This window comes from Hemiscyllium ocellatum, chromosome 31 (assembly GCF_020745735.1).
Source record: "Hemiscyllium ocellatum isolate sHemOce1 chromosome 31, sHemOce1.pat.X.cur, whole genome shotgun sequence".
Lineage (NCBI taxonomy): Eukaryota > Metazoa > Chordata > Chondrichthyes > Orectolobiformes > Hemiscylliidae > Hemiscyllium > Hemiscyllium ocellatum.
Window position 1 is genome coordinate 52,401,005 of NC_083431.1, and position 144,179 is coordinate 52,545,183.

At 45.3% G+C, this 144,179-nt stretch overlaps 1 protein-coding gene across 1 annotated transcript; it reads right to left on the reverse strand.

The window, feature by feature from the left end:
• Window positions 1–14,613: 14,613 nt before the first annotated feature.
• Window positions 14,614–114,789, reverse strand: LOC132830208 (protein phosphatase PTC7 homolog). The gene is made up of 6 exons (XM_060847737.1): window positions 114,482–114,789; window positions 76,837–77,016; window positions 54,377–54,575; window positions 31,349–31,472; window positions 18,783–18,912; window positions 14,614–17,786 (listed from the first exon to the last, which is right to left on the reverse strand). The coding sequence occupies exons 1-6, from the start codon at window positions 114,699–114,701 to the stop codon at window positions 17,728–17,730; spliced, it is 912 nt and encodes a 303-aa protein (XP_060703720.1). The 5' UTR covers window positions 114,702–114,789; the 3' UTR covers window positions 14,614–17,727.
• Window positions 114,790–144,179: the final 29,390 nt, after the last annotated feature.

Consider the following 144,179-nt stretch of genomic DNA (forward strand, 5'->3'; position numbering starts at 1 on the left):
ATCCTCTGACTTCCCACTAATCTTCACCACATTGTGAACTTTCTCTTTTGCTTTTCTGTTGTTCCTGATTTCTTCATGTCTTTGTAGATAGCTTTACAGTCAGGAACAAAGAACAATACAGTTGATCTGTGGTGTTTGATTATGAACCTTTCAGCCATTGGAAAAGGGTTCTGTTCCTTTACTCCATCAAAGCTCATGATTTTATACATTTCCGTTGAGGATCCCCTCTGATAATTCTCTATTCCAAGATCAACCCTAGCTTCTCCAGTCATACCGTGAGATTGTGAATCTTCACTTCCTGCAACCATTCCAGTTAATCTCTTTTTTGCTCACTAGCTCTCAGGCTTCATATCTTTGCTAAAGTGTGGTGCCTATAAATGGGCACAAAATGAGGCCAAAGCCATTATTTGAAATATGACAAGAATTAAAATTCAATACGATCATGAGATCTGGCGCTCCTGAGATTCATTGATCAGTTCTTGGTTTTTAAACAATTATTTAAGTTTTTTTAAATGCTTTGATTAAACACAGTAATTTATGAAGTCAACCTGTGTTTAGCACCGAGAATTTACTGAACTTTTCATTTGGAGCCAAGTTTGGAGTCATACCGTCAAGGTCAAACAGCATAGAAATAGACCTTTTGGCTCATCCAACCAATAAATAGAAATACAATAATCCCATTTACCTGCACTTGGTCCATAGCCTATCATGTCCTGGCATTGTAAGTGCTCATAGAATTGCTTCTTAAATGTTGCAAGAGTATCCACCTCTCACTCTCAGTACCACGTGCTAGCAAGTAATTTTAAAAAAAACAGATGCAGGGTGGCTTAAGAATTGGTGCAAGATGGAAGGTTTTTGATTCCTGGATCACTGAGACCATTTCTGGGAAATGTGGGACCTCTACAAGCAGGAGAGTCTGCACCTGAACCAACATGGGACAAATATCCTTGTGGGAGAGCTGGTTAGTGTTGTTGGGAGGAGTTTGAACTAGTTCAGCAGGGACAAGGGACAGAGTACACCTTAGAAAAAGAACCTGGATAAAGGATGTTGAGCCTTGCTGTGTCTCAAGGGAGTAAGGAATGGTTGGATGGCCCCTACTTTAATGCTAGGAGTACGACAATGTGGATTGACGTGTAATCACAATGTTAACATCAAAGAGACGTGGTTGAGGGAGGGGCAGGATGGGCAACTCAATATTCTGTGAAATAGGATTTTCAGGCAAGACAGGGACGTAAAAGAGGAAGCAGTATTGCATTATTAATTAAGGTGTCAGTTACAGCAGTAGGGAGGGATGATATTTTAGCAGGGTTTTCAAATGAGGGTTTGTGGGTCAAGCTTAGGAATAAAAAAGGGGCAATTACATTGGAAGCAGGGTGTTTTAGGCTCCTGATGAAGGGCTTTTGCCCGAAACGTCGATTTCGCTGCTCCTTGGATGCTGCCTGAACTGCTGTGCTCTTCCAGCACCACTAATCCAGAATCTGGTTTCCAGCATCTGCAGTCATTGTTTTTACCCTGTTTTAGGCTCCCAAAGAGTGAGCAGCAATGGAGGAGTAGGTATGTAGTTCTTTTGCTGAGGTGTATAAAAAATAATAGGATAATTATATTAGGGGATTTTAATTATGCCAATATTAATTGGGATAATCATCGTAAAAAGGGTTTAAGAGGGATCAGATTTCTTGAAATGCATTCAGGACAGCTTGTTACATCAACATGTAGATTGTCCCACAAGGGACAGTACAGTGCTTGACTTGAACTTGTGGACCAGGCCTATGCTTTTCCAAAGGTGTTTTAAAACTAATAGAATCATGGTCATTGGTCCCAAAATGCTGCCCCTCTAACACCAAGTTATTTGCCCTCCTTATTTTAAAAAAAGAGTTTGAGTTTTGTTCTTCTCTAATAGGGCCATCTACATACTGACAGAGAAAGGTTTCTTGAATATACTTAAATTCCTTCCCATCCAAGCCCTTCCCAGTCTATGTTTGGAAAGTTAAAATCCTATTACAACATATTATTCTTACAGCTATCTATGATCTCCCTAAATATTTGCTCCTCAATTTCCCTCTATTAAAGCTGTGCCAGTGTTGATTCACTGACTAATCTTCACTGAGGCTTTTTAATGATATTTCTGGGGTAAAAGGGATGGTGCAAGTTTGAATCTTCAGCTGGTATTTGTTAAGAAAATTTTCCAACTTTTTTGTGTCATATAATAGGATTCACACTCTTATTCAATAAGGACTTTATTCTTGCTACTCAGCAACTGACCTCCAACGTTAAAAAATACAGATATAGGTCACACTAGGGTTCTCTATGGAATTAAATTTGTCCAGGATTAACATGAGGTGGAATCATAACAGTAGACAAAAGTTTCAGGGTACTAAAGGTAACAATGACATAGTTGTTTCAGTGGTGTGCTAATATTTCATGAAGATAGAAAATCAACACTAATGTCTTTTCATGAATAGCTAGTGTCCAGTGTTAATAGCCGTTCAATTTTTAAAAATTCATTTATGGGATGTGGGCATCTCAGAATGCTGGCTGGCCAGCCTGCATTAAATGAGTGTCCCTAGTTACTGTAGTGCTGGCGAATTTCCCTCTTAAACAGCTGCAATCGACCTGCTGTAGGTTGACCCACAAAACCAATAGGGGGAATTCCAGGATTTTGACCCAGCGTCAGTGAAGGAACGGTGTTATACTTCATATATTTGCTGCCCTTGGGAGCAAATATATGGAGGTCACGTGGCTGTACAGGACATTGGTTAGGCCACTTCTGGAATGTGCACAATTCTGGTCTCCCTCCGATCAGAAGGATGTTGTGAAACTTGCAAGAGTTCAGAAAAGATTTACAAGGATATTGCCAGGGTTAGAGGATTTGAGCCTACAGAGAGGCTGAATAGACCGGGGCTGGACCGCCAGAGGCCGAGGAGTGACCTTATAGAGGTTTATAAAATCATGAGGGGCAAGGATAGGATAAACAGACAAAGTCTTTTCCCTGGATTGGGTGAGTCCAGAACTAGAGGGCATAGGTTTAGAGTGAGAGGGGAAAGATTTAAAATGGACCTAAGTGGCAACCTTTTTACAAAGGCTAGTGCAGGTATGGAATGAGCTGCCAGAGGAAGTGGTCAAGGCTGATACAATTACAACAACATTTAAAAGCAGCTGGATGGGTATATAAATAGGAAGGGTTTCAAAGGATATGGACCGAGTGTTGGCAAATGGGACTAGATTAGGTTAGGATATCAGATTAGCATGGACGAGTTGAAGCGAAGGGGTCAGTTTCCATGCAGTACATCTCTATGATTCTATGACAGTTTGGCCTCTGATACCCTTTGATTCCAGTTTTGCTAAGGCTCCTTGCTGCCACACACTATCGAATGTAGCCTTGATGTCAAGGACCATCACTCTCACCTCGCCTCTGCAATTCAGCTCTTTCGTCCATATTTGAACCAAACCTATAAGGTGGTCAGAAGTGGAACAACCCTGGTGGAACACAAACTGGGTGTCACTGAGCAGATTATTGCTGAACAGGTGCTGCTTTATTGCGCTATTGATGACACGTTCTGTCACTTCACTGACGATCATGAGTAGAATGAAGGGGTAGTAATTGGCTGGGTTGGATTTGCCTTGCTTATTACTTACAGGACATACCTGGGCAATTTTCCACATTGTCGGGTACATGGTAGCATTGCAACTGTACTGGAACAGCCTGACTAGGTGAGCACCAAGTCTGGAACATCAGTCTTTGGTACTATTGCCAGAATATTTTCAGGGCCTGTAGCCTTTGCAGTATCTAGAGTCTCCAACTGTTTCTTGATATCATGTGAAGTGAATCGAATTGGCTAAAGACTGTATCTGTAATGCTGGAGACCACTGAAGGCAACTGAGATGGGTCATCTACTTGGCAATCTCCAGCCAAGTCTGCTTTATCTTTTGCACTGATGTGCTGGGGTCTTCCATCACTGAGAATAGGGATATTCATGGACCTCCTCCTCTAGTGGTGCTGTTCAGTGACTTCACCAGGTTGACACCTCATCTTCAGGTCTGCCTGGTGCCACTCCTGCCATGCCCACCTGCACTCTCCATTGAACCAGGGTGGATCGGCTGGCTTGATGGTAATGGTTGAGTGGGGGATTTATCAGGCAGTGAGGTTAGATTGTGCTGGAGTACAATTCTCCTGCTGCTAATGGCCCACAGCATCTCACGAATGCAGAGTCTCGAGTTCCTAGATCTATTCGAAGTCCCATTTAGCATGGTGGGATAGTGCTACATAACACAATGAAGGTTATTTGCAATGTAAAGGTAGGACTTTGTCTCTACAAGGACTGTGCAGTGGTTGGTCTTTCCGATACGGTCATGGATAGATGCATTTGCAGTTAGCAGATTAGTAAGGATGAGGTCAAGTATGTTTTTCCCTCTTGATGGTTTCCTCACCTATTGCTGCAGACTCAGTCTAACAGCTATGCCCTTTAGACCCAACCAGCTTGATCAGTAGTACTGCTGCTGAGCCACTCTAGGAGATGGAAATCCTCCACCCAGAGTACATTTTGTGCCTTTGCCATTTTCCCATGCTCCCTCAACATGGAGTACTAATACATCGGCTGAGGAAAGACAGTACGTGGCAATCAGCAGGAGGATTCCTTGCCCATGTTTCACCTAAGCCACGGGACTTTGAGGGGTCTGGAATCAATGTTGAGGGTCCCTGACTATGCACCACTCTGCCATCACTGCTATTTCCCAACAAATCCAGGGATGCTCTTGGTGGTGCCTGAGACATTGGAAGGTACCATGGAGTGAGTGTGTGACCGTGTTAGGCTGTTGCTTGACTAGTCTGAGAGACAATCATCCCAATTTGGCAGTAGCCCCAGGTGTTAGGTGGACTTTGGAGGGTCAACTGTGTTTTGGCTATTGTCTTTTCAGGTGGTTAGGTTGATGCCAGGTGATCCTCCCATTTTCATTCCTATGAGACTTTGTAGCAATTGTTACAACTGAATGGTTTGCTAGGCCATTTCAGAGAGCAATTGAGAGTCCACTAGATTGCAGTGGATCTACAGTCACATGTCGGCCACACCAGATGAGAATGGTAGATTTCCTGAAGGATATTAGTGAACCATATGAGTTTTTTCTGACAATTGACAATGATTTCATGGTCAGCAGTAGATTCCTCGGTCCGGAGCTGTGAACCTAGAGTCATACGTAGGTCAGGACAGCAGATTTCCTTCCCTAAAGGAAGGAAAAGAGACCTTAGTGCACCAGCTGGTTTTATCCAACAATTGACAATGGTGACATGGGTGGCATTGACTAGCTTTTTAGTCTAGTTTTTAAAAAAAAATTAATTCAAATTTCACCATCTGCCATTGTGGGATTTGAACCCATGCTGCAGAACATTAACATGGAGTTCTGGAATACTAGTTCGATTATGTTACCATGATGCTGCCTTGCATTCCTTTATTTCAGTGAATGAGCAGCTCATTAAACATATGATCGATCAAACCAGATTTCAATCTGGGATTATCAGTAAAGATCATAACAGGAAGGTGAATTAAGAATCTCTGTTTCAGCATGACTGATGGAAAGAGTAGGAAACATGGACTTGATAATAGTGCTATTTCATCAAATAAATTTGATATTAAATTGAATTCACAATCAACCAGATCACTCCTAATGAATTCGGGAATGAGCACAACAGTCCAGGTTTAAATAAATAAAGATTATAATTTTTTCATAGATTTTACATTCCATTCATAACTTATGAATTGTCAAACCTTAATTTCAAATCTAAATTTTAAAAACAATTTGATACAAAGAAAAGCTAAAGGTTTGATTTCCATACCACAGACAAAAAACAGACACAGACAAATACATTCAAATTCAACAAATTATTTTCATTAGTCTGTACTCATCCTAAATAAAACTGCACTTTGCCAAATCGATCATTTTTACTTCTGCTGGAGTTTTTCAGAGTTTGGTTTGGTTGCAGTTGTGAGAACAATCCTAAAGATCTTACAGTAGGGTAAATTTCTTAAATTTGGAAGAAATGGTTAAATAAGATTTTAAATGAAGCATGAAAAGTTGAAACAGTGTACTTTACAAGAACACATCAGTGTGAAGCTTTGTAGTGAGCAGCTCTTTTTTGCAAAATTGTGTTAATTTTTTTTCAAAAGCACCATTTTAAGTCTCAACCTGCGAAGGTTATGCATCAGGAAACTGGTTTGGCTCCTTGATCTGGATGGGAGAGCCTGGACCACACCAATCAGGTCCATTACGAACCAATAAGGATATAAGCTTCATGTAGTTGCAAGATTTTTTTTAAAGCAATACATCTGCTGTTGATAAATTCCAGATTGCAAATTACCCAAAGAATTCAAGAGCTGAAACTGGTCCTGGAACCAGTCTAGATCAATGTCTCACACAGCATCTGAAGACCCAGTGCCAAATGGGTCTTGAAATCTTTGCCATTGGAAGCCCTCCCTGAACCCAAGGTAATAGACAGGATATGGGACTCCCTGCCTTAAACGATGTTATTTCATGTTGGTCTGCAGATATACCAAATTAAGCCAAAATGGCAAGAGGTTGGTCCCAAAATCAAGGTATGTTTGGGTGAAATTTGGAAACAAATAAACAAGTAATTAAAGCACTTTACAATAAATGTATTAATTCATAAAGTGGGAGCAACTTTCTTCGTTGATAATGAAATCTAATTGAGGACACAGCTTAGAAACAGGAGTTTAACATTTGATCAGAATGCTCAATGATTTCATTTGTGCAAATCACAAAATAATTACAAATTATATAGCAATATATTGGATACATACAGAAGACAATAAAAAATCCAACAAAATAATACCCTTTAAAATAAAAAAACAATTTTGTCAGTAACTGCAAATTAACATTGGTCAGAATTAGAAGGTGGAGGAGAGATGGTGAAAGAGACCACAGCCCCGTTAGATTGTCAGTTTGAATCAACTGGTAGTGTAGGAGAGAGATTACTGGTTCAAGCCCATCTCAGACTTGGATATCGAATACAAACTGACACCTCAGAGATATGACACAAATGCAAAGCAAAACCACCCTGGTTTGCAGAATACCTAATGACATTGTTTAAGATCACAGTCCTCTTTGTTCTCCTGTGTAATAGGCACTGCCAAGTCAACTGCTTTCTCTATTAGAGAATGTTTATTGTGTTAAAATGGCTACTGTTTAATAGGGTGAAAATGGTGGAGAACATGATCAACATGAAGCATGTGGAATTTAAAGGGACAAACACCCATCTGTGGTGGGAACAGGTGAAGTGTATTTTAAGGTCTCAGAAATGACAACAAAAATCATGGAAAATCCACAAGAACCAGTTGGCTATTTTGACACCAGCAAAAATTCAGCATTCAAAATCCTTTCAGTACACTGGCCCCATTTATAACGGCAAGTCCCAAGAGACACCTAGGAAACTTACTCTGTTCACCCAACCATTTAAGTTCTGATTATCCATATTCCTCACCATTTTTTTTTGTTAAATCACGTACACACTGACATCACAGTTACCCTTCAAGCCTCCTGTAGGATGGCCCTTCGTACCATTTATTGGGTTTGTCCTTCAGGAAAAGTCTACACCTGAAACAATTCTGAGTTATCTTTCTTCACAGTACTTAGGTTCAGATTCCCAGGATTTTATTGTTGACTTCTAAACTCCCATGAATCCTATTTGTTGTTGGAACCTTCTGGCAAAGTTCATCACTGACTTTTGAGCTCCTACTCAAGTTGTCTCATCAAACTGCACTGAGCAACATCACAGAATGAGGGATTGAGGATCACAGCAATTCCTGGAAAGCACTTCAAAATTTGAAATCTGCATTCATGAATCTGTGTACATCTGCATTATCCAAAGAACAAGAAATGGCAATGACAAGTGGCCAACAATTCAAAATTGCTGGAAAACTTTAGCAGATCTGGCAGCATCTGTGGACAGGAATCAGTTAACGATTTGGGACAAAACTGCAGTTCTGAGGAAGGTTCACTTGAGCTTAAACATTAACTGCGATTCCTCTCCACAGATGCTGCCAGACCTGCTCAGCTTTTCCAGCAACTTCGGTTTTTGTTTCTGATCTACAGCATCCAGTTCTTTTGGTTTTTGGCCAGATACATTCATTTGAATTTTGTGATCTCAGACTCAAACTAAAAGAAACCATGTGTTAAAATTGAAGCAGCAGTAGACAAGAGAACTTAAAGAGAAAGATTTAAAAAATAAAAGAATCATGTGCAGAAATTACAAGATGCTAAAGCAAGAACCATATTGTTGGATGCAATGGTTTCTCAAAATGTGCCAGAAATCAGGAAAAGCTTTCCTAAATTTAATAATCCTGAGCATTACAGAGCACTGCCCTTGATTAATAAAAATATAAGATTCTAACTTTTCTGGAAACAGCCCCATGAATAGATATAGGATAATGATTAGAAGTTGCACTTAAGTGACAAAGTCGTGCTGTTTAAGTTCGGGATCTAATTCATTGATGACACATTTTCACAGAAGCACACAAAAAAATATTCCCTATTAGATATGATTATTCCCTTAGGTGGCATTTCCACATACAACTGTAGGCCACTTTGAAGATCTTACAATGCAATAGGTTCCTTCTACAAACCCTTGGGACATACTTGAATGGATGGAGGATTGGCTAAAAAAACCGGAAAATGCATCAGGATAAATGGGTCATAGACAGCAACTAATTGAGTGTCTCAGGAATCTGTGCTGGGCCCCACTAGTTATGATCCATATTTGTGACTTGGATAATGGGACTGAATGTCTTGTAGCCAAATTTGCTGGCAATGGACAGCAAGTTGTGGGGAGGACAAAGTCTGCAAAGGGATATACATGGTTCAGCGTGTGAGGAGCAGATGGGAAAATGTGATTTTGTCCATTTTGGCAGGAAATATCAAAAAGCAGCACATTAGAACAGAGTCAATGCAGAGTGCTGCGGTACAGAGTGATGTGTGCTTCTTGTAGACAAAACACGTAACATGCAAGTTTAGCAAATAATTGGGGAGGGAAATGGAAATTTGCTATAATACAGCCTACACTTGCAGTACCATGTATGGTTTCTGGTCTACATGCTTGAGGGATCGACTTGCAATGGAGCACATTTATTTGGAAGCAGTTCAAAGGCAGCTTACTAGGTTGATTCCTGGGATGAAGAGGTTGTCTTATTAAGGTAGGTTGACATTGGGCCTATACTCATCTGAATTTGGAAGAACAAGAAACATACAGGATTCTGAGGGATACTGAGTGACAGCAGATCCTGAGTATGTTCCCCTTTCTGGAGGATGTAGAACAGGGACATTTAAAATGGAGGAGGAGGAGGAGGAGGAGAAATTCCTTTGTTGAGGATTGCTAATCGTCGGAACTCTCTCTTTCCCAAAGACCAGTAGATGCTGAGTCAATTCATTTATTTTGATCTATAAGATAGTTAAGAATTGTGGGGCCAGGAAAGAGAGTTAAGAAACAACTAGATCAGTGACCTGACATACAAGCATTCCAGGTATTAGTTCTACAAACAGCAAATGTTTTGCAAGTAAAACATTGTTCATTTCCTGCTTACTGCAGGGAACAGGAGTTGGACAACTGGAATGCCATGTTGTACAGTCCTTGCTCGAATCTTAAATGTGGCCTCTGAGTTGGGATAGAGGAATTATACCCCAAAAAAGGTCACTGAAAAATTTCATGGTAGCAGACAATGGAAACCATAATATGTTATAATCTCAAAAAAGAGTGTCATTTTTATATGGTGCAATGGACTCAAGCTGTTACATTCCAAACCAACATGAATTGTTGATCTAGATTTTCTTCTAGTACAATTTTTTTTGTTTACATTAATTGTTCGTATCTCTGAATAGATTTTAAGTGTATACAGTAATTATAGGTATTTTATTTTACCCACATTCAATCAAACAAATTGGCTTTGGTCCAGTGCTTTAATCACAAGTGGCCTGTGTTATGATGATTTCCAAGCGTTGGTAAACAGGGAAAGATCAAGACTTTTCTCCAAGACAACAGACACTCCACTTTAGACATGGGTTAAATCCTACTTAGTACATCAAGCCATCGAGCAAGTTGAACTCAGTAAAATTTGTATTTTTGGGCAGGTACGCCTGCCAGATCAGTGACTGCCAGGAACAGCTGAAATTGCTATTTAAATCTTGGGGTTAAACACATGGTGTCTAGGATGGGACAAACAAATCTATGCAGCCTTTTCAAATTTCTCTACTTTTAAACAGCCCACAGAAATGTTTAAATGTGACTCAACATAATTGTTGAACTTGTAACTATTAGAAAATAAGATGAGGGGATAACTGTAGTCTAAAAGCATGGATCATTAGCTTTTGACTACATAATCTGATGGCTGGACAACACACAAAGTTAGGGCTCAGGACATACAGATAACATCAAGGGCTGGTTAATTTCAGGAAGCTGTAAAAACTACTAACTAGGCTGACTTCTGGGTCACTGTGCAATGCAGCCAGTGAAGGAATGGATTGAAGCTTTGTTTAATTAAGCCTATATATTTATGATGGGTGAGGAAAGTAACCTAATGAGCAGTACCTGTAGCCATCTTACAACTTCATCTTTAGAATATGAAAACAAAGAACTGTGATTGCTGGAAATCTGAAACAAAAATAGAAATTGGTGGAGAAACTCAGCAGGTTTGACAGCATCTGGAGACAGTAAGCAGAATTAATGTTTCGGGTCCAGCAGTCCTAATTCAAAAACTACTCAGAAGTCCTTGACCCCCAAACATCAACTGTTTTCTCTGTACAGATGCTGCCAGACCTGTTGAGTTTCTCTAGCCAATTTAGTTTTGTCATCTTTAGAAGATTTGAATGTTTCACAATGAATTTTATGCAGAAATCATTTTGCATTACTTTGACAAAATTCTGCCCTTAGAAAGGAATATCTGGTCAAAATGAGTAAAGAATTGCTTCGTTGTTGTGAAGCTAATGTTGATCTTTCAGGTACCAAATGTTCCTCCTGAATGCATCTCTGCCAATACACCAGAAGTATTGCTAGTATGGAAACAATATCTCAACATTAAGTTCTGGGATCAATGGAAAAACCTAATGAAACTGCAGTATAAACTCTTCATTAAAAAGACAGAATGGAATCTGGATCACAGACATCATAATAGGCTTCCACATATGCTAAACTATGGGCATCTAATTTGAATGTAGTCCAAGGATTTAGAGGGGAGATTGCTTCATGACAATCCAACTAATGGTGTACATCAGATTCATTAGCAAATACTAAACTGAAGCGAGATTATCAAGCAACGAGCTTTGACAAATAAAAGGTATATGTCTGTAAGGCTGGCTCTTTAACTGTTGGATGGAGTAGGCGTGGTCTGTCTTCTCACCAGCCATTTGCTACACAAGTCTCTAAACTTGCTCCCAAACTTTAGAAACACACAAAACCACTTTTCCAATATATGCCTAGCATTATGGAACCAAAAATCGAAATAAGAGTTAAATTTAAGATTAATGACTTTTCACCAGAACTGGGATGAGTTAGAAATACAGTAAGTATGAAGCAGAGAATAGGTGGGACAAATTCATGGCACTGTGTGTACTGACTGAATAGAAATACTCGCCAAAGCAATCACCCAATCCGTGCTTCTTCTCCCCATTATAGAGATCATGGCATTCTGAATGGCAAATAGAGCCAACTAAATTGAAAGTTGTACACAGAAATGGCTATTTTTGAGAAGATTTGTAGCTCAGGTCGAGATTCAGATTTTGTAAATTTGCTCCATGAGCTGTAAGATTTGCTCTCAGATGCTTCGTCACCATGTTCGATAACATCAGTGAGCTTCCAGTGAAGCACTGGTGTTTTGTCCTGCTTTCTGTTTGTGTGTCTTGGTCTGTTGTGGTGGGTGACATCATTTCTGGCTCTTTTTCTCAGAAATTGCTAAATGGGGTCCAAATCCATGTGTGTATTGATGGAGTTCCAGTTTGAATGCCAAGCCTCTAGAAATCCCCGTGCCTCTCTGTTTAGCCTGTCCCAGGATGGATGTGTTGTCCCAGTTGAAGTGATGTCCTCCTTCGTCTGTAAGGAAGGATACTAATGGTCATGTATTTGGTGGCTAGTTGGTGTGCGCGTTTCCTGGTGGCTAATTTTCTGCCTGCCTGTCCAATATAGTGTTTGTTACAGTTCTTGCATGGTATTTTGTAAATAACATGCATATAATTCTAGGAGGCATTGAAAAACAACCAGAAATGATATCACCTACCTTGAGACCAAGACACACAAATAGAAAGCAGGACATAACACCAGCGCTTCACCAGAGACTCTCTGATGATTTTACCTAGCATGATGATGAAACATCTGAAAACAAGCCTTCCAGCTCAGCGAGCAAACTTACAACCTGATTTAAATTGTTGATTTACCTGTAGAGAATGTTTGGTGTCTTTGGATGGTAATGAGAGAAGTGGCAGAAAGAGGTCGCACATTTCCTCCGTTTGCAATGGGATGCCACCACGTAACAAACCCGGAAAGGGGGTGGTGTGTGATGACAGTCTTGATTATGCTGAAAGGGTAGGAAGGGGAAACTGAGTTTGTTAGTCGCATCATCCTGGAAATGGTGGAACATGAAGGTTGGCTGATGGAGAAGCTCAAGATTCTGGGAGGCATTGAAAACGGAGAGAGAAACCATGCAGAAAATTGGTTGAACTCTGCCAACTACCATGGGCATCCTCAGTAGTGCAAAAGATAAAACTTTGGAAGCTCTGGTGTGAAACAAATAAGACAGTGACAGAGTGAGAAAATGCTCACTCAGGGTGTGGGGAAGAGGTAGTCAAGGTATCTGCGGGCCTTGTGTTTATAATGAAAGGTTTTTGATAGCCTACTGCTAGAAAAGGAGACAGAAATTGAAGAGAAGGGATGGACCAAGTGAAAAAGCGAGAGAAAATTGAAAACTGGATGCAATATTGAAGAAGTTTTCCCATTCAGGGCACGTGCAGGACATAATGTCATAAATGTACTGGAAGAGTTGAAGGAGCAGCCTGAATAGGACTGGAACAAAGAACATTTTATAAAAAGACAGGCATTTCTAAGGCCCAGAAGGGTACCCATAGCAATACCTTCTATTTGGAGGAAGTGAGGAATTAAAAGGAGAAACTTAGTAAAGTTTTACAGGCAGGAGGGTGGGAGTGGATGGTACTGGTTGAACCTCTTAAGGAAAAAGCAGTGAATCCTCAGATTGCCTTAGGGATGGGGATGTAGAAAGGCTGAACATTCATGAAGAGGAAACAGTTACAGCCAGAAAACTAGAAAATATTAAAAGGACACGAAAGTAACAGAATTGTCACTGATGTAGGTTGCAAAATACTATATAAGCAGAGAAAAGAATGGAGCTGAAAATGTGTTGCTGGAAAAGCGCAGCAGGTCAGGCAGTATCCAAGGAGCAGGAGAATCAACGTTTCGGGCATGAACCCTTCTTCAGGAATGGAGTCAAGACTAGAAGAAATAAGGCAGGAATAGGTTGAAATAATGAGTTGACTGGGGTGTCTTGGGAAATGTATTGATCTTGGGAAGGGAAGTAAAAGCAAGTTGCATGGGAGTCGGGAAACAGCAAATGGGAAGCCATAGACTGAAGAACAATGTAGGAAATTAGGTCAATGACTTTCTAGAAACAAATACTTGATGTTTGATGGCATGATCATGGGCCTGGGAGGTTTGAGAGAAATAGGAGGCATTGGGAGTTTGGAGTCGAGATTAGAGTCGTGCTGGAAAATCACAGCAGTCAGGCAGCATCAGAGTAGCAGGAAAATCGACGTTTCGGACAAAAGCCCTTCATCAATATTTCGAGAAACATCGATTTTCCTGATCCTCGGATGCTGCCAGACCTGTTGCGCTTTTCCAACACCACTCCAATCTGGACTCTAACCTCCAGCATCAGCAGTACCCATCCCTGCCTATTGGGAGTTTGGAGTCAGCCTTTGCAAGGTATGGTTCAGAAAACAGCAGCAGTCCCTTTGTCAGCAGGTCTAATACCTATGAATTTGTTCTGTCAGTCTGACAGAAGGTCAGAGAAAGACAGGTTAGAGTTCTTGAGGGCACCAAAGTAACTGAGACGTTTGCTCTTATATCAACAGTTCTCAATGAGGTAACTGAAACAGAGTATGAGGCCAGAGGGAAGGGTCCTGGTGGAAAAGAGGAGGGAAAAGGGAGAAATATTTATGGTGGCAGAAACAAAAAATTTCAAGGTAACTGACAAAAACATTATAGGAGGGAAACAGTTTTTTTAAAAAATACTTAGTAAGTTATGATAATATGGAATGCAGTAACTTTCATAAGGAATTGGGTACTTAAGGGAAAGAGCAGGAAAGTGAGGCAAACTGGAAAGCCAGTGCAGTTATGATGGATAGTATAGCTTCCTTCTGTGCTACAAAATTCTATGAATTGACAAGCACAATGTGCATAGGGACTTCACAAAAGGATAATGTGGTCTTTCCATCTTTCTCACACACCCACCTTCTCAGCATGGATGCCATGCACATTCACGGTACCCATGACTCATCACTGACTCAAGCCTCAACCCACCAAGTATGAAAGTGAAGTGTGACAACTACAACAGATGCCTCTTGTAAATGAATTGGTTTATTGGTCTTCCTTAATTTAATACATCACAGGGCTATGATGACCACTACACACTTTCACTAAAGAATCTGTTCTTCAGGATGGTGGAGAAAGGACATCCAATATATCTGCCACCTTCATGTTATGGGTTCAAAAATTGAACCAGATCATGTAAAATGTTACAAAATGTGACCTCTACATAAAAGATCACAGTATGCTCTAAAGATTCAGTGCAATGTTCCTGTAACAGTGTCAATACTCAATTCCTTATTTTGTGCAATTGCAGTTACATAAACCAACATAGAATCAAGCTTAACTTTGTATTTTTAAACATTAAGACTACAACAGAACCAAACCTGAAAAACACCTGTACAAATCCATGTGCATAGTACATGGACTATATACAAACATTATATACAGTGAATCACAGACATATTGCTGCAGATATTCCTATGGCTCTGAGTTCAAACAGCAGTAGCTCTCTTTTCCAAAAATCAAATGTGAAGCATTACTCAAAGGGTAGATACAGAAACACACAAAATAGCAGCAGAGCCTGAGGGAGATCAAGGCCTATTTGCTTCTCTCTTGAATTTTGGAATTTAACCCATTGGAACAAAGCGAATTCTAATTTTTTTTTAAAATGGACATCAAGGCCATTGTTTTTAAATGCACCTTCTCTTTTGAGTTTATTTTTATACAAAAGCAATGCTTCTCTTCTCAATTTCTTTTTGTCTTTTCACAGTGAACATTACCTACTCCTGAGGGGCAGCTAATGCAAATTCTCACCTTGTGAAAGGAAGGCAAAGACCAATGTTATCTGCGACAAGTCCTTCTTCACACAGTCCCCTATATCACTTATTAACAAGACTGCTGCAGCAACTAAAATTGGTAGTCAATCAGTACACTCTTTCTCTGGATCTCAGGGAGACAGAGTATCTGCACTATCAGTTCAGATTAATGACGGTTGCAGCTTATATTAACTGCGGTTTGCAACATCAAGCAGTTCAATCACATCTTTAAGACCATGTAACGCCACAAGATTCTGGACGCCCTGAAGTTCAACAGGCACCCTTGAATCAGGGCATCAGTGCATTGTCTTCTGACTAGAGGTACTACTAGATGATTTGAGATTGGATTGACTATTTCTTTGTGACAATTTATCCTTTGACATCAATTACAGTAAACCAAGACCAGTTGTGTTTAACTGGCAGACCAAACAAATTAATAAAAAATATACTATTGATCAGGATTTTTGATATCAAAAATCAGAAGACGCCAGATCTAGGAAAGCCGAATCCACAAGACAGAAGCAAATGGTCGACCCAATAAACAATCAATAGATCACAGTCTATAGATGCTGATCTCCGGAAGGCACTACTAAAAGGTTAATAGATGATTATCCCATACCCATGGAAGAGCATGTCTATTTTAGCATATAGCAACATTGGCATAACTGCCACAATATGTACTAAGTTACCAATTATCCCTACTTTAGGAAAGGATTAAAATAGCTTCAAGACAGGGTCGGAAGAATTCACAGCCAGTAAAACTGCAATTATAGCATTGATAATACAAGCATAGACTAAAAAGATCACCCAGCAGCTTCCATTCATTTTAAGTTCTTTAAAATAAAAATGCTGTGTGGTCAAATGACCAACTTGGAAGAGATTCAAAGCATAATGAAGCCACAATACTAAGCTTAGAAAACTCACAATAAAATATGTCAAATATAAACTGACTAGATGAGTTTGAAAGAATGTAATTAAGGAGATGGCACAACCCACCAGTACTATTGAAACTTCTGAATCGATTGTTACATTTCTATAATTTCAGCTAGCAGTTTTCATATTTTAAAGATCTCCACCAGGGTTGTGCGCTTTATTCGGTGGATAAATAACCAGCACAGGATTTGTCACATGTCAAGTGATATTTAAGATGAAGGATCACAGATCTCTTGCATGATCCATTTTGCTGATTTCCGACATACTCCATGAGACATTTAAAAACTCACTGTGCTCTTCTGCCCAAGCTCTGCAGGTTGTTCACAGCATAACGATTCTGTAGTGACACTTAAATCAATTATTAACAAATCTAACAGTGGTTGAAACTCAGTGAAATCCAAATAGATTGCCCACAAATCAGGTCGGTAAAACATCTTTGGATCAGAACAGTCCGTGGCATAGAGGCCAAATAGTCACTATGCATTTTTATTTGAAGAAGTGTAAATGTAGTGGCGGCCATGCTGATATACTATGAAGATTCTACAACTGGTCTGTTTCTCAGTACAGTGGATTATTAGGCACTGTAATGGCTGCCATTCAGACTTGAAAGAGTTTGATTCTGGAAACATGTTCCAGCAGGCACCTAGTGCAGAAAACCACCTTTTTGTCAAAATTGCATCCTGCATTTGGGTTTGAAAATTCAAGAATTCTCTTGTACATAAATTACAATTTTGCTCTTTTCAGTTAGATTCTGAGAAGGGAATATAAATTAACACAAAAACTGACACTTTTCAGTGACATTTGACACAAAGGGAAAAGGGCATGAGCCTCCCACATCATTCACACATAACAATGCATTTTACTCAAACTTATGACTGGGCAAAAAGTAAAAATAAAATTAGCTTTTGTAATTAACGAATTAACTTTTTAGTAAATGGTACTTAGACCAATACATTAAAGCATTTGTTTGACAAAAGTTTAAATAAAAAACACCTTAGAGCAGATCAAGTTTCCATGAATCGCTCAAGGCATCAAATTGTTCAAGAAAACTAGATGATTACCTTCAGTGTTTAATGGCCAAACAGAAAGAGGTGAAGATACTTGCAATGGAATGGAGACAATGCAAGATGTAGAGTTCTTAAAATCTCAAGATATTTTACAAAGCCTCCAGAGATTGTAAAAAGCGAGTACGGATAGTGTAATTTTTCCAAACTACAGGACGGAATAGATCACCCAATATTTCAACTGCTTGAATTCCTTGACTGTGGTAATCTGCATAGATCAAAAGTCACTTCTGACAGGATGCCCCAACAGAGTTTTGCAGGATTCAGGGTTGCCACCCTTTGAGGTGTGTCAGCTTGGAGCTTGGAGTCAACGAGGTAAGATTTCTCTTCATTCTTTGCTCTCAGTCACTACTGATAATAGCACAGTGATGTCATCTGGCTTTCCACCTACAAAAGAAATTGCATTTGAATGTTGAATTACCAACGGTGGTAAATAGTCTGACTGAAGGGTATCAGATGTCACAGGGTTTCAGTGGGTGCTCCAGTTTCCTCCCACAGTCTAAAGATATACAGGTAGATGGAGTGACCATGCTAAATTACCCAGTGGTGTCCAGGAATGTGTACGCTAGGTGGATTAGCCATGGTTAAATGCAGGATTAGAGTCTAGGTAGGTTGCTCTTTGGCAGGTCAGTGCAGATTCAATGTGTTGAATGGCCCTTAACTGCACTATAGGGATTTTATGATCTGCACGAAGACATTTGTATCTCAGAAATTAGAGCACAGCCATTTCAGTTCATTGTGTTAAAATACTGTATATTCTATTTCAGATCCACAAAGGCTGATGCCACACATTTTCCAGCTCTTTCCTCCTTCGTTAGGGGAACATCTCAAAATAAAAGAAACTTCAGTCCAAAAAGAAGTCAGACCCCAATGACCATACAAAGTGTGTTGGCTCACACTGCCAGGTGAAACAGCAAATAATTTATGTTTACAATATTAGGTTTTAGATTGTTCAGAATGGTGGATCAATATTTGGGCGAGAAGTCAGTCCTCAAACCACACTCTACTGTCCCACCATGATTTCATGATAAAGATAAACTGGGGGAGCTATGGGATAAAGTAAAAATGTGACATCCCAGCCACAGACCTAAAATATAAACAATCAAAACCATGAGGCAGCAGGAATATATAAAGATAAGCAGTTCCAGCACTTTAGCTTAGAGATTTACTTATATTTGACATTCCAAAAATGGCGTTTTTCATTCTAGTTTACATTGTTCACTAGAGAGGGTATGATATTGAAGAATACAGCAGAAATGCAAGTCATTCTTCACTTGTAACCTTCATCTGCACAGGACCAGAGATCCATGCGATTTAACACAGTGTAAAATGAGTAAAAGAATTAAATCATCATGCAAGCTCAGGTCAAAAACAATACTTTACCTTGGACATTGAGTCCATTTTCACAGGCATGCTGTGCGAAGGGAGACATATAGTTTGGGTCATATGCCAACTGTTGTGCCCGTTTAGCTAAGCTTTTCACTGTTTCATTCAAGCTTTGGTAACTTGAGTCCTGTAACAAAATGTTACCATAAAGTTCAATACAACTTCAGCTCCTGTACATAAATGATAAAAAACTGCACGCTTTTCTTTTTCATTTCGCTTCTGAAATTATAAATTCCTAAGCCTTAATTTATTACAGGCTAGAGTTTTACTCATTTTAAGCTTGAAATTTTATTTTCATAAAATCCATTGCATTATGACAGAAATGTTCAAAGCCACCAGGTGTCACACAGAACTGAATGTTCATTTTGGGCAGGAAACAGCAGCCAAAATAAACAAAATAAAAAAACTTCAGTCCAAAAAGAAGTCAGACCCCAGTCCTGATCTAAAATACTGGATAAAAACAGTCACTTATTGATCAGAAACATTTTAATCAACTGAAAATGGTTCTGGGTACAAGTCCCACTCCAAGATTGAGAACAAAAATCAAGACTGATACAATAGTGCAGTAATGAGCGTGTTAAACTGAAGCCTTGTCCTCTTCCCAGGTGGAAGTAAAAAAATTCCATTACAACCTTTCGAAAACATGGGTAGGAGAGTTTTCTCCAGTATTCGGGCTAAATATGTATCTTTCAATCGACATCATATTGCTATGTTTGGGAGTTGGCGTGTGCAATTAGTTGCTACATTTCCAATAGATCGTGTTGCATGAGTACTTTAATAGCTATAAAGCATTTTGAGACATTCAGTGGTTATGAAGGGCAATTTAAAGGCACGTTTATCTTTGTTTGGCCATCTAAATATCACCTCCATAATTATAGAATCCCTACAGTGTGGAAGCAGGCCATTCGACCCATTCTGTACACACAGATTGCCCAAAGAACACCCCACCCAAACCCATTAACCCACCCTATCCCTGTAACCCTCCTACATTATCGATGGCTAATGCACCAAGCTTGCATATCCCTGGACACCATGGGCAAATTAGCATAGCCAATCCACCTTACCTGCACATCTTTGGACTGTGGGAGGGGAAAAGGGAGCAACACCATGCAGACACTGAGTACGTGCAAACTCCACAGCAAGGAAAGAAAAAATAGCTGGTGACTAAGTGAAAGAATCTAACAGACATGCAGACGTACAGAAAGATTAGTCATGGAGAATCTGACAAATGTGGTCTTACTGCAACTATTCTGCAACTGGTGAGACCATTATCTGGAGTACGGAAAGCTGCTTTGGTCTCCTTTTCTAGAGAATCTCTAACAGCCTATTCCAGACACTCGCCAGTCTGAGAGAGAAAGAATTGCCTCTTCAGATCCTTTTGTACCTCTCCCCTCTCACCTTAAACCTACGCCCTGTAGTTTTAGAGCCCCCTACTGTAGGGAAAAGCTGTCGGCCACCTAACTTATCTATGCCTCTCGTGATTTTATAAATCTCCTAAGCTCCAGGGAAAATAGTCCCAGCTATCCAACCTCTTCTTATAACTCAAAAGATCCTGTCCAGTAGCATCCTAATAAATGTTTTCTGAGCAATTTTCGAGTTTAATAATATCTTTATTATAGAAAGGTAACCAAAACACTCTCAGTACTCCAAATGCGGCCTCACCAACATCATGTACAGCTGCAACAAGATGTTCCAACTCCTATACTCAATACTCATCGACAGTGCATCACCTACGAACTTAGAAATGATGCCCTCAGTTCCTTTGACCAGTTAGTTGTGGTCCCTGCGGAACTCCACGAGTCCCCAAGCTGTCATGCTCAGACAGACCCCTTTTTCTCTAATCTCTGCCTGTCAGCCAACCCTCTATCTGTGCTGTACCCTTAACACCATGGGCTCAGCAACCTCCTGTGCGCACTGTCAATGGTCTTCTGGAAATCCAAATCGATCACATTCACTGACTGCCTTCTTCAAATAACTAACAGATTTGTCAGTCATGGCCTCCCCTTGACGAAGCCATGCTAACTCAGTTCTATTTTACCACGCACTTCTCATTATGCCACAATCTCATCTTTAAATACAGACTCTAAAATCAAGCTCATCGGCCTACAGTTTCCTGTCTTCTGCCTCCCTCCCTTCTTAAGGGTGTTACGTCAGACATTTTCCAATCCTCTGGGACCCTCCTGACTTCAGCGATTCCCAAAAGACTCAACATTATATAGTCCTTTAAACCTACCTGCCATTCAAGACGACACAAACTTCCCAGAAATAGAGAACCAAGTATTAATGAGGAAGAAAAAAGAAAATTAGCAACAGTTCTTTTTAATGTAAAAAAAGGAAATAATGCTGGAAATATTACTGCGACTAAAAACAGAAAAACCTCAAGATCCTGACAATCTAGATCCCAAAGTAATAATGGAAATGGCTATAGAAATATAGTGGATGAATTAGTTTGCAACATCCAAAATTATGTAGATTCTGGATTGGAGGGTGGCAAATGTAACTCCACTTTTTAAAAAAGGGAGAGGAGCAAGAAAATAGGGAATTAAAATGTTGTTAGCCTACCATCAATAGTAGGGAAAAAGCTAGATTCTATTCTAAAGAATTTAGTAACAGGGCTCTTAGAAAACATCAGTGGGATTAGACAAAATCAGCAGAGATTTCTGAAGGGAAATCATGTTTGACTAACCTACTGGAGTTTTCTTTTGAGGAAATAACTAGTAGAGTACACAAGAGAGAATCAGTGGATGTAGCATTTTTGGATTTTCAGAAAGATTTTGATAAACCCTAACACAAGAGGTTAGTGTGCAAAATTAAAGCAGATGAGATTTTTCAAAGATATATTAGCATGGATTAAGAATTGGTTAGCAGACAGGGAATAGTCCGAATAAATGAAATGTTTTTGGAGTGGAAGGTGGTGACCACTGGTGTAAGCGTTTGGGCCACAGCTATTCACAACATAGATTAAATGTTTGGAGGAGGAAATCAAATATAATATTTCCAAATTTGTTAATGATACAAAACTAGGTGAGATTGAGAGAGGCGATGAGGATATAGAAAGGTATCAAGGCAATTCAGTAGAGTGAGTGGACAAATAATTGGCACAGTCTGAAGTTATCCGCTGTGGCAAGGAAGACAGAATGATGGAGTATTACTTTTTTAAACGGTGATAAATTGGAAAATATTAATATCCTGGTTGCATTAGTCACTGGAAGTAGGCATGAACAGGCAGCAAGCAATTTGCGTACTGGTCTTTATTGCAAGAGAATTTGAGCACAAGAAAAAAGGATGTCTTAACTAGAGCTATGGGCCTTGAATGAAACCATACCCAGAGTAGTATTTTGGTCTCCTTACCTAAAAAACATCATTGACTGAATGCAATGAAGTAACACCTGAATGATCACGGAGATGACAGGAGAGAGATTGGGTCAACTAGACCCATCTTCACTGGGAGTAGGAAGAATGAGAAGGGAACTCAAACAAATACAAATCTGAAAGGGCTGAACAGACTATACACAAGTACCCTGGCATATGTACAGGCTGGTCAGAGGGCTGATCAGTAGCAAACAGAATTCAATCTGGATAAATGTAAGGTGATACACTTGGTCAGACAAATAAAGCAATGGAGCACAGGTTGAACAGAAGGACCAGGGAAGCACTGAGGATCGAAGGGTTGAGTTATTAGGACATATAGATAAAATGTTTAAGCAAGCATAAGCAAGGTACAGTTTATGAACAAGGTAGCTATGCTGGAACTGTATAAAAGTTTAGTTAGGTCACAGCTGGAGTATATGTGCAATTCTGGAATCCACATTATGGGAGAGACATTACTGCACTGGAGAGAGTGCAGAGGAGATTTGCTAGGATGCTGCCTGGGCTGAAGAGTTTTAGTTATGAAGAGAGGTTCCGACACACAGGGGGTCGTCTTCCTTAGAAAAAAGGAGATTGAGAGGGGACACAATTGAGACGTATAAAATTGAGGGGCATAGACAGGGGGGAGAAAACTTTTCTCCTTGATAGAGGAATCCATGGCCAGAGGCCATAGATGAAAGGGGCAGAAGGTTTAGAGAAGATGTGAGGAAAAACCTTTCTGCCCAAGGGGAGGTAGGAATCTGGAACTCATTTCCTGTAATGGTGATAGAAGTAGAACTCCTCATTGCATTTATGAAGCATTAAGAAATGGATTTGCAATGCCAAGGCTATGGGTCAAGTGCTGTAAAGTGGGATTAGAATAGTTAGGTGGTTGTTTTTCTGAGCTGTAGATCTCTAGGATTCCAGCACAGTCACTGTTGATCTTCTCCATCGGCTCCACATTCCTAAGCACTGCAGGATGCTGGGATACCTGAAGATTCGAGGAAGTAGCTCACCAACAACTTATCCAGGGCAATAAAAAGCTGGCCTAGCCAGCAACACCCATATGACATGGACAAATTTATCAAAAGAAAATTGCCATATCCCTTGATATGGCAGCCTCAAAACTCTATTGCAGCTTGAAACATATTAACAATGAAGGATCCACAGACCTTCTAGGGTTGAGAATTCTAAAGATTCACACGGTGAAATAGCTCCTCAACTCAGTCCTGAATGATTAAGTCTTTATCTTAAGACTGAGCCCCCATGTTCCAGATTCCTCAGCCAGGGGATAGAGTCTCTCAGCATCTATTCTGTCATAGACCTTCAGTACTTTATATGTTTCAATGAGATTACCTCATTCATCTAAATTCCAGAAAATATAGACCAATTTACCCAATATTTCACAGTCATACAGCACGGAAACAGACCTTTCGTCCCAAACAGTCCACGATAAACATAATCCTGAACTAAACTCATCCTACCTACCTGAGCTTGGCCCATATCCCTCCAAACCATTCTTATTCATTTACTTCTCCAAATATCTTTTAAGATTGTAATTGTACCCATATCCACTACTTCCTCGGGAAGTTCATTGTACATGTGAACCACCCTCTGTGTAAAAGAATTTGCCCCTCATGTCTTTTTTTCAAAATCTCCCTCCTTTCACCTTATCAATATGCCCCCTGGTCTTGAAATCTTCCACCCGAGGGAAAAGACAACTACTATTAACCCTACCTATACCTTTCATTATTTTACAAACTTCTATCAGCTTACCTTTTACGCTCCAGTGAAAGAAGTCCTAGCCTTTCTTTATAACTCAAACCTTCTACGCTGGCAAATCTCTTCTGAACCCTCTCCACCACAATAATATCCTTCCTATAACTGGGCCCTATTCCACAGGGGCCTCACCAATGCCCTGTACAACCTCAACATTACTTCCCAACTTCGACACTTAAAGAACTGAGCAATGAAGACAAGTGTGCCTTTTTAACCACCTCATTTATGTGATGAAAACCTCAAAGAATTATGCACCTACACCCCTAGGTCCCTTTGTTCTACGACAATACCCAAGACTCTACAATTAAAATGTTTAACCTCTACACTTCTTTGTTGTACCAAAATGCAATATCTCTTAGGAAAACTCTCTTATCCCCAAAGACAATGCAGTGAACCTTGACTGCAATGCCTCCAAACAAAGTATGTTATTTTTGAGATATGGAGACCAGCAAAGTGTGTCATGGACCTATGAACAATACTGCACACACTCTTTAATTAGGAAGCAGAGCTGTTGATAATGGGAATGGTAAAACAGAAGATAGAACTGAAGAAATATGCATGATGAGATGTAGATGCTGTGAACATGCACCTCCTCTCAATACACAATGTAATCCTGTCTCTTTTACTTCACTATTTGCCAGGGTGTGCAAGCCCATGAGCCACTGGAAGAACAACTATGCAATGAAGATGCACTACCACTTAAGCTCACTCTTCCAGCTCAGATATTGAAGCTATACAGACTTCACAAGCCAGGAGTGACAGGAGCATGCAATGATATGCCTGGCATTAATGCACCAGGTTCAGGATGAAGGAACTACTTGAGCCAGCTCACTTGAGGGTGAGTTTACATGTTTGTTCCAGAGAATTTAGACCATGAGCGCCAAGGCACCATAAAATGCTACAGAACACAGACGTCCAATTCCAACTTGGTACAGGACTTTTCTCACAGCTTGGACTCCATCCCTTCCAATATGGATGGAACATTCACCTTAGGAGGAGAAAGTGAGGACTGCAGATGCTGGAGATCAGAGCTGAAAATGTGTTGCTGGAAAAGCGCAGCAGGTCAGGCAGCATCCAAGGAGCAGGAGAATCGATGTTTCGGGCATGAACCCTTCCTGAAACGTCGATTCTCCTGTTCCTTGGATGCTGCCTGGCCTGCTGCGCTTTTCCAGCAACACATTTTCAGCTCGGAACATTCACCTTAGTCAGCACAAATTCACCATGATGAAGCTTCTCTTGACGAATCTGACAGTTTCATATTCAGGCATATTAACACCATAGAGGCCAAGTGCCAAAAAAGTAGCTATTTTTCCTGTTTTGCTAATCAACTCACTTGGTGATGTTAATACATACCCCTGGAATCGGTGGAAACCTAGAATAGTCCAGGCCCTTCAGTCTCGATGTTGTGCCAATCTTTTACCATAATCTAAGATCAAACAAGCCTTTCATTTTACTATCATCCATGTGCCTATCCAAGAGTTGTTTAGATGTCCATTATGTATCTGAATCTATCACCACTGCTGGCAGTGCACTTCACCAATTTCTGTGTAAAGAATCAACCTCTGACATCTCCCCTAAACCTTCCCTCCAATCATCTTAAAATTATGCCCTTAGTCACAGCCATTTCTGCCCTTTGGAAAAAGTCTGACTATTCACTATGACTCGCATCATCTTGTACACCTCTCACCCTTCTTCGCTCCAATGAGAAAAGTCTTAGCTCCCTCAATCTTTTGTCATAAGACATGTCCTCTCGTCCAGGCAGCATCCTGGTAAACCTCTTCTGCACCCTCACTAAAGCTCCCTTCCTCTGACACGATGACCAAAACTGAACACAATATTCCAAGAGTGGTCTAACCAGAGCTCTAGAGACCTGCAGCATAACCTCGTGGCTCTTAAACTCAATCCCCCTGTTAATGGAAGCCAACACACCAAATGCCTTCTTAATAACCCTATCAACTTGTGTGGAAACTTTGAGGGATCTATGAACATGGACCCCAAGATCCATCTGTTCCTCCACACTGCCAATAATCCTGCCTTTAAGCCTGTATTCTGCATTCAAATTCAACCTTGCAAAGTGAATGACTTCACATTTTTCCAGGATGAACTCCATCTGCCACTTCTTAGCCCAGCTCTGCATCCAGACAATGTCCCATAGCAACCTACAACAGCCCTCCATACTACCCACAACTCCACCAAACTTTGTGTCATAAGCAAACTTACTAACCTACCATTCCGTTTCCTCATCCATGTCACTTATAAAAATCACAAAGAGCAGAGGTCCCAGAACTGGTGAATACTTTCCATCTACTACCACCTTCTTCTATGGGCCAGCCAATTCTGTTCCAGACAGACAGACAGACTTTCCTGTATCCCATGCCTCCTTACTTTCTGAATGAGCCTGCCATGGGGAAACTTATCAATCACCTTGCAAACATCCATGTACACCACAACCACCGCTCCACCTTCATCAATGTGTTTTGTCACACCCTCAAAGAATTCAGTAAGGTTTATGAGTCATGACCTGTTCCTCACAAAGCCATGCTGCATATCTCTAAACAAGCTATGCTTTTCTAAATAATCATAAATCTGGTCTCTCAGAATCCTCGCCAATACTTTGCCCACCACCAATGTAAGACTGACTGGTCTGTAATTCCCAGGGTTATTCCTATTCCCTTTCTTGAACAAGGGAATAACATTTGCCACCCTCCAATCATCCAGTACTACTCCAGTGGACAGTGAGGACACAAAGATCATTGCCAAATGTACAGCAATTTCTTCCCTTGCTTCCTGTAGTAACTTTGGGTAGATCCCATCTGGTCTTGTGATTTTTTTCAGCACATCTTCCTTTCTAACATCAACCAGTCAAGCATATCAGCCTTTTGCGCTTTCCTCACAAACAACAAGCTCCATCTCAGTAGTTGAAAGTGAGGACTGCAGATGCTGGAGATTAGAGTCAAGATTAGTGTGGTGCTGGAAATGCACAGCAGGTCAGGCAGCATCCGAGCAGGAAAACTGACATTTCGGGCAGGAGCCCTTCACAATGAACGGAGGGCTCCTGCCCAAAATGTTGATTTTCCTGCTCCTCATATGCTGCCTGACCTGCTGTGCTTTTCCAGCACCATTCTAATCTTGACTCCATATATCAGTAGTGAATAACGAAACAAAGTATTCATTAAGGACACCTCCCCCACCCCGCTCCCAACCCCCACCTCCTCCGAATCCAGGCACAAGTACCCTCCACTGACCCTGATCAACCCTACCCTCACTCTGGCCATCCTCTTGTTGCTCACTTAATTGTAGTATGTCTTACGGTTTTCCTTAACCCACCCAGGGGGACTTGAACACAGGTCTTTAAATCCAGGGGTAGGGACGTACAACTGCACCACAAGAGCCTGTATGGAAAATCAGCCATTGCTATTCATTGCCAGTCAGATTAGGTTGTGCAGGGAACAAATTGGAACTAGAAAAGTCAAAGAACAGGTTGCGATCTCTCCATGAAATTGGCCTGTTCCCTGCGGCATTCCTCACTTTCTGAATGACAAATGATCTGAAATGATAAGCTGTCAAGTACACATGCATAAAGATAACACAGCTTAGATGTTTTTCTATGTAAAACAACCCATGCAGAAGAAATTACTAGTAGACAGGCAGGAGGCTGGAAGCTGGATGAACACAGCAAATCAGGCAGCCCCTGGCAGCTTAATGTTCCAGGAAACAATGCTACAGGAAGGATAGAAAGATAGGCAAGAGAGGAGGGGGAGTGGCATTTTTAATAAGGGATAGCATTGCAGCTGTGCTGAGGGATGATATTCCTGGAAATACATCCATGGAAGTTATTTGGGTGGAACGGAAAAATAAGAAAGGGATGATCACCTTATTGGGATTGTATTATAGACCCCCTAAGAGTCAGAGGGAAATTGGGAAACAAACTTGTAAGGAGATCTCAGTTATCTGCGAGAATAATAGGGTAGTTATGGTAGGGGATTTTAACTTTCCAAACATCGACTGGGACTGCCAGAGTGTTAAAGGTTTAGATGGAGAGGAATTTATTAAGTGTGTACAAGACAATTTTCTGATTCAGTACGTGGATGTACCTACTAGAGAAGGTGCAAAACTTGACCTACTCTTGGGAAATAAGGCAGGGCAGGTGACTGAGGTGTCAGTGGAGGAGCACTTTGGGACCAATGACCACAATTCTATTAGTTTCAAAATAGTGATGGAAAAGGACATACCAGGCCTAAAAGTTGAAGTTCTAAATTGGAGAAAGGCCAATTTTGACGGTATTAGGCAAGTACTTTCGAAAGCTGATTGGGGGCAGGTGTGCGCAGGTAAAGGGATGGCTGGAAAATGGGGAGCCTTCAGAAATGAGATAACAAGAATCCAGACAAAGTATATTCCTGTCAAGGTGAAAGGAAAGGCTGGTAGGTATAGGGAATGCTGGACGACTAAAGAAATTGAGGATTTGGTTAAGGAAAAGGAGGAAGTATATGTCAGGTATAGACAGGATAGATCGAGTGAATCCTTAGAAGAGTATCAAGGCAGTAGGAGTATACTTAAGAGAGAAATCAGGAGGGCAAAAAAGGGAACATAAGATAGCGTTGGCAAATAGAATGAAGGAGAATCCAAAGGGTTTTTACAAATATATTAAGGACAAAAGGGTAACTAGGGAGAGAAAAGGGCCCCTCAAAGATCAGCAAGGCGGCCTTTGTGTGGAGACACAGAAAATGGGGAAGACACTAAATGAGTATTTTGCATCAGTATTTACTGTGGAAAAGGATATGGAAGAGATAGAATGTAGGGAAATAGATGGTGACAACTTGCAAAATGTCCAGATTACAGAGGCAGAAGTGCTGGATGTCTTGAAACGGTTAAAGGTGGATAAATCCCCAGGACCTGATCAGGTGTAGCCGAGAACTCTGTGGGAAGCTAGAGAAGTGATTGCTGGGCCTCTTGCTGAGATATTTTTATCATTAATAGTCACAGGTGAAGTGCCAGAAGACTGGAGGTTGGTAATGTGGTGTCACTGTTTAAGAAGGACGGTAAAGACAAGCCAGGGAACTATAAACCGGTGAGCCTGACCTCAGTGGTGGGCAAGTTGTTGGAGGGAATCCTGAATGATAGGATGTACATTTATTTGGAAAGGCAAGGACTGATTCGGGATAGCCAACATGGCTTTATGTGTGGGAAATCATGTTTCACAAACTTGATTGAGTTTTTTGAGCAAGTAACAAAGAAGATTGATGAGGGCAGAGCAGTAGATGTGATCTATATGGACTTCAGTAAGGTGTTCGACAAGGTTCCCCCTGGGAGACTGGTTAGCAAGGTTGGATCTCACAGGGTACAGGGAGAACTAGCCATTTGGATACAGAACTGGCTCAAAGGTAGAAGACAGAGGGTGGTGGTGGAGAAGGGTTGTTTTTCAGACTGGAGGCCTGTGACCAGTGGAGTGCCACAAGGATCAGTGCTGGGTCCTCCTACTTTTTGTCATTTACATACATGATTTGGATGCGAGCATAAGGGGTACAGTTAGTAAGTTTGCAGATGACACCAAAATTGGAGGTGTAGTGGACAGCGAAAAGGGTTACCTCAGATTACAACAGGATCTGGACCAGATGGGCCAATGGGCTGAGAAGTGGGAGATGGAGTTTAATTCAGATAAATGTGAGGTCCTGCATTTCGGAAAAGCAAACCTTAGCAGGACTTATACACTTAATGGTAAGGTCCTTGAGAGTGTTGCTGAACAAAGACCTTGGAGTGCAGGTTCATAGCTCCTTGAAAGTGGAGTCGCAGGTAGATAGGATCGTGAAGGCGGCGTTTGGTATACTTTCCTTTATTGGTCAGAGTATTGAGTGCAGGAGTTGGGAGATCATGTTTTGGCTGTACAGGACATTGGTTAGGCCACTGTTGGAATATTGCGTGCAATTCTGGTCTCCTTCCTATCAGAAAGATGTTGTGAAACTTGAAAGGGTTCAGAAAAGATTTACAAGGATGTTGCCAGGGTTGGAGAATTTGAGCTATAAGGAGAAGCTGAACAGGCTGGGGCTGTTTTCCCTGGAGCGTCGGAGGCTGAGGGGTGGTTTACAAGAAGTTTACAAGATTGTGAGGGGCATGGATAGAATAAATAGACAAAGTTTTTTTCCTTGGGTCGGGGAGTCCAGAATTAGAGGGCATAGGTTTAAAGTGAGAGCGGAAGGATATAAGAGAGAGCTAAGGGGCAACTTTTTCATGCAGAGGGTGGTATGTGTGTGGAATGAGCTGCCAGAGGAAGTGGTGGAGGCTGGTACAATTGTAACATTTAAGAGGCATTTGGATGGTATATGAATAGGAAGGGTTTGGAGGGATATGGGCCAGGTGCAGGCAGGTGGGACTAGATTGGGTTGGGATATCTGGTCGGCATGGAAAGGTTGGACCGAAGGGTCTGTTTCCATGCTGTACAACTCTATGACTCTTATTACTCTATAAGCTCTTCATCATATTTTCCAGCACCATACTTTTTGACTCTGATCTCCAGCATCTGCAGTCATTACTTTCTCCACAAATGGGATTTATGCTCACCAGAAATGAGAGCCATGATGACAGCCTGCAAAAGAATGTGGCAATCAGTTTTAAAAATACTTAAAATTGCACAGGCATCCCTCCATCTCTGTGGTCATAGAATAAGAATAATCTGCAATTTTACAAATCCATCTCAAGCACAATGAAATCACTTTAAGACATGCATTTTGTGTTGGCAGAAATATCAGGTGTTCTTAGGTCAGTGCAGTTAATGAACAATGCTAGAACATCAGTCATTCATGCCACATTCAAATGGAAAGTTCCCATCTTGAAATTACTTGAAAAAAAATCTTGAGTTTGAATACATAAGTGCCCAGTCAATTTAAAGTTCAAAGTCTTCGATGACACAGGTCACCAGTCAGTTTAAAATTCAACAGCCTTCACCCCACTGAAGTCATGAGGTTTGTTTTGAGAACAGAGAGACCGGTCCCTATGAAAGGCAGCTCTGAAAGCAACCTAACAGCTGCGAAAAAAAAACCAAATCAAATCAAAAGGATTCTAGTTCAAAGGATTGTTGCAAAATTTAGTCTCACACAGCATGTTGAGAAATACAACAGACTCTGGGGATATCATTCCTGACTATCCTCCACTCTCTATACATCGATATTTGACAAGATAGAAGAGTTCAAATTCTGGGTTTAACAGCAAGAATGTTGAGCAGGATTGTTAAGGGTACAAAAATAATGAATCAGCCATATGTCCCTGAAATCACTCAAATCAGCACCTCAGACAACAAATCTAAGAGAACAATCCTAATACAATAATGAGTTTGAAGTTCAATGAGGGGTTCGGGGCATTCAATTTTAGTGTTGGAGGAAGGAGGGACAAATTGGCATAAACTATGAGAGAGCTGTGAATTAACTGGCTGCAGAATACTGTACCTTCAATTTTCGTAACTGTTGCAAGATCATGTAGTCTGACATGTTGTCAAAGAGCCCATCTGTTGCCGTAAGAATGATATCACCCACTTCTACATTGAACATGGAACCTTCTGCTGCTTCAGGGCTGCAGTATACAAAAAAAATCATGAGCACCGCGGATGAGTAGAGATATTTCGAGGCTCAAATATATCAAACATATCAAAAACTAGCAGACTGTGACCCCAGCTGTTCATAATACACATTAATGATTTGAACGAAGGAACTGAATGCAATATCTCCAAATTTGCAGATGACACTAAGCTGGGTGACAACATAAAGAGGATGCTAACAGGTTGCTGGATGAATTGGACAGGCTGGCTGAATGGACAAATACAATAGAATGTGAAGAAATGCGAGGTTATCTACTTTAGTGTTAAAAACAGGAAGGCAGATGGGCAGTTTAGGAAAAGGTGAGGTCCAACAAGACTTGGATGTCATGGTGGAACAGTCACTGAAGGTCAGCATGCAGTTACAACAGGCAGTGAGGAAAGCTTATGGCATGCAGGCTTTCAAAGCAAGGAGATTTGAGTATAAGAATAGGGATGTCTTGCTGCAGCTATGCAGGGCCATGATGTGGCCACACCTTGAGTACTGTGTGCAGTTTTGGTCTCCTGGCCTGAGGAAGGATGTTCTTGCTGTTGAGGGAGCCCAGCAAACGTTCACCAGACTGATTCCTGGATTGGCAGGACTGTCATACAAAAAAAAGAGACTGAATCAACTGAGCTTATGCTCAGTAGAATTTAGAAGGACTTGGGGGTGGGGGGGGGGGGGTGGATCTCGATCTCCTAGAAACAAAATCCTAATCGGACTAGACAGCACTAACATGGGAAAAATTTTCCTAATGTCAGGGATGTCCAGAACGAGAAGTCACAGTCTAAGAATAAGGGGTAAGCCATTCAGGACTGTGATGAGGAAGAATTTCATCGCTCAGCATTGTGAACCTGTGGAATTCTCTACAAAAGAAAGCTGTTGGGGCCAGTTCAATAGATATATTCAAGAGGATGCTGGATGTGGCCTTTGAGGCTAAAGGGATCAAGGAGTATGGAGAGAAAGGGGAGGTGGGACACTAATTGCATGACTAGTCACAATCATATTGCAGGCTCAAAGGGCCCACACCTATTTTCTATGTTTCTATGAATGGAAACTATTTGAAAAGCTAAAAGTTATTAATGCCATGCTTACCTTTACTTCAGGGGATAGGAGTGCTCAATATTCAAAACATACAGGGCCCCCAAAATCATCGTGGAAACTCCACTTTCAGTAGTGAACAATGGAAGAAATGTGGCCCCTGTAAATAGGCCGATTCTCTCCAATACTTGCGCTGATATCTCACTATGAGCTTAACAACAAATATTGGAGTGAGTCGAAAAATGTGGTGCTGGAAAAACACAGGTCAGGCATCGTCCAAGGAGCAGGAGAATCAACATTTCTGGGTGGTGAGGGAGGGCAGAAGGGGGCTGAGAGATAAGTAGGAAGGTGGGGTTGGGGGTGAGATAGCTGGGAAGTTGATAGGTAGATTCAGATGGGAGGGTGATGGTGATAGATCAGAGGGAAGGATGGCATGGATAGGTGGGAAGGAAGATGGACAGGTAGGACAGTTCAAGAGAATGGTGCCCTCCAACTCTGCTCCACCCTTTTGAACTGTCCCACCTGCCCATCTTCTTTCGCCTTCCCAGCTACCTCACCCCATCCTCCTATTTATCTCTCAGCCTCCTTTCCCCTCCCCCACATTTCTGATGAATGGCTTTTGCCCAAACGTAGATTCTCCTACTCGGCGGATGCTGCATGACCTGCTGTGCTTTTCCAGCACCATACTTTTCACTTTTGAACTCCAACATCTGCAGTCCTCATTTTCTCCTAAACAGTGGTGAGAACCAACCTAATATTGGAGAAATGAGACAAAGGCAGCAATCTACTGGGCAGGGAAAGAGGGGGCCAAGAACCAGCAAAGGTGGAGTAGGACACCTGGAAGGGAGACTGGAGGACCATGGTTGCTGATCAAAGAGCAGGACCAGGGCCTTAAGTACTAAAGAGATAAAGAATGGGTACAGGACAGAATATTTATTAAGTGGGAAGCTAGGATCTACAAAGGGGGGAGAAAAGAGGGTATTTAGGGGCTGAAGGCGAGATAGGAGAGGAGAGAGAGGTTGTAAGGGGGGGGTGGTGCCCAGAGGGGTAGCAATGGACAGTTAGGTGGAAGGCTTTCATCGTGACCAAAGATCTATCATGACCTTTTACCTCAGAGTCGAGAACAGTTCCTGCGTATTGTAAGTGGAATAAGGTAACACTGCTATTCAAAACATGGAGAGAGACCACAATGAACTACAGGTGAGTTTGCCATCCCTTTAAGGATCCAACATTGGCATAGGTAAAACAAAACCATTAGATGTGGAATACTTGGATTTCCGAAAGACATTTGGTAAAGTGCTACATGGAAATGTTAATGTAGAAGGTTATCGGGTAGCAAATGATTATTAGTGTAGTTAGAGGATTAATTAACAGTTTGGGGATAGTGAGAATTGCAGATACTGGAAAGATGGAATTGGAAAAAGCACAGCAGGTCAGGCAACATCAGAAGAGCAGGAGACCTGCTGTGCGTTTTCCAGCTCCACATTTCATTGATTAATTAACAGATGGAAAGCAAGCAATAGGTATAAACGGTAAATTTGAGTCGGAAATTTCAAGTGGATTGCAGATAGTTATATACATAACTCCCCAAATATACACTTTACTGTATAGCTCACTATCACTGGGCACTCTTTTAACATTGATATTAAACACTCAGCAGTTCACTTTTCAAAGATGTTCCCTCACACTACTAAAAGCCAAAAGCTTCAGTACATTGTTTTATGACGCCTTTCTCAGCCCTTCTTCAGTGATGTCGACAGGTGCTAAACCTCAGTTGACTATTAACCTTCTCAATGTCCTGGCACTTGCTGAAGGGTGAACAGAAATACCTTTGACCTCTCTGAAGGCTAGTACGAACTACGGAGAAACAGAAACTTAGACTACTGAACGGCAATTCCAGGTATCACCACTAGAGGGAATGACTGGACAAACATAGAAAGCTGGAGGACTTATTATTGCCAGGCCTTCAGAGACAGAGGATTCAGAATGCACTGATGAGTTTCTGATGGGTGCCCATTTGACAAATGTATGCAGTCACTAATCCAGGTGATGAAACAGTTCCTGACACCCACCCAAGACAAAGTGCAACTGTTTCTGAAGGTCCACACCCACATGCATCTCACAGGCCTTCCAACTCTTATTTCTGTGCAAACTGGTGGGATTAACCAGATTGCAATTCTTCAGTTACTTGCTTATCTTCACTTACAGTTGCATTGTTGGTCTTGAGGTCATCTTCATCTTTACTCATATTTAAAGCATTGGTCTTACAGACTGCATAGTCTTGGCCCTTCGAATAGAGCAACTTCATCTTCAATTATTGGTCTTTCCTGACCACTTCACGGTCGGGTCATTTCAATCACCCTAACACCTACCACTAGAAACCAATGCTGGAGCATACCAGCCTCTAAACCCAACTCAACATTCCATACAGGGCTCTCATTCCTATGTTTTGGTATTTGTTTTTGAAAAAAAAAGTGGGGAAGGGTAAGGGCACATATATTACATTAAAGCAAAATTATTCAGATATTAGAGAAGGGTAACAACTTTAACAGTATAGTTAAGTACATATTGTGCTTTGCTGGAGCCTGGAGAGTCATGTAGTCACAGCATGAAAATTGGTCTTTGATTACATGTTCCATCACCACTTTGCGTTCAGCGGAACGGGAAATGGAAACCAGCCTTGACCAAAGTGACTTGGCTATTTAACATGCTGCAGAATCCAGACAGGTTGTACCTACGAACAGACACATTGCAAACAAACCTGGTAGCTGCAGACCCTATAAGACACACCTGAATTGGAGTTTGAATGGAGGTAATGCACATCGTCTTCAGGGCGATCGGAAACATCGAGGTGCGTACCAGATACAGGAGGCGACTCACAACCTTATTTGGAGCTGGCAACGTGCACCCAGCACCTCCAGGAATGGAGGCCAGGACCACCCTGCCATCAACATGCCAACAACTGGTTGGGTCCGGTCAATCAGGGTGATCAAGCCTGATTATCTGTTAGAAAACACTCAAGACCCTCCCAAAAGGGCACAAAGCCTCTGGAGTATAAGAATAGCAGCAAAACCATTCTCAGGAGTGGTGACATGAGAATAACCTACCGAGGAGAGAGATCAACCCTGAAATCATCGAAGACGACCAGACAACATCACCACGTACAGTTAGGCCAAGTTCAAGTGAGATGATAGAATTAAGCTAAAGCATAGATGGATTTGTAGTGTAAATTGTTAGAGTATTTTGTGGTGATACTATGGTGTTAAATAAATAAGTTATTGTTTTATTGAGTCGATCAGATCTTTTGCTCGATATAAGAGTTGAAACACCCTGTGACAGACACAAGTCTATTCCTGCTCCTACTTTTTCTTATACAAAACTGGCTCTAATTTTATTTCCCATGATTCTATTCTGAACACTTATCTCTTTAAAATTCCATAAATAAAGCAAGTGGAAGCATGTGGGATTTGATAGCAGTTCATTGCCACTGTCTCCAAAGCTAATGGTTGAGGTGATGGTACTGCCAGATGATCAGAATGCAACTAGTCAGCAACATGACACCATCCTAGTCTCACCTTGCTTCACACAATGTCCTTGCTGTACTATCAGTTATGGCCTCTAAGCAAAGCCATAACAGCAACAGGGCTGCCCTGTTACGATGCAGGAGTGTCAGCAATTACTAAGTATCTACACAAACGAGAAAAGTATATACGTACAAATAAAATGCAGAGAGATTAAACAGACGTTTATTAATCTGGTTTATTGATCTCTGACATAGATCTTCTTCAGAGCTCCCTCAATCTAGTTTGCTCAGATTAATCATCTTCACAAAACTGTTGACTCTGTGCTGCGGTAAGCCTCTACAAATGCTGACTGTAATTCAGTGGGAATGTTATTTTTATTTGATTCTTTTAAGAATAGCAAAGGTGATAAAGATGATAACAGTTGGTAGTAACAGCAAAAGATAGCTTATTTCAAACTGGAGGATAAGAGACAGTTTGGCTGCAGGAAGCAGTTAATGTTGATTGATCTGATAGCTAGGCATTTAGTTTAGTAGCAAATTTACACAGTCTGAAGAACACTAATTATGTGGAATGCAGATAAGATTAGGTGCACATCACTGCAGTCAGCAGTTCCTATCTACCTGATCAGAGAACACTGCCCTCAAAAGGCTGCTGGACAACACTTTTGCAACATTTTGGCACAGATCATTGGCAGTATTGTGCAACTCAGCCTACAAGACAGACTTGCAGAGGTCACATTGCCAGCTGAACCTCCCTTCAACCCAGTACATCGTTCAATACATGTCTGCTTGCGCGCTGTTTTCACCTACAAATAAATCTGAACAAAGATTTAACTAGTGCACACAAACTGACAACAGTTAGAGGCAATGGGACAAGTTAAAAGCGACTTTAAAGACCAAGTAATTTAAAGGGGTCTTGTTCATCGCAGACTAAAAGTTTGATGGACTTTAGGCTCAACCTACAAACTTATTATCTTTTATGTATGAGCCAAGTCCTGCGTGCTCTTTAAAATAAAGCAATAAGGAAAAACATTTAATCTTGCACTTTTAGTTTTATTCTAACAATAAGTGGATAAAGTATACAGAGCTCTGGGTCTAAACCTTTCCGTCCCTGACAAACTACTAAGTCAGTCAGTTCACAAAGAGAAAAGACCCCTCTCTCTCCCTAACACAGTCTTTTATACATTACAAAACATCATACCATCACTCAAGTGAAACTGTCTTCTCATTGGCCGTTGCTCCGATTCCATTCCCCGCCTCCTCGCATTTCTGGCTGTTTGACCTCACGGGACCTTCCCTTTTTCGAAGACAAAGGACCACCATGCGGCCTCCTTTCGAGCACGACACGGCAGTCTCGCCCACTTCCGGGGCGCAAAACGGCCGATCACGTGACCTCCGAGGCGAGGACACGCCCCCAAGCCCGACTATTGGAGGACCACGTGACCTCCGAGCCGAGGACACGCCCCCCCCCCCCCAAGCCCGACAATTTAGTTTTCCAGGTAAGTTAAGATTTTTTTATATGTATATTTACAAGTTACAGGTTGAATCATCATTCTGGTCTGAGCGCAACCTGAGCTAACACCTAAATCGAATTAAATTTATTGTCACGTGTACCTAGGCACAGTGAAAAGCTTTATCTTGCGAGCAATACAGGCAGATCACAGACCTAAGTAGCAGAGATAAGTGAGATGATAGAGTTAAGTTAAGGCATAAATGTATTTGTAGTGTTGATCTTCCAGCTGAAGGAGTTGACCCCGACTGAGTGTTGCAGACTGGCACATTCCAAGGTCCAGGACTACGTGTTGAGGGACGCGCTGAAGCTTGGGGCAGCTGCCGCCAAGGCGCGGTGGGGAAAGACCACCGTTTAACATCTGCCTGTCTAAAGAAAAGCAGGGGGCCCATGCAGTCATTTGGGCTCTGCTGACACCTCAGCTCAATATATGAGTGAGAAATGCACTGATCTGTATGTAATAATGATAATTCGGAGCTGTGTATGTAAATGTGGAAATATGAATGGCATTACCTAATGTACAGTGTATCAAATTATTCTATGCATATTTTATGAATAAAGTATATTTTTGAAATAAAAAAATGTATTTGTAGTGTAAATTGTTATAGAGTATTTTGAGGATCCAGTTGCAGAGACTGGAGCTTAGTCCGAGACTGCTAAGTTTAGTAATCAATCAGTTTTGAGGGGATAATAGTGATGAAGGCTGAACTGTAGTCGATGAGTAGAATTCTTACGTAGTTGTTCTAGGGAGGAGTAAAGGGCAAGTGATATGGCATCTGACATGGATCTGTCGGTCCGATCGGCAAATTGGAGTGAGTCAGGAGTAGTGGGGAGGTTGGAGTTGATTAATACCATGACCAGCCTTTCAAAGCACTTCATGACCACCGAAGTTAGGGCCATTGAGACATGCTGCATGAACCTTCTTCAGCACAGGTATGATATCGGCCCTCTTGAAACAGGCAGGGACAGTGACCTGCTACAGTGACAGGGTGAAGATGTCCGAGAAGACCTCTGCCAGTTGATCTGCACGGCTGGTACTCCATCTGGTCCCTTCGCTTTCCTTGGATTCACACGAAAGAAAACTGGCCTGACCTCTGATGCATTGACTGTTGGGATAGGTTAGTCAGGACTTGTCAGAATAGGTGATACTGCTCCACTGAAATTCTGCTTGAAGCAAGCACAGAAGGGCGTTGAGATGATCTGAGAGGGATAGGTCATCGTCTGCTATCTTGCACTCTCTCTTTTTAGAACCTGTGACGTCATTCAGTCCTTGCCATAGTCGCCTGGTGTCTGTCTGGGTCTCTAGTTTGGATCGGTATTGGTCCTTGGCTGCCTTAATGGCTCTGCAAAGGTCATACTTGGATTCCTTATATTTGAGTAGGTCTCCTGATCTGAAGAACTCATACCTGGGTTTTAGCAGGTTCTGTATGTCCTGACTCATCCAAGGTTTCATGTTGGGGAACACCCAGATTGACTTCCTCCATATGCAGTCCTCCACACATTTGCTGTTAAATTTTGAGACGGTGGTAGCATATTCGTCCAAGATACTTGCGGACTGTTTGAACATGGCCCAATCAGCTAATTCCAGACAGCACTGGAGTTGATCCTCTGCCACTTCAGGGTTACACTGATTGAGATGCTTTCCTTTGGAATTTGTAACAAAAACCCATTTGTTTGTTGAGTTGGGAATAAAGAAACAGATGCTATTGGCAGAGTTAGATGGGAGTTTTTAAAAAAATTTTGTCCTAGATCAAAATTTAACACTCAACCAGCTTCACTAATTGTCTAGCCTGTTATCTCATTGCTCTTGATATATTGCCACACGTGTGGATAGAGATTTTTATTTTAAAAAAAGACATCTGATGTTTTACCGGCTGTACAGTACCTTAGGTTATGTTGAACTTGAAATATATGTAAATACACGAAAGAAAATCGTGAGGTACCTGTCAATTCTATGCCCACCAATGTATGTGTGACAGCTGTGAGAGTCTGATTCTGTAATGGTGCAAGATTAGTTATTAACCGAACAAAGTGACTAAACTAAACGGAGAGGCAAGGGAAAGGGAAAATGTAGATACTATTAGTGAAATCTTGCTACCAGTTTGTAAAATAGCTGATCTTTTGATTACCTGAGGTCACACTATGGATACAAGACAAGCCAGTTCTGATAAAGTCACAAAAACAGAAGTTGCTGGAAAGCTCAGCAGGTCTGGCAGTATCTGTGATGAGAAATCAGAGTTAATGTTTCAGGTCCAGAGACACCACCTCAGAACTGGACATGAAATGTTCGCTCTGATTGCTGTTTACAGATGCTGCCAGACCTGCTGAGCTTTTCTAGCAACCTCTGTTTTTGTTTCTGATACATCTTCACCCTGTCTCTGTAGCAGGTCACTGTCCCTGCCTGTTTCAAGAGGGCCAATATCATACCTGTGCTGAAGAAGGTTCATGCAGCATGTTCTTTCAGTTTTGTTTCTCATGCAGTTCTTTCAGTTTTGATTCTGATGAAAAGTCAGCCACCCAAGACATTAACTCAGCTTCTTGCTCCATAACGTTGTCTTGCCTGCTGTATTTTTCCAATTATTTTGTTTTTTTGTGAAGATTATTTCTTAATTAAGTTGGCCTTTGTTCCAAAGAGGCTCAAAAACAAATGCAAGGAAATGACACTTCAGTTGTCAATGTTGGGACAAGTAAATTTTAAGAATACAATCATTGTTGAGGCAAAGGCATCAAACTGGAGTTAAGGTGAAATTCAGTCACAATGTGACTGACAAATTGAGCTCAAGGGGCTAATCCCCCAGTCACAGTGTTAAAAACTGAACAGCTGAAAACTTCTCTTGGTTATATGACAGTATGTGCTATGCCTACTTTGTAGCTATATAAATATGATTTGGGTCAACTGGGACCAACTATTCCAAGGCACTTTTTCCTCAAACGTTGACAGTTGGAGCTTATTGGTGAAGTCAGAAAACACTTAATGCTGACATGAGAGTTTTAAAAGAATAATTATTAGGATCAAGATTGAAGTGCATTGGCTATTGGAGAGAGTCCCCATCATTTACACAGTGCAAAATTAAAACCTGACTGGAAAGCTAGTATGTGTGCAATACTTTCCAAGGTGTTCAGAAAGGAGATACCTATTATTTTGATAAACAAGGAATCATTGGCAGCCAGCCAGGTAAGGAGAAGGTTAGATAGAGTATGCCAGGGCACTGTCAGTCAGAGATTTATAATTAAAGCAAGTACTTATCACGGGCTATGGGCATCATTCTTCAGCAGTAATTATATTACACAGCAGCAGCCAGGGCTTAGCATATGCACAAGGCAAAACAACTGGCGCTATACTGGAATTGTCACATCGACTACAGATTCTGAAGAACCTTTTCCAAGCTCACGTCACCTCATTGGAAACAGACCTTGTTTACAAAGGTTAATTCAATTATAGAGTCAGAGATGTACAGCATGAAAACAGACCCTTCGGTACATGCCAACCAGATATCCCAACCCAATCTAGTTCCATCTGGCAGCACCCAGCCCTTGGCCCTCCAAACCCTTGCTATTCATATACCTATGCAAATGCCTCTTAAATATTGCGATTGTACCAGTTTCTGCAACTTCCTCTGGCTACTCATTCCAAAAACTTTGCCCCTTAGGTCTCTTTTATATCTTTCCCCTCTCACCCTAAACCTATGCCCTCTAGTTTTGGACTCCCCCATCCCAGGGAAAAGACTTTGTCTATTTACCCTATCCATGCTCCTCATGATTTTGTAAACCTCTGAGGTCTCCCCTCAGCCTTCGACACTCCAGGGAAAACAGCCCCAGCCTGTTCAGCCTCTCCCTATAGCTCAGATCCTCCAACCCTGGCAACATCCTTGTAAATCTTTTCTAAACCCTTTCAAGTTTCACAACATCTTTCCAGTTGGGAGACCAGTATTGCACGCAATATTCCAAAAATGGCCTAACCAATGTCCTTACAGCCGCAACATGACCTCCCAATTCCTGTACTCAATACTCTGACCAATAGAAGAAAGCATACCAAACGCCTTCTTCACGATCCTATCTACCTGAAACTCCACTTTCAAGGAGCTATGAACCTGCACTCCAAGGTCTCTCTATTCAGCAACACTCCCAAAGACCTTACCATAAAGTGTATACGTACTGTTAAGATTTGCTTTCCCAAAATGCAGCATCTCACATTTATCTGAATTAAACTCCATCTGCCACTTCTCAGCCCATTTGGTCAAGATCCTGTTGTAATCAGAGGTAATCTTCTTCGCTGTCCACTACACCTCCAATTTTGGTGCCATCTTACTAACTTTATCTCTTAGGCTCGCATCCAAATCATTTATGTAAAATGACAAAAGTAGAGGACCCAACACCGATCCTTGTAGCACTCCACTGGTCATGGGCCTCCAGTCTGAAAATCAACCCTCCACCACCACCCTCTGTCTTCTATCTTTGAGCCAGTTCTGTATCCAAATGGCTAGTTCTCCCTGTATTCCGTGAGATCTAACCTTGCTAATCTAACCTTGTGAGGCAGCCGTGGTTTAGTAAGGAATTGGAGTCCCTTGTGAAAGGGAAGAAGGCGGCATATGTAAAGATGAGGCGTGAAGGTTCAGTAGGGGCGATTGAGAGTTATAAGGTAGCCAGGAAGGAGCTAAAGAGGGAGCTAAGAAAAGCAAGAAGGGGACATGAAAAGTCTTTAGCTGGTAGGATTAGGGAAAACCCAAAGGCTTTCTATAGGTATGTCAAGAATAAAAGGATGACTAGGGTAGGTATCGGTCCAGTCAAGGATAGTAGTGGGAAGTTGTGTGTGGAGGCGGAGGAGATTGGAGAGACATTAAATCAGTACTTTTCATCAGTATTCACTCAGGAACAGGACACTGTTGCTGATGTGAATATGGAATCACAAATAATTAGAATGGATGCCCTGGAAATATGCAGGGAAGAGGTTTTGGGAATATTGGAAAGGATGAATATAGATAAGTCTCCTGGGCCTGATGGCATTTACCCCAGGATCCTATGGGAAGCTAGGGAGGAGATAGCAGAGCCATTGGCCTGGATTTTTATGTCGTCATTGTCAACGGGAATAGTACCAGAGGACTGGAGGATAGCGAATGTGGTCCCATTGTTCAAGAAAGGGAGTAGGGATAGCCCTAGTAACTATAGGCCAGTGAGTCTGACTTCAGTGGTGGGCAAAGTCTTAGAGAGAATGGTAAGGGATAAGATTTATGAACATCTGGGTAGGAATAACGTGATCAGGGATAGCCAGCATGGTTTTGTGAAGGGCAGGTCGTGCCTCACAAACCTTATTGAGTTCTTTGAGAAGGTGACTAAGGAAGTGGATGAGGGTAAAGCAGTAGATGTTGTGTATATGGATTTTAGTAAGGCGTTCGATAAGGTTCCCCATGGTAGGCTAATGCTAAAACTTCAGAGGTATGGCATTGAGGATACATTAGAGGTTTGGATTAGGAATTGGCTGGCTGGAAGGAGACAGAGGGTAGTAGTTGATGGATTATGTTCATCTTGGAGCGCAGTTACTAGCGGTGTACCACAAGGATCTGTGTTGGGACCATTGCTTTTTGTTATCTTTATAAATGATCTAGAGGAAGGACTTGAAAGCTGGGTAAGCAAGTTTGCGGATGACACAAAAGTCGGTGGAGTTGTGGATAGTGAGGAAGGAAGTGGTAGGTTACAGCGGGATATAGATAAGTTGCAGAGCTGGGCGGAAATGTGGCAAATGGAATTCAATGTAGCTAAGTGCGAAGTCGTTCACTTTGGTAGGAATAACAAGATGATGGATTACTGGGCTAATGGTAGGCTACTTGGTAGTGTGGATGAGCAGAGGGATCTTGGTGTCTATGTACACAGATCTCTGAAAGTTGCCACCCAGGTAAATAGTGCACTGGGCTTTATTGGCAGAGGAATTGAGTTCCGGAGTCCTGAGGTCATGTTGCAGTTGTATAAGACTCTGGTGAGGCCTCATCTGGAGTAGTGTGCGCAGTTTTGGTCGGCATACTATAGGAAGGATGTGGAAGCTTTAGAACGAGTGCAGAGGAGGTTTACCAGGATGTTGCCTGGAATGGTAGGAAGATCGTATGAGGAAAGGCTGAGGCACTTGGGGCTGTTCTCATTGGAGAAGAGAAGGTTTAGGGGAGATCTGATAGAAGTGTATAAGATGATTAGGGGTTTAGATAGGGTAGATACTAAGAACCTTTTACCGCTAATGGAGTCAGGTGTTACTAGGGGACATAGCTTTAAATTAAGGGGTGGTAGGTATAGGACAGATGTTAGGGGTAGATTCTTCACACAGCGGGTTGAGTGTTCATGGAATGCCCTGCCCGTATCAGTGGTGAACTCTCCTTCTTTATGTTCATTTAAGCGGGCATTGGATAGGCATTTGGAAGTTATTGGGCTAGTATAGGTTAGGTAGGACTCGGTCGGCGCAACATCGAGGGCCGAAGGGCCTGTACTGCGCTGTATCCTTCTATGTTCTATGTTAATCAGTCTCCCATGGGGAACCTTGTCGAACGCCTTACTGAAGTCCATACAGATCACATCTACAGCACTGCCGTCATCAATCTTCTTTGTTACTTGCTCAAAAAACAAAATCACGGGGATCCAAGATGGCGGCGACCCAGCAAGACTGAGTCCACAGTGCTCTACCCAAAACTTGGGCAAAAGTGGGCTATCCACCCCCACCACACTCACTAAACCATTTATAAGAGTTGTTAACCTTAAATAGTTACCTATTAGTACATTTAAATAGTCTAATACTAGCTGGAAAATGAGTAAAGGGAAGGGAACAGGCGGCTCTAAGAAAGCAGGGACCCCTCCCCCACCCTCTCCCTCTACAGCTGCAACAAAAGTATCTTCAGCTGCTTCAGGAGACCTACCAACGAAGATGAGCTTTGAGGAGATATTTGCCAGGTGGGAGGCGAAGACTGATGCTTTTATCGATGAGTCTCGGCAGAGCAGAGAAGCACTATCAGCCGAGCTGCAGAAGCAGGGCAGAGACATTCAGGAATTGGAGTGCCGAGTCAGAGAGGTGGAGTCGAAGGCCGCAGCCTCAGAGACTGCGATAAAATCGGCAGCCGACCACAACCGTTTTCTCGAGAATCGAGTCCAGAATCTAGAAAACCACATTGATGACCTCGAAAATCGATGTCGTAGAAAAAATATTCGGTTGTTGGGCCTGCCCGAGCAGGAAGAGGGAGGTCAGCTGACAGCATTCTTAGAGCATTGGCTGCCACAACTTTTAAATCTGCATAATGGACCAGGCCAGGTAAGGGTAGAATGGGCCTACCGGGTCACAGTACGTGGGCCCGGCTCAACCCAGCGCCCACGCCCGGTCCTGTTCCAGCTGCAGAGCTATAGGGAGAGGCAGATGCTCCTGGAAGCCTCAAGAAATCTGGGAAATGATCCCCAAGCTATGACCCACAAAGGATCCAGGATCGTGCTGTTCCAGGACTTCTCCCCAGCTTTGGTCCGAAGGAGGAAGGCATTCGATGAGGCGAAGAAGCGTTTAAGGGACTTAAATATCCAGTACTCCTTACGATATCCAGCGACGCTACGCCTTAGCCACGAAGGATCCATATATAACTTCGGATCACCGGAGAAGGCTAAGGAATTCTTGGACTCTCTTAAATAAACTGTAAGAGATTGTGGACGCTGGTCTGCCTTTCCCATTATTTTGGTTTACATCCCTTCATCTTTTCTTATCTTTCCCCCTATGTGTGTATGTATGTATATATATATGTTGGGGCGTTTGGTGAATGTTGATGGGGAGAGGTGGTTACCTTATTCTATTTTACTTCTGTTTTTAGGAGCGGGGTTGTTTTTCTTTCCCCTGTTATTTTGTGGTATTATATTTAAGTATTATATGTTGAGATTGTAATCTTATAGTTATATATGGTATTAATATTCCCAAATATATTTAGATGTGGGTGTGGGTGGGGGTGGGGTGTTCACTGTTAACTCTAGCTTTATATTATATTTGAATTCTCCTCATTTTATTGAGGAACACCTGGGTCAAGGGTGGGGCACTGGTTGGAAGAGGGTAAGATGGACTGTGGGAGAGGAAGTGACGCTCCCTGGGAACAAGGGAGAAAATCTCCAATTCGGAATGTTTTATATCTTTTATACTTAGAAAGAGTTTTTTGTTATATTGTTTTGAGTGTATCAGAGAGTCTTTACTTTTGTAAATCTTGTATGCTCCATGCTCGGGATGTTCTAGATAGGGTTTCCCCTCCCGAGGGGTCTCGGATCTGTCCAGATGATTATGGCTGAACAGTCGGTTAAGTGGTGCACCTGGAATGTCAGGGGGAGTAATTCGCCAGTTAAAAGGAAGAAAATATTATCAAATCTTAAGAAGGAGAGAGTTGATATAGCTCTCCTACAGGAGACACACCTGTTGGATAAAGAACACTTAAAATTACGACAGGGCGGATTTGATCAGGCCTTTTTTTCCTCTATTAATTCAAAAAGCAGGGGAGTCGTTATCCTTGTCCGGAAGAACTTCCCTTTGAAAATTCTAAATCAGATAAAAGACAAATCTGGACGATATATTTTGATTAAAGCCCTCATAAATGGAGAGGAATATGGGATCTTAAATGTGTACTGCCCCCCGGCACACCCCTTTAAATTCATAACGGAAGCTTTTTCAAAACTGATGGCCTTTGGTGCCCGTCATACAATTATAGGGGGAGACTTTAATTGTATAATGGATCCGGAAATAGACAGGATTCCCAAGAGTGCCGCTGGAGTATCTCCCAGATCTAGACAACTGGCGGACCTGAATAAAGAATTAGGATTGGTAGATGTATGGAGATGTCTCCATTCACAGGGTAGAGATTTTTCTTTCTACTCTAATCCACATAAATGTCACACAAGAATTGATGTGTTTTTTGCCCCATCGATTTTTCTAAATTCTATAGCAACCTGTAAAATAGGTACTACAGCAATCTCTGACCATGCCGCTGTATACATGGAAACTAAGGTAAAGAACAATGGGACATCCGCTTGGCATTGGCGTATGGACCCCTTCCTGATAAAAGATAGCAAATTTTTAAAGTACTTCTCCCAAGAACTTAAAACTTTTTTAGAAATTAATACTGGTACGGCTAGCAATCCGTCAATGATGTGGGAGACCATCAAAGCTTATGCACGAGGTTTGATCATCTCCTATTCAGCGACCCAGAGGAAAATGAAGGGAGAGCAACAGCGTCTGCTCGAAGCTCGCCTAAAAGCAGCCGAAACAGCATACGCTGATAGACCTTCTATCACAAAATTGCAGAGGATTACAGCTCTTAGGACAGCTTTAAACACCGCGCTTACTCAAACGGCTAAAACGGAAATATTATTTGCGAAACAAAGATTATATGAAAATGGCGACAAACCAGGTAGATACTTAGCATTTCTTGCAAAGAAAAAGAAAGCCCCTCAAACTATTCCGACCATCAAGGAAAGTACAGGTACCCTGACTCATGATCATAAAAAGATCAATGCGACCTTTAAAGAATTTTATTCTGAACTATATAGATCGCAGGATTGTGAAGATAGGATTAGGAGGATGCAGTCATTTTTTAAAAATTTGACCTTCCCGGGCCTGACTCCGGAACAGGTGTCGACCCTAAATACCCCTTTAACAGTCCAAGAAATACTTGAGGCAATTAGGCAACTTCAGAGCGGAAAAGCACCGGGCCCGGATGGTTTTCAAGCTGAATTCTATTAAGAATTTACAGGAATATTGGCTGACCCACTTATGTATAATTTTGCGCATAGTCAGGTCTGTCTCCCGCCCACGCTGAAAGAAGCAAATATTTCTCTTATCCTCAAAAAAGGAAAAGACCCAGAAGATTGTGCATCTTACAGACCAATATCCTTACTAAATGTAGACTTTAAAATTCTCTCAAAAATGTTAGCACTAAGACTAGAAAGGGTACTGCCATATATTATAAAGGAGGACCAGACGGGATTTATTAAGGGCTGCAGATCATCCAATAATATCAGAAGGGTCTTGAATATGATCCAAGCCTGTCATCAGGGAAAGATACCAGGAGTAGTAATTTCATTGGATGCGGAAAAGGCATTTGATAGGGTTGAATGGTCATATTTATTTTACACATTGGAAAGGTTTGGCGTTGGACAGGTGTTCACCAAATGGGTTTCAACATTGTATAATGACCCCAAAGCAGCTGTTATTACTAATGGGTTAAGATCGGATGGCTTCAGTGTGGGTAGGGGCTGCCGTCAAGGATGTCCTCTCTCACCATTGTTGTTTACACTGATAATCGAACCATTAGCAGAAGCCATCCGGACTGATCCTAATATAACGGCCCCGAGGATTGGTACAGGTAAACACAAAATTACCCTCTATGCAGATGACGTTCTCTTATTCCTCAGTAATCCTTCAATGTCAGTGCCTCGTCTAATTCAAGTTATTAATACATTTAGTGCATTCTCAGGCTATAAAATTAATTTTTCAAAATCGGAAGCCATGCCAATGGGTGGTCTGGCTATGATACCCCACTTAATGGATGGATCCCCTTTTCCCTTCCGTTGGCCCCTGGAGGGCTTCTTATATTTAGGTATTTTTATCACGCCAGTATTTGATCAGCTGTATAGGGCTAATTTTGTACAATTAATGGAAAGGATAAGGCAGGACCTCCAGCGATGGAGAGACCTTCCGACTTCCTGGCTAGGGAGAATAGCATTAATTAAAATGAATGTTCTGCCCCATCTCTTATATCCTATGAGAATGCTCCCGCTGATGCTGCCAAGGCTAGCCCTACGTAAATTATATGGCTGGTTGGGCTCCTTTATTTGGAACCATAGACGGCCCCTTATTAAGCTGAAGAAGCTACAGCTTCCACAGGCAAGGGAAGGACTGGACTTCCCAGACTTTAGGAAATATCAGTTAAGCTCCCTACTAAGTTACATAGCTGATTGGGTTTCATCTGATCCACAATCAATTTGGCTGGATATCGAAGCCTCCCAAGTAAAATACCCGCTTATTAACCTTTTATTTTCAGATAAGAGGAAAATCATTACAGACCACTGTAAAAATCCCATAATATTAAACACAATTAAGGCCTGGAATATAATGCGGCAAAATGAGGGTAACTCACATAAAACATCCCCCCATGCACCAATAGTAGGCGCATGGGGATTCCAACCGGGGATTACAGATGCCACCTTTAAACTCTGAAGATCCAGGGGCATCTCATGCTTAGGGGACCTATTTAAAGATGGGATCCTGATGTCCTTTGAGCAGCTGCGTCTGAAATTCGGAATACCTAATGGGGATCTCTTTCGATACTTCCAAGTTCGAGATTATATACAGAGGAAGACTACATTAATAGATAGTCTTTATAAATCAGACAGAGAACATAATGTCTTACGACCAGCAGGGGCATCCTCCGTTAGTACTATATACCATTTGCTACATGATGGAGTCTCAGGAGACATGGATGACCTGCTTAAAACATGGGAGCAGGACTTGGGGCTAGAAATCTCTGAGGATATGTGGAATGACATTTGGGAAAATGCTAGAAGAATTGCTATCTGTAACAGAACTCAGGCTATCCAACTAAAGATACTTCATAGGGCCCATATAGCTCCGGCTCGACTGGCAAAATTTAAGGCAGGAGCATCTCCAATGTGTCCCAAATGCAAAATAGAGGTGGGTACTCTTGCACATTGTCTGTGGACTTGTCAGAAAATCCGCAGATACTGGACTAAAGTGGCAAATACCCTGACAGAAATTTTAGGAACGGAAATTAGGGTGGACCCTGTATCTCTCCTTTTGGGCTTTTCGAACCTCTCATCTCTGGATATGCATGGGAAGAGACTATTTTCTATTCTCTCTTTCTGTGCAAGGAAAAATATTTTGGTGAACTGGGTGGCTGAGGGCTCCCCTGGAGTTTCAAATTGGCACAGATTAATTATGGAATATATCCCCCTTGACTCCCTTACAAATATGGTGAACCGAAAGACTGAATTATTTTATAAAATATGGCAGCCCTTTTTGAATTATATAAATGCAGATATTTCGGCTATCCTAACAAGGGCTTTTATTTAGTGAAGATTTCAGACCGGGCTGCTCCGGGGCCCCTTGGGAGAGGAATCCTGCGCGAATACGGGTTTTATTATATTTGATGTTTATACATTCCGAGCATGTAAGAGACTTAGGTATACACTCTGGTTAGTTATAGGTTAGATTAGTAGAAAGTTGAGTTTTTTTTTCTTTCTTTTTTTGTTTTTTTTTCTCTTTTTGTTTTCTTTCTTTCTCTTTTCTTTGTTAAATTATGACTATTGTATATATGATTTAATTGTACATCAATGTTTGTATTTGAGAGTTTTGTTTATTTTTGTAAATTTGCAAAAATGTTAAATTTCAATAAAAATATCAACAAAAAAAACTCAATCACATTTGTGAGACATGATTTCCCATGCACAAAGCCATGTTGACTATCCCGAATCAGTCCTTGCCTTTCCAAACATGTACATCCTGTCCCTCAGGATTCCTTCCAACAACTTGCCCACCACCGATGTCAGGCTCACCGGTCTATAGTTCCCTGGCTTGTCCTTACTACTCTTCTTAAACAATGGCACCACGTTAGCCAACCTCCAGTCTTCCGACACCTCACCTGTGACTATCAACGATACAAATATCTCAGCAAGAGGCCCATGAAAGATTATAACATGGGGCTCTTGTGGCAAAGTGATTCTGTTCCAACCTATGGATCAGAAGGCCTGAGTTGAAGTCCCAACTACTCCAGAAATACATAACTTGTGTGAACAGGTTACTTAAAAATAGGAGTTCATGGAATCTTTCTATGTGGCTCGGGTCATGGGTTCAAGACCAGTGCTGCAGAGAGTGGTTTTTAGGAGCTATGAGATATGGCAGTAATGTTCATGTTCCACCTGCTCCACAGGTGCGAGATCATGGGTGGCATGGTGGGTCAGTGGTCAGCACTGCTGCCAGCTACCAGAGTTCAATTCCAGCCTCAGGCAACTCTCTGTATGGATTTTTCACATTGTCCCTGTGTTTGCATGGGTTTCCTCCTTGTGCTCCGGTTTCCTCCCATAGACCAAAGATGTGCAGGTTAGGTGAACTGACCATGCTAAATTGCCTGTAGTGTTCAGGGATGTGTGGGTTAGGTGCATCAGTCAGGGGTACATGTAGAGTAATAGGTTGGGGAATGGGTCTGGGTGGGTTACTCTTTGGAAGGGCAGTGTGGACCTCTTGGGCCAAATGGCCTGTTTCCACACTGTCGGGATTATACAACAACATATCGGAACAGGATGATGAAAAAAAAAGCGTCTGTAAAACAGACTTGCGTCAGATCAAATATTCTCATGACCACTTCTGCTCTGGTAATCAAAGGAAAAATACCTGGAAACAAATACATATTTTGGTCTTTCCAGACCAGAGTAAACTTTGTGCAAAAGCAATTGGGAGAGAGCTATCCTGAGTGAGGCACAGCCAGAGAGAGAGGGAGAGCGAGAGAGCGTGAGAGCGCGCGTGTGTGTGTGTGTGTGTGTGTGTGTGTGTGTGTGTGTGTGTGTGTGTGTGTGTGTGTCTGGGAATTTGGGGCTCAGTGGGAATTCTGACTAGAAGGAAAGAGATACTTTTGATTTTTTTTGGTTTTAGTTTACAAGGTCTTATTTGTGGTATACAGTTTGAAAGGATTATAATCAATTGTAACGATAACCAGGGAATAAGGACCCTGAGAGTAAATGATAGTATTTGATATTAAGCATCTTCGAAAAAGTTTAATTTAAACAGGTAAGTCACAACAGGAGAGATTGGATGAGTTGGACCGAAGGGTCTGTTTCCGTGCTGTACAACTTTATGACTCTAAAACCATTATATGCCCTTTCTGCTTAATTTGGGAAGCTGAGAACATTTCAAGTGCCTGGGGACAATATGCATACAGGAAGTATCTGCAGCTGCAGTTCCCTGAAGCCCAGGTGCCCGAGCTATAGCAGCAGTTGGGAACTCTATGGAGCATCTAAGCATAAAGTATGAATTGCATGTGCAGAGAGGAGGTCAAATTGGTTATGACTCCAATAAGCAGATAGGGAATGGGTAAACACCAGACACAGCAAGAGGGCTAGGGAAGCAGTGCAGAAGTCTCCTGTCACTATTCCTCTGCAAAAAGAGATATACTGTTTGGAAACTGTCAAGAAGGATGGCCTCTCAGGAGGAAGTTGCACCATAGTTGGCTCTACTCTTCCTGAGTACAGCCAAGACTATGGGAATACAATAGTTTTCAGGGAGTCAATTGTAAGGGGAAAAGACAGGCAATTTTGTGGATGGAAACAAGATTCCAAGATGATATGTTGGCTGGTGCTAGCCAAGGACGTCTCAGAGTAGCTACAGGATCTTCTGAAGGGAAGGGTCAACAGCCAGTGGTCGTGGCACACAATGTTTCCCTTGGTGACTTGAACCAAAACACAATTTAAAGGTTGTAAAGACAAAATATAAGGAGTGAAGAAGAAAGAAAGAAAAAAGACCTCAAAAGTAGTGATCTCAGGATTACGAACAGTACTGCACGCTAGCAACTGTAGAAATAAGAGGATATCTTACATGAATATGTGGCTGAAATGATGATACAGGGGTAGGATTTCAGATTCTTAGAGCATCGAGACTATCTGGGGAAGGTGGTACCAGGCGGACAGGAGACACGCTGCAGGGACTGATGTCCCAGAGGGAGCATTTGCTAGGGTGATTGGGGGGGGGGGGTGACTTTTAACTAAAATGGCAGGGAAATATAAAAATTTGCAAGGAATCAATGACAAGAATGAAAGACAGAAAGGGAAATAAAAAAGGCGATGGTAGAGAAATCAAAGGCCAGCTTCGTACAGGGTCACATTGAAAAATAATCAGAACGGGACAAGAAAAGATTAAAAATAACAAGGCTTAAGGGCTTGTGCCTTCACGTGTGGAACATTCATAATGAAGTGAGCAAATTAATTGCACACACAGATGAAAACAGGTATGATATAGTTGGGATTACAATGACGAAGCTGTAGAATGATCAGGGATGGGAATTAAACATCCAAGGGTTTTAAGCACTTAGAAAAGTCAGACACTCAATCATCAGTAAAGTGATGGAAGGTGTCCTCAACAGTGCTATTAAGCATTATCTGCCCAGCAATAACCTGCTCAGTGACGCTCAGTTTAGATTCCACTAAGGTCACTCAGCTCCTGACCTCATGACAGCCTTGGTTCAAACATGGACAAAAAAGCTGATGAGGTGGGAGCTATGGCCCTTGACATTAAGGTCCATTTGACCAAGTGAGGCATCAAGGAGTCTACCAAAACTGGAATCAATGGATATCTGAAGGCAAACTCTCTGGTGGTTGGAGTCATACCTGGCACATAGAAGATGGCTGCGGTTGCTGGAGGTCAGTCATCTCAGCTCCAGGAGTTCCATAGCGTAATATGCTAGGTCCAACCATCTTCAGTTGCTTCAATGACCTTCCCTCCATCATAAGGTCAGAAATGATTGCTCAATGTTCAGCAACATTCACAACCCCTCAGATACGGAAACAGTCCACGTTAAATGCAACAAGATCTGGACAATACCCAGACTTGGGCTAACAAGTGACAAATAATACAGGCCAAACAAATGCCAGACAATGACACCTCCAGTAAGAGACAATCTAACCACCAGTTTTTAACATTCAATGGTATTAATGAATCCCTGAATCAAACTTCCAGCATCGAATCCCCCATCATCATCATCCTTGGGGTTACCAGTGACCAGAAACTCAACTGGACTTGCCACATAAACACTCAGTACAAGAGAAGGTCAGAGGCTAGGAATCCTGTAACAAGCAACTCACCTCCTGACTCTCCAAAGCCAGTCCACCACCTACAAGGCGCAAGTCAAGACTGATGGAATACTCCACACTTGCCTGGATGGATGCAGCTCCAATAACACTCAAGCAGCTTGACACCATCCAGGACAAAGCAGCCCACTTGATTGATGCCAGATTCACAAGCATCCATTCCCTGCAAACCTACTGTAATTCTTTGAGGATGTCTTAGTAGAGTTGAGGAGAGGGAGCCAGTGGATGTGATTTATTCGGACACCCTTATTTGCACTTGACAAGATTTTCAAAAAATCACATGACACCAGGTTATAGTCCAACAAGTTTATTTGAAAACACTAGCTTTGGCAGCGCTGTTCCTTGCAGCACTCTGAAAGTTAATGTTTTCAAATAAACCCATTGGACCATAAACTGGAATCATGTGATTTTTGACCTTGTCTAGCCCAGTCCAACACCGGCACCTACACATCAAAATATTTGAAGTGGAAGCTCCACTCAGCTCATTTCATAAAGCAGAACACATGGGATCTTTTCAACAAGAGGCAAACTCCGCGGAACTATATTTGCACAACTATTGGGCTAGGAGAAAATTTCTGTAGATCTGAAAATATAATCCGACAGAACAAGCAAGTCCCAAATGTCAGAACTACTTTGGAAACAATGAACAATTCAGCTGACATTGACATCATAAAGCAAAACTGGCTGCACATATCCACATGGAAACTGCTCATTATATCGTGCTGACAGGAAACTTTACCATAAAGAGATCATTCACGTTTTACCAGACTGACTCATATCGAGAACGGTTTGGGCTTCAGTAAAAAAAAAGTCCGGGTATTACATTACAAAATTTGGTACAAGCTATCATAACCTCAATTGAACAGGTTTGATCATTTGCATATTTTACCTGCACTATTCTATTTCCTCACTCATTCGTTCTTACTCTTGCTATCATATCCATATCATGACTGCCAGCTCCTCTTACCTATCATTGAGAATAGAATCTTGGGCCTCAGGGGGTGCGATTGCCAGCTGAAAGGGAGTGTTGAAATAATGCTGTTGCTCATCTGATCGGTGTATGATCTTCCCATCACGCACTATGAGGAAGCCAGAGTCTCCCAAGTTAGCTGTGTACAAACAGCGTTTCTGTCTGTCCAGAATTACAAGACAAGCAGTACTGCTACCTGTGAACAAATTAACAGTGGCATCATGAGTTTGACAAAAACAACACAATGCAATCTCAGCCAAGTGGTGCTTCACATCAAATCCAACTAATAAAGGAAAACACATTCTTTCAGTAAAACCGAACTTACATTTAAAAAAAAAACCTGTAAGCTAGAAATTACATCAGAAAAAAAATAAATGCTGGAAACATATGATCATGTCATAAACTACAGCCACTAGGCCATGGACGACTATAAAAACTTGAATAGAAGACATACAAGATGATCAGAGGATTAGATAGGGTAGACAGTGAAGGTCTTTTTCCTAGGATGATGACATCGGCTTGTAGGAGGGGGCATAACTACAAATTGAGGGGTGATAGATTTAAGACAGATGTCAGAGGCAGGTTCTTTACACAGTGGTAAGGGCGTGGAATGCCCTAACTGCTAATGTAGTCAACTCAGCCACATTAGGGAGATTTAAACAATCGTTAGGTAAGCACATGGATGATTTTGGGATAGTGTAGGGGGACGAGCTGAGAATAGTTCAGAGGTCGGCGCAACATTGAGGGCCGACGGGCCTGTTCTGCACTGTATTATTCTATGTTCTATAACTTCTGGGCTCAGCATTAGCCTACCTCCAAAAACCAGGTATGCTTTTGGTGAGAGAGAGCAAGTTTAACAAGGTAGCTTACCCTTTCTAGCTCATGCCCAACCTGATTCCCTATAAAGCATAATTGGGTAGACATCAAGAGCCAATATAATATTCTTAATTAATAACAGGCAATTTAACTCATTAAGCCTGTCAACTGACCCAGATTGACACTGCTCACATTACAACCTATTTAGCGTAAAAGACCTTTGGAAAGAGGAAGCTGTTTTCAAATTACATAATTTAATGCAAAAAAGGGCAAAGAAGGGGCTGCTTCATCAGGGGACAGCTCCTTTTATCCTCCCTCGTACCTCTTCGTATGGCCGCCAAATCCATTCCCCACCCCAAACTCTCCGATTTCCTTGGTCTGAACACCATGGTTGCCTTCACTGCAGGGTCTGCCTGGACTGTCCCCACTAAGGCAGTGGTCCACCCTCAGTTTGTGCAGTTCACGGGCAGCACAATTATTGCTGCAGTGCCCTTTTACTTATTAAGTCAGTAACTTAGTGTTTGATTTAACAACCAAGCAATAAACTACTGGCATGAAATTTAATCTTCTGCATATTGCTGGATATGACTTAATCCACTCTAACTTGTTGATCAGAAATAACTGAAGTAAGAAATCAAGGCTGCAAACATCTTAGCACATAAAACCGATAATAAAGCCATTATAGTCACTGACCATTATGATTTTTACACATCAATCATCAGGTTAAATTCACTACTTCTCTCCAATCAATGAACACAAGCTCATGTGTCACTTAAAATTTTGTAGGTAGAGCTGGAGATCACACGGTTTCAAGATATGGTATATTCTAAACTACTCCTGCCCTACAATCCTCCAAGATATGTGCTTCTCTAATTGAGGCTTCTTAGGAGATCCCAAAGATGGACTCTCCACAGTGGTGGGAAAAAATGAGGACTGCAGATGCTCGAGGTCAGAGCTGAAAGATGTGTTGCTGGAAAGGTGTAGGTCAGGCAGCATGTAAGGAGCAGGAGAATCGACGTTTCGGGCATAAGCCCTTCTTCAGGACCACAGTGGTGGTCATGCCTTTAGTCGCCTAAGCCCTTTGCTCTGGAAGACCCCCTTACCACCTCTTTCCTTCTAACACGCTTCTTAAAACTTACTTTTTTGACTTAACATTCGATTATCTGCCCTAAAATCGCACACGGTTCCATGTCAGACACTCATTTATAATGATCCTGTGAAATACCTTGGAATGTTTAATTACATTAAAGTTGATATATCAAATAACATTGTCGCTGCCAATATGCAATTAGAAACACAGACAACAGTGAATAAAGATAAAAGTGATTATTTCTAAAGTAGGGACAGCACTGTGGGAAAAGCAGCTTAAAAAGAACCAACTGCAAAAGCAACAGATCAAGGGAGCCAACACAGTAAACGTTAAAAAGGGTTTTTGATCCTACTTTGAGACATATCTGGTACAGAAAGGCTAACTTGTCAGCTGACAACATTACTGAATTTCAAAGGTAACTGAGAAATGAGCCACTGAAAGCCATCAAAACGAACATACATTTAATCATCGTATTACCATGGTCAGAGTCCTTCTGGTTTTATTCATTTGATTCCAATTTTTCAGACAAATTGTGCATCTCTATTTCTCTCTCATGCATGCGTATTTTCTGTGTTCTTGTATTTATCTTGGGACACAAAATGGAGCTAAAGGCAAGAAAAATGATCAGAGAGGTGAAAGAGGCCAGAATTAGAGGAGGTATATTGTAGAGACCATGAGGGATTTGAAAACACCAAAGAACTTTAAAATCAAGAGAACTTGACTGGGATAAAATTGGACAGAGGGGATAAGTAAACAAGATTTGGCACTAGTTGAGATACAGGCAAAAATGTTTGAATGACCTTAATTTATAAAAGGTGGATTGTGGGAAACCTCCAAGGGAGGCAAGCAGTGTACTCAAATGTTCAGATTAGTTTCTTTTTAGAATATAAGATGAAAGGTGTGCATGTTTCTGTTGCAGCCAGTGGTCTGCCATCTAACAGGCAGTGTAATTTGAGCATGGATTTGGGAGTATCAACAGTTGTGCCTGTTGACAGATCTTCAGTCAGCCCTGCTTTCTGAAACTCTCTCTTCGATTGGTGATGTGGTTAAAAAGGGAAGGAGAGAAAAAACAAAATTGCACAGAATATACAGCACAGAAAGAAGCCGTTCAGCTCAACGTCCACCCTGGTATTTGAGTTCCAGTCAAGATTCCTCCGCCTTTTCTCATCTAAATTTACCCCGATAAGTCTCTCTTAAATGCATGTCTAATTTCTCGTTAAATGCATCAATGCTAATTCACTTCAATGATTCTCTGTCAGTGTTCCATATTCTCATCACTTTCTGGACTTCTTGGTAACTATCTACAATTTAATGGCCTCTAGTTATGTGCTTCCACATTACCAAAACTTTAATAATTTAAAAGACCTCTATTAGGACATACCTCAGCACCTGACCCGCAGAAGACAGATGCAGTCCGTCAGTTCTTTCCTGATATATACACAAACACATCTTTACAAATCTTTTGTATCCTCTCAAATGTTTTGATACCCTCTTTATAATGTGACAACGGTACTGTGCACAGTATTCATGGTTCAACAAACAAAATAACACACCTTCTCTACTTTTCAATTCCCCCCATTAGAAGCACAGTCCAGTGCTTGATTGGTTTATTTTTAAGAACTCACTAACCTGTGGTCCAACTTCTAGTGGGAGAGGTATTTGCGCTATGACCCTCTTGTTCCTTTCCCCTACTTAAACCTTCAGCTTTCAAATAATAGATTACTTCCTTTATACATCTTAGCAAAATTCTTTATTTTTTTCTTGAATTCAAATCTCACCATGTTATGCTGGCATTGGAACCCACATCCAAGAAATTGGCCTGAGGATTGCTGGTACAATAACAAAACCACTACACCGATACCTCACCCATAATTGATGTCTGTTCCCTTTGGGGTTTGATTTTTGTTTCCTCACTGATCTTCCATCTGTTTTGCTGTGGGATGTCAGATTTCTTGGTAAGGCCAGAAATATAGTGCCCGTCCCTAACTGTCCTGGAGGACATGTACTAGTATTTGAGAGGGGTGGACAAGGTCAGAAGTCACATGACACCAGATTATAATATAGTAAATTTATTTAAAAGCACAAGCTTTTGAAGCACTACTCCTTTGTCAGATTTGAGAGATATTCATCTGTCTGCTTTTTAGTGGCTCGACAGCCAGAAATAAACTCAGTACTTAGAATGTAACCAGAGCCCTGTATGTTTCCTTTGCTGAACTGCAGATACTAGAAATCAGAATTTCAGAAATTGCTTGAAAAACTCAGCAGGTCTGGCAGCATCTGCAGAGAGAAAGCAGAGTTAACATTTCAGGTCCAGTGACAATTCTTCAGAACTAATTTTCTGATTCTGTTCACTGATATTTAATTGACTTTAAATAATATGACTCATTAATATGCCAGTGTTTTCTATCAAGATAAGCTTTATTAATGTTGTTCACTATTATCTCTGCTTAGGTCTTACCACAATTTCAGACATGGGGTCAAGTGTAAAAATCCAGAAACTAATACTTGAGTTGTACCATTCTACTGACTGCTTCAAGACACATCATCCTACTTTCAGACGGTTTTGATTTTGTTTTGATAAGTATGACATTCTTCTATTTCAAAAGATGGTTACAAATGCTGTTCCTCATGTTCTGGGCTTGTCCACTTCAGTCCAAGCAATTTCTTTTTTCAATGGAGCTGTGCCAATATTAAAACCGACCTTAGACAATTTTTATAAGTCTAGGATTTCCATATCAAGTCTTCATCTTTTAAATGTAAATTTCTTCTTTCAACCCAAACCTTTCTCCCCTCCTCTGTATCTGAGTTGACACTGAATTTATTATTCTAACTTATACTTCTTGGTTCAGACTCTGTGCTATTCAATCTTCAATTTGACGAGTTCAAGGAAATGCACTGAGGGTGCTATGTCTTTTTGTCTGTCACTTGCAGCAGTCTCAGTGCGTAAACACAAACAGGAAAGTTCCAACAATCTTCACTACTAAGTTGAAAAGTTCAGCAGGTCTGGCAACATCAGGGGAGGGAAGTCAAAGTTAATGTTTCAGGTCAAGTGACCCTTCCTCAGAACTGACAGTAACTAAGAAAATGTCAACTTATACACAGACCTTATTCAATCATCAACTCGGATTTCTCTCCATAGATACTGCCAGGTCTGCTGAGCTTTTCCAGCAATTTCTGTTTTTGTTTCTGATCTACAGCATCCATAGTTCTTTATTTCTAGTGGAGATTGTTTATTTGCTGTCAGAGTTAGAGTCCTACAGCACGGAGACAGGCCCATCAGCTCAAATCAGCCCATGCTGACCCCATTTCGCTGCACTTGGCCCATATCTTTCTAAACATTTCCTATCATGGATTTGTCCAAAGGCCATTTCAATGTTGTTAATGTACACACCTCAACTACTTCCTCAGGCAGCTTTTATCATATATGTACCACACTCTGTGTACAAACATTGCCCCTCAGGTTCCCTATTATTCTTTCCCCTATAACCTTAAACTGATGCCCTCCAGTCCTTGATTCTCAACTCTGGGGAAAAAGACCGAGTGCATTCACCCTACTCATGTCTCTCATGATCTTATAAACTTCTAGGAGATTCCCCCCAACATAACTTCCAGACTTTTTATCTCAAGCACAGACTGATGAAAGCCAGTATTCTAATAAAGTCTTCTTCACTGCTGTCGACCTGTGACCCCACTTTCAGAGAACTGTACATCTGAACCCCTGTTCCATTACACTCCTTAAGGCCCTACCATTCACCATGAAACTCCTAGCTAAATTTGACTTTCCAAAATGCAAACTTCACACTTATGTTAAACTCCATTTGCCATTTCTCAGCCCACTTCTGCAGCTGATCAAGATCCTCCAGCAATATTCGATAACCTCTCACTGCCCACAATACCGATTTTAGTGTCACCTGCAAACTTACCAATCATGCCATGTACATTCTCATCGAAATCATTGATATAGATAACAAAGGGGTCCATTTGATCTCAGCTGCTTCAACTTGAGCCATGCCTCCTTCTTCCTGGTCAAAGCCTCTGGCCCTTGAGGGGTTCTGTTCTCTCTCTAGTTATTCTTTTTCCGTTTAACATACTTAAAAGGACCTCTTTGGATTCACTCTAACCTTTTCAGCCAAGGCAACCTTATGCCACGATTTGTCCTCCTGATTTCCTTCTGTAGTAAAGTCCTGTTTCCCCTGTATACCTCCAGGGATTCACTGGTTTCCAGCTGCCTGTGCTCGAGTCTTACCGCTTTTTTCTGGTCAAAGCCTCAATATCTTGTCATCCAGGATTCCTTATTCCTGTCAAGCTTGCTTTTCACCTTCACAGGAACACACAGACCTTGAACTCTAGCTATCTCACTTTTAAAGGCCTCCCACTTGCCTGAGGTCCCCATTGCCTGCAAACAAACTATTCCAATGAACCCTTGCAAGGTCTTGTCTTATTCCATCAAAATTTGCCTTGCTCCACTTTAGAACTTGAACCTGTGGACCAGTTTTGTTCCTTTCCATAACTATTTTAACATTAATAGAACTATGGTCACTGGTCCCAAAGTGCTCCCCCACTGTCACCTCAATCACCTGTCCATGCCCCTTCCAGAGTTGGACCCTCGATATACTGCTTGAGGAAACTTTCCTGAACACACAAGTTCCACCCCGTTAACACTGTGGCAACCCCAATGTATGTTAGGGAATTTTATATCACCTTTGACAACCTTATTGCACTTACATGTCTACCCAATCTCCCTGCACATTTGTACCTATAATTTCTGTTGACTATTTGGGGGCCTATAGTACAACAGTAATAATGTCACCAACCCCTTATTTCTTAGCTCCACCCACAAAGCCTCACTGGATGATTTTACAGTTTTTTTATCTTTGATTACTGCTGAGATACTTGCCTTAATCAAAACTCTAACTCCCTCTGTCTTCTTTCCTCCACCTGTGTCCATCCTAAAGCACCAGTACCCTGACACATTCAGCTGCCAGCCCTGTCCCTTCCTTAGCCATGTTTCTGTAAGGGCTATAATATCCCAGTCCCACGCACCTATCAATGCTAAGTCCAGCAGCCTTATCGGTCAGTCCTCTCGCACTGAAATAAATGCAATTTAATCCAGGAGACATTCCTCATGCTCTTGAATTTACTATTTCAGATTATTGACCTCCTTTGAGCCTTGCGCTTGCCTCCCTGCTGTTGAAGATCCCACACCCCTGCCAATCTAGTTTAAATCCTTCCTTGTGGCACGAGCAAATCTGGTTGCCAAGATATTAGTCTCTTTCCAGTTCAGGTGCAACCCATCCCTCTTGAACAAATCATCTCTGCCAGAGAAAAGATTCTGATGATCTAAAAATCTGACTCCCAGCCACATCCTCTTGCTTGTACCCTCACTAACATGTGACACTGGAAGTAACCCAGAGATTATCACCAACAAGGTCCTGGTTTTTAACTTTTTTCCTTGCTCTATAATCACTCCACTGGACCTCATCCCTATTTCTACCTATTTGTTCCAATACACCAATTGACTTCTGACTGTTCCCCCTCTCCCTTGAGAACGTTCTGCAGTTGCTCAGAGACATCCTGGACCCTGGCATCGAAGTGGTAACACACCATTCAGTGTTCACACACATCAGGCTGGACATGCTCAATTTGACCCATTACTTTTGCTTTATTATTCAGAAAGTTTGGATATGGAGTCAATGTCTCCAACTTGTTCTAGTGGTAATCTCACTGAACTAATAATCAAAACCCTCAGCATTGTGGGAGACAGATATTCCAAACAGCAAAATGGTGGAAGTTAAACTGAATTCATTAATCTGGAATATAGAGCTAGGCTCAGTAATGCAACCCATAAAACTATCAACTGCGGCAAAGACCCAGAGTCCACTGATGCCTTTCAGTGAAGGAAATTTGCGGTCCTTACCTGATATGGCCTACATTTGACTCCAGACCCACAGCAATGTGATTGACTCTTAACTGCCTTCTAAGATGGCCGAGCAAGCAGATTAATTCAAAGGTAATTAGGGGTGGACATATTCCATGAAAGAACAACAAAGTCAGCTTAATACCATTCATGCAATTAGGCAGAGTCAGCATGATTGTGTTGACTAATTTGTGAGACTTCATTGAGAGATTAACCAGAAATGTCGATAAAGAGGTACCCGTAGATGTCATGTGCTTAGATTTTCAAAGGTCAATTGATAAGGTGCCAGAAACATTGCTTCACAAAATACAGACTTGTGGTATATGGTGTAACATATTAACAGAGGATTGCTGGCTAACAAAAAAAAGAGGAGACACAAATTCAGGTCATTACTGAACGGATTAGTACTGGCCCTCAAATTATTTACATTCTATTCATGTACAACTTGGAGAATGGGATCTGAAAATGGCTACTAAGACAGATAGAAAAGCAAGTTGTGAAGAGGACATAAGGATTTTGCAAACAAATAGAGAGAGAAACAGTAATTTGGTTGGAAAGAATTTGAGGATTGCTTGAAATAAAGCACTTTGCATAAACTTTTCATCTTCAGTTAATACTCCTTCAGGACAATTCACAAGAATACCAATAAAGGGGAATTAAAATTATACTGGCGCAGGAGATTGCTAATTGGTTAACAAATGGACTTGATTGGTAGAGGCATTTCCATGAAGAATGAACTAGTTAAATTCAATCATATAACTGCCAAGCTTAGCTCAAATTTCAAACCAGAGCTGAAAATGTGTTGCCGGAAAAGTGCAGCAGGTCAGGCAGCATCCAAGGAGCAGGAGAATCAATGTTTTGGGCATGAGCCCTTCTTCAGGAATGAAGAAGGTGTGCCAAGCAGGCTAAGATAAAAGATAGAGAGGAGGGACTTGGGGGAGGGGCAATAAGTGGAAGGAGGTAAAGGTGAGGGTGATAGGCCGGAGTGGGGTTAGGCGCGGAGAGGTCAAGATGATTGCAGGTTAGGAAGGTGGTGCTGAGTTTGAGGGTTGGGACTGAGACAAGGTGGGGGGAGGGGAAATGAGGAAACTGGAGAAATCTGAGTTCATCCCTTGTGGTTGGAGGGTTCCTAGGCGGAAGATGAGGCGCTCTTCCTCTAGCCGTCGTGTTGCTATGGTCTGACAATGGAGGAGTCTGAGGACCTGCATATCCTTGGCGGAGTGGGAAGGGGAGTTGAAGTGTTGAGCCACAGGGTGGTTGGGTTGGTTAGTCGAGGTGTCCCATAAGTGTTCTTGAAACGTTCAGCAAGTAGGCGGCCTGTCTCCCCAATATAGAGGAGGCCACATCTGGTGCAGCGGATGCAGGAAATGGTGTGTGAGGTCACAGAAGGAGTGGTCTTTTCAGAACACTGATAGGGGAGGGTAGGGAAAAATATCCCTGGTGATGGGGTCCGTTTGGAGGTGGCAGAAATGACGACAGATGATACGATGTATATGGAGGTTGGTGGGGTGGTAGGTCAGAACCAGTGGGGTTCTGTCTTGGTGGGGATTGGAGGGATGTGGCTCAAGGGCGGAGGAGCGGGAAGTGGAGGAGATGTGGTAGAGAGCATCGTCAATCACGTCTGGGGGGAAATTGCGGTCTTTGAAGGAGGCCATGTGGGTTCAACCCGATTGGTTAAAGCATTGCACCGAGAAATGAGCTAGAGAATGGCTATTTCATAGACTTAAAACAAGTGCAATGTGTACATGTTCTTTCTGTCTGCAAAGAACAGGGCCCACTCTTGTCTCAAAACAAAAGGTGTTTTCCTTTTCTAGATATAGACAGGTTAAGTGAGTGGGCAAAAATAAAACTGCAGATATTAAGGAGGAAAATGCGAACTTGTCCACTTTGGCTGGAAAACATATGAAAAAAAAATCAGCATCTACTTTTGATAAGAGATTATAGTAGCCTGAGGTACAAAGGATTTGGTTGCCCTGACGCAGGAATCACAAAAAAGTTAACTTCCAGGTACAGCAAGTGATAAAAGGTGTTAAATGCAAAGTTTTTTTGCAACAGGAAAGAATATAAACATAGGGATGCTTTGCTACAAGTGTATAGAGTATCGGTGAGACCACATCTAGAATATTAGGTACAGTTTTGGCATCCTAATTTATAGTTGTGATTGCATTAAAAGCAGCTCAGAGATCTGACGAAATCCTGGGATATAGCCATTACCAACAAAAGGGGGGTTCGTCAACTGGCTCTGCATCCATCGCTTAGTGGAATGGGAAGTGACCTTATTAAAACGCAAGATCCTGTGGGTACTGAAAAAGGTAGATGATCATAGCATTCTTCTCCTCTGGGAGAGACTATCCCAGGGGTCGTAGCTTAAAAATAAAGAGTCTGCCATTTCAAATGGAGATGAGAAGTGTTTGCTCATATCTTTTTCCCAGAGAAAAGTGGAGACAGGGTTGCTGAATATTTTTAAGACAGAAATACATTGACTCTGTTTTTAGACAGATAAACATATGAAACAAGGAGGAATCAGCCATTTGGCCCTCGGGACTGTTCTCCCATTTAATAAACTCAGGGTTGATTTGCAACTTCAAATCCACATACCTACCTACCATGATTAGCTTGCTTAACAAGAATCTACCACTGTCTTAAAAATATTCAAACATTCTGCTTCCACCACCTTTTCAGGAGGAGTGCTCCAAAGGCTTATTCTCAGAACAAGATTCATCTCATCTGTTTAAAAAGATTTTTTAATAAGTGGCCCCCAGTTCTTGATTCACTCAAGGTAGCATCCTCTCAACATCCACCCTTTTAAGATCCCTCAGGATCGTGCTTCAATCAAGTTACCTCTTACTTTTGTGAACTCCAGTGCATACAACCCTTAATCCAACCAACCATTAACATGCTCAGTCCAGGTATTAGTCCAGCAAACCTTTTCTGAATTGCCTCCAGAGTTTACATCCTTCCTTAAATAAGCGATCGATACTGGGTACAGTACTCCTTACCAGTACCCTGCATAACTGAAGCATAATCTCCCTTCTTTCATATTAAATTCTTCTTGTAATAAATATTAATTACATTATGCTGGCTTTTCTACTGTTGTATCTGCACCTAATCTCTGGACTATCTGGAATTCCAGAACAGACTAAAATCAGCCTAAGTATTTAAAATAATAGATTCTTTTAAAAAGCATAAGGTTATGGGGCAGCAGGAAGGAAAGTAGAGCTGAAGCAAAAATCAGATCAGTCATTATCTTTAATGAAAGACCAAGTAGAGTAAAAGGAGCTGGATAACTTACTCCTATTCCCAATTCATATAGGTGTATGAGAAGTATCCCCTGTATATTTCTAGAAATGTGGTACTGAAATTCAACAATGATTCTAACCATTTTGGTTAGGTAATTATTTTTGCAAATCACCTCTCAACTGTTCTCAGGCACAATTAGGAATGGGTAATGCCACCCTTGTCAGCAATACCCATGTCCCACGAACAACCAAGATAAGGAATGTCTATGGACAGGATTGAAATAGACCAAATGACTGCAAGGCATACAAACAAAAGTATGCCATTTAGTGAGTCTGCTCTGGCATTCAATGAGATCATAGCTGATCTGATTATCCTCAACTCCACTTTGTCTTTTCCTGATAACCCTATATTCCCCTACTCTCGCACCCTCAAACATTCTTCATGGCCCAGTCTTGACAGCTCTTTGCAGTAGAAGTAGTCCACAGATTTACCACCCTGAGGAGAAATACTTCCTCTCTCCAATGGATGATCCCTTATGCTGAGATTATTTCCTCTGATCCTACATACTTTTAAAGGAGAAACAACTTTTCCATAACTACTCTGTCAAACCCCTTAAGAATCTTGTACATTTCAGAAAGGTCACCCCTCATTCTTTCAAACTTGAATGCATACAAGCCCAGAAATTGCTGAAAGAAATATGGAAAGAAAGGAGAGTTAACATTGAGGCCAATGACCCTTCTTCACCTGAAACATTACTCTGCTTCCACACCATAGATGCTGCCAAACCTGTTGAGCTTCTCCAGTAATTTGTTTTTGTTTCAGATTTACAGAACCAACAATCTCAACCTCTGCTCTTAGGAAATTCCCTTCATATCTGGGATCAACCTAGTGAACTGTCCCTGGACTGCCTAGAATTCCTATATCATTCCTTAATAAAGGAGGTCAAAACTCTTCACAGTATTTCACGTACAGTCTGACTCATGCCTTGTGTTTCAGCAAAACTTCTTTATTCCAACGGAAATGAAGTTTAAATATCAAGACCAACATTCAATTTACCTTCCTTATTACCCGCTGAACTTGGATGCTAGTTTGTTTTGAGATTCCTACATGAAGATTCCCCAAAGTCTGGAATTCGGAACCTAAAAAGAGACCTTGAAGGACTGGATTCAAAACTGTAAAGTTGAATACTAAATTTGTGTGATCAAACAATAGTGATACAGGTTCAAGGCTGGTACATGACATTAAGATCATCCATAATAGAGAAAATATATTTGAGGAGCTGAATGGCCTCCTCCAGCTTTACGGCCAATTGATAACATTAATTCTCATTTAATAACCAGAGTTTAGCCAAACAGCTTGCTTCTGGACCTAAAGCTTGGAGCTTTTTTTAAACCAATTTTTCTAATCAACCTGTTCAGATGTTATTACACATCTTTGGAGCAGGTGGAACTTCAACCAGAGTCTCTCAGTCCGGGACAGAGACAGGGACACTGTCACTGTGCTACAGGTGCTTACAGTAGGTTGTATGGCTGAAGTGAACAAATTTGTTCTTAAATACCACGTTGCCAAATCAAATGCTGACACCCTGTATTACAGAACTTGTATCATCCTATATTCACCCTAGAACATGTACAAAAAAAACACATCATTTCAGAAAAGAAAACTGTTGGCATTTATAGAACCACTGACAAGCCAGCACTCATTTCCCTTACCTTAAGGCATTAAAGAGTGATAGGCATTTATGTCCAACAATACTAAAGGAAAGCAAATGGCATAGTAGTACTATTACTATTTATGGGCAGCATGTCAGCTCAATGGTTATCACTGCTGGCTCACACAACCTGGAGCCCAGGTTCAATTCCAGCATTGAACAACTGTCTGCGTTGCTTTTGCACTTTCTCCCAGTGTCTGCAGGGGTTTCCTCCAAGTGCTCCGGTTTCCTTTACACAGTCCAAGGATGTTCAGATTAAAAATACTAAAGACTGCCCCATTGTGTCCAATGTTTAAACGCAAGATGATCTCCAAATGAACTTCACAAGAACCTTATAAAGCAACATTTGACAAAGGCACAGAGGGAGTTAGTCAGATGGCCAAAGATTTAGTCAAAAAAGTCAGTTTTAAGGATCAATTTAGGATAGGAAAGAAGGGCAGTGAAACAGAAAGGTTTGAGGAAATTCTGGAGCTTAAAGCCTCAAAGCCCACACCACTACCACCTAGAAGGATAGGCCACACAGAATCATCAGCATCTTGAGCTTCCCTTCAAGTCATACACCATTCTCGCATAGCACAGAAACAAGATATTTGGCACAACTAGTCCATGGCAATATTTATGGTCCATTAAAAAGTGTCCTCGCCTCTTCTATCATCTAGGTTAATGACATGGCTGAGAAACCTGTTAAGTGGCATGTGAAAGAAAGTAGAGACAATGAGTAGGTCTTCAAACAGGCAGGAGCCACTAAGGACCAGAGCAGACTAGGCCCGAGCGATGCATGCCCAAACCAAGTGACCTGGAATGGAAGTGGAGCTGCACAGCCAATGCTATGCATGCCTAAATCAAGTGGGCTGGAGGCCCAAGCAGAGCTGGATGGCCAGTGTGCCCGGAGCAGGGGGAGTTGTGGGGAGAGGCAACCAGTGTGGGCAGTCTGTGACATGCAAGTCCGGTCAGATGACAGTTGGAAGACCCATACATTGATCTACTGCAAGTCCTTTATAGAAAGACTGTCATGTTTATCTTTTTAACTTTATTCTTCATTTTTCTAACTTAGTTATTCATATTATAAGGTAATGTAGCTTTTTTCTTTGTTCCTCTATTTTGCATCTAAGATTTACACGTAGGAACTTTGTACCGAAGATGGCACCGTGTGGACCAACATTTCAAACTTTTCACTTCTGTACTTGAGTATATGCGACACTAAACCTAATTCTAACTTAGATTCTACTGTGACCAGTGGTGCCCCACAAGGATTAATTATTCACCTTATTTATTAATGACATATAATCAAATATTCAAATTTGCAGATGAGATAGATGGCACCCCAGGCAGTGTAGATGATAGCATTAAACTACAAAGACTAGGTGACTGGGCAAAACTATAATGTGGCGATGCTAATGGTGGATTGGGATGGATGAAGTTTAAAATCACACAACACCAGGTTAGAGTCCAACAGGTTTATTTGGAAGTACTCGCTGCTCCTTCATCAAGTAGCTGGGAAGCAGGATCATAAGACAGAACTTATAGCAAAAGATTACAGTGTCATGCAACTGAAGTGATATATTGAACAAATCTATGGCAGACAGAATTGAATGTATACAAGTGAGAGGTTAATTATTTTGGATTGAGAAACAATAGATCACAGTACTTTCCAGATGGCTTAAAGTTAAATGCAGTACATTCTAAAGAGACTTGGAGGTTCTTTAAAATGCCACAAACAGTTGCAGAAAATAACCATGAAAGCCAATGGATCACTGGCTTTTATATCTCAAAGACTGGAGTATAAACGTATAGACGTTATGTCAGCAGCAATACAAAACACTAGTTAATCCCAAGCAGTACTGAGTGTAAATCTGAGCATCTCACTTTAGGCCTTGAAAGGAGTACAACATAGGTTTACAAGAATGAGACTGAAAACATCAAATGCTAGAGGTCATTGTAGGTCAGACTGCATCCATGGAGAGACAGCAAGCTAACGTTGAGTCTAGATGATTCTTCATAATTTACTCCTGCTTTTACACGAATGATATCTGGAATTCAAGGGCAAAGTTATGAGGAGACATTACAGAAATTGTGCCTGATTTCTCAGGAATTGATAAGGTTAAAGAGTGATCTGATTGACGTCTGCGAGATATTAATAGGAAAAGACAGTGGATAAAAACTGATTTCCAGTGGTTGGGGATTCTAGAACTAGGGAGCATAGAAGAGAATTAGGGCCAGACTGCTCAGGAGAGATCTTAGGAAGCACTTCTACACAAAGGATGGAGGAGGTTTGGAACTGTCCTCTACAATGGGCAGTGGATGCTAGAATAATTGTTAATTTTAAATCTGAGAGAATTCTTATTAAACAAAGGTATTAAGGGACACAGGTCAAAGGCAGGCATATGGAGTTCAATGACAGTGCCAGAGACCACAGCATCTATCTTTTTAATACATTATTAAGTATAAATAGCAATCTCATCTCTTCTGGTTAGATTATGTTTAATTCATTAAAATAAAAAAATTCAAATTATGTGGCTGCAATCCATCTGGGTTTGTTCAGTTTATTCAACATATATTTTTCAAAAAAATTTAAATGAGCTCTGTTCACTAGTCAATTATGTCTATTTGTTCTCACTTCCTAGTAAATACCAAACTGAAACAACTCTCTATTGTTACTTGGAGTATTAATCCAGTCTCTCTCTCAATGGCCATTTTCCATTACAGCACTTGTTATTGCCTGAAAAATATTCTTTAATGTTAATTCATAATTTAGTAATCCATCTTGCCTTTCCAATTGTTTCTTAATTCTCTCAGACTCTTTGTAGTCTCTCATGTGTTCCTCTGCTGTCAATCTATTTGTCTCCCTATCCTAACCTTCCATTCCCCCTTCCTGTTTTTATTCATATCAATTTCTGTTAGTTTAGTATACTTCCCTTGAGTAGAACAGTTCTTCCAGCACTATATTCAACAGTTTTAAATATTCCCCACCAACTATTAGCCATGACCAACATACTACCGGCCAGGAAAAGGGGGAAGAAAGGAAAGGGCCCACGGCCAGACAAGAGCAGCCCCACTAAACAGACCTGAAAATGCAGCAACCAGCAAATGAAAGTTTCCCATGAAAGACCTCACTAGGTAATAGTTACGACTATTCAAATTACTTTTGTTGAAGCACTGATTCAAATAAAGTTGTGATTTTCAGGAACACAGTCACTGCCTTACATGAGGACTTCCTGTGACAAAGTGTGGTACTGGAAAAAGCAAAGCAGGTCAGGCAGCATCTGAGGTTGGAGAGTCAATTCTGACTTCTCCAGCATCTGCAGTCCCTTCTATCTCCTACTCCCTGCAGCATCCCAAATAAGTACAGCTGTTTAACAAGTTTTTCTAATTATTACAGGCTGCAATGTTTAATGCAGAGTCAACTTTCTTCTACAAGTCTCTTACTCAGTAATGTCTACATCTGGCTACTTCCAACATATGGTTCCCTTCAACTTTCTTGTCTCATTACAAACACCATGTTCATTGCTGTTCAGGCATCTTAATTCATTTTTGAGAAGATTTCCTCATTGTTTAAACAAACTTTTTGAACTCCCATTATTTAATTTTTTTTGTCGTTCCTTAAATTTTTCAGAATCACAAGTGTTGTGGCACAGGAGGAGGCCATTCAGCCCATCATGTTTGCAGCAACTTGTTAAATGGATATTATCTTATGCCAATCTCTTGCTCTTGCCCAATACTCGTGCAAATTATGTTTCATCCAAATAATCATCCAATGCTCTCTTGAATGCCTCAACTGAACCTGCCTCCTTCAAGTTCCAGGCAGCACATTCTATATCCCAACTACTCACCAAGCAAAAAGCTTTTTCCTTCCTTTAACCTTGTTTCTTTTGCAGATCACTTTAAATCCATGCTCACTTGTCCCTTTTACAAGGAGGAACAGGTTCACCTCATCTAATCTATCCAGTTTAACAAATGACGCATACAAGTTTACTATTATCTTCATGCTCTTGTGCTCGACTAATAAAACCAAGGATACCATATGTTACCTACTGGTCTCTCTATCGGTTCTGTCATGTTCGATACACACACCCACCCCCTGGTCCTTCTGCTCCTACACTCTCCCTCTGTCCCCCCACCCCCAATAGAATGGTACCCTGATTTAATTTATCTTCCAACATTCTGCCTAGCAAAATTCTTCACCTCTCACTTTTCTTACACCTTTCTCCCCAACTGATAAATCTTTCCAGTGTTCCCATGCCTATTTTGTTCACATTTAGGTTACATTATATTTCTTGCACATCAGTCTCTCTAACCTCATTCATCCCATTTATTAATTTGGGGCTTTTGCTACCTTTCTATCTATCCTTTTTACAAGAACACAACACCGATCCTGGCTCAAATGAAACCAAATTCATCAGCTCCTTCTCAACCCAGAATTGGCGTCAGTTTCTCATGAAAAGACATCCTTCTTTACTATAACAGTTCTTTAGCCTTACATTCAAATGTCTGATCCACCTGCTCTCATATCATTCTGCATGCAGATCAGACAATAATCCTCAGATTATTACACTATGAGTTTCTGATTTTCAAAAATTTCAGCCTAAACCCTGACACACTCATCTTAATCTCCACCCTGTTCCTATCGCCATCACTGCTCCAAAGTTGACAATATAAACTGAATTTACCCTCTCCCTGCCTAAACTCCCCTCCAGCTACCTTAAGATATCACCTATACTGACACTGGTCAGTCAGCACACCTTTTGAGATTATCTTTCTCAGCTGCAGAGAGGACTTTAGCCCCAGAATTATAGTCTTCCATTACTTCTACATGTCTGATCTGCTCTTCCCAGTGCACCCAGTCTCCCCACCTCCCTGCACTTTACAGCCTTACGAACCACAGTGCAGTAGTCTGCATTGTCTGTTCTCTTTACAGTCTTCCTCCTTGTGCACACATGTAGCAAGGACATCCTTCTTGATCTCTCCTGAATCCCACTTCCCATCACACCCTTCATTTCCTGAAGCTATATTTTCTGCTGGGTTGTGACTGTATGATGATGGATAAAATTGTTAGAAACTCTGACCCTTCCCTTTCGTGACATAGCTTCTCCAATTCTCTGGCCAGTCAATGGCTCTGTCAGAGAGTTGCGAGGTGGTGACTGCTCCAACAGATGTGTTTGTATGGTTTAGTCTTCCTGTTCATAAGCTTAAATTAGCTTTAACCACTGCAGAATCTCTGACAGTTAAGCCATAAATTTAATACAATACCTAGATTTTTCCTGGTCCCAATTTAAAGTATATGTTCTAGTTTAGAAAAACAAAAAGATTAACTCAACCATCTACCCAAATAGCTGAAAATGTGTTGCTGGAAAAGCGCAGCAGGTCAGCCAGCATCCAAGGAACAGGAAATTCGACGTTTCGGGCATAAGCCCTTCTTCAGGAAATCTTCATTTCCTGAAGAAGGGCTTATGCCCGAAACGTCGAATTTCCTGTTCCTTGGATGCTGCCTGACCTGCTGCGCTTTTCCAGCAACACATTTTCAGCTCTGATCTCCAGCATCTACAGACCTCACTTTCTCCATCTACCCAAATACCTGATTATCTAATTAAATGAAATGAAATGCAGATGCTCAAAATCTGAAACAAAATCACAAATTGATCAAGAAACCCAGCAGATTTAGTAGCATCTGAGAAGAGAAAAAAAAATTAACTTTTTAAGTCCAGTATCTTTTCCTAACTACCATCAGTTCTGAAGAAAAGGTGGTATAGGAAAGAAGTTGCCAAATTTGAAAGGGTTCAGAAAGATTTTACAAGGACGATGCCAGGGTCAGAGGGTTAGAGCTATAGGGAGGGGCTGAATGGGCTTGAACTATTTCCCCTGGAGCCAAGGATTGGGGGGTGATCTTAGACAAGTTTATAAAATTGTCTGTGTCCGTGCTGTACATCTCTGTGACTCTAACTACATGAATAGGAAGAGTTGAGGGATATTGGCTAGGCATAGGTAGGTGGAAATAATTTAGTTTGGGATTATGTTTGGCATGGACTAGTTGGACCAAAGGGTCTGTTTCTGTGCTGTTTGATTTTATATTGACTGAGCTATGATCTGAGAAAGGGAGTCAGAGTTAATCAGATTCATTAGCTGAAAGACTGCATCTGGTGACACCCAAGAGCATACACAGTAGCAATAACATCGCAGAAATAAAACCAAAACTTTTAAAAAGGAGAAAAATATATAGATGAAAAGAAAAGGTTAAGTAAAAATAGAACATTTTTAATTTCAAAATAAAAGCTGCTTGGAGGGGAGCATGCACAGCTAGGTAACAAATTTAACTAGCCTCCCAAGAAACTGCGCTCCTGCCACTAACATGAAGACTAAAAGAACAGACAAGGCAAGGTAAAATGTTATGGAAATTGAACGCTAAAATTGAAAGCTAAATACAAAAATCCAAATTGAACAAACCTTAATTTAGAAACAAATCACTGTCTCTTCATCATTGGGACCAGGTCAAAGCACTGTAACTCTACCTAACCGCACTGTGGAATTGCCTTCACCATACGGATAACAATAATTCAGGAAAATATTTCATTACTACTTTCAGAAGAAAACCTTGCCAGCAATGTTTAGATCTCCAAATCATTTTTAAAAATGTATTCATTACAATCAAACATTGTTTCAGTTATTTGCAAATGGTTAAACCAGTGGTATCTTCATAAATGTAAAAAAATGTACAAAAAAAAGTTGAAAAGATTAAACTTAGTAATTAATCTATACCTAATAAGAGGTATAATTTAGCATGTGGTTAGACTGTAATAATAAATCCATAATAGTCATTAAATGTAGCAGGAAACAAAATATCTTAAAATCCCCTTGCAAATATTGTCCTTTTAAGCACGCTTTTGAAATATCTTCCTTTCATAAGAAACTTTGAAACAGGTGCACTTTTCAAATCCTGAATGTGCCAAAAGTTGCTGATGGTTTCTAATGAAACAGTATTTTCACACGTGCTTTCCTTGTGACATGGGCACAACACAGCAGACAGAACATGCATGAGCAGCTGTCCTCAACATGCTGCTGATGAGCTCCAACTAAAAGGGAACATGTGCAAAAATCACCAAAATGCAATCGTCTTTCGCCTTCCAATTCCAACAAGGCACATATCATTCCATGAAAACATACTGACATTGTACGTTTATAAATGTAGAACATTTTTCACAGTTAAATAAACCACTAAAGCATTATAACTTTAAAGTTACTAAAACCTGTATCAATGGGAAAGAGCCAAGGTGAGCACGGAGGTGAAATGAAATCAGAGTCCCTACCTAAATCAACAACTGTTGCAATGCCTAGCTGCATGCAAAATCAGCAGTGACAGCAGCAAATACATTCCCTCATCCTGGAGACCTTTTAATAGAATTGCTTCAAAGTTCCACTCCCTATCACAAGACAGACCTCTTCACTGGGTCAGCAGTTCTTTTGGCACTGAACACGGAGGTTTTGGCACACTCAATGTACACAGGATCATGATGCTTGCACTGAGTTGTCAACACCAGACAGGCACTGATACTCCAGAGCCACACACAGACACACCTAACCTCACACCCAGACACCCCACTACCTCCTTCATACCCAATTACCCACACAAACATTCACACCATTTACTGACCCCTTACCTAATGTAATTCCATGCACACTCACTGGCATTGCTATCCCCCTACACAGACACAGCTCCCTAACTGACCTCCCACATTCTTTCAGCCCTAACCTGACTGCCCCCCCCACCCCCATACTCTTCCAGCCCCTAACCAGATCCCCACCTACACACAGCCCCCAAAGTCACCCCACTCAGATCCCAAATAGCAAGATAATGTCCAGAATATTGAGTTTTTGTTGAGTTCTGTTCAGAAGGTGTAAGCTTACATCTACCATGGTCTCATCTCAGGCATGTTTCAATAGTTGAGGTATAAACATTGCTATGAACACTGGGGAACCTCTCTCCAGAGTATTGTCAATGAGATGTTTTGCATTTAACCAGAGGGGCAAATTGTCATTAGGTTTAGCATCTCATTAAAGAGGTGGTATAACTGGGTCAGTCAGGGTCAGCCCAGATTATTGCCTATTAGATATTTTATTAATGGCAACATGAAAGTCAAAGCAGATCCTGTCTTCATCCCATACCCTACCACAACAGTGGAAAATGCTTTATGGGTAAAATAGCTCAGTGGCTTTGTGACAGAACTAACAATCCAGGGACTATTGATCCAGAGATTAGAGCTCAAATCCCACTACTGAAGCTGAAGTTTGCACAGGAACGGGGGTAGGCCATTCAACCTCTCGAGCCTGTTCTGCCATTCAAAGAGATCACGGCTGATCTGTAGCCTAACTCCATATGCCAACCTTTGGCTCATACCACCCTAAATAAACTAAATCTTTTAAAAAAAACAGTAACAGACACTATGAAATTACTGGATTGTCGCAAAAAGTACTTAATTCACCAGCGTTAAAGAAGGAAACCTGACAGTCTTGGCCTATATGGAATCCAGGCTCAGCAATACAGCTGGCATTTAACTGCATTCTGAAATGGTTTGGTAAGCTATTGAAATGTCATGAACACTGTTCACCATCAATTAGGGGCAAACTTTGTTTTGATCAGTAATGACTACATTCAGCAAATTAATGCAAATGAACAAATGCTAAAATGGTCAGCTTGGTCTATAAACAGATTTTTTGACTTGGTGGTTTCTCTAGGGGAATAATCTGAAAAAAAAGCACTCCCGACTTTGATTCTGACACAGAATTTTGCCCAACTTTCCCTGTCATCATTTGTATAAACATCATCTGTAGAGCAGCTTAATTGATGACAATCAAATAGTCACTGAATAAGACTGGTAAGGCATCCCACATCCAAGTGGAATCTTAAAAAAGTTGTATAAAAAAATTCCTCCAGAGCTAGGCTGACTGGTACAAGGTTAAGACACTTTTCTCTTGCGATGTTATACAGCTTTTACATATTATTGACACTGCACTTGAGAATTTGGGTCCAACATGACAAACATTGCTGAACACTGGCAATTGCTGGAACTTTGAATTTTAAAACTTGGGAATAGGAACTACTTTGAGTGATGAGACTTTGGAATCAGCAGGAAGATAACCAAGATTCAAGTGATTCACTAGCATTTATATTCCACAGTGCTTCAAGCTACTCCATTCTGGATTAGTGGTGCTAGAAGAGCACAGCAGTTCAGGCAGCATCCAAGGAGCAGCGAAATCGACGTTCGGGCACCTCCAAGCTACTCCATGTCATTTAGTGCAGATTCTGCACATGTACAAGTGGACATTTAGGACAAATAAGTTTTTGAAGTTCATTCAATTAACTATGCACTCCACATAATTATCAGCAAAAGTGCAAAATTTGTCCTTGCAGTTAAAATCATTTTTAGATCCTGAATTAATCTGGTCCAGGAGTCAGCATTAACCCCTAAAACAGCTGATGTGCAACAAATCAATATTACAGATTAAAGAGCAATGGTGATTAAATCTCCAACAATTAATAATCAAGGTAGTTAGGACTCTCATCACCCTTACAGACATGCGTAGTCATTGCGCAGATACATTTTGCTTGATGCGCAAATATCCATCAGTATTTGAGATTTTAGCCGGACAGCTTGGTTTCCTTCACATCACCAAGAAACAAATCTTTCACTAACCCAGTAATGGAGCCTTGTTCTGTAGCATTTCATTGTAACTAGCAGTCAGGATACCCACAGGGTTGCTGGGTACAAAGAGTCCTTCTTGAACAAGTCGCTCACATGTTTGCATCAATGTAGTGGAAAATTGGGATGGGTCCACACCATAATCCCACCAGCCTCCGACACCATCTGCTACCCCTACAACAGAGAGAGAAACATTAAAACATTGTAAACAACTCTGGTCCTTTTCAAACTGAAGCTAGAATATTGCCTGATAGAAGGTAAGCATTACAAAACAAAAATCAGTGATATTTGATCAGAAGACCAAAATGTCGGTCAGAGATCAGCTTCAATACCCAATCATATAGCAGCAGGCAGCCATTTAGGCCACTGAGTCCGCTCCACCATTCAACAAGATCATGGTGCATCAGATAATCCTCAACTTCACTTTCCTATCTTTTCCCTATAACTCTCCATCCCCTTATATTTAAAAATATATCTCTGCCTTGAATATACTTAATGATGTAGCCCTCAGTAGTAAAGAATTCCTCCTCTGTCTTACATGTCTGCCATTGAGATTATGACTTTTAGTCCCAGGCTCTCCCAGTCCCTATGCATCCACCCTGTCAAATCCTCAAAGAATCTTGCATGCTTCAAAAAGGCCTCCTCTCATTCTTCTACATTCCAATGAATACAGGCCCCAACCCAAAACTGTTCAATTATCCCAGATGTGGTCTGATTTGTGAAGTTTTAACAAAGACTTCCTACGTTTATAAACCATTTCTTTTAGAAGAAAAGCCAACATTTTTGTCTTCCTCATTATTCACAATTTTTTGTGATTCATGAACAAGGACTCCCAAATCCATCTGTTCTGTAGCTTTCTGCAATGTTTATCCAGTTAAATGATATTCAGCTCCTTTATTCTTCCTGCCAAAGTGCATAGCCTCACATTCCCCTGCATTACATCCCATCCGAGATTCTGTCTACTCACTTAACTTGTCTATATCCCTCTGCAGACTGTCACCCTCGTAACTTGCCTTCCCACTTTTTGCATCATCCAGAAAACTCATAATAGTACACTCACTTTCCTCATTAGTCATGAATATATATTGTAAATAATTGTGGCCCCAGCAGTGATACCTGTGGTACATCACTAATTATAAGTTCCAGCCTGAAAATCCCCCCCCCCCTTATCCCAACTTTGGCTTCTATTAATTAGCAATCCTCTATCCATACAAATATACTCTCCCCAATATCATGAGTTCTTATCTCATTAAATTATGCTGCATGGTTCTATCAAAGTGTCTATTAAACTTCATGCTGCCAGATTCAAGGCAGCCCACAATAATCTTCTCAAGGCACCTCAAAATAGCATAATACATTAGACTCGTAACCACATCTTGAGAATGTTTAAAATGTTTCGCACATAAACAGAGAATACAACGATCATGGGTTGATACTGCACTCAAACTAGATGACTTTCCTGTTTCCACAATGCAAATTTGCCAATAACCCAACGGGGCAAAGGAGGTTACTGTGTTATCCACAATCAACCAACAAAATCCATTGAAGTAAACAAAAAAACAGACAAAATATTTTCCTGACTGCAAATCACCTCATAAAAGGTGCCAGTCACTTTGCCTATGGCAAATTCATAAATCAAGTTAATGCATTCTAATTGATAATATAATATTGATATAACAGGAACTCAGGTGCAGAGAATCTAATGTGAAAACGCTCATGACAAAAATACTTTGCTTATGACTGAAGTTCTAATTCATTACCTCGGCAACATCTTGTGGGTAAATCGCAATCGCTCGTGGTCAGGGTTTTAGTAAGCTTCTGTTTGCACATTTCAGTAATTTTGGTTCCTTTCCAAACAGCCCATCAAGAATGGCGATAAGCAGAATTCTGCACATGCCAGAATTCCAAAACAAAAACAGACTTTGATTTCACCTAACAGCATAAAACCAGTTTTAGGGATTCCTCTGAACATTACCCTCGATGAATAATTAGTGCTTTGCGCATTTTCTGGCATGGTCAGGTAGAGCTGACAGTCAATATAACACCTGCCCTTCAGAACAGTTAATCATGCTCATGACCTTCGTTTGAACTAAATCACTACCAACATTTCTTGACTATCAACCAACAGTTCTGCTGTGACCCTTAAATAAAATCACCCGCTGCAAGATGACACCTTCACATCACATCATGCTTTTAAGAGTCTCTCATGAGAGACTCTTAATTAATGTATTTTTAAGAGAAAAAAATCAGTATACATTCCAGGTTGAGACAGTTCATATTCCCTCTTCATTTGCCTATCACATTTCAATATCTGTCTCCACTATCATGCTGGAAACCACCTCAAATGGTTTTGCTTCAACATTCAGAAAAGTCAGAAATTGCAGATGCTCATGGTGAATGCAGTGTTCAGTACCATTCACAACTCATGCGAAACAAAAACTGGACAATATAGTTAATTTGGGATGGATTAATGGCAAGTGGCACTCACATTGTACGTGTGTCAGGCAATGCCATCTCCAATGAGAGGTTAACCATCATCCCTTGGCTTTCAAGCTCATTATCTATCACGGAATACCTCACCATCAACATCTTGGGAGTCACCAGACCTGAACAGGACCAGTCACAAATGCTGACAAGAACTGATTAGAGATTTGGTATACTGCATCACGTGACTTTCTTCCAAATTCGTCAAAGCAAGCACAGTAGACACACAGAAACACCTCGACCTGCAAGTTCCCCTTTAAGTCATAGACCATTCTGATTTGCGACAACATTAGTTTCCAATGTCCCGAGTTGAAATCCTGAAACTGCCTCACTAAGAGCACTGTGGCTGCATTCCTACTATATCGTCTTCAGTGCCTCAAAATGGCAGTTCAAATACCATCGCCTCAAGGCCAGCATTCGTTGGTGATGTAAACAGAGCATTCCTAAAAGTCAGTAATAGCAACATTGCTCATACAAAGAGGCAGAGGTCATCTCATCCAGGAATCAGTGGCAAAAGTAGTTTACCTTTTCCAAATGTAGAGCAAGGTGAATCTACTTCTTAATGCCAACTCTACCCAGAATAAAATTGTATGGGGCTTGTCAACAAATTCATGTTAAGTAGAGTTTCAAGATAGCCAAGGAGGCCTCTGTGGAACCCAATTTACTTACAAACGTGCCCTATGTCAACACAAAACAATTTAAAAAATAACGTTGTAAATGTGAAAAAATGACTTTTTTGAACTTGTTCACCATTTTCAATGGCCTAACTTGGACTGAATAATGTTGTGAATTAGCTCTGGAGAAACTGACTAATATTGTTCTGCTTAGCGTGCTGTCTTTGAACAAATGTACCACATTCACCATGTTGTCAGTGCAGTCAAGCATCTCCTGTGTTTTCCTACTGGAGTGCGAAATAATAGTATCTTGATAGCCTTTATGGCTTCAGCTTGGGAAGCAGGTGGGTGAGTAGGCAGGCACTACAGGGCCATTGACCACCTCCGTTGAAGAGCACACTGCATCTAACAATTGCCTCATCAGTCAATTCTGTTGTTCAAGTTAAGATGTTGTCGATTCTTGTAGAGGGAGGAAGAGAGCTTCTTCACGGAAGGCATCCTTGCAAGAGGACCAGTTCCAATACCGTACAGCCCAGATGGCCTCCTTCTTCAAGGACCGCAGATTCCCCCCAGACGTGATCGACGATGCCCTCCACCGCATCTCCTCCATTTCCTGATCCTCCGCCCTTGAGCCCCGCCCCTCCAACCGCCACCAGGACAGAACCCCACTGGTTCTCACCTTCCACCCCACCAACCTCCATATACAGCGTATCATCCGCCGTCATTTCCGCCACCACCAAATGACCCCACCACCAGGGATATATTTCCCTCCCCTCTCCTATCAGCGTTCCGAAAAGACCACTCCCTCTGTGACTGCCTCATCAGGTCCACACCCCCCACAACCGCAAGAAATGCAAAACTTGCGCCCACACCTCCTCCCTTACTTCTCTCCAAGGCCCCAAGGGATCCTTCCATATCTGCCACAAATTCACCTGCACCTCCACACACATCTATTGCATCCGCTGCACCCGATGTGGCCTCCTCTATATTGGGGAGACAGGCCGCCTACTTGCGGAACGTTTCAGAGAACTCCTCTGGGACACCCGGACCAACCAACCAACCCAACCACCCCATGGCTCAACACTTCAATTCCCCCCCCCCACCCACTCCACCAAGGACATGCAGGTCCTTGGTCTTCTCCATCGCCAGAACATAACAACATGATGGTTGAAGGAAGAGCGCCTCATCTTCCGCCTAGGAACCCTCCAACCACAAGGGATGAACTCAGATTTCTCCAGTTTCCTCATTTCCCCTCCCCCCACCTTGTCTCAGTCAAATCTCAAACTCAGCACCGCCTTCCTAACCTGCAATCATCCTGACCTCTCCGCCCCCACCCCACTCCGGCCTATCACCCTCACCTTGACCTCCTTCCACCTATCGCATCTCCATCACCCCTCCCCCAAGTCCCTCCTCCCTACCTTTTATCTTAGCCTGCAGGACACATTTTCCTCATTCCTGAAGGGCTTATGCCCGAAACGTCAAATCTCCTTTTCCTTGGATGCTGCCTGACCTGCTACGCTTTTCCAGCAACACATTTTCAGCATCTATTCATTGAGCTGGTTGGCTTCATCCTACTCTTCCTTGTTCCCAGTGTTACCATCTTCCATGGCTTCTCTAATCATGAACATCAACTCTGCATTATTCTTTGCCTTCGAATCAATGGTCTCAATAATCTAAGCTTTTCAAAAAAAAAATTTTCATCACCCATTGATCCATTGGCGAGAGTTTAATTGGCTGTCGTGTTGAAAGGCAGGTTTGACTTGACAATCTTGAAGCCATTGGTCTAGGGTCCACAGGACAACTGTCTGTAGTAATCTTCCTTCAATACATGTCCTCACTTCTGACCAATATCTCAAAAAATGCATGAGGTTATCCACGCAGTTTTGTTAGCCTCATACAGGGTTGGTAGTGACGTGGCACACAAAAAACAACATGGCTACATGGACTTTCCCCATCACAAGCTGATGTTTGGTGCCATCCATGCTGGTGTAGACCACAGCAGTGACTCACTCCCTTTCCTACTGTCACACAAATCAACTTTAAAGCATTAGTGTGATCGGGTAAAGATAGTGAAAAAAGAAGTTTTTTTTCCGTGTTAAAAGGTTGTCTTAGTGAGTACTCTTTTGAACATAGATGAAACTATTCTACAGCTAATTGTCCATCATTACTGCTACAATTGCCAAATGTTCATCACTTATCAAGTGATACCATATGTTATCTTGAACTTGCCAAACATTACTACGGGTGAAAGTATTGTGGCCCAGCCTCATCGCCAGGGTGACTCACCTTTCCTACTGGAGACTGGAACATTCTTTGATAAAGTTGCATTGAACCATGTTAGTTGAGCTGCTCCAAAGTTGGGACTGGCAGCTGTTCTCATCCTATTCATTGCTGGAGAGAATGCTTACTTATGGAACTATTCCAAAACATTCCTTTGCTTCAAAATAACGAACAACTTGATGCTCAAATTTCCCATTCCTTAGCAGCATCTGCTTTCCAATTCACACCACTGCTGCTGTCTCAACTTCACATGGTCTCCATTTGGCAGCACTTTTAACTTTCTCAGGCTCAGTCATTCTTGCAGGGTTTAAATACTCTTTCAGACAACCTTGGTCAAATGATGGCTTGCCCATGATATTATGTTCTAACATGCTCTAGATCCACAGATTGGTTGGTGTGGTCATATGACAAGTGTGCTTGGGTTAGGTTAATTTGGGAGTTACCAGCCAGAAACTTCAGCTTATCATGGGAGGTTTTTGATTTAATTTCCTAATTTGCTGGTAAGAATGGCTGTTGACTTGCCACATCCAAGCTTTTGCTGTATGCTTGTAGGCATCTGTACACCATTTAGTATTATAGGGACATCATCAAAAGGAATTCTGCTTCATTTAAGAGTTACTATGAATGAGAAAGAGAGCTCAACAGCTGCAAAGTCAAGTCTAAGACCTGGTAAATAGATAACTTTCACATGAAAAAGATAATAAAAAGCCTAAAAATATTAGCAGTCCACAAATATAACTCATACAACCATTAGTAGTCCATTTAGTTCCTGGAGACTGTTACATTATGATGATAACATATGGCAGTAGATGAAAAGTCTTAAAACGTACAAAATAATGCATAACATGCCCTTATAAGTATAAAGTATTTATTCATTCTTCCACTGGAATTCTGGTTCTAATTACAGGGTGCAGCATTTATCAATGACTCACTAGATCCTGGATCAAATCCATATTTTCCTTACTGCTTTTCAAAAAAAAAAATGGGCAGGATTGTTAAACAGATTTTTTTTTTTAACTCTACTGAAGGCTCAAAAGCTTATTTTTGAATGAGTACAAAGTTTAGGGTGGAAAATGGTCCATAGCCTGAAATATGGATACTGCGAGGCAAAGAAACACCAAGGTCCCCAGGTTCATTTTTACCATCATCTGTTATAATTATAAAACAGCTGAACTGTTGAATAATCACAGGCGAATCTTGATCAATGACAATTCACAATCATTAATGTGGAAAACCCCAATTCTGGGAAGCTCTAGGAAACCACAGGTCTGAGGACATCAGTCCCTGCCAAGCATCATGTCTCAAATTATTTATGCACTCCATCCTAAAATAAATGTGTTTAATCTGCATTTGAATTAATCAATACTGTCTTGCTTAGCAGGCAATTACTATTTTCTAAGACTTGTTTAGATATTATCTTCAAGTGCATGTGTGTCATCTCAATCCATTATTTCTAGACAAGGTAAAATTGGTTATCATTGTTGATAATACCCAACCCATTCAGAATCCTAAAAACAGCAATTAAACCACTCCCCAAGCTTCTAGGTTGGGCATGTACTCAGTGGAATGAAGAATTCATTCCTCATTTGAGAACCTCCATAGCTTCAAATCATTCATTATTTTCTTCTGCACCCTTACATGAATTGCCCTTGACATCATGGCAGCACACTTCATTCCAACAGTCAACGGGAATCAAAGGTGAACATCTCTCTATAGCCACCACAAACATCCTAGCTACTTAAATAGCTTCTTGACTAACAAGCGAGTCAAGGATATCCAGTGCAGGCAGGAATATGCAGTTAATATTACAATCAGGTCAGCCATGATCTCTTACTGAATGGCAGAGCAAGCTCGAGAGATCAAGGCCTATTTTTGTTTCTAATTCACATGTTCACATTGAAGTCATAGAACAAAGAACAGTACAGGCTCTTCAACCCTCAATGTTATGCCAACCTTTCATCCTACCCTAAGATCAGACTAACCTAAAGATCCTTCATTGCACAAAGTTCCACGTGCCTATCCAAGAGTCACTCAAATGTGCCTAATGTATCTGACTCTACTACTACTGCTGGCAGTGAATTCCATGCACCCACCCCTCTGTGTAAAGAGCCAACCTTTGACATCTCCCCTAAACCTTCCTGCAAAAATTATGACCCCTCATGATAGACATTTCTGCCCTGGGAAAAAGTCTCTGACCATCCACTCTATCCATACTCATCATCTTATACACCACGATCAAGTCACCTCTCATCCTTCTTTGCTCCAATGAGAAAATCCCTAGCTCCCCTCAATCTTTCGTCATAAGACATGCCCTCCAGTCTAGGCAGCATCCTGGGAAATCTTCTTTGCACACTCTAAAGCTTCCATATCCTTCATATAATAAGGTGACCAGAACGGAACACAATATTCCAAGTGTGGAAGTCCAGGGCCCTATAGAGCTGCAGCATAACCTCATGGTTCTTAAACTCAAATCCTACTGCTAATGAAAGCCAACATACCATTACGCCTTCTTGACAACCAAATCAACTTGGGTGGCAACGTTGAGGGGTCGATGGACATGGACCCCATGATCCCTTTATTCCTTCACACTGCCAAGAATCCTGCCTTTAACTGTACATACTACATTCAAATTTCCAAAGTGAATCATTTCACACTTTTCCAGTTTGAATTCTGTCTGTCACTTCACAGCCCAGATCTGCATCCGGTTAATGTCCCTGCTGCAACCTACAACAGCTCTCCATACCTCCACCAACCTTTCCGTCATCGGCAAACTTACTTACCCACCCTTCACATTTCACCAGTCATTTATGAAAGTCACAAAGAGCAGAGGTCCCAGAACCCATCCCTGCAGAACAGCACTGGTCACAGAGCTCCAGGCTGAATGCTTTGTATCTACCACCACTTGTCTTCTATGGGCCAGCCAATTCTATATCCAGACAAATTTCCTTGTACCCCATGCCGCCTTACTTTCTGAATGAGCCTACCATGGGGAACCTTATCAAACGCCTTGCTCAAATTCATCTACACCACATCCACTGCTCTACCTTCAATGTATTTTGTTACATCCTCAAGGAATTCAATAATGCTTGTGAGGCATGAACTCCCCCTCACAAAGCCATGCTGAATGTCTCTAATCAAACTATGGTTTTCCAAGTAATCATAAATTCTGTCTCTCAGAATTTTCTCTAATATTTTACCCACCATAGATGTGAGAATGGTTGGTCTGTAATTCCCAGGATTATCCCTATTCCCTCCTTTGAAGAAGGGAATAACATTTGCCACTCTCCAATCAACTGGCACTACTCCAGTGGATAGTGAAGATGCAAAAGATCACTGCCAAAGGCGCAGCAATCGCTTCCCTCACTTCCTTTAGTCAATCATCTTATTCTCAGGACACTGTTGCAGAACATCTCCAGGTCACTTTCCTTGGCCAAACCATTTCAGCTGTTTCAATTTTAAAACTCAGGCTTTTCACTAATGGCTGCAGAGTTCAGCATCATTTGCAACTCCTCAGATCCTAAAGTAGATCTTGTCTACCTGCATCAAAATCTGCAGAACATCCAAGCTAATGCTGACAAATGAAAAATAAAATTCACATCATACAAGTGCTAGGCAATTACCATCGCCAATAACAGAATCTACTATTGTCTTGATATTTAACAGCATCATTCAATTACCCATTATCAACATTCAATTGGACCAGCCATATAAATGTTGTAGCTATGACTAGGTGAGGGGTTCAGAATTCTACAGCATTACTCAACATCCAACCCCCCCAGTGCAAATGACCATACAAGGACCAGGTCAGGGGAAACTCTCCAATTGTCTAGATGTTGTACAGAAACCACAGAAGCAGCTCAACACCAACCAATCAAAACAGCTCACGTGATTGGCACCCTGTCAACTTCTTCCACCTCTGGAGTATCACGTCTAGCATCTACAAAATGCATTGTGAAGGAAGCCTTGAATTGGAGCAATGTCTTCAAAACTGGCAATATCAGCACTTGGATAACACATCATCGGACATGGAATTGTATCACCCTTCTGTTGCTGTCGAGTCATAATCCTGAAAGTCCTAACAGCATTGTAGCTGTACCTACAAGCATTAGCCCATGATAGCAGCTCACCTCAATCTGCTCTAGAGCAATTACCAAACAGATAAGCAATACTTTGCCAAGAAAACACTCGTACCGCGAGAGAAAAGGATTTCTTTTACAGTGGTGACCATAGTATTCTAAGTATACCAATGACTGATCAAAAACTGAATTCACAAAATGAAATTACATTATTTAATTCCATTAGCCAGACATTAGGAAAGGGCTTTTCGGCTCAATTGTTGCCTGCAAATTCTAAGATCCAGTTTTCTGAACCTGACTTTTGATCCTAAATCAACCATTGGACCTTTGTTTCAAACTTGTCTACCACAAAGAGTGGCATTACATAGATGCTTCACTTCAGTTCCAGTTTGGAAAGGGAAAATAATTAACAATCAACAGGGATTCTGGGAAACATTGTTCAATCTTCATGCAAGCAGTGTACAAACAATCAACAGATTTTTTAAACAAAGTAAAATATTAAGCTAACAATTAATTTTAACTATACAAAGAAAGCAGTTTGCTCTCCATTATGTAGTTCTATTGTGTCACAACTGGTTTACAAATTAGGAAATATTTCTGTTCTCCAGTTGATACTATCATCGGCAGAACATTAAAACTAAAGGGCAAACAAGCAAATGAAACTTCAAGAACATTAAATTGCAACAATGGAATTAACACGTGCAATTGAGAAAGAAATAACGAAAACATTCATTCTTTGGGTAGATATTCTAGGATCAAGCAAACAAATATGTCTTCAGCCAGCCCTCGACTCCAAACCAACATGCTTCAGTCAGCAAACACGCTGCTCAGAGTGATACTGATTCATTCTGACTTGGAGGGTTTCAGGTTCAATTCATAATGCATACTACCTTCAGCTGAAGCAGAAACTGGGACTGACATTCACCATCTGGATCCTGCTTTCTTCAGTTAGCCCTGCTCCATGTCCTTGATTTCCATCCCACCCCACCAGCAATTTTCAAAGCCAGTTTCCCAGCCATAAAATGGGGACCACCTTTACCCTCAAATCCTTTGTTCAATTCCGTGGCCTTGTCTCACCACTTTGAGCTCTGGTGAAGGTGAACACCTAAAACATTGCCTCATCTTTTCTCCTTACAGATCCTTCAGGACCAGCTCTGACACTCCAATGTTTTGTTTTAAGCTCTGAAATAAATAAATGGCAAGATCTCAGCTTAATTTCTCCTGGTACTTGGTGCCAGTGATCTGATGTTAAAAATTCATTGTACCAATAATATTGACACTGGTTTTTCAATTGTAGGAGAATTTTTTTAAAGATTAGATTACTTAGTGTGGAAACAGGCCCTTCGGCCCAACCAGTCCCACACTGACCTGCCGAAGTGCAACCCACCCATACCCCTACATTTACCCCTTCACCTAACACTACAGGCAATTTAGCATGGCCAATTCACCTGACCTGCACATTTTTGGACTTTGGGAGGAAACCCATGCAGACACGGGGAGAATGTGCAAACCCCACACAGTCAGTCGCCTGAGGCGGGAACTGAACCCAGATCTCTGGCGCTGTGAGGCCATTATACAATGAAGCAAAATAGAAACAACTTCACTCAAAAAAGATTATATCAACAAATGCAACGGAAGGGGAGCATGGCAACTAATTTTACAGTACAATATTACTTTGTATTCAATTTTCATTTTAAATTCTGTGAGTCCAATTGGAGGGAAGGAAATATAAATGGATTTGAACTGAATCCATATTTAAAACTGAGAGCCAAATTATGTTCATATCTGATTCAATCAATGCATAGTCCAAACAGTACTAGATTATACAATAGGATCAGAAATGTCTTTATATTTTTGAGATACTAGCTAAAATGGCAGAGAAAAGGATTAAGCAAGGAGGAAGGGGAGTCAGATGCGAAAGGCTGACCAAGAAAAAGAGCAGAGGGTGGGGGCAGAGAAAGAAGCAGAATGAGGATGACCACAGATTTCAGCAACAGTATTCCTCTCTAGGTTGCAGCTGCAGCAACCAGCATTGATCTTGCCTGAACAGCCATTTTGGATAAAGTTCAACATAAAAAGTATGTACCAGGGTGTGGCAGCTCTGGGGATCAAATGCTCATTGATTGATGTCCAATTTAAAGGTTTGAGATCTAAATGTGGTTGCTATCAAACTCTTTTTTTTCATGTCTGCTGCTATTCCTTCCTAGCTTTAAGCTTTGAAAAACTATTCTTTGGAGGTAATTACTTCAGTCACTGAAGGTGCACAGAAGCTTTATCTTCTGTTTGCTTGTGTAGCCAAGATGCAAGTGTTAGTTTTAGGTGGAGATGGATATCCAGATATTGGATTGATTTTTAAAAAAAATAACTAACCTGTTGAGATTGGAAGAAAGGATAGCTCATTTTTAAGAATGATGTGGGTCATTCTATTTAGAATATTTGTTATTATCTCAGCTGCTGCATTGCACTTTAATCACAACCAACACAATATGAGCATTGCTTTCAGAGCAGGCTGTTGGATGCTGACTTGTCTGAAGCCTCTGAACTGAAATGGAAGTTAATAACAAAAATACCTTTTCCCAAACTTTGAAGTTACAGAATATTGACCAGACTGATTTTAAAAAAAATTCAAGGAAAAACTAATTATAATCACATTGAATTAACACAATACTGCAAAGGTATTCACTCTGCTGTGTGCCATCTTTGCCTGTCCTTGAACTATGCTGTGGTTAGAACAAAGAACAATACAGCGCAGAACAGGCCCTTCAGCCCTTGATGTTGCGCCGACCTGTGAACTGTTCTAAGCTCGTCCCCCTATATTATCCCATCATCATCCATGTTCTTATCCAAGGATTGTTTAAATCTCCCTAATGTGGCTGAGTTGACTACATTGGCAGTTATGGCATTCCATGCCCTTACCACTCTGAGTAAAGGCTACCTTTAGAATAGAATACAGCTTTACTGCAGAAGAGTAGAGTTTTGCCAACAGCTATTCAGATTATGTTGAATAATTCCAACTTATTTTGACAGCTTCCCCATGAGTTTAGATGACCACAGAATGACCAAACAGGTCTGAAGCTATTGCTTCACTAGGACCACTCCAAATAATTGCAGCAAGTGACAATGATCCTAGATGCCGCATAACACTATTTCCCAAACACAAAAGACACAAAGTCTTGTTTTTATGACCTTTACCAAGTGTTCAATAACAGTTCAGAGGCAAGAGCTCAGCAAGTTTTTGGATCTACAGGAATGGAGCACTGGGGCCTCAAAAACAACTCACTCAGCAGGAGTACTATTACTAGTGTGTGCAACCTTTTAGCACACTCAAGTTGGTTATGTCATATTTAAATATAAGATATATTCCTGTTCAGGCATCATAACGGGTTTTGAATATCTGTCTACTTTTCCTTGTACAACAGGGAAGGCTAACACACCACAGAACCAGAGGGCTCAGACTTTCTGATTACTGGGAAAATCAAAAGATAAATTGGTTGATTCTGATGAGCAATGCACTTGGTAATTTGGCAAACACAGACTGTACAATATGAAGACAATGCTGGAATTGTTGAAAATTCCTTCAAGCAAATGTATTAAGCCTGTTGTTACATTGCTGTTTTGGAGCTTTTGCTTTTACATGTGTTTGAGCAGGAAAGGTCTCACATGTAGTTTCAATTTCCAGGGTACCACCTCTCAAGACTACAGAAATTATTGCCAAGAATGACACGTCTGGGAGACTGAGCAGTCACCCTTCTTCCAATTATATTAATCTTGCTTTGTCTCAGCTTATTGTTCTTCCTCTCAAGCCAAAACAAAGATATCCACAATTCCACCTATAATGACCTTCAGCCAAATGTCCACTTACCAGAAGAATGCCAAGTATAACCATCAAGTTTCTCAAAACTTATTCTGAAGATTGTCCAGAATATTTCCAAAGTGTACAAAAGCAATTGCAACAGATTACTGCTTAGCCCAGTAAATGTAGCAATACCTTACAAGAAGCTCACTTTTGAGTGAGGCCGTCAGGATCATACTTGCATTTGATTCTCAGGACGTCAATGTCTCACTTTCTTTGCTTTAGCAAGAGGAATGTTTTCTGAACTTACTGAAGGTAATATGCACATATACATTCCTCCCCCACTCTCCCAGTCACACAATCAGTTAGGAATTGGCCAGCATTCCTCCCTTCTTAACACAGCAAAGGCTCACTGGGGCCAATTGCTGTCTAACTTTATTTCCCAACTTTATTTAGAATCACTACTTTTGTGCAGAAATTTAAGCTCCATTATAGAAATAATTAATTTAAATGAAAAACATGGCAATCAAATCAAAGGTATCCAGCCCTTCAATGCGGTCATGTTTTGTTGCACCCTTCTTCCTCTGTACCAATATTATCTTTTCACTCCATAATAACTAATCGTTTGTAAAGGCTGCTTTTAAAACAAACTGTGGGATACCTGTCTGCTCATACTTGTTCTACATGAATAGATCTGAAAGGAGTTATGAAAATTTCATGTAGTCCATCCTCTATTCCATTCACTCAGAATAACAATTGAAAAGATGAAAAGCAGGTTAAGTATTCAGTTGGATATCCAACTGTTTGTTCCTGGCTATATTAGAATCAACCAAAAAACCATATAAATTCTGCCATTAATTTTTTGTTTGGTTAAAATGTTCAAACACAATTAAGAAAAATGCTTTACACCTTGTTTTTCTTAATCCCGTTGTTCTGTCAATTTCACTTCAATGCAAGATTGTGCACGGAATTAAACATTTTGGTTTATTGCTTTAAACTCTGTCTGTCAGTGAGGATTCTTCAAGATGATGCATCCAGTAGAGTCACAACACTGAAATGGATCTCTAGTGACCACAAAAGTCTGTGGAACATGCGAGAGCAGCTGTAGACATAATGAATGGTGAATATTGTTTCTTCATAACTTCACAACATCCAGAACAATATGAACACACAATGAACTGCAATCATGTACTGGTCATGGTCTAATCAGGTAATTGCTTCACCTAAAACAGCATTAAGCAATACAAGTCTTAAAGCTCATATCCAAATTATTAGATGATACAACACAAGCAGCCGTATCCTTTTCAAAAAGGTGCGGACAAATGTTGGCTAGGATACCAAATGAGCTCTATGCTCTTCAAATAATGGAGGGAACTTGAATGTTTTTAGTTTAACGTTTCACATAATAAATGGTGTTAGTAATGTAACACTGCTCATTTTTCACTAAACATCAGTTTAGATCTTGAGTGTTTGAGTACAGGACTTGAACCCACAGCCTTTGACTCAAACAAGTCTATTAGCACAAAGACTAACACCATTATAAACTGGTAATATTTAAACATTTTTAAACATATGCTCATGTTTACCAGATTTTCAGCTCTTCCGACTGAACATCCTCAGCAAGTGCAGTACCAATAACTGGTTACAAGCTGCACATACTTTGCTTTCTACACACATCATGTTGTTTATCTCGACAGCAGACACAAAGTGAGCACAATGATGTCAGGGACAAGCATGAAACAATATCCCCATCAATAAAAAAGGACAAAAAAAATCAGACAGGATAGGGAAAAAGTAAATGGTACAGTACCTAAATTATAAATGTCAACAGAAAACTTAATAATGTGACCCTGTAAGTTAACTGATTAAATCAAATCTCAGAGGATAAAGTTAAAATGAAATCAAATGGAAAAGTGACAGAGAAGATTAAGGTGATCATGCAGGATCTGATGTTCAACAAAAGGAAGAGCATTCAACAGAGGGTAACTGTTTTAAAAGAGGTGGGGACCAGGTAAGAGATCAAGATTTTCCATCATAAAAGGGAGGCAATCCCTAGCAGGAGCAGCCACATTGGAGGGGGACTGTGGGGTCAAAGTGCTACTCTTTGATGAGAAAGTACAGGCTTTGGTGAGTGATGGGCTTTGGTAAAGGGGAGTGAGCAACATTTTTCTTTTAATCCTCTTGTAACAAGAGGGCTAATAATGGCAGTTAGTGAAATGGTATGCTCTTCCTGAGAGCTGTGGGACAACAAATGTTCCTATTTACATGAAGTATGTCCACCTGCAGTTCTTCTCAGGTCACATGGATCAGTTGGTGCAGCAGTGGACTAACTGGAGAGCGTACATGAGACAAAAACTTCCATAGATAGTAGTTTAAATAATGTATCACAGCAAAGATCCAACCAGATAATTGGCTGACCACCAGGACTGGCAAGCAGACAGTCATCCCCTGTGGCTATTTCACTCTCAAACCAGCATACCATTTTGGATTCTGTTGGGGGTGATGGAGAATGGCCTCTTGGAGGGAAACAACAGAAGCCAGATAACTGGCACCACACGTGGCTCCGTTTGACAGCAAGGAGGGAGTGTCGAAATGTAGGTGAGTGATAGTCATGGGGTCTCTATAGTCAGTGGCATTCCTGTGGCCATGTGCAACTCCAGGATAGTGTTGCCTCCCTAATACCAGGGAGAAGGATGTCTCTGAACATGCACAGAATGTTCTGAAAGGAAGGGTGACCAACCAGAGTCAGAGTCATCGACCATATTAGTGTGAATATCATAAGCAGAGTTAGAGAGGAGGTCCTGCAAAGGAAATTTAGGAAATTAGATAGCAAGTTGAAAGGTGGGAACTCGAAGTAATTGCAATCTCAGGATTAATCTGTCAAGTGCTACTAAGGCCAGAAATAGGAAGATAATACAACAGAATGCATAGTTAAAGAGCTGGTGGAAGAGGAAGGACTGCAGGTACTTGGATCATTGGGATGTCTTCCAGGACAGGAGGGACCTGCACAAGAAGAATGGGTTGCAAATAAATTGGAGGGGCACCAATATCCTTACAGGGACATTTGCTAATGCCACTTGGATGGTTTAAACAAGTGTGTCAGGGGAGCAGGAACCAAAGCAGTAGGTCAGCACATGGAGTGACTGAGCAGAAGGTAAAGAATTACTTGACTTAACCTAATAGGAAGAATGTAGGGCCAGGTTAATAAACTGAGTGGGACTGGCAGTCTGAAGTGTATTTATTTTAATGCAAGGATATGACATGAGGCAGATAAGCACAAACCCTGGATTAGTACAAGGAACTTCGATATTGTAACCATTACAAAAGCTTGGTTGAGAGAAGTACAGTATTGGCAACTCAACATTCCAGTTTAGATGCTCAACAACACTCTGATACAAAGAGACTTTGGACTGCAGGTTCATAGTTTCGTCAAAGTGGAGTTACAGGTAGATAGGATGGTGAAGGTATTTGGTATGTGTATGAAGCACACACCATAATCTTCAGCCAGAAGTGCCAAGTGGATGATCCATCTCAGCCTTCTCCAGTGGTCCCCAGCATTACAGATATGAGTCTTCAGTCAATGTGATTCAACTCAATGAGCTTCTCTCCATAACGTCAGAAGATGTTCACACACGACTGCACAATGTTCAGCAGCATTCATGACTCCTCAGATACTGAAGCAGTTCATGTTCAAATGCAACAAGAGCTGACAATATCTAGATTGGGCTGACAAGTGGCAAATAACATTCATGCCACACAAATGCCAGGCTCTGGACATCGTCCCTTGACATTCAATACTGTTACTATCACTGAATCCCACACTATCAACATCGTGGGGAGTTATCATTGTCCAGAAACTCAACTATACTCAGCATATAAACGTAGTAGCTACAAGAGGTCATAGGCTAAGCATACTGTGGCAAGTAACTCAGCTCCTGACTCCCCAAAGTCTGCCCACAATCTACAAGGCACAAGTCAGAAATGTGATGGAACACTCCCTACTTACTTTGATGAGTGCAGCCCCAACACTCAAGAAGCTTGACATCAAGGACATAGCAGCCTGCTGGATTGGCATCCACTCCCTCCATTACCAACGCTCAGTTGCAGTGTAATATTTACAAGATCCACTGCAGAAATTCACCAAAGATCGCCAGGCAGCACCTTCCAGACACATGACCATTTCATCTACAACAAAGAACAATACAGCACAAGAACAGGCCCTTTGGCCAGCCAAGCCTGCACCAACACATTTTGTCAGGATAAATACAGTAACTAAGTGGAAACACCACCACCTTCAAGCTCCTCTCCAAGCCACTCACTATCCTGACTTGGAAGCATATTTCCACTTCTTTATTTTCTAGCACAAAGTGAGGTCTGCAGATGCTGGAGATCAGAGCTGAAAATGTGTTGCTGGTTAAAGCGCAGCAGGTCAGGCAGCACCCAAGGAACAGGAAATTCGACATTTCGGGCATAAGCCCTTCATCCTGATGAAGGGCTTATGCCCGAAATGTCGAATTTCCTGTTCCTTGGATGCTGCCTGACCTGCTGCGCTTTAACCAGCAACACATTTTCAGCTTTATTGTCTAGGGCAAACTCCTGCAATTCCTCTCCAATGGCGTTGTGGGTCAACCTACAGCAGAAGGAGTGCAACAACGCAAAAAGGCACCTCACCATCATCTCTCTGCACCAAAGCACTCTGGCATTTCTAGCCATTTGGGTAAGTTGCCTTTCTATTCCTCTGACCAAAGTAAGTAACCTCTCACTTATTTTATAAAGTATAAGTTGATGAAGGGAAGTCCGTATGGATTTGTTCAGGAAAGGTCACATCTGACTAACTGAATTGGAGTTTTTGAGGTAACAAATAGGATTGATGAAACAATGCAACGGAAGAGGTCTGCATAACTTTTATGAAAACTTTTAACAAGATCCCACAACAGACTGGTCAAAAAAGGCCCAAGCAACGTGGATCCAAGTTTGGCTTTGTGACAGGAAGCAATGGGGCAATGGAGTTGACATGTGTTTTTACAGTAGTTGGGATGTTCCAAGGGAGTTCCAGCCGGGCTCTTCTATAGCTTAATTCACAACAGCCTGGACTCAAACATAGAAAGCAGCATGAAGTAGTTTACAAATGATACAAAATATGATCAGTAAAATATGATCTGTGGGAAGCTAGAGAAGTGATTACTGGGCCTCTTGCTGAGATATTTGTATCATCGATAGTCACAGGTGAGGTACCGGAAGACTGGAGGTTGGCAAACGTGGTGCCACTGTTTAAGAAGGGCGGTAAAGACAAGCCAGGGAACTATAGACTGACCTCTGTGGTGGGCAAGTTTTTGGAGGGAACCCTGAGGGACAGGATGTACATGTATTTGGAAAGGCAAAGACTAATTCGGGATAGTCAACATGGCTTTGTGGGTGGGAAATCATGTCTCTCAAACTTGATAGAGTTTTCTGAAGTAACAAAGAAGATTGATGAGGGCAGAGCAGTAGATGTGATCTATATGGACTTCAGTAAGGCGTTCGACAAGGTTCCCCATGGGAGATTGGTTAGCAAGGTTAGATCTCAGAATATAGGGAGAACTAGCCATTTGATGAAACATTGCAACAGAAGAGGTCTGCGTCGCTTTTATGAAAACTTTTTAACAAGATCCCACAATAGATTGGTCAAAAAATCTGGCTCAAAGGTAGAAGAGAGTGGGTGGTGGAGGAGGAGGGTTGTTTTTCAGACTGGATGCCTGTGACCAATGGAGTGCCACAAGGATCGGTGCTGGGCCCTCTACTTTTTGTCATTTACATAAATGATTTGGATATGAGCATAAGAGGTACAGTTAGTAAGTTTGCAGATGACACCAAAATTGGAGGTGTAGTGGACAGGGAAGAGGGTTACCACAGATTACAACATGTTCTGGACCAGATGGGTCGATGGGCTGAGAAGTGGCAGGTGGAGTTTAATTCTGATAAATGCGAGGTGCTGCATTTTGGGAAAGCAAATCTCAGCAGGACTTATATACATAATGGTATGATCCTAGGGAGTGTTGCTGAACAAAGAGACCTTGGAGTGCAGGTTCATAGCTTCTTGAAAGTGGAGTCGCAGGTAGATAGGATACTGAAGGCGGTGTTTGGTATGCTTTCCTTTATTGGTCAGAGTATTGAGTACAGGAGTTGGGAGGTCATGTTGTGGCTGCACAGGACAATGGTTAGGCCACTGTTGGAATATTACATGCAATTCTGGTCTCCTTTCTATCAGAAAGATATTGTGAAACTTGAAAGGATTCAGAAAAGACTTACAAGAATGTTGCCAGGGTTGGAGGATCTGAGCTACAGGGAGGGGCCCAACAGGCTGGGGCTGTTTTCCCTGGAGGGTCGGATGCTGAGGGGTGACCTTATAGAGGTTTACAAAATTATGAGGGGCATGGATAGGATAAATAGATAAAGTCTTTCCCCTGGGATTGGAGTCCAGAACTAAAGGGCATAGGTTTAGGGTGAGAGGGAAAGATATAAAAGAGACCTAAGGGGCAACTTATTCATGCAGAGGATGGTACGTGTATGGAATGAGCTGCCAAAGGAATTGGTGGAGGCTGGTACAATTGCAACATTTAAGAGGCATTTGGATGGGTATATGAATAGGAAGGGTTTGGAGGGACTTGGGCCTGGTGCTGGCAGGTAGGACTAGATTGGGTTGGGATACCTGGTCGGCATGGATGGGTTGGACCAAAGGGTCTGTTTCCATGCTGTCCATCTCTATGACTCTATGTCACCTTGCTGATCTATGAGGGGCCCTATTCTCTCCCTAGTTACCCTTTTGTCCATTACGTATTTGTAAAAACCCTTTGGATTCGCCTTAACTCTATTTGCCAAACTTTGGACTGCATGAAGATAGGGATGATCTAGCCAGAGAGATAGAAATGACTAATTAAATTTAATCTAGCATTAAGGTGCAAAAAGATGTGAAAGACCCAGGGTACTGGGTAGTGTGGAAGAACAGAGGACTTTGAATTATATGTCTAGAGATCCTTAAAGATAGCAAAACAATCAATAAAGTGGCTAAAACTACAAATGAAATGCTTTCCTTTATGAGCTGAGGTCATAGGGAAATTATGCCACAACTGTGTACAGCACTAGATCACAGTTCAAGTACCACATACAGTTCTGACCATTACAAAAGCAATGTGATTATACTAGACTGGGTGCTTAAGAGACCCATGAGGCTGTTGTCAGGATTGGAAAATTTATGGCACTGTGAAAGATTAGACAGGCTGGGGGATATTCTCTGTGGAACACAGAAGGCTGGCAAATGACTTCACCGGAGGTGTATAAAATTGAGGCACCTACTTAAGAGCAAACAGGAACGCTTGACTGACTGACAGAGGACTTAAACAAACCATGGAGCACACATTTACACTGATTGGTGGAAGGCCTGAAAGGAAAAATAGAAAAACTTATTTTCACTCACTGGACTTCGAACTCACTTTCTGTGGTAGAGACAGAAAAAGTACTTGGATAACTACCCTGAGCCAGGCGGAAAATAGGATTATGCTTGCTACTCTGTCAGGGAAGGGCACAAGAGGATGCATGGCCACATCTAGTATCACAATTTGATTTCTATGACCCTTGCACTAACTGGGGTCATCGGCTTCTGGTTAAACAATGCTTCAATTTTCAAATTCTCATCCTTGTTTTTAGCTCCTTCAATGATGAGATCCTTTCATATTCCTTTCGTCTTCTCCTTTACAACCTGAGATATCTAAACCTGGTCTCCTCAGCAGGACCCATTTTAATTACTCCAACATTAGTTGTCATGTCTTCAGCTGCCCAAATTGTAAGATTGGTATTGAATCCCTACATGATCTTGTTGGATTTTTTTTTTGGTGACTATCTTATACTGATGCCCTCCAGTATGGTTATCCTCAAGGGGAAACATTTTCTTTTACTATTCAAGTAACAAGAGGCAATGAAAAACTTAATGCAACTGGATTTGAGTTCACAATGTCTGTAGAACTCCTTTATTACCCAGAATGATACAAAATGAGCAAAGATGGAATACTGCTGAATCTCAGTGGGAAATGAATCAGAATGGACCACTAAAATAACACCTAGGCTTAGAATAAAGATCAAGGACACCATTTAGAAAATGAAAGGAATTGGGAATAGGGCAGCATGGTGGCACAGTCGTTAGCACTGCTGCCTCACAGTGTCAGGGACCAAGGCTCGATTCCAAACTCCAGTGACTGGGTCAAGTTTGCACATTCACCCCATTTCTATGTGGGTTTCATCTGGGTGTTCTAGTTTTCTCCCACAGTCCAAAGATGTGCAAGCAAAGTGGATTAGCCATGAGGAATTCAAGGTTACAGGGTAGGGGTGCATCTGATTGGGATGCTCTTCGGAGGCTCAGTGTGGTGTCAATGGCACAAATGGCCTGCTTCCACACTGTAGGGATTCTACAATTCTATTTTAAAAAGGCAGATTTCAAAAAGAGGATGCAAAAAAATCAAGGGAAAATAACTGGAAAAATCACTAGGGAAAGAAATTGAATGACAGTGGGAAACATTTAAAATAATACTGCAGTCCAGAGGAAACTATAAAGCAAGAAATAAAACTATCCCAGTAACATTCCATACATGAATAAAGAAATAAGGATATAAGCAAAATGAAAGAGAAACAAACATCTAGTACATGGAAAACAGAATAAACCAAAATAAAGCTTAGGAATAAAACAAAAAAGGAAAGCAAACAGAAGCTACAAAATTAAATTCTCCAACATAATGAAATAATAAATAACACGTTGTGCATAACTAAAAGGAAAATCAGACAGGAATAAAACTACAATGGGATACAGAATAAACTCGCAGGGGATGGCAGGAAAGTTGCTTTGCCTCAGGGAAATGAGCATGGTGTATCCGATACTAAAACCAGAGATCAATCATGATATGGATATTCAAGACAGAGAGAAGATAATTGATAAGCAAAAACAGAGGATAATACTCCTGGTGTGAATAGATTACATTCATACATTAAAACCTAGGCAATGAGTACTATACATTAAACATGCAAAAATCAAAACAAACCAGAAAAAGGCATTGACAGGTCACATGATTTCTTTAATATTAGCTCAATGTCATCAGTAGGAAAGATTTAATTGTTATACTTTCGGTTTCCAATGTTCAACAAAGAGCAGTCCTTTCAGATCCAGAAGCAAAGGCCTTGTTTCATCAACTTATTGAATATTTTGAAGCATTAACAGAAAGGGCAGATACAGGTGAAGATGATACTGAAAAACATAACACATTGCAGATCTGTGACCAAGGTCACACCATGTGGAGTCATGGACGAGGAGCAGAAATTAGTCAAAGAAAAATTTTAAAGTTTACAAATGACTAAATCATTCCTGGTAATACAGAACTGAACCATTGTAAAAATTCAAAACCTTTAAACTCATCAGGTCTAGCTTGCAAGAACAAACTTGGAAAAAAAAGGACACTTGTACAACTTAAGAGGGTGACCAATTGTTTTGGTCAAAGCTGGCATAGGCAGAGAGATACAGCAAGAACAGCTAACTGGCGACCTTCATTCAAAGCCCGGTCAACACTGGAATATATTGATAAAATAGAAGAATGGACATTTAACTAACAAATTGACTTCAAGTGTGACAGTATATTTTAAAATAAAAAAATAAAGAGGTCACTTAGTCCTTGGAAAGAGAAATGTCCAAATAGTGAATGCACTCAAGGCAAATAGTATAGATGCACATGAGACTGTTAAATAAACAAGGGAGACTAGAATAGAAGGGGTGAAGAAGAATGGGTGAAGGCTCATGCATATCTTTTGGTTTAACTGGCATGTTTTGTTCCATAATTATAATGTAAAGCTATCAGAAAACAAGAACGTTATCAGAGGTACTGCACTGTTATTACAATTAAACATGGGAGAGATTCCCCAGAGCCTGCTGTACCAGCTGCATAGACTTGAAGGACACAGAATCAGTAACAGAGGTTTCCTCAAGGCAGTGAAAATGCTGTACAGAATTATACGGGGAAGGATGGCTCAATAGTAATTTTCTCTACAAGTAAATCACCTGCAGACTTGCACGGAGAGGAATCAGGAGGAAAGTTGGACAAGATGTTTGAGTACCTATTGAATCTCATGGCCTTGCAGAGAGCGAGGGAGGAGATAGAAATTAAAAATACTAGAAGTGGCACAGCAGATTAGTCACAAAAGACAAGGTCTTCATGTGAAATCCTCAGCCTTTAATTCACTCCATCTTGACAAATTACTGACTAAGGTGTTAGTGTTTCCAGAAGGTTACAGATCTGTATTTACATAGCATTTTAATTTGCAGGCATTTGGTTAGTTTTAAACTCCACTGAGCCTCCTTCCATTTCCTTCTCGTATGCATTAGAATTCCTCTTAAATGAGTCAATGCTATGTGTGGCAACCACCCTAATGGTCATGGATTCCACATTCTCACAACACCAAACCTTTTCTTTGAAATGTTATTTTAAAGTATATTCGCACAGGTTATCATGTAGCATTCTAAAGATTCCTCTCAGGTTCAATGAGCACCTACTGCTCTGCATTTATTTGATCTCTTACTAATCATATGGCTTTTTGATGCCTGTTCCACTCACTGCCCAAGAGTTATCAGCTGAAAGCCAGCCACCCACAGCCGGACCTGATCTTATGTATCTTAGCTCTTGGCCTAGTAACCGCAATGCTCAAGGCACAGATTTCCATGGAAGTTCCATTCAAGTGCACCCACACACAGGTACCACTGCTGTCTGTTGATTTAAAAATACCAACTAACATGTGACTGCAACACAGCATTGGGTGCCAAACACGTGTCTTCAGTAATGTTCTTCTGTGCCCTATTCACCTTAAACCCCATCACTTTCAGGGGTTCTTCCTTTCTGTTGCCTGCTTCACCAATGGCGGAATCTGACTAGCTAACTATTCATTCCTCCTCTCCATATCCATGTCCCCAGCATCATACATGGATGAAGAACAAGCCAGTATGTTGCTTTAAATGAGTCATCCAAATACTATTTCGGAGTAGTGTAACAGAAGCATTAAATAGTTTGGAAAGGAAAGAAAATTTTTACCAAAATTATGAACTATTCTGCGATTTCCCGTGATGCTTCAAATAAGAACAAACAGAAATTGCTGGAGAAATGCAGCAGATCTGCAGCAACTATAGAACGAGAAACAGAGTTAATGGTTCATGTCCAGTTATACTTCTCCAGAGCTACTTAAGTTCTGAAGGATGACTGGATTCAAAATGTTTTTCTCTCTCTCTACAGATGCTGCCAATAAGTTGACTTTGTCTCATTCTTACTTGGAGGTGATCTGACCTGATCTGCCTTGTGCACTCATGCAACTCTGCGCCATCACTGCTTGTTTCATGTTCACTGACTATGTCTATCGATTTCTCTACTCTCCTACCTTGTAACTTCTGCCTCATCACTACTTTCTTCCAAAAATCTTCACTGACTATTCTAACTTCATCCTCTCTGATCAGTGCAGAATATTTACTTTCATCCAGTAAATCAATATGATTCAACTTTTTAAATGCAAGATTAATTTTATTTTAAAACGCCATCATTAGCTAACGTATCATTTCCTGCTAGAAACTCAGGTGGGGGACAGAAAAGAGGTATATTCAATTTTGACAGATTTTGTTTTCTAAAAAAAACCTATTCGTTCTATGTTAAGGTTTTTCGAAATCCTTGCCAACTTTAGGGATAAATTATAAAATGTTTCCTTTCCCAGGCTCAGATGCAGATGGCAGTGTGAAAGAAGGGGAAATTGTTCACAATCTGACTTAAAACATTGACGTGGAGGTAGCTGTGTTGGACTGTGTTGAAATAACCTGAAGTCCTAGATGTTTGCAGCACAAAAAAAGACCCTTATCCCCATCAAGTATATACAGTCACCTAACTATTCTAACCTCAATTTCAGCACTTTGCCCATAGCTTTTATACCCAAGATCTTTGCCTCTACAACCTTTACAGGCAGTTGAAACATGTGGTGCTAGCTAGAAAAACACAGCAGGCCAGGCAGCATCCAAGGAGCAGGAGAATCGACGTTTTGGGCATAAGCCCTTCTTCAGGAATGAGGCTGGTGTGCCAAACGGGCTGAGATAAAAGGTGGTGGGGGGTCACTGGGAATACATTGGTGGAAGGAGGTGAGGGTGAAGGTGATAGGCTGGAGAGGGGGTGTGGGCGGAGAGGTCAGAAAGAAGATTGCAGGTCAAGAGGGTGGTGCTGAATCCAGGGGTTGGGACTGAGATAAGGTGGGGGAAGGGAAATGAGGAAGCTGGAGAAATCTACATTTATCCCATGTGGTTGAGGGTTCCTATGCAGAAGATGAGGTGCTCTTCCTCCAGCCGTCGTGTGACCGAGCCTCCTCCATCGCCAGACCCTGGCCACACGATGCCTAGAGGAAGAGTGCCTCATCTTCCGCCTAGGAACCCTCCAACCACCCAGGATGAATGTAGATTTCTCCAGCTTCCTCATTTCCCCTCCCCCCACCTTATCTCCATCCAAACCCCCGGATTCAGCACTGCCCTCTTGACCTGCAATCTTCTTCCCGACCTCTCCGCCCCCACCCCCTCTCTGGCCTATCACCCTCACCTCCTTCCACCTATCGTATTCTCGGCACCCCTCCCCCAAATTCTTCCCCCCCCCCCACTCACCTTTTATCTCAGCCCACTTGGCACACCAGCCTCATTCCTGAAGAAGGGCTTATGCCCAAAACGTCGATTCTCCTGCTGCTCGGATGCTGCCTGACCTGCTGCGCGTTTCGACCACCACACTTTTCAACTCTGTTCTCCAGCATCTGCAGTCCTCACTTGCTCCTAGTTAACCTTTGCAGGCAGTGCGCTTCAGATTCCCACCACCCTCTGGATGAAAAAGCTTTTTCCTCACGTCCTCTAAATCTTCTACCTCTTACCTTAAATCTATGCCCTGCCCACTGATCCCTCCAAAGAGGGAATGTTTCTTCCTGTCTACCCTATGCCTCTCATAATTTCATTCATCTGAACTAACTGATTCAACCAGCCCATCTAAATCGTCTTCACTATTCACCACCCAAATGATTTGTATTAACCAACTTTTGAATTTAAATTATTTATGTGGCAATCAATGGCCCCAAAATGAGTCCCTGTGGAACCCCACTTGACAGACTTACAGCCACAAAACCACCCTTAGACCAATCCTCTGTGTACTGCCTCTCAGCCAATTCTGGATCTAGTTTGCAAACTTGGCTCTTTGCAATCAGTCTCCTATCAAATTCTTGCTGATGTCCAAGTAGACTATATTGAATATGTTGTTTATATCTACACATCTGGTCACTGCTTCAAAAAAAATTTAATCAGTTGGTCAGACATAACTTTGCTGCTGACTAATTCACACCTCTCCAAATGTCAATTTTTAAATTCATTCACAGGAAGTGTGCACTGCTGGCTGGGCCAGCACTTACTGCTCATCACTAATTGCTCAGAGCGCAGTTTAATTTCATCCCTCAGAATTACTTCCGATAGTTTCCCCACCGCTGAGATTAGACAGACAAGCCTGTAGTTTTCTGGTTTATTCTTCCTCCCTTCTCAATTGATGGCACCAATTTGGCTGTCCTCCAGCCATCTGGCACCTCTCCTGTGGCAAGAGATGAATTGAAATTTATTGCCAGCCCTCATTATTTCTTCCCTTGCCTCACTTCACAACTCAAGATACATTTCATCTAGCGCTTGTGAAATATCAACTTTTAAACCTACCTGATCACTCAGAACCTCCTCAGTCTGTTAATTTCTTTAATTATATCACAGTTCTTTTCCCGGATTTCTTTAACATTATCCCTCTTACTAGAGAACACTGAAAATATTTATCATTGATACAATCAATACAGACCACAGAATTTACTCAAAATGCTTTCACTTGCAGTTCCACTAAATTACACAACATGCAGGTCATCATTGGATGGTGTACAATTAACTCAGCACCTACAGCCCAAAGCAATTTCACATGAGGTTGTCAGTCTTGTCCAAAGGTTACATTCTTGTCGTATCAGAAGAACATTGGAGTAAGGCTTACTCCAAAGACCTGAGCAAATAAACAGAGCACGGAGGATGCACTGGGACCTCAGTGATAGTCAGTCCTGACCCAACACTGTTTCTTGAACCAACCTGCTACAGCAACGATGTTGTAAACTTGACTCTGTTCAGAAAAGATTTAAAAGGATGTTGCCAGGATTTGATCTATAGGGAATGGCTGAACAGAGTGGGCTGTTTTCCCCAGAGTGTCATGGGATGAGAGGTGACTTTATTGAAGTCTATAATGTCATGAGAGGCTTGGGTAGGGTGAATAGTCAAGGTCTTTTCCCTAGAGTAGCAGAGTCCAAAACTAAAGGTGAGAGGGGAAATTTTTAAAAGGGACCTAAGCGGCAACATTTTCACACAGAGGGTGGTGCCTGTCTGGGACGAGCTGCTCAAGGAGTGGTAGAGCCGGGTACAATTACAACATTTAAAAGACATCTGGATGGGTATATGAATAAGTAGGGTTTAAGATGGATATGGGCCAAATTTGAGATACCATGTCAGTACGGACAAGTTGGATTGAAGAGTCTGTTTCCATGTTGTACATCTCTACAACTCTAATTGGGGTCAATGGTATCTTGGTAATGATATTATTGAACTAGCAATCTAGAGGCCTGAATTAATGCTCCAAGAGCAGGAGCTCAAGTTGCACAAAAGCAGCTGGTGAAACTTCAATTCAATCTGGAATAAAAAGCTAGTCTCAAAGTTTCACAGAAAATTCAAATTGTCATTAAAAACCCAACTGAATCACTAACGTTCTTCAGGGATGGAGCTAAGGAGTTCTCATTTTGTCTGGCCTGTATCTGGTTGCCTCTTAACTGCCTTCTGAAATGATCAAGTATAAGTTGAGAAAAGTTGACATCATCCACATTTAAATGCCCAATGAGAGGGAACATGTGCTATTCACTGGCACAGTTGAGGCCTGCTGAATACTGAAGGATTGGGTATACCACTTCCAATAATGTTACTTCAATTTGATCAAGTTCTATTCTATAAATTGCCATTAACCATGCGTTGCTTCAGTTACACAGCCTACTGAGAGCTGTTTAACCATTCAAGTTGGTTGTGAGAAGAGTAGAAGAGAGACAAAGACTAAAAATGGTATTGACAACGCAGCATATTAAATGGTAGGAGGTTGCAGAACCCTGAAATGCAGAGAGATCCAGACATCTAGTTTATGACTTGTAGAAGGTTAATATGCAGCAAATAATCAAGGAAGTTAATAGAATAGTGTGTTTCATTGTGAAGGGAACCAAATACAAGGATAGAGAGCTTATGTTTCAGTTATACAGGGCATTGGTGAGACTGCATCTGGAGAACTGTGTACTGTACTGGTCAGCACACTTGCAGATTTAATTACATTGGAAGAGTCTCCAATCAGAATTTGTTTACCACAATGTCAGTAACATCTGATTGGGATCTATCCTGACCACATCACTATGCAAAGTCTGGTTGCTAACTCATTTACTTCATATTAGTCTTGGTATATTGCTGATTCTTTTAATTTTCTTTCCTCGTACTATAAAAGTTTAGTTTGTTCAAAACTGCGGAATCTTACAGCTTTATTCTCTTGATATATACATGGGATTTCAAACTTTGTCTACTTTAAACAAATGAAAACGGGTTCATAATAGGATCATAAGAAAAGTGGCAGTCTTGTTCAGGATCACAACACCAAGTCAAAACATGGAACTTTCTAAACAGCATTGTATATGATTTAAATGACATGGAATTGCACAGGCTCAGGATGGCAGTGGTTCAAGAGTAAATTAGGGATAGGAAATAAATCCTGACCTTGGCAGCAAGGCTCACATCCCATAAACAAAAACAAATCTCCAGCATTGGCTATAATCCATTTTCACTTTGATATACCAAGTTAATAAAACTAAACAAATAGCTTTCTAATGAGGGCATAGTAATGGAAAATGCCACTAATGTGGTTGGGAGTCACATCAAAATTAAAGCACAGCTTCACCTTCTAAGTTCCTAAAATGGTAACAAATATCTCAAGACTTTAGTTACAGTTAGGCATTCAACTAAAAATAATATGAAAGGAAGAGAACAGCATCAATAGCTGAGCCAAAGAAGCAAAATTTAAAGGAAATGCTGCAAGGAAAATGGTAGAGAGACAGAGGTTTAGTGAGTGAATTCCCAAGTGTGGAGCACAATCACGAGGAGAAGGAAGGAGGTAGTCCACAATAAATCATAGCTAGCATCAAACACTCAATGCATCTTGTATAGAATCTCACTACAGACTATGGCTTTGGTGCCAACTCTCAAAGAGCCACGGTTCATTTTTTCATCTTGTCCCTATACTTGCTTAAAATTTAAATATTTATCCACTTAAAGGCTACTTTGGATTAGATGTCCTAATAGCCATTTGCAAAGTAAATTTTGGTTTGCCAAGCATTGTAACATATTGAGAGAATCACAACAGAGATAGGACTCAAGTGGCTCTTTTCGGGAGCCAGTATAGGCATGGTGGTTCAAATGGCCTCTTTCTGCACTGTAAACATCTACAATTTAACTGAGTTTGGCCGGTTACATGGCGAAAACTCTGGCACCTGCTTACCAAAGCCATCTTCTACAGAAGGTTCAAGTCCAGGATGCACCCTCATGCAGTAAAAGGAAATTTACAAGGACACAACTGTTTCCCTTAGTTTTAATATTCATTTTGAATCCTGGGAAAAACTTGCCCAGAATTCCTCTACCTAGCACAACCAAATAAAAAAAGTCACATTGAAAGCAAAGAGAAAGTCGGGAGAGGGAATCCCAAACCAGCACCTGGCTCAAAACTCAAACATCTGCATGAGATTCTGTCAGAACCTTTTGACAAAACTCATCAATTTGTGTGATTTGGAGATGCCGGTGTTGGACTAGTGGACAAAGTTAAAAATCACACGACACCAGGTTATAGTCCAACAGATTTAATTGTGGCCACAATCACCTGATGAAGGAGCGGCGCTCCGAAAGCTAGTGTGCTTCCAGTTAAACCTGTTGGACTATAACCTGGTGTCGTGCGATTTTTTTTTTAACTTAAATTTAAATTTTTGGAACACCTTTATCAGGTCTCATTGTAATTCTTTAGTCCAATTCAGACATCTTTCAGTCTCATATTAAACTGCGGGTAACCTGTCCCAGGAACTAGAGCAATGCATAGTTTAATAATGTATTCTAATTCACTGGTTGAATTCAGCTGTAATGATCCATCATACAAGAAAATGAAACAAAGAACAGAAATTGCAAGAAAATCTCAGCAGATCTGGCAGCATCTGTGGAGAAAAATCAGAATGAAGATTTCAGGTCCAGTGATCCTTCTTTAGAACTCTGCATGCAAGAAAGTGAGTTGTTGCTTGGGTTGGGTTTGTGTAAAAAATGAGGTCTGCAGATGCTGGAGACCACAGCAGGCCAGGCAGCATCTCAGGAATAGAGAATTCGACGTTTCGAGCATAAGCCCTTCATCAGGAATGAGAGAGAGTAGCCAAGCAGGCTAAGATAAAAGGTAGGGAGGAGGGACTTGGGGGAGGGGCGATGGAGGTGGGATAGGTGGAAGGAGGTCAAGGTGAGGGTGATAGGCCGGAGTGGGGTGGGGGCGGAGAGGTCAGGAAGAAGATTGCAGGTTAGGAGGGCGGTGCTGAGTTGATGGAACCGACTGAGACAAGGTGGGGGGAGGGGAAATGAGGAAACTGGAGAAATCTGAATTCATACCTTGTGGTTGGAGGGTTCCCAGGCAGAAGATGAGGCGCTCCTCCTCCAGCCGTCGTGTTGTTATGTTCTGCCGGTGGAGGAGTCCAAGGACCTGCATGTCCTCGGTGGAGTGGGAGGGAGAGTTAAAGTGTTGAGCCACGGGGTGGTTGGGTTGGTTGGTCCGGGCGTCCCTGAGGTGTTCTCTGAAGCGTTCCGCAAGTAAGCGGCCTGTCTCTCTGAAGCGTTCCGCAAGTAAGCGGCCTGTCTCTCTGAAGCGTTCTTGCGGAACACTTCAGAGAACACCTCAGGGACGCCCGGACCAACCAACCCAACCACCCCGTGGCTCAACACTTTAACTCTCCCTCCCACTCCACCGAGGACATGCAGGTCCTTGGACTCCTCCACCAGCAGAACATAACAACATGACGGCTGGAGGAGGAGCACCTCATCTTCCGCCTGGGAACCCTCCAACCACAAGGTATGAATTCAGATTTCTCCAGTTTCCTCATTTCCCCTCCCCCCACCTTGTCTCAGTCGGTTCCATCAACTCAGCACCGCCCTCCTAACCTGCAATCTTCTTCCTGACCTCTCCGCCCCCACCCCACTCCGGCCTATCACCCTCACCTTGACCTCCTTCCACCTATCCCACCTCCATCGCCCCTCCCCCAAGTCCCTCCTCCCTACCTTTTATCTTAGCCTGCTTGGCTACTCTCTCTCATTCCTGATGAAGGGCTTATGCTCGAAACGTCGAATTCTTTATTCCTGAGATGCTGCCTGGCCTGCTGTGCTTTGACCAGCAACACATTTTCAGCTGGGTTGGGTTTGTGCAGACCATGTGGCTCGAGCTAGTTTTAAAATCAAATAGAATCTCACATGAGCTGCAATGCAATGATCTCCTCATGAGGACAGCAAACTATCACCATGTATTTTAAACATGAGCAGCCTCTGCAAACTCATGTTTTCCATTGTATGCTTCCGCTTCCAAAGCTGCGTACTGTAGACCAATTTTTGTTCTGAACAACAGTTAAATTCATAGCAAATCATTCAACACTAAAGCTCCACATCATGTCACTGAAGGCTAGCTGTGGTTTAGCATGTAGCAAACCCCTCTGAGAAAAATTGCACACCAGTCCCATACAACAGATTTGAGCACTAAGAAAATCAAGGCTGATTTTCTGGTGCAGTACAGGAGCAGTGAGTACAGGAGTTGGGAGGTCATGTTGCAGTTGTACAGGACATTGCTTAGGCCACTCTTGGAATGCAGCATTCAATTCTGGTATCCCTGCTATAGGAAAGATTTTAGAAGAATGTGAGGACTGTAGATGCTGGAGGGGGGAGCGGGCAGGGGAGGGAGGAGGAGGGGGGAGGGGAGCGGGCAGGGCGGGGAAGAGGGGGGAGGGGAGCGGGCAGGGCGGGGAAGAGGGCGAGCGGGGAGGGGGGCAAGCGTGGGGGGGGGGGGGGAAGGGCACGCGGGGGGGAGGAAAGAGCAGGCGGGGAAGAGGGGAGGGGTGAGGGGGCAGGGGGCGACACAGGAGGAGGAGGGGGGGCGACACAGGAGGAGGAGGGGGGGGTAGACCGGGGGGGGGGGGGGGGGGGGGGGGGGGGGGGGGAGAACAGGGGGACTGGACGTGGGGGAGGGGCACGGGGGTCTGGAGGAGGGGGAGGGGGCACGGGGTGACTGGAGGAAGGGGGAGGGGGTATGGGGGAACTGGAGGGGGGGGAAAAGGGGGCACTGGAGGAGGGTGAGGGCCATCTTGGGAACTGGAGGTGGGGGAGGGGAGGGAGCACGGGGCACTGCAGAACAGGGAGAGGGGGCACCTGGGGACTGGAGGGGGGAGGGGAGGAGGCACGGGGGGACAGGAGAAGGAGAAAGGGGGGCACGAGGGGACTGGAGGAGGGGGAGGGGGCACGGGGGGGGCTGGAGGAGGGGGAGGGGGCACGGGGGGGCTGGAGGAGGGGGAGGGGAGGGGGCACAGGGGGGCTGGAGGAGGGGGAGGGGAGGGGGCACAGGGGGGCTGGAGGAGGGGGAGGGGAGGGGGCACAGGGGGGCTGGAGGAGGGGGAGGGGAGGGGGCACAGGGGGGCTGGAGGAGGGGGAGGGGAGGGGGCACAGGGGGGCTGGAGGAGGGGGGAGGGGAGGGGGCACAGGGGGGCTGGAGGAGGGGGGGGAGGGGGCACAGGGGGGCTGGAGGAGGGGGAGGGGAGGGGGCACAGGGGGGCTGGAGGAGGGGGAGGGGAGGGGGCACGGGGGGGGCTGGAGGAGGGGGAGGGGGCACGGAGGGGGCTGGAGGAGGGGGAGGGGGCACGGAGGGGGCTGGAGGAGGGGGAGGGGGCACGGAGGGGGCTGGAGGAGGGGGAGGGGGCACGGGGGGGGCTGGAGGAGGGGGAGGGGGCACGGGGGGGGCTGGAGGAGGGGGAGGGGGCACGGGGGGGGCTGGAGGAGGGGGAGGGGGCACGGGGGGGGCTGGAGGAGGGGGAGGGGGCACGGGGGGGGCTGGAGGAGGGGGAGGGGGCACGGGGGGGGCTGGAGGAGGGGGAGGGGGCACGGGGGGGCTGGAGGAGGGGGAGGGGGCACGGGGGGGGCTGGAGGAGGGGGAGGGGGCACGGGGGGGCTGGAGGAGGGGGAGGGGGCACGGGGGGGGCTGGAGGAGGGGGAGGGGGCACGGGGGGGCTGGAGGAGGGGGAGGGGGCACGGGGGGGCTGGAGGAGGGGGAGGGGGCACGGGGGGGCTGGAGGAGGGGGAGGGGGCACGGGGGGGGCTGGAGGAGGGGGAGGGGGCACGGGGGGGGCTGGAGGAGGGGGAGGGGGCACGGGGGGGGCTGGAGGAGGGGGAGGGGGCACGGGGGGGGCTGGAGGAGGGGGAGGGGGCACGGGGGGGGCTGGAGGAGGGGGAGGGGGCACGGGGGGGGCTGGAGGAGGGGGAGGGGGCACGGGGGGGCTGGAGGAGGGGGAGGGGGCACGGGGGGGCTGGAGGAGGGGGAGGGGGCACGGGGGGGCTGGAGGAGGGGGAGGGGGCACGGGGGGGCTGGAGGAGGGGGAGGGGGCACGGGGGGGGCTGGAGGAGGGGGAGGGGGCACGGGGGGGGCTGGAGGAGGGGGAGGGGGCACGGGGGGGGGCTGGAGGAGGGGGAGGGGGCACGGGGGGGGGGGCTGGAGGAGGGGGAGGGGGCACGGGGGGGGCTGGAGGAGGGGGAGGGGGCACGGGGGGGCTGGAGGAGGGGGAGGGGGCACGGGGGGGCTGGAGGAGGGGGAGGGGGCACGGGGGGGCTGGAGGAGGGGGAGGGGGCACGGGGGGGGCTGGAGGAGGGGGAGGGGGCACGGGGGGGGCTGGAGGAGGGGGAGGGGAATGGGCACAGGGGGGCTGGAGGAGGGGGAGGGGAATGGGCACAGGGGGGCTGGAGGAGGGGGAGGGGAGGGGGCACAGGGGGGCTGGAGGAGGGGGAGGGGAGGGGGCACAGGGGGGCTGGAGGAGGGGGAGGGGAGGGGGCACAGGGGGGCTGGAGGAGGGGGAGGGGAGGGGGCACAGGGGGGCTGGAGGAGGGGGAGGGGAGGGGGCACAGGGGGGCTGGAGGAGGGGGAGGGGAGGGGGCACAGGGGGGCTGGAGGAGGGGGAGGGGAGGGGGCACAGGGGGGCTGGAGGAGGGGGAGGGGAGGGGGCACAGGGGGGCTGGAGGAGGGGGAGGGGAGCGGGCACAGGGGGGGCTGGAGGAGGGGAAGGGGAGGGGGCACAGGGGGGCTGGAGGAGGGGAAGGGGAGGGGGCACAGTGGGGCCGGAGGAGGGCGGGAGGGGCCACGGGGGTGTACAGGGGGGTAGCAGCAAGGACATAGGTGGTCCACAGTGGGAATGGAGGACATGAGGGGGCACAGGGGCAGGAGGATGGTCAGGAAGGAGGGGCAGGGGGGCACAGGCGGGAGTGTGGGGGCGGGGAGGGGGGCACAGGGGGGCTGGAGGAGGGTGAGGGGGAGGGGAGGGGGCACAGGGGGGCTGGAGGCAGGGGAGGGGAGGGGGCACAGCGGGGCTGGAGGCGGGGGAGGGGAGGGGGCACAGGGGGGCTGGAGGAGGGGGGCACTGGGGGACTGGAGGAGGGGGAGGGGGCACTGGGGGAGGGGAGGGGGCAGGGAGGGGAGGGGGCACTGGGGGCTCTGGAGGAGGGGGAGGGGAGGGGACACTGGGGGCTCTGGAGGAGGGCGGGAGGGGCCACGGGGGTGTACAGGGGGGTAGCAGCAAGGACATAGGTGGTCCACAGGGAATGGAGGACATGAGGGGGCACAGGGGCAGGAGGATGGTCAGGAAGGAGGGGCAGGGGGGCACAGGCGGGAGTGTGGGGGCGGGGAAGGGGGCACAGGCGGGAGTGTGGGGGCGGGGAAGGGGGCACAGGCGGGAGTGTGGGGGCGGGGAAGGGGGCACAGGCGGGAGTGTGGGGGCGGAGGGGGCACAGGGGGGCTGGAGGAGGGGAAGGGGAGGGGGCACAGGGGGGCTGGAGGAGGGGGAGGGGAATGGGCACAGGGGGGCTGGAGGAGGGGGAGGGGGAGGGGAGGGGGCACAGGGGGGCTGGAGGCAGGGGAGGGGAGGGGGCACAGGGGGGCTAGAGGAGGGGGAGGGGAGGGGGCACTGGGGGCTCTGGAGGAGGGGGAGGGGAGGGGGCACTGGGGGCTCTGGAGGAGGGGGAGGGGAGGGGGCACTGGGGGGACTGGAGGAGGGCGGGAGGGGCCACGGGGGTGTACAGGGGGGTAGCAGCAAGGACATAGGTGGTCCACAGTGGGAATGGAGGACATGAGGGGGCACAGGGGCAGGAGGATGGTCAGGAAGGAGGGGCAGGGGGGGAGGGGGGCACATGCGGGAGTGTGGGGGCGGGGAGGGGGGCACATGCGGGAGTGTGGGGGCGGGGAGGGGGGCACATGCGGGAGTGTGGGGGCGGGGAGGGGGGCACATGCGGGAGTGTGGGGGCGGGGAGGGGGGCACAGGCGGGAGTGTGGGGGCGGGGAGGGGGGCACAGGCGGGAGTGTGGGGGCGGGGAGGGGGCACAGGCGGGAGTGTGGGGGGGGAGGGGGCACAGGCGGGAGGGGGCACAGGCGGGAGTGTGGGGGGGGAGGGGGCACGGGGGGGAGGGGGCACAGGCGGGAGTGTGGGGGGGGAGGGGGCACAGGCGGGAGTGTGGGGGGGAGGGGACACAGGCGGGAGTGTGGGGGGGGAGGGGGCACGGGGGGGAGGGGGCACAGGCGGGAGTGTGGGGGGGAGGGGGCACAGGCGGGAGTGTGGGGGGGGAGGGGGCACAGGCGGGAGTGTGGGGGGGGAGGGGGCACAGGCGGGAGGGGGCACAGGCGGGAGTGTGGGGGGGAGGGGGCACGGGGGGGAGGGGGCACAGGCGGGAGTGTGGGGGGGGAGGGGGCACAGGCGGGAGTGTGGGGGGGAGGGGACACAGGCGGGAGTGTGGGGGGGAGGGGGCACGGGGGGGGAGGGGGCACAGGCGGGAGTGTGGGGGGGAGGGGGCACAGGCGGGAGTGTGGGGGGGGAGGGGGCACAGGCGGGAGTGTGGGGGGGGAGGGGGCACAGGCGGGAGTGTGGGGGGGGAGGGGGCACAGGCGGGAGTGTGGGGGGGGAGGGGGCACAGGCGGGAGTGTGGGGGGGGAGGGGGCACGGGGGGAGGGGGCACAGGCGGGAGTGTGGGGGGGGAGGGGGCACGGGGGGGGAGGGGGCACAGGCGGGAGTGTGGGGGGGAGGGGGCACAGGCGGGAGTGTGGGGGGGGAGGGGGCACAGGCGGGAGTGTGGGGGGGGAGGGGGCACGGGGGGAGGGGGCACAGGCGGGAGTGTGGGGGGGGAGGGGGCACAGGGGGGGAGGGGGCACAGGCAGGAGTGTGGGGGGGGGAGGGGGCACAGGCGGGAGTGTGGGGGGGAGGGGACACAGGCGGGAGTGTGGGGGGGGAGGGGACACAGGCGGGAGTGTGGGGGGGGGAGGGGACACAGGCGGGAGCGTGGGGGGGGAGGGGACACAGGCGGGAGCGTGGGGGGGGAGGGGACACAGGCGGGAGTGTGGGGGGCGGGAGGGGACACAGGCGGGAGTGTGGGGGGCGGGAGGGGACACAGGCGGGAGTGTGGGGGGGGGGAGGGGACACAGGCGGGAGTGTGGGGGGGGGAGGGGACACAGGCGGGAGTGTGGGGGGGGGAGGGGACACAGGCGGGAGTGTGGGGGGGGGGAGGGGACACAGGCGGGAGTGTGGGGGGGGGGGGGGAGGGGACACAGGCGGGAGTGTGGGGGGGGAGGGGACACAGGCGGGAGTGTGGGGGGGGGAGGGGACACAGGCGGGAGTGTGGGGGGGGGAGGGGACACAGGCGGGAGTGTGGGGGGGGGAGGGGACACAGGCGGGAGTGTGGGGGGGGAGGGGACACAGGCGGGAGTGTGGGGGGGGAGGGGACACAGGCGGGAGTGTGGGAGGGGGGACGACGGGGGCAGAGGGCACAGAGATGCGGCGAGTGTGCACGAGGGGCAGATGTGAAGGTGATTGGGGGGGGGGGGTCATGTGGGTGATTCGGGTGTGAGGGCGGGGTAATTGTGAAGGGGGTGGGGGTGAGGGTGAGGGTGAGGGTGAGGGTGAGGGTGAGGGTCCCCCCCCCCGGCCCTTACCCAGTACATCTGCCAGCCGGTGAGCAGCCACGAAGCAGGCATCGTCCCCGTAGCCGCTGCCCTTGGCGGTGCCGCCGCCGCCGCCGCTGCCCTTGCGGAGGTCCTTGCCGAAGCCGCAGCTGACGGTGATGAGCCGGTATTCCCGCCTTTCCGACTGCCTCAGGCCGCCTCCCAGCACAGTTCGAGCCACTATGCGGCCATAGGCCAGCACTGACTGCATGGTCCCGGCGGCCAAACTCCCTTCCTCCCTGTCAGTCTAGAGCCGTTAAACACCGCTCACATCCCCGCCACTGCCACAGCCACTCGGCCCGTACTGACTCGGCCATCCCACCCATGAACGCTCCCTGACCGACAGCACCTACGGCCAATCCGAATCCACGCTGTGTCATTACTGGCCAATCAGAGCCAGGGGTGGGCGGTGGCTCCGGCCTGAGCCCACCTCCCGGACAATGGAGCGTTTCTGATTGACATCAGTATTACACAATAATACCGCGGGGTGGAGATATATTAGCCAATCACAATACAGAATGGTGCTTCGCTGCCCCTGAGGCGGTGGTGGGGCTGAGCGGCTTGAGAAAAGTTTCTGACAATTCTTTGAAATCCTGCAACGCCAGGTTACAGTCCAACAGGTTTATTTGGAAGCACTAGCTTTCGAGAGATGCCTCTTCATCAGGTGGTTGTGGAACAGAACCATAAGACACAGAATTCATAGCAAAAGCGTTACAGTGTCATGGAGCTGTAATATGTTAAACAAATTTAGATTAAGTTTTTAATCTTTTGGAATGGATATCCCATATCCCATTCAAAATGATGAAAGATTTAATCTAAATTATTTAATATATCACTACAGCTCCATGACACTAGCTCTTTTGCTATGAATTCTGTCGTAGAGATGTACAGCACGGAAACAGACCCTTTGGTCCAACTTGTCCATGCTGACCAGATAGCCTAACCCAATCTAGTTCTATTTGCCAGTAGTTGGCCCATATTCCTCTGAACCTGTCCTATTCATATAACCATCCAAATGCCTTTTAAATGCTGCAATTATGCTAGCCGCCACCAATTCCTCTGGCAGCTCATTCCATATACGCACCACTCTCTGCTTGAAAACGTTGCCTCTTAGGTCCCTTTTAAACCTTTCCTCTCTCACCCTACACATATGCCCTGACCAATAAAGGAAAGTATACCAAACACGTTCTTCACTATCTTATCTGCCTGCGACTCTACTTTCAAGAAGCTATGAAACTGAATAACCTCCAAGATCTCTTTGTTCAGCAACAGTTCCCAGGACCTTACCATTAAGTGTATAGGTCCTGCTCTGATTTACTTTTCCAAAATGCAGCATCTCACATTTATCTAAATTAAATTCTGTCTGCCATTTCTCAGCCCATTGGCCGATCTGATCAAGATCCCGTTGTAATCTGAGGTAACCTTCTTTGCTGACCACTACACCTCCAGTTTTAGTGTCATCTGCAAGCTTACTAATTATATTTCCTATGTTCACATCCAAATCATTTCTATAAATGATGAAAAGTAGTGGACCCAGTAACAACGTTGTGGCACTGCACTGATCACAGACTTCCAGTCTGAAAAGCAACCCTCCACCACCATCCTCTGCCTTCTATCTTCAAGGCAGTTCTGAATCTAAATGACTAGTTCTCCCCGTATTCCATGAGATTTAATCTTGCTAACCAGTCTCCCGAGGAACCTTGTTGAACGCCTTACTGAAGTCCATATAGATCACGTCCACCGCACTGCCCTCATCAATCTTCTTTGTCACTTCAAAAAACTCATTCAAGTTTATGTGACATGATTTCCCACGCACAAAGCTGATCCTTAATTAGTCCTTGCCTTCCCACATACATGTAAATCCTGTCGTTCAGGATCCTGTTCAACAACTTGCCCATCACTGACATCTATAGTCTATAGTTCTCTGGCTTGTCCTTACCACCTTTCTTAAATAGTGGCACCACGTCAGCCAGCACCCCCTGTTCCACAACCACCTGTTGAAGAGGCAGCACCTCGAAAGACAGGGCTTTCAAATAAACTTGTTGGACGATAACCTGATGTTGTGTGATTTTTAATTTTAGTCAAGCAGATCAGGCAGCATCAGATAAGCAGGAAAATCGATGTTTCAGGCAAAAGCCCTTCATCAGGAATCCAGCATCTGCAGTACCCACTTCCACCTGATTTTTAACTTTGTCAACCCTCAGTCCAACACCGGCACCTCCAAATCTTGAAATTCAAGAAAACCTCGTCCTGTCAATTTGAATTCTAAACTAATGTGATGGCAAACAGAAGGTTCTAGTCCTCAAAGAATCAGTGTTTGTTACAATCCAATGTCAGTCCACATTACAATTGAATTATTGATTCATTCACAGGATGTTGGTGTCACAAGCAAAGGTTTGTAATCCATTCCTAATTATCCTTGAGAAGCATCCTGAAACTGCTTGTGACTGTAGTCTAGCTGCATTAATAATACAGGGGAAAGTGATGGCATATTACGACTGGATTGTTAATCCAGGGTCCCAAGTAATGTTTGGGGAGCAAATCACTGCAGATGTCACAGTTTTGAATACAGCCAGAATAGATAATGTAATTTGAATGAAATTAAAACCTGGAATTAAGACTAACAATGACCACAAATCTAATGTCAATTGTTGGAAAACCCGATTTGGGCAGCACGGTGGCTCAGTGGTTAACACTGCTGCCTCACAGCGCCTGCGACCGGGTTTGACTTCAACCTCGGGTGACTGTCTGTGTGGAGTTTACACATTCTCCCTGTATCTGTGTAGGTTTCCTCCGGGTGCTCCAGTTTCCTCCCACAATCCAAAGATGTGCAGGTCAGGTGAATTTGCCATGCTAAATTGCCCGTAGTGTTCAGCGATGTGTAGGTTAGAACAAAGAACAAAGAAAATTTACAGCCCAGGAACAGGTCCTTCGGCCCTCCAAGCCTGAGCCGTTCCAAATATACCGTCCAAATCTGTTGCCCAATTCCTAAGCATCTGTATCCCTTTGCTCCCCACCTACTCATGCATCTGTCCAGACGCAGGTTAGGTGATGAGTCAGTAGAAATGTAGAGTAATAGGGTCGGGGAATGGGTCTGTGTGATTTACTGTTTGGAGTGTTGATGTGGACTTGTTGGGCCAAATGATCTGTTTCCACACTGTAGGGATTCTATGATTCTAATGCCATCCTAACCAGTCTGGCCTACATGTGACTCTAGACCCACATCAGTGTGGTTGACTCTGAACTGTCCCCAGGCCAATTAGGGGATGATGATGAATGCTGGCCTAGCTATCAATGCACTCATCCCATGAATGAATAAAACAATAATGATGTTCCATGATTATGAATCAGAGACTGTGGAGGAACTACTACCTATTTCTAAATCAGAATCTTACAAGAGGAGGTGCTGGAGGTCTTAAAACATATAAATAAATCCTCGGGATTGAACAGGTGTATCCCAGGGCATTGTAGGGGCCGCTAGCGGAGATATTTGTATTATCAACAGCCATAAGCGAGGTGCCACAAGGCTAAAGGGTTGCTAATATTGTGCCATTATTTAAGAAAGGCTACAAGGAAAAGCCAGGGAGCTACAGACTGATAAGCCTAATATCCGTGGTGAGTACAGTGGATTTACATGCATTTGGGAAGGCAAGGACTGATTAGGGATGTGTGTTGGAAATTATGTCTCACAAACCTGATTAGGTATTTCAAAGAGGTTTCTAAAAAGATAGATGAAGGCAGTCTGGTAGACATCCTATTGACTAGCTTTCCCTGGATCCATGTTAACTAACTTTACTAACCATTCTATCATGTGGAACCTTATTGGAGACCTTGCTATGGAATTTAGCAAGGTCTCCAATAAGGTTCCACATGGTAGAATGGTTAGTAAAGTTAGTTAACATGGATCCAGGGAAAGCTAGCCAATAGGATACAAGATTGGCTCAATGATAGGAGGCAGAAGGTGGTTGTAGAGGGTTATTGTTCAGTTTGAAGGCCTGTGACCAAAAGTGTGCCGCAAAGTGCTGGATCCCCTGTTGTTTGTCATTTATATAAAAAATTTGGATAAAGATATAGAGGCCTGGATATTAATCTTGCAGATGGTACAGAATTGGTAGACAGTGAAGAAGGTAATCTAAGAGCATAATGGGATCTCGATCAACTTGGCCAGTGGGCTGAGGAATGGCAGATGGAGTTTAATTTAGATAAATGTGAGGTGCTGTATTTTGGTAAGGCAAACCAGTTAAGTGCTTAAATAAGAGCAATTACAGTGAGAAAATATTATCTCACATGGTCTTGGAAAATAGACTGAGGGGAAAGTCAGTAGATCAGCAATAGCAAATATTTAAGCAGATATATCATAATGCTCAGCAAAAACTTATTGTAGTCAGAAAGGACTCAATGAAAAGGATGAACTATCTGTGGTTAACAAAGGAAATTAAGAAGAATGTCCAATTAAAAGTTAAGGTACACTAGACAAAGCAGAAAATGTAATTTCCTACAATTAGAAAGGGTGGTTGCAATAAACCTAACCCATAGTAAGATTCTGACTCACTGTAGCTGCATATGCAATGTGGTGAGCAGTGGAGTGGATTGTATTTAGCAACTTTGGGCAGAATCCCAGGACAGAAAACATAGGTTAGAAAAGAACAGGAAAGCAATGTTAAAGTTGGAGGCATCTCATCAAAAAGGATAAAGCAAACTTTTTCTGTCTAATGGTCATTCACTTGTGGTTCTGTTTACTGAAGTGAAAGACATTTTTTTGTTACAAGTCAACTCAAAGGCATCCACCAACACTACAGATTGTAATTGAAAATGTGTTAAAGATCATGTGCCTGATGAATGTAAAGAAGCCAAGCATTTAACCGAAAGACTATGTCTCTCACACACAGTCTCGCTGCCTCTCTGTTTCTCTCTCTCTCTGTCACACACTCATTTTCAAAAACACACACACACACACACATTATTTTGCTTCCTTGCCTGGATTTGCTGTCAGTAGTTTTCTGTTATTTGGCAGTATTCACTAGCCCTTGGCCCACTTTGATATTAAAACATGTGTTAAATTATCCAATGGATTTACTGCCATCACATTTATAACTGGCAAACATTAAAAAAAGTTTAAATTTAAAACCCATAAAATGATCACCTGGCAGTGAACTTATATAAATGTCAGAGGCGCTGACTATGTACTTGAAGGACAGGAGCAAAATTTGATGAATGAGACAATTATGGTTTATGGTGATAACATGGACTTCAAACACATAGCCGGTATTATCCCTCCAATCTCTGTAAAAATAATGAATTTCTTAAACAGCATATTTTATGATAAATTTTAGTCAGCCATGCACTGAATAACAAAACAACATTGTGGGGAACAGATCACTTTGCAGATAGATGTTATTGTGATTCCAGAAACATTCTGTGTACATATTTGCTGTGTGACCGTGCTGTTGATCATTCAATGTTTTCCTGAAGCAATCAATATTTTAACATCACGCTGTACATTTACTCCAGTGGTGATGTGTTCTGGTTGGCAATATGTCCAGTTTGAACACAACACAAGACAATTTGCCACTGACATGACATTGAAATCCAGTGAGGACTGAGCATCTGGCATGGGAATCCAGCGAAGGCCTTGCATCCAACACTGACATCTAGTGAAGGCCCGGTATCAGACACTGGAATCTAGTGAAGGCCCAGCATCAGACACTGGAATCTAGTGAAGACCCAGCACCAGACACTGGAATCTAGTGAAGGACATCATCAGACACTGGAATCTAGTGAAGGCCCAGCATCAGACACTGGAATCTAGTGAAGGCCCAGCACCAGACACTAGAATCTAGTGAAGGCCCAGCACCAGACACTAGTATCTAGTGAAGGCCGAGCACCAGACACTGAAATCAAGTGAAGGCCAGCATCAGACACTGGAATGTAGTGAAGGTCCAGCATCAGACCCTGGAATCTAGTGAAGGCCCAGCATCAGACTCTAGAATCTAGTGAAGACCCAGCACCAGACACCGGAATCTAGTGAAGGCCCAGCGTCAGACTCTAGAATCTAGTGAAGGCCCAGCACCAGACACTGGAATCTAGTGAAGGCCCAGCATCAGACACTGGAATCTAGTGAAGGCCCAGCACCAGACACTGGAACTAATGAAGGCCCAGCATCAGACACTGGAATCTAGTGAAGGTCCAGCACCAGACACTGAAATCTAGTGAAGGTCAGCACCAAACACTAGAACCTAGTGAAGGCCAGCAACAGACACTGGAATCTAGTGAAGGCCCAGTACCAGACACTATAATCTAGTGAAGGCCGAGCACCAGACACTGGAATCTAGTGAAGGCCCAGCATCAGACACTAGAATCTAGTGAAGGCCAGCATCAGACACTGGAATCTAGTGAAGGCCCAGCATCAGACACTGAAATCTAGTGAAGGCCAGCACCAAACACTAGAATCTAGTGAAGTTCAGCATCAGACACTGGAATCTAGTGAAGGCCCAGCATCAGACTCTAGAATCTAGTGCAGGCCCAGCACCAGACACTGGAATCTAGTGAAGGCCCAGCGTCAGACACTGGAATCTAGTGAAGGCCAGCACCAAACACTAGAATCTAGTGAAGGTCCAGCACCAGACACTGAAATCTAGTGAAGGCCAGCACCAAACACTAGAATCTAGTGAAGGCCAGCATCAGACACTGGAATCTAATGAAGGCCCAGCACCAGATACTAGAATCTAGTGAAGGCCCAGCACCAGACACTAGAATCTAGTGAAGGCCCAGCATCAGACACTGGAATCTAGTGAAGGCCAGCACCAGACACTGGAATCTAGTGAAGGCCAGCACCAGACACTAGAATCTAGTGAAGGCCCAGCATCTGTCACTAGAATCTAGTGAAGGCCCAGCACCAGACACTGGAATCTAGTGAAGGCCCTGCATCACACACTAGAATCTAGTGAAGGCCCAGCACCAGACACTAGTATCTAGTGAAGGCCGAGCACCAGACACTGAAATCAAGTGAAGGCCAGCATCAGACACTGGAATGTAGTGAAGGTCCAGCATCAGACCCTGGAATCTAGTGAAGGCCCAGCATCAGACTCTAGAATCTAGTGAAGACCCAGCACCAGACACTGGAATCTAGTGAAGGCCCAGCATCAGACACTAGAATATAGTGAAGGCCAGCATCAGACACTGGAATCTAGTGAAGGCCCAGCATCAGACACTGAAATCTAGTGAAGGCCAGCACCAAACACTAGAATCTAGTGAAGTTCAGCATCAGACACTGGAATCTAGTGAAGGCCCAGCATCAGACTCTAGAATCTAGTGCAGGCCCAGCACCAGACACTGGAATCTAGTGAAGGCCCAGCGTCAGACACTGGAATCTAGTGAAGGCCCAGCACCAGACACTGGAACTAATGAAGGCCCAGCATCAGACACTGGAATCTAGTGAAGGTCCAGCACCAGACACTGAAATCTAGTGAAGGTCAGCACCAAACACTAGAACCTAGTGAAGGCCAGCAACAGACACTGGAATCTAGTGAAGGCCCAGTACCAGACACTATAATCTAGTGAAGGCCGAGCACCAGACACTGGAATCTAGTGAAGGCCCAGCATCAGACACTAGAATCTAGTGAAGGCCAGCATCAGACACTGGAATCTAGTGAAGGCCCAGCATCAGACACTGAAATCTAGTGAAGGCCAGCACCAAACACTAGAATCTAGTGAAGTTCAGCATCAGACACTGGAATCTAGTGAAGGCCCAGCATCAGACTCTAGAATCTAGTGCAGGCCCAGCACCAGACACTGGAATCTAGTGAAGGCCCAGCGTCAGACACTGGAATCTAGTGAAGGCCAGCACCAAACACTAGAATCTAGTGAAGGTCCAGCACCAGACACTGAAATCTAGTGAAGGCCAGCACCAAACACTAGAATCTAGTGAAGGCCAGCATCAGACACTGGAATCTAATGAAGGCCCAGCACCAGATACTAGAATCTAGTGAAGGCCCAGCACCAGACACTAGAATCTAGTGAAGGCCCAGCATCAGACACTGGAATCTAGTGAAGGCCAGCACCAGACACTGGAATCTAGTGAAGGCCAGCACCAGACACTAGAATCTAGTGAAGGCCCAGCATCTGTCACTAGAATCTAATGAAGGCCCAGCACCAGACACTGGAATCTAGTGAAGGCCCAGCATCACACACTAGAATCTAGTGAAGGCCCAGCACCAGACACTAGTATCTAGTGAAGGCCGAGCACCAGACACTGAAATCAAGTGAAGGCCAGCATCAGACACTGGAATGTAGTGAAGGTCCAGCATCAGACCCTGGAATCTAGTGAAGGCCCAGCATCAGACTCTAGAATCTAGTGAAGACCCAGCACCAGACACCGGAATCTAGTGAAGGCCCAGCGTCAGACACTAGAATCTAGTGAAGGCTCAGCACCAGACACTGGAATCTAGTGAAGGCCCAGCACCAGACACTGGAATCTAGTGAAGGCCCAGCATCAGACACTGGAATCTAGTGAAGGCCCAGCACCAGACACTGGAACTAGTGAAGGCCCAGCATCAGACACTGGAATCTAGTGAAGGTCCAGCACCAGACACTGAAATCTATTGAAGGCCAGCACCAAACACTAGAACCTAGTGAAGGCCAGCAACAGACACTGGAATCTAGTGAAGGCCCAGTACCAGACACTATAATCTAGTGAAGGCCGAGCACCAGACACTGGAATCTAGTGAAGGCCCAGCATCAGACACTAGAATCTAGTGAAGGCCAGCATCAGACACTGGAATCTAGTGAAGGCCCAGCACCAGACACTGGAATCTAGTGAAGGCCAGCACCAGACACTAGAATCTAGTGAAGGCCCAGCATCAGACACTGGAATCTAGTGAAGGACAGCATCAGACACTGGAATCTAGTGGAGGCCCAGCATCAGACACTAGAATCTAGTGAAGGCCCAGCACCAGACACTGGAATCTAGTGAAGGCCAGCACCAGACACTAGAATCTAGTGAAGGCCCAGCATCAGACACTGGAATCTAGTGAAGGACAGCATCAGACACTGGAATCTAGTGGAGGCCCAGCATCAGACACTAGAATCTAGTGAAGGCCCAGCACCAGACACTGGAATCTAGTGAAGGCCAGCACCAGACACTAGAATCTAGTGAAGGCCCAGCATCAGACACTGGAATCTAGTGAAGGACAGCATCAGACACCGGAATCTAGTGAAGGCCCAGCACCAGACACTGGAATTTAGTGAAGGCCCAGCATCAGACACTGGAATTTAGTGAAGGCCCAGCACCAGACACTAGAATCTAGTGAAGGCCCAGCATCAGACACTGGAATCTAGTGAAGGCCCAGCACCAAACACTGGAATCTAGTGAAGGCCCAGCACCAGACACTAGAATCTAGTGAAGGCCCAGCATCAGACACTGGAATCTAGTGTCTGGAAGCCAATTAAGGCTCAACATGTGATCCTGGAACCCAGCAAAGACCCACCTCCACCAATATGACCCAGTCATTGTTCTGAATTGGGAGTGTGGTGTGGAGGGGGTAGTGGGGAGTGGTGCACTGCTTCCCCACTTCAGGAAGAAATGTCAGGTCCAAACAGACCAGTTTTTAAAACACCTGCGATAGAATACTGAGACCAGGTGAATGGCCCCCTCTTGTTCTTAAAGAAGTTGAGGGTGCAATTCCCACCCTCTGTGGACAGGGAGCTCTGCGCTTGTGGACTGTTAGGACCACTCCAGACTTATATAGTGGGAACTGTGGGCAGACCCTGAGATGAAGACTACCACAGCGTCATGAAAGGCAGGTGTTTTAAGCAGGAGGGGCTCTGTCTACGCACTAAGGGAGGAAAGAGATAGTGGAAGTGAATTTTGAAGGTCACACAGGTCGAACAAAGTGCAAGGGACAAAATCCTGGGGATCAATAATGCCTCCATTATGTGTGCCTTCCTTTCTGCCTTTTCAACAGACAACAGCCTTCCCACTGCGACTGCCAGCAATGGAGGCAGATAGAGAGCCTTAGATGAGTTATAATTGACCACTGTGACTCTCCTTGGGCTAAGATTGGGTGCTCAAACAGATGCCTTCCTCACTCACCGTATGATGAGGTGGTTCAGGATAGGTTATTGGCCAGACAGCATTTTGTTCACCTGACACATTCTAGGTGCACTCCCACTAGATCATAAGAAGACCACAACCATAAATCCAAAACACAGCTGGTGGAGGGTGACAAAATTGAGCTCCACCAACTCTGGCACTGGAATATTGGCCTGAGCCTGCACAAAAGGTTTCAATCATTGGACCCAATGTAACCGATCTCAAGATAAGCTCTCAACCTCACAAATTGCAACAGCATTAAGGTCTGCTGACTTCAGGCCTACCTCAGTTCATTTATTACTGAGACCCCCATGAATGTCCTTGTTACCTCCAGACTTAACAATTCCAAAACATCCTAGCTTGTCTCCCATCTTCCTACCTCTATGAGCTTCAGATCATTCCAATCTCTGCTGCTAACTACAACAAGGCCTGCTGACCTCTCACCCCTGTGCTTGCTGACCTGTGCTTGAGTCCAGCTCAAGCAACATTTTGATTTCAAAATTTTCAACCTCATCTTCAATCTCTTCCTGACCTTCTCTGCTAATGTCTGTAATCACCCCAGATCCACGATTCTCACAGGGATCTCTGTGCTCATCTAATTTTGGCTTCTTGAGTATCCTAGTTTTAAACACTGCAGGCAGTGATAACTATATTATGAATTAGAATTAGGTTTTATCGTCATATGTAGTCAACTACAGGGATACACGAGTGCAGTGAAAACTATCAAGTTGCCATTTTTGGTGCCATCGTAGATACAAATTAGAAAAATAATTGCACTGGACTTCACCTTGAGGCTGGGATTCTGTGCTGGGTTTCACCTTGAGGTTGGGCGTTTGCCCTGGACTTTTCCTTGAGGTTGGGAGTCTGTGCTGAGCTTCAACCTGAGGCTGAGAGTCCACGTTGGGCTTCAACATGAGGCTAGAAGTCTGCGCTGGGCTTCATGGGCTTCACCTTGAGGATGGGAGTCTGTGCTGGGCTTCCCCTTGAGGCTAAGAGTCTGCGCTGGGCTTCCCCTTGAGGCTAAGAGTCTGCGCTGGGCTTAACCTTGAGAATGGGATTCCGTGCTGGGCTTCACCTTGAGGCTGGGAGTCTGCTCTGGGCTTCACCTTGAGGCTAAGAATCTGCGCTGGACTTAACCTTGAGACTGGGAGTCTGTGCTGGGCTTCATCTTGAGGCAGGGAGTCTGCGCTGGGCTTCATCTTGAGGCAGGGTGTCTATGCTGGGCTTCAACTTGAGGCTGGCAGTCTGCGCTGGGTTCACCTTGAGGCTGGGAGTCTGTGCTATGTTTCACCTGAAGGCTGGGAGTGTGCGCTGAGGTTCACCTTGAGGCTGGGAGTGTGCTCTGTGCTTCACCTTGATGCTGGGAGTTTGTGCTGGGTTTCACCTTGAGGCTGAGAGTCTGTGCTGGGCTTCATCTTGAGGCTAGGAGTCTGCACTGGGCTTCACCTTGAGGCTGGGAGTCTGTGCTATGTTTCACCTGAAGGCTGGGAGTGTGCGCTGAGGTTCACCTTGAGGCTGGGAGTGTGCTCTGTGCTTCACCTTGATGCTGGGAGTTTGTGCTGGGTTTCACCTTGAGGCTGAGAGTCTGTGCTGGGCTTCATCTTGAGGCTAGGAGTCTGCACTGGGCTTCACCTTGAGGCTGGGAGTCCGCACTGGACTTCATCTTGATGCTGGGGTCTGTGCTGGGCTTCACCTTGAGGCTAAGAGTCTGTGATGGGCTTCAACTTGAGGTTGGGAGTCTGTGCTGGGCTTCACCTTGAGATTGGGAGTCTGCACTGTGGTTCACGTTGAGGATGGGAGTCTGCGCTGGACTTTACCTTGAGGATGGGATTCCGTGCTGTGCTTCACCTTGAGGCTGGGAGTCTGCTCTGGGCTTCACCTTGAGAATGGAATTCTGCGCTGGTTTTTCCCCTTGAGGCTGAGTGTCTGTGCTATGTTTCACCTGGAGGCTGGGTGTCTGTGCTGGGTTTCACTTTGAGGCTGAGAGTCTGTGCTGTGTTTCACCTGGAGGCTGGGAGTGTGCGCTGAAGTTCACCTTGAGGCTGAGAGCCTGCACTGGGCTTCACCTTGAGGCTGGGAGTCTGTGCTGGGCTTCACGTTGAGGCTGGGAGTCTGTGCTGGGCTTAACCTTGAGGCTGGGAGTCTGCGCTGGGCTTCATGGGCTTCACCTTGAGGCTGGGAGTCTGCGCTGGGCTTAACCTTTAGGGTGGGAGTCTGCTCTGCGCTTCACCTTGAGAATGGAATTCTGCGCAGGGTTTCACCTTGAGGTTGAGAGTTTGTGCTGGGCTTCACCTTGAGGCTGGGTGTCTGTGCTATGTTTCACCTGGAGGTTGGGGGACTGTGCTATGTTTCACCTGGAGGCTGGGAGTGTGCGCAGAGGTTCACCTTGAGGCTGGGAGTCTGCGCTGGGCTTAACCTTGAGGCTGGGTGTCTGTGCTATGTTTCACCTGGAGGCTGGGAGTGTGCGCTGAGGTTCACCTTGAGGCTTGGAGTCTGCGCTGGGATTCAACTTGAGGCTGGGAGTCTGCGCTGGGCTTCATCTTGAGGCAGGGTGTCCAGGCTGGGGTTCAACTTGAGGCTGGCAGTCTGCACTGGGCTTCCCCTTGAGGCTAAGAGTCTGCGCTGGGCTTCACCTTGAGGATGGGAGTCTGCGCTGTGCTTCACCTTGAGCCTGGGAGACGGTGCTGAACTTCTCCTTGAGGCTGGGAGTCTGCACTGGGATTCACCTTGAGGCTGGGTGTCTGCTCTGGGCTTCACCCTGAGGCTGGGAGTCTGCGCTGGGCTTCATCTTGAGGCAGGGTGTCCATGCTGGGCTTCAACTTGAGGCTGGGAGTCTGTGCTGGGCTTCACGTTGAGGCTGGGAGTCTGTGCTGGGCTTAACCTTGAGGCTGGGAGTCTGCGCTGGGCTTCATGGGCTTCACCTTGAGGCTGGGAGTCTGCGCTGGGCTTAACCTTTAGGGTGGGAGTCTGCTCTGCGCTTCACCTTGAGAATGGAATTCTGCGCAGGGTTTCACCTTGAGGTTGAGAGTTTGTGCTGGGCTTCACCTTGAGGCTGGGTGTCTGTGCTATGTTTCACCTGGAGGTTGGGGGACTGTGCTATGTTTCACCTGGAGGCTGGGAGTGTGCGCAGAGGTTCACCTTGAGGCTGGGAGTCTGCGCTGGGCTTAACCTTGAGGCTGGGTGTCTGTGCTATGTTTCACCTGGAGGCTGGGAGTGTGCGCTGAGGTTCACCTTGAGGCTTGGAGTCTGCGCTGGGATTCAACTTGAGGCTGGGAGTCTGCGCTGGGCTTCATCTTGAGGCAGGGTGTCCAGGCTGGGGTTCAACTTGAGGCTGGCAGTCTGCACTGGGCTTCCCCTTGAGGCTAAGAGTCTGCGCTGGGCTTCACCTTGAGGATGGGAGTCTGCGCTGTGCTTCACCTTGAGCCTGGGAGACGGTGCTGAACTTCTCCTTGAGGCTGGGAGTCTGCACTGGGATTCACCTTGAGGCTGGGTGTCTGCTCTGGGCTTCACCCTGAGGCTGGGAGTCTGCGCTGGGCTTCATCTTGAGGCAGGGTGTCCATGCTGGGCTTCAACTTGAGGCTGGGAGTCTGCGCTGGGCTTCCCCTTAAGGCTAAGAGTCTGCGCTGGACTTAAGAATGGGATTCTGTGCTGGGCTTCACCTTGAGGCTGGGAGTCTGCTCTGGGCTTCACCTTGAGACTGGGAGTCTGCGCTCGGCTTCATCTTGAGGCAGGGTGTCCATGCTGGGCTTCAACTTGAGGCTGGGAGTCCGCACTTGGCTTCACCTTGAGGATGGGAGTCTGCGCTGAGCCTCACCTTGAGGATGGGAGTGTGCTCTGTGCTTCACCTTGAGGCTGGGAGTCTGTGCTGGGTTTCACCTTGAGGCTGAGAGTCTGCGCTGGGCTTCATCTTCAGGCAGGGTGTCCATGCTGGGCTTCAACTTGAGGCTGGCAGTCTGCGCTGGGCTTCCCCTTGAGGTTGGGAGTCTGCACTTTGCTTCACCTTGAGGTTGGGAGTCTGCTCTGGGCTTCACCTTGAGGCTGGGAGTCTGTGCTGGGCTTCACCTTGAGGCTGGGAGTCTGCGCTGGGCTTCACCTTGAGGCTGGGAGTCTGCGCTGGGCTTCACCTTGAGGCTGGGAGTCTGTGCTGGGTTTCACCTTAAGGGTGAGAGTCCGCGCTGGGCTTCATCTTGAGGCAGGGCATCCATGCTGGGCTTCAACCTGAGGCTGGCAGTCTGCGCTGGGTTCACCTTGAGGCTGGGAGTCTGTGCTGGGCTTCACCTGGAGGCTGGGAGTCTGTGCTGGGCCTCACCTTGAGGTTGGGAGTCTGTGCTATGTTTCACCTGGAGGCTGGGAGTGTGCGCTGAGGTTCACCTTGAGGCTGGGAGTCTGCGCTGGGTTTCGCCTTGAGCATGGGAGTTGGCACTGGGCTTCACCTTGAGGATGGGAGTGTGCTCTGTGCTTCACCTTGATGCTGGGAGTTTGTGCTGGGTTTCACCTTGAGGCTGGGAGTCCGCACTTGGCTTCACCTTGAGGCTGAGAGTCTGCGCTGGACTTGACCTTGTGGCTGGGTGTCTGCGCTGGGCTTCACCTTGAGGATGGAAGTCTGCTCTGCGCTTCACCTTGAGAATGGAATTCTGCGCAGGGTTTCACCTTGAGGCTGAGAGTTTGTGCTGTGCTTCACCTTGAGGCTGGGTGTCTGTGCTATGTTTCACCTTGAGGCTGGGAGTTTGTGCTGGGCTTCACGTTGAGGTTGCGAGTCTGCGCTGGGCTTCACCTTGAGGCTGGGAGTCTGTGCTGGGCTTCACGTTGAGGTTGCGAGTCTGCGCTGGGCTTCACCTTGAGGCTGGGAGTCTGCGCTGCGCTTCATGGGCTTCACCTTGAGGATGGGAGTCTGTGCTGTGCTTCACCTTGAGGCTGGGAGTCTGCGCTGGGCTTAACCTTGAGAATGGGATTCCGTGCTGGGTTTCACCTTGAGGCTGGGAGTCTGCTCTGGGCTTCACCTTGAGGGTGGGAGTCTGCTCTGCGCTTCACCTTGAGAATGGAATTCTGCGCAGGGTTTCACCTTGAGGCTGAGAGTTTGTGTTGGGCTTCACCTTGAGGCTGGGTGTCTGTGCTATGTTTCACCTGGAGGCTGAGAGTCCACATTGGGCTTCACCTTGAGGCTGGGAGTCTGCACTGGATTTCAACTTGAGGCTGGGAGTCCATGCTGGGCTTCACCTTGAGAATGGGAATCTGCGCTGGGCTTCACCTTGAGGCTGGGTGTCCATGCTGGGCTTCACCTTGAGATTGGGAGTCTGTGCTCGGCTTCACGTTGAGGATGGGATTCCGTGCTGGGCTTCACCTTGAGAATGGAATTCTGCGCTGGGTTTTTCCCCTTGAGGCTGAGTGTCTGTGCTATGTTTCACCTGGAGGCTGGGTGTCTGTGCTGGGTTTCACTTTGAGGCTGAGAGTCTGCGCTGTGTTTCACCTGGAGGCTGGGAGTGTGCGCTGAGGCTCACCTTGAGGCTGAGAGCCTGCACTGGGCTTCATCTTGAGGCAGGGTGTCCATGCTGGGCTTCAACTTGAGGCTGGCAGTCTGCGCTGGGCTTCCCCTTGAGGCTAAGAGTCTGCGCTGGGCTTCACCTTGAGGCTGGGAATCTGTGCTGTGCTTCACCTTGAGGCTAGGAGTCTGCGCTGGGCTTAACATTGAGAATGGGATTCCGTGCTGGGTTTCTCCTTGAGGCTGAGAGTTTGCGCTGGGCTTCATCTTGAGGCTGGGAGTCTGTGCTGGGCTTCACGTTGAGGTTGCGAGTCTGCGCTGGGCTTCACCTTGAGGCTGAGAGTCTGCGCTGGGCTTCACCTTGAGGCTGAGAGTCTGCGCTGGGCTTCACCTTGAGGCTGAGAGTCTGTGCTGGGCTTCACCTTGAGGATGGGAGTCTGCGCTGTGCTTCACCTTGAGCCTGGGAGTCTGTGCTGGGCCTCACCTTGAGGTTGGGAGTCTGTGCTATGTTTCACCTGGAGGCTGGGAGTCTGCGCTGAGCCTCACCTTGAGGATGGGAGTGTGCTCTGTGCTTCACCTTGATGCTGGGAGTTTGTGCCGGGTTTCTCCTTGAGGCTGAGAGTTTGCGCTGGGCTCCATCTTGAGGCTGGGAGTCTGTGCTGGGCTTCACGTTGAGGTTGCGAGTCTGCGCTGGGCTTCACCTTGAGGCTGAGAGTCTGCGCTGGGCTTTACCTTGAGGCTGTGAGTCTGTGCTCGGCTTCACCTTGAGGATGGGAGTCTGCGCTGGGCTTCCCCTGGAGGCTAAGAGTCTGCGCTGTGCTTCACCTTGAGGATGGGAGTCTGCGCTGTGCTTCACCTTGAGCCTGGGAGACGGTGCCGAACTTCTCCTTGAGGGTGGGAGTCTGCGCTGGGCTTAAACTTGAGAATGGGATTCCGTGCTGGGCTTCACCTTGAGGCTGGGAGTCTGGTCTGGGCTTCACCTTGAGGCTGGGAGTCTGCGCTGGGCTTCACCTTGAGGCTGGGAGTCTGTGCTGGGTTTCACCTTAAGGGTGAGAGTCCGCGCTGGGCTTCATCTTGAGGCAGGGCATCCATGCTGGGCTTCAACTTGAGGCTGGCAGTCTGCGCTGGGTTCACCTTGAGGTTGGGAGTCTGTGCTATGTTTCACCTGGAGGCTGGGAGTGTGCGCTGAGGTTCACCCTGAGGCTGGGAGTCTGCGCTGGGTTTCGCCTTGAGCATGGGAGTTGGCACTGGGCTTCACCTTGATGCTGGGAGTTTGTGCCGGGTTTCTCCTTGAGGCTGGGAGTCTGCGCTGGGCTTTACCTTGAGGCTGTGAGTCTGTGCTCGGCTTCACCTTGAGGTTGGGAGTCTGTGCTGGGCTTCACGTTGAGGTTACGAGTCTGCTCTGGGCTTCACCTTGAGGATGGGAGTCTGCGCTGGGCTTCCCCTGGAGGCTAAGAGTCTGCGCTGTGCTTCACCTTGAGGATGGGAGTCTGCGCTGTGCTTCACCTTGAGCCTGGGAGACGGTGCCGAACTTCTCCTTGAGGCTGGGAGTCTCTACTGGGCTTCACCTTGAGGATGGGAGTCTGCGCTGGGCTTAAACTTGAGAATGGATTCCGTGCTGGGCTTCACCTTGAGGCTGGGAGTCTGCGCTGGGCTTAAACTTGAGGCTGGGAGTCTGCGCTGGGCTTCACCTTGAGGCTGGGTGTCTGCGCTGGGCTTCATCTTGAGGCAGGGTGTCCATGCTGGGCTTCAACTTGAGGCTGGGAGTCTGCGCTGGAATTAACCTTGAGAATGGGATTCTGTGCTGGGCTTCACCTTGAGGCTGGGAGTCTGCTCTGGGCTTCACCTTGAGGCTGAGTCTGCGCTCGGCTTCATCTTGAGGCTGGGAGTGTGCTCTGTGCTTCACCTTGATTCTGGGAGTTTGTGCCGGGTTTCTCCTTGAAGCTGAGAGTCTGCGCTGGGCTTCATCTTCAGGCAGGGTGTCCATGCTGGGCTTCAACTTGAGGCTGGCAGTCTGCGCTGGGCTTCACCTTGAGGCTGGGAGTCTGTGCTGGGCTTCACCTTGAGGTTGGGAGTCTGTGCTATGTTTCACCTGGAGGCTGGGAGTGTGCGCTGAGGTTCACCTTGAGGCTGGGAGTCTGCGCTGGGTTTCGCCTTGAGCATGGGAGTTGGCACTGGGCTTCACCTTGAGGATGGAAGTCTGCGCTGAGCCTCACCTTGAGGATGGGAGTGTGCTCTGTGCTTCACCTTGATGCTGGGAGTTTGTGCTGGGTTTCACCTTGAGGCTGGGAGTCCGCACTTGGCTTCACCTTGAGGCTGAGAGTCTGCGCTGGACTTGACCTTGTGGCTGGGAGTGTGCGCTGGGCTTCACCTTGAGGATGGGAGTCTGCGCTGGACTTGACCTTGAGGATGGGAGTGTGCTCTGTGCTTCACCTTGATGCTGGGAGTTTGTGCTGGGTTTCTCCTTGAAGCTGAGAGTTTGCGCTGGGCTTTAACTTGAGGCTGGGAGTCTGTGCTGGGCTTCACCTTGAGGCTGAGAGTCTGCGCTGGGCTTTACCTTGAGGCTGTGAGTCTGTGCTCGGCTTCACCTTGAGGTTGGGAGTCTGTGCTGGGCTTCACGTTGAGGTTACGAGTCTGCTCTGGGCTTCACCTTGAGGCTAAGAGTCTGCGCTGGGCTTCACCTTGAGGATGGGAGTCTGCGCTGGGCTTTAACTTGAGGCTGTGAGTCTGTGCTCGGCTTCACCTTGAGGTTGGGAGTCTGTGCTGGGCTTCACGTTGAGGTTACGAGTCTGCTCTGGGCTTCACCTTGAGGCTAAGAGTCTGCGCTGGGCTTCACCTTGAGGATGGGAGTCTGCGCTGTGCTTCACCTTGAGCCTGGGAGACGGTGCCGAACATCTCCTTGAGGCTGGGAGTCTGCACTGGGCTTCACCTTGAGGATGGGAGTCTGTACTGGGCTTAAACTTGAGAATGGGATTCCGTGCTGGGCTTCAACTTGAGGCTAGGAGTCTGCGCTGGGCTTAAACTTGAGAATGGGATTCCGTGCTGGGCTTCACCTTGAGGCTGGGAGTCTGCGCTGGGCTTCACCTTGAGGCTGGGTGTCTGCGCTGGGCTTCACCTTGAGGCTGGGTGTCTGCGCTGGGCTTCATCTTGAGGCAGGGTGTCCATGCTGGGCTTCAACCTGAGGCTGGCAGTCTGCGCTGGGCTTCCCCTTGAGGTTGGGAGTCTGCACTTTGCTTCACTTTGAGGTTGGGAGTCTGCACTTTGCTTCACCTTGAGGTTGGGAGTCTGCTCTGGGCTTCACCTTGAGGCTGGGAGTCTGTGCTGGGCTTCACCTTGAGGCTGGGAGTCTGCGCTGTGCTTCACCTTGAGGCTAGGAGTCTGCGCTGGGCTTAAACTTGAGAATGGGATTCCGTGCTGGGCTTCACCTTGAGGCTGGGAGTCTGTGCTGGGTTTCACCTTAAGGGTGAGAGTCCGCGCTGGGCTTCATCTTGAGGCAGGGCATCCATGCTGGGCTTCAACCTGAGGCTGGCAGTCTGCGCTGGGTTCACCTTGAGGCTGGGAGTCTGTGCTGGGCTTCACCTGGTGGCTGGGAGTCTGTGCTGGGCCTCACCTTGAGGTTGGGAGTCTGTGCTATGTTTCACCTGGAGGCTGGGAGTGTGCGCTGAGGTTCACCTTGAGGCTGGGAGTCTGCGCTGGGTTTCGCCTTGAGCATGGGAGTTGGCACTGGGCTTCACCTTGAGGATGGGAGTGTGCTCTGTGCTTCACCTTGATGCTGGGAGTTTGTGCTGGGTTTCACCTTGAGGCTGGGAGTCCGCACTTGGCTTCACCTTGAGGCTGAGAGTCTGCGCTGGACTTGACCTTGTGGCTGGGTGTCTGCGCTGGGCTTCACCTTGAGGATGGAAGTCTGCTCTGCGCTTCACCTTGAGAATGGAATTCTGCGCAGGGTTTCACCTTGAGGCTGAGAGTTTGTGCTGTGCTTCACCTTGAGGCTGGGTGTCTGTGCTATGTTTCACCTTGAGGCTGGGAGTCTGTGCTGGGCTTCACGTTGAGGTTGCGAGTCTGCGCTGGGCTTCACCTTGAGGCTGGGAGTCTGTGCTGGGCTTCACGTTGAGGTTGCGAGTCTGCGCTGGGCTTCACCTTGAGGCTGGGAGTCTGCGCTGCGCTTCATGGGCTTCACCTTGAGGATGGGAGTCTGTGCTGTGCTTCACCTTGAGGCTGGGAGTCTGCGCTGGGCTTAACCTTGAGAATGGGATTCCGTGCTGGGTTTCATCTTGAGGCTGGGAGTCTGCTCTGGGCTTCACCTTGAGGGTGGGAGTCTGCTCTGCGCTTCACCTTGAGAATGGAATTCTGCGCAGGGTTTCACCTTGAGGCTGAGAGTTTGTGTTGGGCTTCACCTTGAGGCTGGGTGTCTGTGCTATGTTTCACCTGGAGGCTGAGAGTCCACATTGGGCTTCACCTTGAGGCTGGGAGTCTGCACTGGATTTCAACTTGAGGCTGGGAGTCCATGCTGGGCTTCACCTTGAGAATGGGAATCTGCGCTGGGCTTCACCTTGAGGCTGGGTGTCCATGCTGGGCTTCACCTTGAGATTGGGAGTCTGTGCTCGGCTTCACGTTGAGGATGGGATTCCGTGCTGGGCTTCACCTTGAGAATGGAATTCTGCGCTGGGTTTTTCCCCTTGAGGCTGAGTGTCTGTGCTATGTTTCACCTGGAGGCTGGGTGTCTGTGCTGGGTTTCACTTTGAGGCTGAGAGTCTGCGCTGTGTTTCACCTGGAGGCTGGGAGTGTGCGCTGAGGCTCACCTTGAGGCTGAGAGCCTGCACTGGGCTTCATCTTGAGGCAGGGTGTCCATGCTGGGCTTCAACTTGAGGCTGGCAGTCTGCGCTGGGCTTCCCCTTGAGGCTAAGAGTCTGCGCTGGGCTTCACCTTGAGGCTGGGAATCTGTGCTGTGCTTCACCTTGAGGCTAGGAGTCTGCGCTGGGCTTAACATTGAGAATGGGATTCCGTGCTGGGTTTCTCCTTGAGGCTGAGAGTTTGCGCTGGGCTTCATCTTGAGGCTGGGAGTCTGTGCTGGGCTTCACGTTGAGGTTGCGAGTCTGCGCTGGGCTTCACCTTGAGGCTGAGAGTCTGCGCTGGGCTTCACCTTGAGGCTGAGAGTCTGCGCTGGGCTTCACCTTGAGGCTGAGAGTCTGTGCTGGGCTTCACCTTGAGGATGGGAGTCTGCGCTGTGCTTCACCTTGAGCCTGGGAGTCTGTGCTGGGCCTCACCTTGAGGTTGGGAGTCTGTGCTATGTTTCACCTGGAGGCTGGGAGTCTGCGCTGAGCCTCACCTTGAGGATGGGAGTGTGCTCTGTGCTTCACCTTGATGCTGGGAGTTTGTGCCGGGTTTCTCCTTGAGGCTGAGAGTTTGCGCTGGGCTCCATCTTGAGGCTGGGAGTCTGTGCTGGGCTTCACGTTGAGGTTGCGAGTCTGCGCTGGGCTTCACCTTGAGGCTGAGAGTCTGCGCTGGGCTTTACCTTGAGGCTGTGAGTCTGTGCTCGGCTTCACCTTGAGGATGGGAGTCTGCGCTGGGCTTCCCCTGGAGGCTAAGAGTCTGCGCTGTGCTTCACCTTGAGGATGGGAGTCTGCGCTGTGCTTCACCTTGAGCCTGGGAGACGGTGCCGAACTTCTCCTTGAGGGTGGGAGTCTGCGCTGGGCTTAAACTTGAGAATGGGATTCCGTGCTGGGCTTCACCTTGAGGCTGGGAGTCTGGTCTGGGCTTCACCTTGAGGCTGGGAGTCTGCGCTGGGCTTCACCTTGAGGCTGGGAGTCTGTGCTGGGTTTCACCTTAAGGGTGAGAGTCCGCGCTGGGCTTCATCTTGAGGCAGGGCATCCATGCTGGGCTTCAACTTGAGGCTGGCAGTCTGCGCTGGGTTCACCTTGAGGTTGGGAGTCTGTGCTATGTTTCACCTGGAGGCTGGGAGTGTGCGCTGAGGTTCACCCTGAGGCTGGGAGTCTGCGCTGGGTTTCGCCTTGAGCATGGGAGTTGGCACTGGGCTTCACCTTGATGCTGGGAGTTTGTGCCGGGTTTCTCCTTGAGGCTGGGAGTCTGCGCTGGGCTTTACCTTGAGGCTGTGAGTCTGTGCTCGGCTTCACCTTGAGGTTGGGAGTCTGTGCTGGGCTTCACGTTGAGGTTACGAGTCTGCTCTGGGCTTCACCTTGAGGATGGGAGTCTGCGCTGGGCTTCCCCTGGAGGCTAAGAGTCTGCGCTGTGCTTCACCTTGAGGATGGGAGTCTGCGCTGTGCTTCACCTTGAGCCTGGGAGACGGTGCCGAACTTCTCCTTGAGGCTGGGAGTCTCTACTGGGCTTCACCTTGAGGATGGGAGTCTGCGCTGGGCTTAAACTTGAGAATGGATTCCGTGCTGGGCTTCACCTTGAGGCTGGGAGTCTGCGCTGGGCTTAAACTTGAGGCTGGGAGTCTGCGCTGGGCTTCACCTTGAGGCTGGGTGTCTGCGCTGGGCTTCATCTTGAGGCAGGGTGTCCATGCTGGGCTTCAACTTGAGGCTGGGAGTCTGCGCTGGAATTAACCTTGAGAATGGGATTCTGTGCTGGGCTTCACCTTGAGGCTGGGAGTCTGCTCTGGGCTTCACCTTGAGGCTGAGTCTGCGCTCGGCTTCATCTTGAGGCTGGGAGTGTGCTCTGTGCTTCACCTTGATTCTGGGAGTTTGTGCCGGGTTTCTCCTTGAAGCTGAGAGTCTGCGCTGGGCTTCATCTTCAGGCAGGGTGTCCATGCTGGGCTTCAACTTGAGGCTGGCAGTCTGCGCTGGGCTTCACCTTGAGGCTGGGAGTCTGTGCTGGGCTTCACCTTGAGGTTGGGAGTCTGTGCTATGTTTCACCTGGAGGCTGGGAGTGTGCGCTGAGGTTCACCTTGAGGCTGGGAGTCTGCGCTGGGTTTCGCCTTGAGCATGGGAGTTGGCACTGGGCTTCACCTTGAGGATGGAAGTCTGCGCTGAGCCTCACCTTGAGGATGGGAGTGTGCTCTGTGCTTCACCTTGATGCTGGGAGTTTGTGCTGGGTTTCACCTTGAGGCTGGGAGTCCGCACTTGGCTTCACCTTGAGGCTGAGAGTCTGCGCTGGACTTGACCTTGTGGCTGGGAGTGTGCGCTGGGCTTCACCTTGAGGATGGGAGTCTGCGCTGGACTTGACCTTGAGGATGGGAGTGTGCTCTGTGCTTCACCTTGATGCTGGGAGTTTGTGCTGGGTTTCTCCTTGAAGCTGAGAGTTTGCGCTGGGCTTTAACTTGAGGCTGGGAGTCTGTGCTGGGCTTCACCTTGAGGCTGAGAGTCTGCGCTGGGCTTTACCTTGAGGCTGTGAGTCTGTGCTCGGCTTCACCTTGAGGTTGGGAGTCTGTGCTGGGCTTCACGTTGAGGTTACGAGTCTGCTCTGGGCTTCACCTTGAGGCTAAGAGTCTGCGCTGGGCTTCACCTTGAGGATGGGAGTCTGCGCTGGGCTTTAACTTGAGGCTGTGAGTCTGTGCTCGGCTTCACCTTGAGGTTGGGAGTCTGTGCTGGGCTTCACGTTGAGGTTACGAGTCTGCTCTGGGCTTCACCTTGAGGCTAAGAGTCTGCGCTGGGCTTCACCTTGAGGATGGGAGTCTGCGCTGTGCTTCACCTTGAGCCTGGGAGACGGTGCCGAACATCTCCTTGAGGCTGGGAGTCTGCACTGGGCTTCACCTTGAGGATGGGAGTCTGCACTGGGCTTAAACTTGAGAATGGGATTCCGTGCTGGGCTTCAACTTGAGGCTAGGAGTCTGCGCTGGGCTTAAACTTGAGAATGGGATTCCGTGCTGGGCTTCACCTTGAGGCTGGGAGTCTGCGCTGGGCTTCACCTTGAGGCTGGGTGTCTGCGCTGGGCTTCACCTTGAGGCTGGGTGTCTGCGCTGGGCTTCATCTTGAGGCAGGGTGTCCATGCTGGGCTTCAACCTGAGGCTGGCAGTCTGCGCTGGGCTTCCCCTTGAGGTTGGGAGTCTGCACTTTGCTTCACTTTGAGGTTGGGAGTCTGCACTTTGCTTCACCTTGAGGTTGGGAGACTGCTCTGGGCTTCACCTTGAGGCTGGGAGTCTGTGCTGGGCTTCACCTTGAGGCTGGGAGTCTGCGCTGTGCTTCACCTTGAGGCTAGGAGTCTGCGCTGTGCTTAAACTTGAGAATGGGATTCCGTGCTGGGCTTCACCTTGACGCTGGGAGTCTGCGCTGGGTTTCACCTTGAGGCTGAGATTCTGTGCTGGGCTTCATCTTGAGGCTGGGTGTCCATGCTGGGCTTCAACTTGAGGCTGGGAGTCTGCGCTGGGCTTCACCTTGAGGCTGGGTGTCCATGCTGGGCTTCAACTTGAGGCTGGGAGTCTGCGCTGGGCTTCCCCTTAAGGCTAAGAGTCTGCGCTGGACTTAACCTTGAGAATGGGATTCTGTGCTGGGCTTCACCTTGAGGCTGGGAGTCTGCGCTGGGCTTCACCTTGAGGCTGGGAGTCTGCTCTGGGCTTCACCTTGAGGCTGGGTGTCTGCGCTGGGCTTAAACTTGAGAATGGATTCCGTGCTGGGCTTCACCTTGAGGCTGGGAGTCTGCGCTGGGCTTAAACTTGAGGCTGGGAGTCTGCGCTGGGCTTCACCTTGAGGCTGGGTGTCTGTGCTGGGCTTCATCTTGAGGCAGGGTGTCCATGCTGGGCTTCAACTTGAGGCTGGGAGTCTGCGCTGGAATTAACCTTGAGAATGGGATTCTGTGCTGGGCTTCACCTTGAGGCTGGGAGTCTGCTCTGGGCTTCACCTTGAGGCTGAGTCTGCGCTCGGCTTCATCTTGAGGCTGGGAGTGTGCTCTGTGCTTCACCTTGATTCTGGGAGTTTGTGCCGGGTTTCTCCTTGAAGCTGAGAGTCTGCGCTGGGCTTCATCTTCAGGCAGGGTGTCCATGCTGGGCTTCAACTTGAGGCTGGCAGTCTGCGCTGGGCTTCACCTTGAGGCTGGGAGTCTGTGCTGGGCTTCACCTTGAGGTTGGGAGTCTGTGCTATGTTTCACCTGGAGGCTGGGAGTGTGCGCTGAGGTTCACCTTGAGGCTGGGAGTCTGCGCTGGGTTTCGCCTTGAGCATGGGAGTTGGCACTGGGCTTCACCTTGAGGATGGAAGTCTGCGCTGAGCCTCACCTTGAGGATGGGAGTGTGCTCTGTGCTTCACCTTGATGCTGGGAGTTTGTGCTGGGTTTCACCTTGAGGCTGGGAGTCCGCACTTGGCTTCACCTTGAGGCTGAGAGTCTGCGCTGGACTTGACCTTGTGGCTGGGAGTGTGCGCTGGGCTTCACCTTGAGGATGGGAGTCTGCGCTGGACTTGACCTTGAGGATGGGAGTGTGCTCTGTGCTTCACCTTGATGCTGGGAGTTTGTGCTGGGTTTCTCCTTGAAGCTGAGAGTTTGCGCTGGGCTTTAACTTGAGGCTGGGAGTCTGTGCTGGGCTTCACCTTGAGGCTGAGAGTCTGCGCTGGGCTTTACCTTGAGGCTGTGAGTCTGTGCTCGGCTTCACCTTGAGGTTGGGAGTCTGTGCTGGGCTTCACGTTGAGGTTACGAGTCTGCTCTGGGCTTCACCTTGAGGCTAAGAGTCTGCGCTGGGCTTCACCTTGAGGATGGGAGTCTGCGCTGGGCTTTAACTTGAGGCTGTGAGTCTGTGCTCGGCTTCACCTTGAGGTTGGGAGTCTGTGCTGGGCTTCACGTTGAGGTTACGAGTCTGCTCTGGGCTTCACCTTGAGGCTAAGAGTCTGCGCTGGGCTTCACCTTGAGGATGGGAGTCTGCGCTGTGCTTCACCTTGAGCCTGGGAGACGGTGCCGAACATCTCCTTGAGGCTGGGAGTCTGCACTGGGCTTCACCTTGAGGATGGGAGTCTGCACTGGGCTTAAACTTGAGAATGGGATTCCGTGCTGGGCTTCAACTTGAGGCTAGGAGTCTGCGCTGGGCTTAAACTTGAGAATGGGATTCCGTGCTGGGCTTCACCTTGAGGCTGGGAGTCTGCGCTGGGCTTCACCTTGAGGCTGGGTGTCTGCGCTGGGCTTCACCTTGAGGCTGGGTGTCTGCGCTGGGCTTCATCTTGAGGCAGGGTGTCCATGCTGGGCTTCAACCTGAGGCTGGCAGTCTGCGCTGGGCTTCCCCTTGAGGTTGGGAGTCTGCACTTTGCTTCACTTTGAGGTTGGGAGTCTGCACTTTGCTTCACCTTGAGGTTGGGAGTCTGCTCTGGGCTTCACCTTGAGGCTGGGAGTCTGTGCTGGGCTTCACCTTGAGGCTGGGAGTCTGCGCTGTGCTTCACCTTGAGGCTAGGAGTCTGCGCTGTGCTTAAACTTGAGAATGGGATTCCGTGCTGGGCTTCACCTTGACGCTGGGAGTCTGCGCTGGGTTTCACCTTGAGGCTGAGATTCTGTGCTGGGCTTCATCTTGAGGCTGGGTGTCCATGCTGGGCTTCAACTTGAGGCTGGGAGTCTGCGCTGGGCTTCACCTTGAGGCTGGGTGTCCATGCTGGGCTTCAACTTGAGGCTGGGAGTCTGCGCTGGGCTTCCCCTTAAGGCTAAGAGTCTGCGCTGGACTTAACCTTGAGAATGGGATTCTGTGCTGGGCTTCACCTTGAGGCTGGGAGTCTGCGCTGGGCTTCACCTTGAGGCTGGGAGTCTGCTCTGGGCTTCACCTTGAGGCTGGGTGTCTGCGCTGGGCTTCATCTTGAGGCAGGGTGTCCATGCTGGGCTTCAACCTGAGGCTGGGAGTCTGCGCTGGGCTTCCCCTTAAGGCTAAGAGTCTGCGCTGGACTTAACCTTGAGAATGGGAGTCTGCGCTGAGCATCACCTTGAGGATGGGAGTGTGCTCTGGGCTTCACCTTGAGGCTGGGAGTCAGTGCTGGGTTTCACCTTGAGGCTGAGAGTCTGCGCTGGGTTTCACCTTGAGGCTGAGAGTCCGCGCTGGGCTTCATCTTCAGGCAGGGTGTCCATGCTGGGCTTCAACTTGAGGCTGGCAGTCTGCGCTGGGCTTCCCCTTGAGGTTGGGAGTCTGCACTTTGCTTCACCTTGAGGTTGGGAGTCTGCTCTGGGCTTCACCTTGAGGCTGGGAGTCTGTGCTGGGCTTCACCTTGAGGCTGGGAGTCTGCGCTGGGCTTCACCTTGAGGCTGGGAGTCTGCGCTGGGCTTCACCTTGAGGCTGGGAGTCTGCGCTGGGCTTCAACTTGAGGTTGGGAGTCTGCGCTGGGTTTCACCTTAAGGGTGAGAGTCCGCGCTGGGCTTCATCTTGAGGCAGGGCATCCATGCTGGGCTTCAACTTGAGGCTGGCAGTCTGCACTTGGCTTCACCTTGAGGATGGGAGTCTGCGCTGAGCATCACCTTGAGGATGGGAGTGTGCTCTGTGCTTCACCTTGAGGCTGGGAGTCTGTGTTGGGTTTCACCTTGAGGCTGAGAGTCTGCGCTGGGCTTCATCTTCAGGCAGGGTGTCCATGCTGGGCTTCATCTTGAGGCAGGGTGTCCATGCTGGGCTTCAACTTGAGGCTGGGAGTCTGCGCTGGGCTTCCCCTTAAGGCTAAGAGTCTGCGCTGGAATTAACCTTGAGAATGGGATTCTGTGCTGGGCTTCACCTTGAGGCTGGGAGTCTGCTCTGGGCTTCACCTTGAGGCTGAGTCTGCGCTCGGCTTCATCTTGAGGCTGGGAGTGTGCTCTGTGCTTCACCTTGATGCTGGGAGTTTGTGCCGGGTTTCTCCTTGAGGCTGAGAGTTTGCGCTGGGTGTCCATGCTGGGCTTCAACTTGAGGCTGGCAGTCCGCACTTGGCTTCACCTTGAGGATGGGAGTCTGCGCTGAGCCTCACCTTGAGGATGGGAGTGTGCTCTGTGCTTCACCTTGAGGCTGGGAGTCTGTGCTGGGCTTCACCTTGAGGCTGGGAGTCTGTGCTGGGTTTCACCTTAAGGGTGAGAGTCCGCGCTGGGCTTCATCTTGAGGCAGGGCATCCATGCTGGGCTTCAACTTGAGGCTGGCAGTCTGCGCTGGGTTCACCTTGAGGCTGGGAGTCTGTGCTGGGCCTCACCTTGAGGTTGGTAGTCTGTGCTATGTTTCACCTGGAGGCTGGGAGTGTGCGCTGAGGTTCACCTTGAGGCTGGGAGTCTGCGCTGGGTTTCGCCTTGAGGCTGGGAGTCCGCACTTGGCTTCACCTTGAGGCTGTGAGTCTGTGCTCGGCTTCACCTTGAGGTTGGGAGTCTGTGCTGGGCTTTACCTTGAGGCTGTGAGTCTGTGCTCGGCTTCACCTTGAGGTTGGGAGTCTGTGCTGGGCTTCACGTTGAGGTTACGAGTCTGCTCTGGGCTTCACCTTGAGGCTGGCAGTCTGCGCTGGCCTCCCCTGGAGGCTAAGAGTCTGCGCTGGGCTTCACCTTGAGGGTGGGAGTCTGCGCTGTGCTTCACATTGAGGATGGGAGTCTGCGATGTGCTTCACCTTGAGCCTGGGAGACGGTGCCGAACATCTCCTTGAGGCTGGGAGTCTGCACTGGGCTTCACCTTGAGGATGGGAGTCTGCGCTGGTCTTCCCCTTGAGGTTGGGAGTCTGCACTTTGCATCACCTTGAGGTTGGGAGTCTGCTCTGGGCTTCACCTTGAGGCTGGGAGTCTGCTGGGCTTCACCTTGAGGTTGGGAGTCTGCGCTGGGCTTCACCTTGAGGCTGGGAGTCTGCGCTGTGCTTCACCTTGAGGCTAGGAGTCTGCGCTGGGCTTAAACTTGAGAATGGGATTCCGTGCTGGGCTTCACCTTGACGCTGGGAGTCTGCGCTGGGCTTCACCTTGAGGCTGAGATTCTGTGCTGGGCTTCATCTTGAGGCTGGGTGTCCATGCTGGGCTTCAACTTGAGGCTGGGAGTCTGCGCTGGGCTTCACCTTAAGGCTAAGAGTCCGCGCTGGACTTAACCTTGAGAATGGGATTCTGTGCTGGGCTTCACCTTGAGGCTGGGAGTCTGCTCTGGGCTTCACCTTGAGACTGGGAGTCTGCGCTGGGCTTCACCTTGAGGCTGGGAGTCTGCTCTGGGCTTCACCTTGAGGCTGGGTGTCTGCGCTGGGCTTCATCTTGAGGCAGGGTGTCCATGCTGGGCTTCAACCTGAGGCTGGGAGTCTGCGCTGGGCTTCCCCTTAAGGCTAAGAGTCTGCGCTGGACTTAACCTTGAGAATGGGATTCTGTGCTGGGCTTCACCTTGAGGCTGGGAGTCTGCTCTGGGCTTCACCTTGAGACTGGGAGTCTGCGCTCGGCTTCATCTTGAGGCAGGGTGTCCATGCTGAGCTTCAACTTGAGGCTGGGAGTCTGCACTTGGCTTCACCTTGAGGATGGGAGTGTGCTCTGGGCTTCACCTTGAGGCTGGGAGTCTGTGCTGGGTTTCACCTTGAGGCTGAGAGTCTGCACTGGGTTTCACCTTGAGGCTGAGAGTCTGCGCTGGGCTTTATCTTCAGGCAGGGTGTCCATGCTGGGCTTCAACTTGAGGCTGGCAGTCTGCGCTGGGCTTCCCCTTGAGGTTGGGAGTCTGCACTTTGCTTCACCTTGAGGTTGGGAGTCTGCTCTGGGCTTCCCCTTGAGGCTGGGAGTCTGTGCTGGGCTTCACCTTGAGGTTGGGAGTCTGCGCTGGGCTTCACCTTGAGGCTGGGAGTCTGCGCTGGGCTTCACCTTGAGGCTGGCAGTCTGTGCTGGGCTTCAAATTGAGGTTGGGAGTCTGCGCTGGGTTTCACCTTCAGGGTGAGAGTCCGCGCTGGGCTTCATCTTGAGGCAGGGCATCCATGCTGGGCTTCAACTTGAGGCTGGCAGTCCGCACTTGGCTTCACCTTGAGGATGGGAGTCTGCGCTGAGCATCACCTTGAGGATGGCAGTGTGCTCTGGGCTTCACCTTGAGGCTGGGAGTCTGTGCTGGGTTTCACCTTGAGGCTGAGAGTCTGCGCTGGGTTTCACCTTGAGGCTGGGAGTCTGCACTGGGCTTCAACTTGAGGCTGGGAGTCTGCGCTGGGCTTCACCTTGAGGCTGGGTGTCTGCGCTGGGCTTCATATTGAGGCAGGGTGTCCATGCTGGGCTTCAACTTGAGGCTGGGAGTCTGCGCTGGGCTTCCCCTTAAGGCTAAGAGTCTGCGC

What these genes read in the sequence shown, in the direction of transcription:
- LOC132830208 (XM_060847737.1), bottom strand. Translation starts at nt 114,701, where the DNA reads ATGCAGTCAGTGCTGGCCTATGGCCGCATAGTGGCTCGAACTGTGCTG. An exon ending in CCGGCTGGCAGATGTACTGG is followed by an intron (nt 77,017 to 114,481) that starts GTAAGGGCCGGG and finishes TCTCTGTTGTAG; the next exon opens with GGGTAGCAGATGGTGTCGGA. An exon ending in AAATGGACTCAATGTCCAAG is followed by an intron (nt 17,787 to 18,782) that starts GTAAAGTATTGT and finishes TTTCTTTTGTAG; the next exon opens with GTGGAAAGCCAGATGACATC.